This window comes from Mesoplodon densirostris, chromosome 14, assembly GCF_025265405.1.
Source record: "Mesoplodon densirostris isolate mMesDen1 chromosome 14, mMesDen1 primary haplotype, whole genome shotgun sequence".
Classification (NCBI taxonomy): Eukaryota; Metazoa; Chordata; class Mammalia; order Artiodactyla; family Ziphiidae; genus Mesoplodon; species Mesoplodon densirostris.
Window position 1 is genome coordinate 27,222,267 of NC_082674.1, and position 144,179 is coordinate 27,366,445.

General features: G+C 39.3%; 2 protein-coding genes and 1 non-coding gene across 4 annotated transcripts; 2 read left to right on the forward strand and 1 right to left on the reverse strand.

The window, feature by feature from the left end:
• The first annotated feature begins 5,033 nt into the window (after positions 1-5,033).
• On the forward strand, positions 5,034-44,475 carry RASGRP3 (RAS guanyl releasing protein 3). Its single transcript, XM_060116938.1, has 16 exons — positions 5,034-5,103; positions 6,120-6,222; positions 8,032-8,094; positions 8,626-8,757; positions 10,186-10,333; positions 11,770-11,943; positions 12,328-12,444; positions 14,426-14,701; positions 21,885-21,962; positions 25,637-25,750; positions 31,458-31,573; positions 33,175-33,322; positions 38,072-38,108; positions 40,381-40,506; positions 40,853-41,217; positions 44,323-44,475. Exons 1-16 carry the CDS (start codon positions 5,034-5,036, stop codon positions 44,473-44,475), a joined length of 2,220 nt encoding a protein of 739 aa, XP_059972921.1.
• Positions 44,476-57,417: 12,942 nt separating this feature from the next.
• Positions 57,418-72,900, reverse strand: FAM98A (family with sequence similarity 98 member A). Of its 2 annotated transcripts, none has more exons than XM_060117399.1 (8): positions 72,745-72,900; positions 69,549-69,697; positions 67,253-67,387; positions 63,573-63,757; positions 62,464-62,544; positions 61,574-61,690; positions 59,320-59,487; positions 57,418-59,224 (listed from the first exon to the last, which is right to left on the reverse strand). In XM_060117399.1, the coding sequence occupies exons 1-8, from the start codon at positions 72,795-72,797 to the stop codon at positions 58,559-58,561; spliced, it is 1,554 nt and encodes a 517-aa protein (XP_059973382.1). In that variant the 5' UTR covers positions 72,798-72,900; the 3' UTR covers positions 57,418-58,558. The 2 variants fall into 2 exon arrangements, with proteins under 2 accessions (XP_059973382.1, XP_059973383.1); XM_060117400.1 differs by lacking the exon at positions 72,745-72,900 and adding an exon at positions 69,283-69,390 and having other exon boundaries at positions 69,549-69,632.
• Positions 72,901-129,266: 56,366 nt separating this feature from the next.
• On the forward strand, positions 129,267-129,340 carry TRNAQ-UUG (transfer RNA glutamine (anticodon UUG)). The gene has a single exon. It is a non-coding gene; the product is annotated as a tRNA-Gln (tRNA).
• The last annotated feature ends 14,839 nt before the right edge of the window (positions 129,341-144,179 follow it).

The window sequence follows — 144,179 nt, forward strand, 5'->3', positions numbered from 1 at the left end:
AATATAATTTCAAAACTATTTCTTGAATAGATATAATATTTCACTTTATACATTGTGCAATTCTAGAGCCAGGAGCAAACTTTGCTGTTATTTTGGTGTGTTTCCTAGACACTGTCTGGGAATTTAGTCTACAACATCTCTGACAGTCAGTACCTTACTTTGGCTTGAGCACTTTTGGGAATGGGATTCCATTGCTGATGAGGCCACCTGCCCCACTACTAGATGCCCTAGTGTCACAGTATTTTTTCTCCTATTTCCTTCTCCCTTCTCTAAACTAACCTCTCTCTTTTTGTCACTTCTAAATGTTGATCTTCTACTTCACCTTAAGTCCTCAACTTAAAAGCCTTTAAATACTGGAAGGGAAGAAGAAGTGTGGACAAAGGGAGACACCTTCCCGAGCACCAAATGTTTTGCAGAATTGACAGTGGGTACATTTATGTTACCTCACTAACTTCTTAAACAATCTAGTAAAGTAAGTAGCGTTAATGGCATTTTACTCAAAGTAGTAAAATTCTCCTCATTTGTCTATCTAATGTTGAAATCCAATTTTTAAAAATTTCTATATGTTCTGAGTCAAGAGCCTGGGATGCTAATTAAGATCTGTTCATGTATAGTTTCATGGAATTGGCTCCTTTTCACTATTTCTAACACTGAAAGCATAGTTCTTATTGTCCTAGGCAATCTCACAATGTTTTTGAGTCTTCACCAGTCACGTTAATGGTCTTTTTGCTGCATGAAGACATCATGGCCTTTGGAAATCATACCCAACAGAACTCTATTGCCCTTTTGAAGTGAGACCTTCTCTCTTAGAAATAATTCAAGCCCTGGGGAAATTTTGGCTTATTGCATCCTTTTCAGATTTGTGAGAAAATGTTTATGCTGAGGAGCAATAATTTTCAGTGCAGCCAGAGCATACCTATCAACACAAAAGCAACTCCTAAGCCATCAAGAGACTAAACAACCTGGACTAAAATAACATTGCCATTCTTGTTGAGACAGTCAGGAGTGATTTAGGGTCAGAGCTTGATGGTCACCACAACAAATTGTTTTAGAGATTTATTAACATTCCAAAGTCAGTGTTTAGAAATTCTTAATGAGTAATCCACCCATAGAAGTATATTTGGACTAAAATAGTATTTTACACTATGTGTATAAATTTTGGTTTGGTCACAGATCATTTTTAATAGGCTGAATGTTTTAAAAACAATTTGATCTTAAAAATATCATGGCACCAAATAACTACTTCAAATATATTCTCTTTTTAACTAATTTTGTGGGTGACTTTAGACAAAAACCTCTTATAATTGAAGGGTTTTGGAAATGCTTTAAAACAATGTGGATTATTTAGTGTTTCTATTATTTAACTCTGGGGATTTCTTTCTGTTCTTTTATCAGGTTCTCCAAAGTACTTATTATTCGAGTTGGGTAAACTAGTTCAGCAGACTGAGTCCCCAATGCATTTTCCAGTGTTGATAACTGCTCTTAAAATACTTTCAGACCTGGATATCTACCTGTGTGAGACCAGTAAGTAAGTATTTCTTTAAACTATTTTAGATTATATAAGAAATTCACCAAAATAATTATGCCAGAAAAACTAAAAGAAACATGTCATGGTATTAACAAGAGTCCTTTGGATGATGAGATTATGGGTAATTTTTTTTCTTTCCTTTTTCATTACTGTTGTATTTTAAATGATGAATGTATATTGCCTTTGCAATAAAGAAGCTTTACTTTTGAAAAAGCAGTTGTAGATACAATAATATCCACACATATGAAATGAGATCTCAGGTACATATGCAGGTGACAGAATGCTAAGCAGAGACACAGACACATCTACTGATTGAAGAAACAGATTGCAACTGGAGAGGCCCACTTGGCTCTCAGGTACTGGCTTCTTTACAGATTACAAATATAACTCCAAATATGGTGACAGGTCTTTGGTGTCAGGTTATTTCTAACCTCTTGTGGAAAGTCAATATCTTCCCAAAACAAATTAGCTGAATAATTTTGGGTTTGACCTGAGAATTAGTTTAGTTACTCTAGGTTGTTTGGTTCTAAGTAATACATTTACTACTCAGTAACAAGAATTAACAAGGTAAAAAAATGCCTGTATATACAGGAAGGTAATCAAACCTGTCAATTGTCCATTGTTGACTCCCATCTGCTTACTTGTAATTATTGGGATTGACAGAATTTACGTTAAGGAAATCAGAGAAATGCTGCCCCAAAATGTCCTGGAAGAGGTACCAAGTTCTTATTATGAATAGAGTATAGGCAGATCCTATCACATCTAGAAGGCTAGCAGAAAGTCTAGAAAACTTCTGTCCCAGTGATGTTTACTAAAAGCTAGTTTAAATAAGTAAAACAAACTAAAAAACAATCCCTTAAACTGTTATAGTATCCACTCATACAAATATATACATATTCAAAGACAAACTTTTTACCATTTTTATTTTATTCTTTCTTTATCCATCCATCCACTCATTCATGAGTTTAGCAAATTCTTTTTTGGGTATCTTCTATATGAGAGGTAAAAATCTTAGCAGTTGGGCAGTACACCAGGGAACTAACACAAAAATTCCTGCATTCATGGGGCTTACGTTCTTAGTGCTAGAAAGATTAAAAAGTAAATAAACAAGTAAAATATAGAGTATGTCAGATGGGAATATGTGTTATGAGGAAAAATAAATCCAGTAAGAGAGGTAGGGCATGACAATTGGGAGGTGGGCTTGGAGGGAGAGTGTTGTTTTAAATTATGGTGGTCGGGAAAGGCCTTACCAATAAGGTGACTTGGTTAAGAGATGTAAGAGTTGGTTCTAGACAGCTTTTTTTTTTTTTAATGTGATTTGCTTTCAATTTGAGTTCTAGTGTATTTTTTTTTTAAATTTTATTTATTTATGGCTGTGTTGGGTCTTCGGTTCTGTGCGAGGGCTTTCTCTAGTTGTGGCAAGCGGGGTCCACTCTTCATCGCGGTGAGCGGGCCTCTCACCATCGCGGCCTCTCTTGTTGCGGAGCACAGGCTCCAGACGCGCAGGCTCAGTAATTGTGGCTCACGGGCTTAGTTGCTCCACGGCATGTGGGATCTTCCCAGACCAGGGCTCGAACCCGTGTCCCCTGCATTGGCAGGCAGACTCTCAACCACTGCGCCACCAGGGAAGCCCTAGACAGCTTTAATAGTCCCCTTCCAGAAGTGGGACAGCATTGACCCAGTGTTTCCGTTATTTTTATGATACATGAAATAATACTTCTTTTGATGCTCTAAGAGTAGTACCTTTAGCACAAGAGTATGTTTGCACCTGATTTATACAGCTGGTGGACAGACTCATTCAGATGTCACTCTTCAGTGGTACCACTAAACTAATACAGCCACACATATGGGCCTTAGTTTTTTTTTCTATTCATTCACGTGTTTGCCTTCTGAAGTTGACTATGAGCCCATTGAAGGCAGGGGTGAGACAATGATATGTTCGTCTTGGCAGCCTCAATGCCTTGTCTAGTGCCTAGCAATTGTCAGGTGCTCCATGACTACCAGTTGAACAAATTAACTTTGAGAGTAAAATCGACATTGACTTTAAACTGTTCAAGAGTGAATTCCCAATGGCCACGTTTACCTCCTAAACTATCCACAGTGGGTAACTGTCTTACATCATGATGACCTCTCAATTTCTCTAAGCCTTATATGGAGCTGGCATCAAGGACTTGCTCTGTAAAATAAAATGATGGTATGTTTCCAACAGGGATACTTTCGGTATAAGCATCTCTTAGAGGTTGTTCCTAATCCCACTTTCCCCATGACAGTGCTATAAAATGGGATAGCTGTCATGCCCACATTTTTCTACTATCTCTGTGACAGATAATCTGGTTTATATCCTTTCTCTGAGATGGTGTGGAGTGCCATTTTTCACACAAGATTAGGGGGCAAAATTATGACAGCCTTATGATATCCCCACTTGGGAGAGCAATAAAAGGGAAAAAGGGAAGCCCAAAACTTTATTTTATAATGGAGTCCTGATTCAAGGCCATAATAATTGTATGGTTTTCAACTAGTTGCTAAATCTGTGTGAATCCCATGACCTTGTCTGTAAACTGGAAATAATAAACTACCTTACAGTATCTTTATGAAGATCAAGTTGTATAATATATGCAAAGCATTTGGTGTAGTGCCTGGTACGTAATGTGGATGTTCAATAGATTATTGTTAATATTTTACTACTATTAATAATACTGTTACTATTAGAGAAGTTATGCAAATAAGATTTTTTTTTTAACCAGTTGTTGAACGTTTACATGATCCCTGAGGATAACGCTCATCAATATATTTGCTCTTTAAACTTATCTCCCTCTATATACTTGTAATAATATTAAACCAAGTAACGTTTATAACAATGTACTCTTGAATGTCTTTATCACTTAAGAATATGAAGTGTAACATGTTGTATCAAAAAAATTTTTCAGGGCTTCCCTGGTGGCACAGTGGTTGAGATTCCGCCTGCCGATGCAGGGGACACGGGTTCGTGCCCCGGTCCGGGAAGATCCCACATGCCGTGGAGCGGCTGGGCCCGTGAGCCATGGCCACTGAGCCTGCGCGTCCAGAGCCTGTGCTCCGCAACGGGAGAGGCCATAAAAGTGAGAGGCCCGCGTACCGCCAAAAAAAAAAAAAAATTTTTTTTCAGCTGCTAAATGGGATGGTATTTAATAGGGAACATTTCCGTGGTTTCAGAGCATCATACATGCTAAGGAACAGATTCGTAGGCATTTTGCGATCATGGTGGTTCACACAATCTCTGTCACTTTGATGCTTTTCTTGCAGAAATATAGTCAGTGGAAGTCATTATCTTTTCAGGTAGGAAAGGCATGCTTTAATGGATGGCAGAACTCTAGTCTGATATTTTTTTCTTCTTGTTTCTTTAGAGTCTTGAGACTCTAGGACAGAGACCACCACTAGGCACAAACATCACCTGCTTGCATGATTATGGAGATGGTCTACATGATGTTGAAAATGCCCCTAGTTTTTTGACAACGGCTAAATAACCATGGGGTCAAGTGGACTTGGGAAAGCGGCAACATTAGATGAACTGCTGAGCACTTGCATTGAGATGTTTGGTATGAGCCTTTTCTCCCTTCTGTACATCTTGCTACTCTTACTTCCCCCTGTTCTGATGTAGGTGTGGCTGTGGAACAGAATTCAATCTCCATACCTTGGTATTTAAGGCCTTTTTGATTGACCCCAATCTGTCTCCCCCGTATCACTGCCCTCTGCATTTCCTTCCCTTTACTGCCCACAGCTGATACCCCAGCCATACTATTCACTTAATGTTTCTGGAACATTCCCTGCATCTTTCTACCTCCATGCCTTTATCATATTACTTCACTGAAATTCTACTTCAGAGCTCATTTCAGATGTCACCCTAGATGTTCATAATATCATTCCTAATCTCCCCTGTCAGGAATGCTGATTGCTTCCTCCACTCTCCCACAGCCCTTTATGACTTTCTTATGGTACGTGGTATATGCTGCTGTGATAATTTCTTGGTCTTTTGGCTTAGACAAGAGTGAGTTGCCCAGAATGCTCCTGCATTCTGTCTTTGTGTATATGTCTTGTATCTCCTACTAGGTTGTATACTTTACAGCTATATGCCTTTTATGTTGTTCATCTACCTCAGCATTTTGGATTATTCCTTTTACAAACAGAGTCACAAAGGAGTTGTTTGTTGAACTGATTGTTATAGGAAGAGTTAAACCAGACAGAGAAGGGTTGCCAGATAAAATACAGGATGCTCAGTTAAATCTGAATTGCAGATGAGCCACATTTTTAGTATAAGTATGTCCTAAATAGTGCATGGGACATACGTATACTAAAAAATTATTTGTGGTTTACTTAATTCAAATTTAACTGTGTTGTGTATTTTTATTTGTGAAATTTGGCAACCTTACATCAGAGGAAGGGTGAGACCTACCCACTTAATTTGCAAGGAAATACCAGCAGAAGTAGGAGGAAAATGATAATTGGGTCTACAAGAAAATTTTGACACTGATGTTTCTCTACTGATATTAGAAAAAGAGAAAAGTAGTATGTACTGTCGTCTCCTCACCTCTCATTTTATTTTATTTTTTAACAGATGACAATGGAGAGCTGAATAATAGTTATTTGCCAAGAATAGTTCTACTTATGCACCGATGGTATTTATCTTCCACTGAGTTGGCAGAAAAACTTCTCTGCATATATCTTTTCAACTACTGTGTAATTTTTACAATCATAAATCAAGTTCTGTATTTAGATAGAGTGTCTAGCCACAGCCAGTAAATTAAGATGAATAAACAGTCTTCAGTCAGTTATCCAGCTGTTTTGTGAATATATATAGATGTCTAGACAAAACATCTGGATGATTGACCAAATAGTTAACTATCCATCTGGATGTTTTGGCTCTGCTTGGAAATAATCACTAGATATAAAATGAAACAGGAGCTGTAGACTGAATGTTTCTAACTTGTCTTAAATATTTCTGCTGTTAGTGTAATGAAAGAATATTTAACACTGATTCAAGAGCTAATTTATTCCTTTTAGGAATGCAGAATGGTGGACCTAGAGGATACAGTTTAGACATATGGAAATGCCAGCCAAAATAATATGATCTGGCTCAGGCATAAACACCACCTAAATTTTCACATCTTCTCTTGCTGGCAAGACACAAGAAATATTCTAGCAGGTTTATTACAATTTGTTAATTGATATTAATTTTAAATTTTCTCCTGATATAAAAGCAAAACAAAAATCCATAGTTAGAAATCCCATTCTATAATAAGGGCTTTTAACAGTCCACCACTTTTGTACACGGTACAGTCCTAAAAGGTAGTTAAGAGCCAAATGACTGAAAATGGCTACAAAACAGTCACACATTTATACAGAGGTTTTATTCCCCGAGATCTAATGTTTATTATATAACCACTAATGTTGGTTCCTACAGTCTTTGCCGGCTGCAAGCCAAGGGGTCCTGCAGATGAGTGAGAAGCCTTGCAGGACAAAGGGAGCCTCAGAGGGAGAGGGTCCATTGAGTACTATTAGGGCCAGTGTGGCTTCCATCTGCTTACTTCAAGCTTCCTCCACTTTCTACTTCTTTCTTCCAACATGCCCCCAACCTCGGGGCAGAAGGGGATGTTAGAGAAGATAAGGGGACATTCACCCTGAACAGAGGTCCCTGGAAGTGAGCAAAATACTAATACCTAGTGGTCCAAGGATTCCACAGGTCCCACTACTGAAGGGCAGTACATAGAGAAGGATGGAGGGAACTGCCTCAGTCTGGTCCACCTGCCTCAGGATGCAAACACTGTCCAAAAATGTGCCCACAAACAGCACTCTCATCATTAGCATGTCTGCTGCTATATGAAACACAAATAGAAAGGGATATTTAGGCACAGTAAAGTTTAATATCAGAAAGTACAGATTGTATGAAAGTTGAAACTGCCTATGAATTAACATTTCTTTAGATATTCCTCCCTTTTGATTCCTTGCTCACTGCATATCCATGGTGCCTGGCATATAGCAGGAGCTCAATATATGTTAGTTAAAAAGAGTATGACTAAATAGACTTGAAACTAAATCACAACACAACATGTGTATTAATATACCCAAAAATGACATTTTCAAATACTAAAGAAATTAGAGTACTTATATAAAGCATTAATCCTATATATAAAATCTTTGTGGCTAAAATGGTGCTTTTATGTACTATTGGTTGGTAGTATATTTGTAATTACAGTTGACAGTCATCACTTGGTAAGTGCTCAGGAAGGTAAAACTAATTTTATAAATGGCTTCTCTTCCAGACCAAAACAGTACATCCCAGAGCAATAATACATTGTGTCAATTATTTAGCGCTGATGTCACCAGAACACACTTTTCTCTCCATTTGAACGTTCACATAACCCTAATATTCCTAGTATGGCCTTCTTATTAGGAATTCATCTAAATTGATCAAACAGCTGCAGGTCTGTGCAAAGGAACGTGCAAGGATTTTTCTTTAACTAGTGTACGTATCGAAATGCCAGTGGAGAAAGCTGTGATGAATTTCGATTAAAGATCTGTTACTTCATGAGGTAAATATTTACGAATTTAATTGTCTTGTAGTTTCTAGTTCTGCAATTGTTGACAGTTTCCTTTTCACCATACAACAGACCAAGCCTGACAATAGAATCGACTCAAGTCCCCCTTTTATTGATTTTATTAAAACTGGCCCTTCTCTGTTCCTGGGAGTAGAATTCATCTTTCTTTTGGACTGTAGATCAAGCAGTGTCAATGTGCAGCTCTTAGAAAGAGTACATTCATTTTTTTCTACTCCCTCATCATGCACATTCCCACCTACTTGCCATGAATTGGGATAAGGGTTTCTTCTCAGCAATGGTTCTGAAGAGAGAGAAAGAAAGGCTCAGGGTGGGAGTGGTGGATTTGAGTCCTTGATTAAAGGCGGGAAGAGAGAGACTCAATGTGATGGATGAGGGATGGGAGATTGCTAATTTGGTTTGTGGTCTTGATGCATTGTTAAATGTAATCTGTAAAATGATACCATGGTTTCCATAGAAGTCTAGCTTGAAATCTTCCAGTTGTCAAAAATACTTGATGCCTTTCAGGTACTGGATTCTGAAGTTTCCCGCAGAGTTTAATTTGGACCTCGGTTTGATCCGTATGACTGAGGAATTCCGGGAAGTAGCTAGTCAACTAGGATATGAGAAACACGTCAGCCTCATCGACATATCCAGCATGTAAGAGTGGCACAAGCTTCTTTCAAACATGAGTCCACTGTTTGAGGGAGGGTGTAGTGATGACCCCACTTAACCTCCATCCATACCATTTCAGAATCAAGGTGTGCTTCTCTGAGGAAAGCTTTGGTGCAAGGAGCACAGTCCCATCGGACAGAGTTTCTCTCTCCAAGCTTCAGTTTCTGTATTTGTAAAACGGGGATTGTACTTTCTCATGGGGTATTATGATCATCCAATGAATACCTGAGATAATATGTGAAAGCATTTGGCACATAACAGATGCTCAGTACTTGGTTACTGAATCTAGTCTCCTATACCCTTGCCACTCATAGTGTGGTCTGTGGATCAGCAGCATTGGCATCACCTGGGAGCTCAACAGAAATGCAGAATCTCATGCCCCACCCTAAACCTGCTGAACTGGAAACTGAATTTTAATAAGATCCCCAGCTGATTCATATGCTCATTCAAGTTTGAGATGCTCTGAGGTCAGCCTGAGGCTGTACAAATGTTGACCATAGTGGTGCCATGAACTGGTTAGCTCAGTGATTAGGAACTTGGTGCTAATTAGGCTAGCATTTTATATTGACTAGCTAACTTTGTAGACAAAACTATTTTAGGCCTGTGAGTATGGTTATCCATATTGCAAATATGTGCTCTTGTGTCCTAGGCATTCATACTCTAGTCTCTTTTCCTAGAATACTTCTTCAAGAGTGATCAGTGGTGAGTGATCAGGAGTTATTAAGGATGTTGTTAAAAATAAGGATTATTCAGCCTGACTCCTCTACTTACTAGCTGTGTGATCTTGGGTAAAATTTTAATCTCTCTGTGCCTATATTTTCTCATCTATAAAATGGGAGTAATAGTAGTATTACCTGGTAGAGTTGTTGTGAAGATTTAATGAGTTAATACTTGTGATTATAGTGGTGCCTAGGACATCTAAGAGTTTGATAAATGTTTATACTAAAAAATACAGTTTATTCAGATTATTCATTCCTAGTAAATCAGAATCTCTGGTAGTGAGGTCTAGGTCTCTGTCTTTATAACAAGCTTTTCAAATAATCCATATGTTGCTGAAGTGTGAGAACCAGCTTTTGATGGTTTCCATCACCACCTATATATTGATAAACTCCAAAATTTATATACCTAGCCCTAACCTCTCCCTCATGATCCAAACCTTACTGGCCACAGGAAATACCAAGTAAGGGATTCTGGATGAATCAGTGCAAACCCACACTGTATGGAAAAACAACTTGAAATTTATATTCTATTGGCAATGGGTCAGTGGTTTTCTCTTCAAATATGAAGGACTGGGCGTGTATTTTGCACAAGCCCCTGGAAGCAGGTCAAGAGTTACACAGTCAGTAGGTTAATAACTTCCATTGAGTGAAATGAGCTTTCAGCACATTGACCAGACTCACTCTTCTTTTATAGTCCTTCCTATGACTGGATGAGAAGAGTCACACAGAGGAAAAAAGTATCCAAGAAGGGAAAAGCCTGTCTGCTCTTTGACCATCTGGAGCCCATTGAATTGGCTGAGCACCTCACTTTTCTGGAGCATAAATCTTTTAGAAGGATCTCAGTAAGAAACTGGACATTTATTCTTCCAAGGATAACAACCACCATGCCAACTTTACCAAGAGCTGCATTTTCATACTCTGAAGTGTTGGCAGCCTCTGTCACTGTGCTCCACTGGAAAAGTGCCCTTAACTCACAGGAACAATCCCTTTTAACCAAAGATAAATATTATCCTGTCTTTATTTTATGGCTCAGGAGCTATATTTCTGTTGCTATTTTCAATGTCTCCTTTCATAGGATTAAAGCATGATTTTCTAAATATTCAGTGGAGATTTAACCATTCAAGGTTTATTTAGCTTCGTTGACTTCTCCCAAGTGAACATGTTTAGCTGTGCCCTTCATTTTGGAAGAAGAAATATTTATTTAAGTTGGGATACGTATAAATGCCTGATTATGGATATAGGTTGAAAATAGGAATTGTAAGATTTCAGGAGAATCTCAACATCAGGTTGTTTCTTTCTCAGGGATGGATATCCTGGATTAAATTTTTCTTTCCTACTCCTCTGCATCCTTTTTCTTCCTCCTGACTGTGATCTCTTCCTAGCCACCTACTCACTATCCATTTGTTATGATATTTCCACAATGGTTCACAAACAGCCTTTGTCTTTGTCTAACCAAGCTCTGGGGAAGTCACTCCTTCTTTTCCAAGATGCCAAATAATGAATTACGTTATTGCTTGCAAATAAGAACATGAGGTTAGAAGTATGGATTTCTGAAAGACTGATTCTTTTCACTAAGTAACCCTACTTGGAGAGGACCTTTTGATTCCCCACAGGCAGGCCATGAGAGGGAATGCCCTGCTCTGTTTATATGGTAGGAGGCTCATATGTATCTGATGACATCCATGCTGACTTCCTGAATATGTGTCAGCTTTGCCAAAGAGCAGCCTTACTCAATTTCTATTTTTTCTCTTTTCTTCTTGAAAACACATTGCAAACTTATTCTGACTTGAAATTATGATATTTATATTCATTTCCTCTTCTTTAATGTATGCCATTGTATCTCGAACTTGCCTGACCATTGGAATCACCAGTAGTGGGTGAAAAATGGAGATTCTTAGGTTATTCCTCTGGAACAGTGATCCTTTAGGTCTGACATGTTCCCCAAAACCAGTATTTTAGCAAATGCCCCAGGTGGATCTTATGATCCAGCAAATTTTGGACTCACTGGAATATGACTTTGAGTCTTGTCCCTTCCTCCTCCCATCAACACTGTGGTGTGTAATAAGTGTGCGTCTGGGTGTGGAAGAGTGAAATGCAGCAAAATAACATGTTAAAGATACAGATATATTCAAACTTGTAAGATGCCGTTATAAATGTGAAATGAAAGAAATCGTTATGCTGTTGTGAAACATTATCTCACCTCTTCCATGCAACATTCTAATTTATAATTTTTTCAGACTCCATTATAATTCAGAGTCTCTGAATCTTCCTTTACTAGTTCACTGATTACCAAAGCTATGTCATCCATGGCTGCCTGGAGAATAACCCGACCTTGGAGAGATCTATTGCTTTATTTAATGGAATCTCTAAGTGGGTCCAGTTGATGGTTCTTAGCAAACCAACCCCTCAGCAAAGGGCAGAAGTCATCACAAAGTTTATCAATGTTGCCAAGGTATGTATGTCTGTTAATTAGATTGGGATTCTCAAAGGATTCTAGATATTCATTCACACTATTGAGAAAAGTCATTGAAAAAATTTGGGGTTCACAATATAAAAGCCAATTAAACTACCCATAAATGTCTAATGAGCAAATATACTTCTCTCATGCAAGAAGATTGCTTTTAATTGGCCATATTTGGAAGCATTTAATGTAGCTATTTTTCTGTGTAATGATTGATATATTTTTCTAGTGGATTTCATTTGTACTTCATTTTGAATTGATACTATTTTCCCTACATCCTTGTTGTTAAAGTGTATGGCTTCATCTGTACCTCAAAAAGGTCAGAATAATTCAAAAATTGTTACAAAGTATTGAAGTTAACCTTTTTTATTGCAGAAGCTCCTTCAGCTCAAAAATTTTAACACCCTGATGGCAGTGGTAGGAGGCCTTAGTCATAGCTCCATTTCCCGGCTCAAAGAGACCCATTCTCATCTTTCTTCAGAAGTTACAAAGGTACAGTGGATCAGATCATAAACCAAGTAAAAAGTTCATTTGTAAGTTGTTTGGGGGTAGGATGATCCTAACAAATGTCACTCAGAAGGGGAAAGTTTTCTTCTTAGACAATAGGAGGTTACAGCCATACCACCTGGAAAAACAAGATTATAGGTGGCAGCAGTGTCCTAATAGGAATGCTTTGAACACCATTAACATATTGCAGTTGTAAATATTCAAAAAATATGTGTTTGGTGCTTACTATGTGATAGGCATTGTGAAATACATGGGGGTTACAAGGCAAATATGACAGAAATCATTCCTACCGTCCCGTCCTCAAATGAAGTCATTGAACACCTGCTCTCTTCATAGTACTGTGTTCAACACGGTGGAAGACACAAAGGAAGGGGGGACAGAAAGAAATCTTTTGTATAGAAAGCCCTCATATTTATAGCTCAGTTTTCAGGGATAAAAAAAAATTTTTAAGCAATGATTGTTTCCCAAACTGAACTTTTTCTGCCATATTTATTTCCAGACCACAATAATATTTTTCCTTATTGAGCAAAAAAGAACATTTCATCCTTATGAAAAGATTTCCTTGTAAGCGTGTACTTTGCTATATCAGTAAGGACACTTTCAGCTGTAAGTTAAAAAAAGAAAAATCTTGGAATTGCTTAAACAATAAGGAAATGGATCGTCTCACATACCTGAAAGTCCAGAGGCAGGGCCAAGTCCAGGCATGGTCTGATCAGAGTTCTGGCTCAGTTGCTCTGTATTCCTCTGAGTATGAGGTTTTTGTTTTAGTTTTTGTTTTTCATCGGATTGGTTTCCCTCCTGATTGGGCTGTCTGCAGCAACAGGAAAATTATGCTTTCTTGTTTATGAAAGTTAGAGATAGGGAAAATCTCTCTTCAGCTCTGCACCCATGGAATAAAAGACCTTCTTTTTTAGACAGATTGGACCATCTCAAATCACATGCCCACCTCTGGGCCAATAACAGTATCCAGAGGAATACAATGTAGTGATTGGCTTAACTCTGTGTTCCTGAACCAATCACAAACCAGAGGGATGGAATTATGAAGATGGTAGATCAGAACCCATCCTTGGATCTGGGCATGGAAACAGCATCATCCGAGACACATGAGAAAGAGTAGACTGATCGAAAGTAGACACATGGGTCTATTGGGAAGGTATGGCTGCCGTTAGGCAACCAACAATAGCTTGTGCATATAAACAGGAGAATATAAACCACAGAAGCACTGCTGAGTGACCTCAAACACTGCACCCTTTCCAAGTATAATGGGGCTCATTATGTGTTTCATTTTCCTTTAGATTAGTATTGAATTTCCAGTAAAGAACAAAACATATTTTAAACGTTGTAAAGAATAAGAATTCAGTGGAGGCTCATATAAGCTTGGAACCACCAGTATGTCTTCAAAAATTATTTATTTGAACTCCTCTTTCTTACAGAAAAGAAAACTGAGGTCCCCAAAAGTGAAGTGACTTGCTTAAGGTCACCCTCCTAGTTAGTGGCAGAGTCCAAAACCACAGCTATCTCACACATCAGTATGACTATTCCTACCTCATACTGGCCCCTTCAAGTTATATCTTGAATGCAACTTTCTTGGAACAACTAGGAAATTTTAATATACTACATACTTCAATACAATACATGCTTGTATTTGTGGATTGTAATATTTCCATGAATTACAAAATACTTATATATACATGATGCTATTTAACATCTCAACACCCCTAGTAGGTAGGCAGAGGTGTGGGCTATTTCTCTTTTGCCACAGAATGGAACAGGCTGTCCAACTCATAGCCAAGCCTAGTACATTTTTCTAACTTTCTTTTCCCTGGTTAATATTTCCCTGCATCAATGTTGGTGCAACTGATACTTCTTTCAGTAGGCGAGGAATTTCCTAGCCACACACTGTTGGGCCTGAGGGTGGGCAGAAGGGAAGGCTGTTTGAAAATACTACTTTTCCATCTGTTCCCAGAACTGGAATGAAATGATGGAGCTGGTCTCCTCCAACGGCAATTACTGTAATTACCGCAAGGCCTTTGCCGACTGTGATGGCTTCAAAATCCCAATCCTTGGCGTCCACTTGAAAGACTTGATAGCAGTCCATGTCATTTTCCCAGACTGGATGGAGGAGAACAAAGTGAACATTGTGAAAATGCACCAGCTCTCCGTTACCTTGAGTGAACTGGTCTCCCTACAGAATGCCTCTCACCACTTGGAACCCAACCTGGATTTGATCAACTTGCTCACGGTGAGTCCAACGGACTGGAGTTTGTGCTAATAACTTTCCTGCACCTCACTTCCCAGGGTATGCAGGAAGATCCATGCCAGCACTTCACAATGAGGGTGGGGGAGGGGTTGATTTCAGGGTCAGTAGCTGGGAAGAAATCTCAAAGGATGAAGGGAGGGAAACTCACACCTGTAATCCAAGCGACTTGAGACACCAATCTCTGAGCAAAGAAAGTTCCCTTTGCTTTGAGGGTTCCAGTCTCCGCCTCCACGGCTCTGGTTTCTGCAGTTCTTAGAGAGGCCCTCCAGCCCTGTCCTCTGCCTCATCACACTCATCTAATTCATCACCTCCTTCTATATGCCCTCAACTCATCAGCTTCTCTTGATCCTCACTGCACTGCTGTAGTTGAAGCCTGGAGTAATGCGGGGACCTCCTCTGAGATCTCCCTCCCCATAACCCCCACCAGCCTCCCCAAACCACCAGATGCAGGTCCCAGTCTGCCACTGGAGCCCTTCACGACTTGTTTTCTGACTATCAGTTTCTCCTCGTTTGTTATCACCCGACCCCGCATCACACCTGCCTTTGAGGAATGTGGGACTTATACTTTCCACCACAAATTGCTGCCTTCTACTTTCTGGCTTTGCATTTTCTTGGAAAATTCCTTCCTTACCCACCCCCCAATCCCGCCATGACTAGCTTAAATTCAAAAGCCTCTGTCTTTCTGGAGCATTCTCTGTTTCCTTCCAAAGCAGTAAGGCATCTGTCACATGTGTTGCGCTTGTACTTTGTACTTTCTTATCTATAGGAGGTATCACTTGACATCAGATTTTTTTTTCTGTTTACCTGCCTTATACATCGCACCTCCCCAGCACCTCTCATAGTATTGCATAACATCTTAACGGAAAAACCTGAAAGAACTTTTTGGCCCACCCGATACCTGGCATATTTAGGAGCTCAGCAGATGAACTGGGTGCTGTATTTAGGAGTGGGTTGGAAGAAATTCACCTACTGCTCATACGTTTTGGCCTTGACAGCACACACCATTAGCTGGTCTCTAGGTCCTAGCACTTTTAGACGCACAGGTGTATAGTAGAGAACATTTCCCATTGGCTGCTTCTTTGTCAGGGGGAAAGAGGCATAAGCAAATTCTCTCACCCTTGCTTAAACAAGTGGAGGAGCTACTTCCTTGTTTGGGTTTATGACACTGTAGCATCTGAAACTTGGCTGCAACAGCGAATTGACTACTTTCCTCCAGTGGCCATGGGGAATGAAAACAAGAACCCCTCTGGAGCTCCGAAGGGCTAAATCCTCTAGGACTGCTGCATTGGGATAAGAGTGCAGTTCCTAGACCTTCTCAAAAACTGTTCCTAGAACACAGAATTGTTTACCAAAGAAGAGAACCCCTAGGTGTAGGCGATAATGGCAGCTGCATTCTTAGTATAAAGCAGAAGTAGCCAACACACAGAAGCACAAATCTCTTGGGGTTGAGTTTGTGTAACAAATAGTAAACACACAGACATTCTCTATTAGGGTGGGGGAACCTCACAATAATCCAGACAGCTGCCTTTATTAACCATTTGCCATGTAAATCTGTTTCCACGAATAAGTGACCAGAGTTGCAGCCCTAATCAGACTATAACCCCACAGCCACAGGTGATGTCTGCAGACCAGTCTCGGGGCGTAGCCTAGGCTCCAAGTGTCTGTGCTCAGGCTGCCTCCACGAGCTGGGGGAGAACTTCATGAGCAGCTGCCTATGCTGGGCAATTCCTCATCCGGATAAAAGATAATGATGGGGTAGGGAAAAGAAATTTGAATTGTAAATTAAGCAGGCAACATCTGGACAGATATTTGAGAAATACTAAAGGATTTTGAATGAAATTTTGGGGCTGCAGATGGAAAATCTGAACTCCAGAAGTAAAAGCTAAGAAATAATTCCTTTTTTGCTAGAAACGAAAGAAAAAAGAAAAAGACTCAATCTCCTAGTCTCTCTGTGTATCTCTCTCTCTCTCTCTCTCTCTCAGGAATTGAAAGAAAATTTAGAAGCCACCAAGCACCATATTTAGTCACAGCAGTGTTGTATAGTATAATGTAATATAGTGGCAAGAATCTCAGATGGGAGACATAGCTTTTGGCCCTGCCTCTGCAGTTACTTAGCTTTGTCTCCTTGCTAACTAGTCTTGACTTTGGATTTTTCCTAAAGGGTTTTGTGCTCATTTGTAAGATCTCATCCAGCTTTAAACTTCTGTGGTGCTAGATGTAAGGAATGGTGGAGCCTTGGGACTAAGGAACCAAGTGTCAGCCTTATTCTGTGGTTGCAGCCCAGTGGCTCATCAGGATAGCACAGTTCCGCAGATGAGCACGATTGTCAAGCCAGTTTCTATTTAAAGCCAAAAGCCTTCCTCTCTACCCACAACCAAGGAGAAAGTTCAGTGCATTCATTCTTCCTGGCCCTAGGCAGATTAATCTCCTCAAAATGAGGATGGAGGAGACTCCCAGGAGGTGTTCACTGGAGCCTAGTGAGCATTTCATGAACCACATACCTGTTGAGATTAGAACCATACGTTGACTGCAGCTGCCCAAATGCATGTGAGGTCATTCTTATTAAGCACAGCATTGAAGGGGTGATTCTTTTTGCTCCAAGACTCTAGGTCAAGTTTCTGCCTGAAGTGACTGCTTCTAAACATAGTCCCAGGTGAGGAAGCTGATATATGATTGAGAGCCCTGGAAGAAAGAAAATGAGAACTCTTAAGTTAATGAACAATTACTAAATGCCTGCTCTGTTCAGTAGGCTGTATAGCAATGCTTGAACTTTCTGTAATAATTGATTACAGTTTTCACAGCACTTTTCACATACATTGCCTCAGTAGATTCGCACACACACCCTGTGATGTAGCCTGGGCAGGTCAGAGGGTGTAACATCACCCCTGTCTCTTCCTATTTTAGAAATGAAGAAGCTGTGATTCATAACGGACAAAAGTCTTGCAAATAGCCAACTTCTGAATCCCAGTTTGCGGCTCTCTCTCTCTCTCTCTGATGGACATTTACTCTGTAATGTGGGAATATTGCTGACATTTACTTTATTTTGCATCTGTGAAAATTAAATAATCTCTCTCCCTCTTCATGGGTGTGTAAAAAAGAGTTAATTACAAACTAAAATCTATGCGAGCAGGGACTATGTTTGCCATTTTTATCATTGTAATCTTAGCCCCCTGAACAGTACTGGGCACATGAAGGAAAGAGGACTACACCACCAAACTGCTGGGATTTGGATTGTTCCCCTTTTTAGGGAAGATCTGGAGAAGACATTTTCCACTGTGATCCCAATTCATATAACCAGGAGCTTTTAAACTGATGCTTCTTGTTTCATGGTATTCGAAATAGTCTGAATTTTTCATAGTATTTTTAGATCTATCAGTTACATTTACCATTCTGAGTATATGCAAATTACTGGAAAGCCCCTGTATTTTTTACAATCGAAGAAGAAGAAGAAGAAGAAGAAGAAAGAAGAAAGAAGAAGAGCAGGAGGAGGAGGAAGAGGAAGAATTGCAAAAATGGTGAATGGAGATAGTTTGATGACCAAGTGTGTGTTATTTTACAATTCTCCAGTCAAGACAATGTCGGTCCTAAGGTGCAGACTAAATCCACAGCCATCTTTGCTAATAGGCTTGGATGTAAAAGCAACAACCTGAAACAGTGACTCAGAACATTTTTTAGAAACAAACAAGCTTAAAATATGTTAGACACAAATAAATATTTTTGAAACCCCATTGACAAGCTGCCTATATTATTTAAAAGGTGCGTAAGAAGTAGAACAGATCACTTTGTGCAGGGCCATAAGGCCCAGAGGAGATCCGAGAAAGCAAGTAGAATCGCGGCTTGGAAAGCAGAGAGATGGCTAGAGTTAACCCAGAAGGCAGCTCTGCACTCATGGATGAGCAAGTGGCATTTGGCTGCTGCACTGATTGGGAGCCAAACCCTGCAGTTCCCATCTGTGTGGCCCTCTAAACAAATCCCACTGGACACCATTAGCTCATTTAATCCTCACAACAATCCTGGGAGGGAACTATTATTGATGATTCCCATTTTACAGATCAAGAGACAGACTCAAGAAGGTTAATGACTTGCCTAGGTTCATACGACCACTAATAAATGGAGAGCAAACATTGGGAGAAAACAAAAACATTTCCATCATAGAGTCAGATATCTGTCCATCTGACATATGAAAATACTCAGGGATGTTCTGTGTCTTTTGAAAGAGCATCTCCCCTATTTCGTGTGTGGCTTATTTGGGTTTCTGGTTGGATGTTCTTGCACTGCTGGCATCTCCTTTCCAGCAGATGCCAGTGCTGTCATCAGAGGAAGAGTCAGGAGGACAGGAACATACTCATCAAAGCTTCCTGACAACAAGGAAGTCGAAAGGAAGAAGTCAGTCAGTTTTCTGTCTATGTCGCATTCACAATGCAAGGTAGCAAACTAGGACTGGGAATATAGAGGTGGAATTACAAATGTACTGTCTCCTTTCGTGAAGCTTAGAGACCAGTAGAGTCTTCTGTTGTGGAATTTACAAAACAGTGGGCAACTGCCCATGGCAGATGTGTTTTATTTGGCCCACATGGAATCATAAAAAAAAATGTGTTATTAGTTGCCAGTGCTTAAAAATGAGGATATTTTATATAAAACTCTAGATTTCTGACTTCTCTTGACAAATTAGATGTGGCAATTGTCATCAAACTGACAACAATTTGACTTAGATAAGTAATGACTATCTTCCATTCATCAGTGATCACACCTTCCCCTATTGCTTCCCTAACCCAGAGATCCAGTGTCAAATTCCACTTATCAGCACAAATTTTTCTTATTGTTGAGCTAAGAGGAGAGATCCCCAAGTTAATCATATCTGCAAAACTCTTTTACCAAATACATTGTTATACCAATGTCTCTATCACAATATCCCTTTCATGCATCTCCCTTCACTCTTTTATATGGTGGGCTGGTTCCTCAAAGCATTTGTTTGAGACATGGGGACAGTTCCTCTCCTGCAAAAAGGCAGGGCCCCTGGAGGTAGAAGTGACTGCTGTTCAGTGGAAGGTGGATACAGTGTGCATTCTTTGTGAGCATGATTTTCATGATCTGAAATGATACTGGGGCAATTTTATAGTAAAGTCAATTTTATTATGCTTAAAAAAACCTTTAGATGACAAAGTCTAGATAATGCAATACATGACCAGATATATGAAATCCTTAATCTAACTGCTGTATTTAGTAGCTAGAATAGTGACTACTATAGTGACTACAATGGTCCCCACCATACATTAGGTGACCAATAAATATTTGTTGAATGAATGATGCAAAAATAATGCCAGTTTCTTTTTTTAAAAAATGAGATAGGACAGCAAGATAAATCCTTGAAAGACATCCTGTGCCTCTGAGTTTTCTCTTGCTCCTAAGCACCAGGCACTGAGCTGGAGATAAGGGATCCTTGATGTTACAGGCTAGGACCAGGGACAGGTGTATAAAATAAGACTTGGAAATGGAATAAAGCCTTTCACATTAAGCCTTTATCTTTAGACAAAATATGTCAAAGGAAAATTTTCATGCTTAAATGGTCAGAGAAAGGACAGGGCACCTGGTTCTCTTCCCTGTTGATAAAATGGTATGATTCATCGGGTTCTTAACATTGAAGGGCACGTGTGGGAATTATCCAGGCTTATTTTAAGTCTTATGACTTCTGTTTTAGGTAAATGGGACCATGCATTTTAAGGTTTTGCAGATTTTATCCACGCAGTTCAATCTTCGTATACATTCTTATCCTTGCCTACCCTGATCTTTCTCTCTGTCTTTATTTCTCCAAGTCCTCCCAGTTAGGTCCCAGTTCACAAGTTCCTCTGTGAATCCATCCTGATCATTTCTGTCCTCAGTGGCCCCCACACATAATAATAAAAGTAGTTGTGGGCTTCCCTGGTGGCACAGTGGTTGGGAGTCCGCCTGCCGATGCAGGGGACACGGGTTCGTGCCCCGGTCTGGGAAGATCCCACATGTCACGGAGCGGCTGGGCCCGTGAGCCATGGCCGCTGAGCCTGCACGTCCGGAGCCTGTGCTCCACAATGGGAGAGGCCACAATAGTGAGAGGTCCGCGTACCGCAAAAAAAAAAAAAAAAGTAGTTGTAACAGCTATAATAATAACAATAACATCAACAACACCAGATTACATTTCCTGAGATTTCACTGTGTACTAGGCCCTGGGTGAAGTACTTTACATGCATTATTTCATTTGATCCTGATAAAAATCCAATTAGATAGGGACTTTTGTGATCATTTCCATTTTACAGAAGTGGAAACTGAGTGTCAGAGAGGAAATAACTGGCTCAAGGCCACAGAGCTAACCAGTGGCAGGCTCAGAATTTGAACTCAAACGCACCGGTCTCCAAAACCTCTCCCTCATGCTTTACAGGCTGCCTCCCTGAAAAGTTCCTATAGCCCTTAAAGCGGGGCAACTTCCTTCACATTTAGCATGTGTTGCCTTTTGTTGATGTGAATATATCTTTTTGTGTTCAGGTCCTATTTAGTCAAATAAAGTGCCTGGCCCTTGAGGGCAGGAATGATTTTATACCATTTTATATCACCAGAACTTAGCACAATGCCCTGAAATAATAGAAACCTATTAATTGCTCCTTTATTTCTGCAGTTCTTTAGTCAAACCTCCAAGACACCATTTATTCCATTTCCAAGTCTTATTTTATACACCTGTCCCTGGTCCTAGCCTGTAACATCAAGGATCCCTTATCTCCAGGTCATTGCTTGGTGCTTAGGAGCTACTCAATAATTATCGAGAAAAATTGAGTCAATGGTTCTTGTTGATGCTGATGACCACACTAGGTTTAACTTTTTTCTTTTTAAAATTTCATTTTCCAGGACTTCCCTGGCAGTCCGGTAGTTAAGACTCCGTGCTTCCAGTGCAGGGGGCGTGGGTTTGATCCTTGGTTGGGGAACTAAGATCCCACATCCTGCATGGCCAAAAAATAAAATATTAAAACTTCTTTAAAAAATTTCATTTTCCACCTCTGCATGCTATCTTTTTAATGTTCTACATTCACTCAAGTTATTTGACATTGAGCTTAAGCATTCAGTTTGGAAAAATTTCAGTAATATAAATAAGTAAATAAATGATTCAACATCTTTATTTATCCCTTCTAATTTGTTGTAGCTTTCTCTGGACCTCTATCACACAGAAGATGATATTTACAAACTATCACTGGTGCTGGAGCCTAGAAATTCTAAATCGGTGAGTATTGTTTTCTCTCTCAGGTTCAGTGACAAGCACCATTATTTTTTATTTACAATAATTGGCCATTACAGTAGTGCTTTGTGATCTAAAGATTGAAGAATTTAAAAAATCTATATTTTTCCCATTTTACCAATGGAACAGCTTAGCCCTGACAGATAATTATTTCTTCACATTAGAAGCTAACAAAGAAGAACATCATTTCCAGTTACTCTGCTTTATTGTTGATCTTCCATGTTCCCTCTGAGAACCTGCCCCACCCCCAAAAAAGTAGGAACAATAATTTGAATGACCATTCTAGGCTTTTTTAAAAAAAACTGATTCTACAAAAAATTAGATTTAATAAATTTTAAATACCCTAATCATAATTCACAAATTTCTCTACTAATGATTCATCCAGCTCAGAATTTCAGTATCACATTGGATAGAGTCTCACTTAATTGATAGCTGACTCTTAGTAAAGAAACATTATATAATGAGTTGAAGAAACTGCATAACTGAATGTACACTGCTCATTACTCTTAGCAAGTGGACTGCAGCTCAGATATACTTTGCACTAGTAAAAAAAATATCTGGGTGAATATGAAATTTACAATGAGGATGAGGTTTGTATGTTGAAAAAAAATTTCTGTCTGCTTCTTATATCCTGAGATCTGTTTCCTTATGAAGGTCTCATTCGTTACCTCCATACCAGTTGAGTTCTGTGGCACGTTGCCAGCAACCCTAGGGCCTAAGTCTGTCCATCTATTAATACCTACTACCATTCTGAACCATTGAACTGAAAGAGGCAGAATGACTGTGAATGCTGTTCACAGTAAAGGCCAGGTGGGAGACTATGAACTTGAGTCTGAGTCAGTTGACCTGGTAGCATCTGTTCTTAATGTCTGTGGTGGTTCCATCACCATGCTCCCCTCCCTGCCAGCCCCAAGAAGCCCATCTCCTGGGGACACTGCAGAAGGCAGCCATGTGGGAAGATACAGCACAGGCAAAGGGAGGGGTTAAGACCAGACTCTTCAAAGTTAGCGTGATGAAGAGAGAGCTAGAAAGAAAAGTAATGTTACTGAAAAAAAGGAATTCGTAAGCTCCTCCCTCATTCCATAGCTTTGGTGTGATGAAGCTGTCCTGTACGTGCACACACAGCATTGCCACCTCCTGACACCTTCCTTTACCTATAACTAGGCACCTTAATTGCCACCTGTTGGTTGTTGGATGCCTGGCAGGTCATAATATATATGTTATCTCATTAACTCTGTTAAGGAAACAGAGTCTGGTGAGCATAGGTATCTTACACAGACCACAGAGCCAGTCAGTAGGAGAATTTGGACTGGTCTCAGGACTGTCTGCCTTCACCACCTGTGCTTTTTCTACAGCGTGATGCTGCCCATTATTTTCCCACCACCCCTTGTTCAGAAACAGGGTAAGAATGACCATTTTAGCACACATGCCTGATTTGTGCCTTTTAGATTTACTTTGGGGTTTTTTTTTTTTGGTTTTTTTTGGTTTATTTTCAGGATCAAGTTTTACCAATTTTAGGAGACATTTCCATCCAACATAAAAAAGTCTTTTTATCTCTTGTAAAAGCAGAAGCTTTCAAAGCCCCTTCCAAGTGCTAAAATCCCATGAATCTATGAAAACACATTTCCTAATCCCTTTCTGTCTCTTCTCTAAGTGGAATGTCACCTTATTTTGTATTTAGTGTTCGACGCATACTGGTAACTAAGAACAATTTCCCGTCAGGATTATACTTCCTGAGAGCCTGTAGCTTTAACGTGCTTACAGTTAGCACTGGCCAACCTCACCTAGTTAGTCCCAGAGCTTCTCAACCTTATTCGGTTCATGGCACCCTTAGTACCTCATAATTTTTTGTGTTTTAATTCATGTCTCAGTTTTTTCATGCTACCTCTAGGTCAAAGGAAATACCTAGCAGTTCCACTTATAGAATAGTTAGGTCCAAGCAACTAAATATGTATAAACATTGATGTTCTAATGGCTTATTACCTGCCTGAAAAAATAATACACACAGATTGAAAAAAATAACATTTTTATTTCATTCTTTTTTTAAAAAAATTTATTTTTATTTATTTATTTATTTTTGCGGTACACAGGCCTCTCACTGCTGTGGCCTCTCCCGTTGCGGAGCACAGGCTCCGGACGTGCAGGCTCAGCGGCCATGGCTCACGGGCCCAGCCGCTCCGCGGCATATAGGGATCTTCCTGGACCGGGGCACGAACCCATGTCCCCTGCATCGGCAGGCAGACTCTCAACCACTGCGCCACCAGGGAAGCCCCTATTTCACTCTAAAATAACCACAATTACTAATGGATATGTGTGCCTGTTGGGCACGGTACAATTTCTTAAATCTTGGAATCAGATTGGATACTGTCACCCTTATTGCTTGTTCCACATTGATTTTTTGCTTCACAAGGACATGATATCATTGATAGAAATATGGCACGAGCTGATGGGTGAATTGTGAACTACTTCAAGCTGGTAGTTCATGTGCTATTGACAAATATTGAGTATTGCTGTGTTTCCCTTGGAGGTTTGAAATATCTTTTGGTAACCCTCTGAGTTCGTCGCAGTGCTCCAGAGGAGGAGTGTGCCTTGCTGTATATTTTGGGAACCAAGGTTTTAATCCTTTATTATATCAACAAGATGAAAGGCTTTACCGAAAGAGCTGAGATGTGTGAGCACGTGTGTGTGTGCGTGTGTGTGTGTGAGAGAGAGAGAAACTGTGTGTGGGAGTGACCATATTCAGATGTCAGATAATTTTTTGTCCTGTTTGTAGCTCACAGCAGCACCCACCTCACAACATTGGTAGAGGCTTAAATCCATATGGTTACGCCTCAACTCCTCTTGCAAAAATGGTTATCCCCAACTCAGTATCAAATTTAAAAACAACCTGCTAATACAGGTTTGTATGCATGCACCAGCAAAAATATTTCATCGTATGAGATCCCTAGGGAGAGGATACGAAGTGCACAGCACTCTTGGCTCCCGATAGGATTGTGTTTCACACTTGTGTTGTGTAAACGAGTTATACATTATTGCTACCATCTTCTCCACATTATTAAGTGAAAATGTCTTGCAAGAACGTGGAAGAACCTGTGGAGGAAACAAGTTCACCAAAGCGGGGCTCGAGAGAGCTAATGATTAGCCAAACCGTCAAGAACTGATTAAGCATATTGAGAGAGAAGCTGGTAAGATGACATAAACTTGGCTGTGCACTGCTGCCCACTTACTGCACACACCTAATTTATCACTAGCACTGACTATTAAAGAATTAGATAACTGGTGTTTTATGCACTTTGTATTATACGAGCAAAAAACTGTATGGATTGTTATAGAGATGTTTAAGGGTGTTTTAGTAGTATCTGGGGAACTTGGATAGGAGTTTTGGATGAGCTGGGAGAGCAATAGTTTTTTCCACCTAAAATAATACAATCTAGGCTGCTGTTAAACAAAATATGTATTTAGTTACAGATTAGATTCTACTGACAAAATATTCCATTAACAAAATTTTCATTGATGTTTTCAAACTATTTAAGTACTACATAAACAGAAGTTTTTACTGATATTAATATGCAAAACTCATATGGCTTTCTCAGTGTCCCTGGTCCAAATTGCTCAAGGCCCCAGATAAAGTTGAAAAATATGTGTGTTTCTGTCAGCAGCCTACCTCCCCTACGACGCCCACCAAGCCCGTGGTGCCCCTGGAGTGGGCCTCAGGCGTGATGCCAAAGCCAGATCCTACAGTCATCAACAAGCACATAAGGAAATTAGTTGAGGTAAGTGGTTGAGGGACAGTTAAAAGTGAGCAGTTAAAAGGAGGCCCCTTTCTCTTTCCAGAATATTCTCTGGTTGCCCAGGAATCATATGGAGTCCATGAAAACAGCCCTCTGGCAAGTAAGAGCAATTCAGCAGACACTTAGCTCTACCTGGCACTGGCTTCTAGGGAAGAACCTCCCAGGAAGGCCCCCTTTCCCCTTCCTGTCTGTCAGTTCTCACTTACCCAAATACTCTCAGCTACTTAGAACCCCTCACTTCCCTAGGCATTTGACACTTCTGTCATTGTCCCTGCAACCCAAGGGACTGTATGAGGATTAGAATCTACTCATTAAAACCCACATGGGGGGCTTCCCTGGTGGTGCACTGGTTAAGAATCCACCTGCCAATTCAGGGGATACGGGTTTGAGCCCTGGTCGAGGAAGATCCCACATGCCGCTGAGCAACTAAGCCCATGTGCCACAACTACTGAGCCTGCGCTCTAGAGCCCACAAGCCACAACTACTGAGCCTGCGTGCCACAACTACTGAAGCCCACATGCCATAACTACTGAGGCCCATGCACCTAGAGTCCATGCTCCACAACAAGAGAAGCCACCCAATGAGAAGCCCGTGCACCGCAACAAAGAGTAGCCCCCGCTCACTGCAACTAGAGAAAGCCCTCAGGCAGCAACGAAGAACCAATGGAGCCAAGAATAAGTAAATAAATAAATAAGTTTATAAAAAAAGAAAACCCACATGGGTCATCATAAAATGCTGGATAAATTGGTTACCTGAGGGTAAAAAAAAATACTGTAAGTTGAGTAGTTTCTCCAGCTGTATATATTTGGGGGTCTGTGACACCGCACCACAACAGCATTTAGGTCAGAAACATCACTTAATGAAGGGCAAGATTGTGTCAGAGTTTTCCGTATTAAAAACAACAAAAAAAGAGTAGATGCACCAATGTGGGAAAGATGGAAATATCTCAGCCACTAGAAATTGTGATTGTTGATTAAACATCTCCCTTCATAGACTGGTACATCCTCAGATGCAATAGGAACAAGTCTTTGGGATATTATGTGCTCTTTGCTGGGAAAGGATGTTTACAGAAAAAGAATGTTCTATATCTTGGATCATCCATGGAACTATGAGGTGCTGAAAGAAAAGTTGCATGGGGCATGGGAGTCAGGAAGGGGAGATTAGAAAGGGTGAGGAAGAGGATGAGAAAGCCATAAGGTCCAGTGGAGACCATGTGATGATATGGTAGTGACAGACCAAACTTGGAGCCAGGGAAGGTGGGCAAAGGATCTGGGTGCATGGAGTTGCAGCTCAGGAAGGTCTAGAATCAGGAAGTGAAAGAAGTATTTTTTCTCCTTCTCTCTCCTCTGCTTTTCTCTGAATGTTCACTCCGTTCTCTGCAGACAGACTTTCCTTGCTCCACACGAGGAGCCTCTTTCTCCCCCACCCCTTTGTACCTTACCTCTTTTCTCCAATTCCAGTTTCATGGGGGAAGGTTGGCCCAGTTTGGTTAGATTGAGTACTGTTGATTTAATTGAATAAATGGCTGGGTTTCATTTGAATTTCCATAATGAATTTTATGCCACCAAAAATCTTGTACTCTTAGTATAAATATGGGTATTAAAGTATAAATTGTAAGCACTCCATAATAGTTCATTTTTAAGCAATTTCGATTATGGATAAGCATTGATAGTGCGACTTGCAAAAAAATTCATTTATCTATGGGTAAACTTGCAATGGGTGCTAAACAATCATATTTTTAATTAAGTAATTTGTTCATTTATACTTTGCCTACTTCCCAAAATACTCCTGAAGCAGTTGTGCCCTAAGGCAATACAGATAATATATAATAGAACAGGGGAATTGCCAACAAACACATGAAAGAATGCTCAACATCATTAATCATTAGAGAAATGCAAATCAAAACTACAATGAGGTATCACCTCACACCAGTCAGAATGGCCATCATCAAAATATCTACAAACAATAAATGCTGGAGAGGGTGTGGAGAAAAGGGAACACTCTTGCACTGTTGATGGGAATGTAAATTGATACAGTCACTATGGAGAACAGTATGGAGGTTCCTTAAAAAACTAAAAATAGAACTACCATATGACCCAGCAATCCCACTACTGGACATATATCCTGAGAAAACCATAATTCAAAAAGAGTCATGTACCACAATGTTCATTGCAGCTCTATTTACAAAAGCCAGGACATGGAAGCAACCTAAATGTCCATCGATAGATGAATGGATAAAGAAGATGTGACACATATATACAATGGAATATTACTCAGCCATAAAAAGAAACAAAATTGAATTATTTGTAGGGAGGTGAATGGACCTAGAGTCTGTCATATGGAGTGAAGTAAATCAGAAAGAGAAAAACAAATACCATATGCTAACACATATATATGGAATCTAAAAAAAAAATGGTTCTGAAGAACCTAGGGGCAGGACAGGAATAAAGACGCAGACATAGAGGATGGACTTGAGGACACGGGGAGGGGGAAGGGTAAGGTGGGACAAAGTGAGAGAGTGGCATGGACTTATATATTCTACCAAGTGTAAAATAGATAGCTAGTGGGAAGCAACCACATAGCACAGGGAGATCAGCTTGGTGCTTTGCGTCCACCTAGAAGGGTGGGATAGGGAGGGTGGGAGGGAGAAGGAAGAGGGAGGAGATTTGGGGATATATGTGTATGTATAGCTGATTCACTTTGTTATAAAGCAGAAACTAACACACCGTTGTAAAGCAATTATACTCCAATAAAGATGTTAAAAAAAAGAAAAAGAAATCACAGGGGAAAGAGAGATTGCTTCATTATAACTGGACTCTAAGTCAAATGTTTGCATACATGTTTTGCAGGGAGAACTTACAAACTTTTTGAAAATCCAATTTAGCAGAGGGCAATGGAAAAATCTTTTTTATTTTTCTCTGATTATGAAGAAAGCCAGGGCAGTCCACTGGTTAGGACTTAGCACTTTCACTGACATGGCCCCAGGTTCAATCCCTGGTTGGGGAATTAAGATCCCGCAAGCCACGTGGTATGGCAAAAAAATTAAAAATTAAAAAATTAAAAGGTGAATATTAAAACATTTCATAAAACAGAAAATAGAAAGTTTTACTTTCAGGACTTGATGTTTCTTCTGTCTAGGGTTAATCACTGATAATTTGTAGATCATCTTGTATGATTTTATTTTCTCCCCCCATACACACACACACACACACACACATATATACATGTATATCTTTGAGAAAGCTTGTTCAGTTATTTCCTTAGAACAATTCCTAGAAGTGGAATTGCTGTGTCAGAGTAAGCACTGATTGTCCTCCAGAAAGATTGTGGCTATTTGCTTTACCAACTTGATAAGAGAGTGCCTATTTTCTCATAACCCTAGGAAATTATCAATTGTTTTAATGTTTTCCAATTTGAGAGGTTAAAAAAAAAGTTTCATTAGTATTTCCATAATTACTAGCAGAATTGAATGTCTTTCCATGAATGTATTGTCCATTTGTATTTTTACTTTGGTGATCGTCTGTTTTCCTTTTGTGTCTTTCCTCTCGTAAGTGTTGCTAATGATTTTCTCTGTCATTTACATTTAAATTTGTTAATTGAGCTTTTTTGATTCAGATATTTTGCATTTTATTTTAATGAAATACTTTTTTTATGACCTCTGACTTGGATGTCATCCTAAGAAAGGTCTTTCCTACTCAAAGATAATAAAACATGAAAAATATTTTTATCTATTTACCTTTGGTTTTTTATAACTTTATTTTTACATTAAAATATTTAAGGCATCTGGAATTTAGTTTGGGGGCAATTTATTTTATAAGATTATCAGCCATTTAACTCAACAGCAATTATTAGATAACCCATAATTTCCCTGTGGATTTGAATAGATATTTTTTGATATTCTGAATTCTTACATTCATATGGATCTGTTTCTGGACTGTACTCTCTGCAGTAAGTTACGATACCATGTTGTTTTGACTAATGTAGCTTTGATTTCTGATAGGGCACATTGCCCCTCATTACCCGTCATTGTTTTAGATGAAATATAACTGACCTTCTAGGTGTTCTAGGTGTACAACATAGTGATTCAATATTTCTACACATTACAAAATGATCACCACAATAAGTCTAGTTACCATCTGTCACCATACAATGATATTAAAATATTACTGACTATATTACCCATGCTGTACTTTCCATCCCATGACTCGTTTATTTTATAACTGGAAGTTTGCACCTCTTAATTTCCCTCATCTATTCATTCATCCTCCCACTCCTCTCACCTCTGGCAACCACATGTTTGTTCTCTGTATCTATGAATCTGTTTCTGGTTTTTTTTTTGTTTGTTCATTTGTTTTTTAGATCCCACATACAAGTGAAATCCTATGATATTTGTCTTTCTCCGCCTGACTTATTTCACTTAGCGTAATACCCTAAGGTCTATCTATGTTGTCAAAAAATGGCAAGATTTCATTCTTTTTTATGGCTGAGTCATATTCCATTTTATTTATATACCACATCTTCTTTATCTATTCATCTATTGATGAACACTTAGGTTGCTTCCATATCTTGGCTATTGTAAATAACGTTAGAATGAACACAGGGATGTATATATCTTTCAAATTAGTGTTTTTGTTTTCTTTGGAAAAAATACCCAGAAGTGGAATTGCTGGATTGTATGATAGCTCTGTTTTAAATTTTTTGAGGAACTTCTATACTGTATTTCATAGTAGCAGCACCAATTTTTAATCCCAACAACAGTACATGAGGGTTCCCTTTTCTCCACACCCTCACCAACTCTTGTTATTTGTTGTTTTTTTGGTCATAGCCATTCTGACAGGTGTGAGGTGGTATCTCTGTGTGGTTTGGATTTGCATTTCCCTGAGATGAGTGATGAGTGATGTTGAACATCTTTTCATGTGTCTGTTGGCCATCTGTAAGTCTTCTTTGGAAAAGTGTTTATTCAGGTCCTCTACCTATTTTTTAATTGGGTTGTTTGTTTTTTTGATATTGAGTTGTATGAGTTCTTTGTACATTTTGAATATTATCCCCTTATCAGAGATATCATTTGCAAGTATCTTCTCCTATTCAGTAGGTGGCCTTTTCATTTTGTTGATAGTTTCCTTCCCTGTGCAAAAGCTTTTTAGTTTGATATAGTCCCAGTTTTTTGTTTTTGCTTTTGTTTCCCTTGCCTGAGATCATTACTCCTCATCTTAAACAAACAATTTTAGGCTATTCTCAATATGTTCACTTCTATAGGAACTTTAGAATCAATTTATTCATTTCAAACAAATTCCCACCGGGATTTTGACTGCAATTGCATTAAACGTATACTTTGATTTTTGAGATAATTTAACATTTTAAAGTTTCATTTTCTATTGTCATGGTACTGGCATTTGTGAATTCACCAAGCCTTACTCCTACTCAACCCTGAGGTCTCAGTTTAGACCTTGCTTTCTCCAGGAAACATTTTAAAATCTCCCTTCCCCCTCTCCCCCAGCACTCTGTCTTTATCCTCAGCGTTGCACTTATCTCATTATACCATAAAGGCGTCTCAATTTTGTTATCTCCCACTAGATTCCAAGCTCCTTGATAGAAAGAATAATATGCTAGTTATCATTGCTTTCCCAATAACAATTCAGAGGCTGATTTGTAAATAGTCATTCAATAAATATTTGCCTTTCCTTTGCAGTCTGTGTTTAGAAATTATGACCATGACCAGGACGGGTACATCTCCCAAGAGGACTTTGAAAGTATAGCTGCCAACTTTCCCTTCTTGGATTCCTTCTGTGTGCTGGACAAAGATCAGTAAGTTTAATTTTGTTTTATTGTAATGCAACTGTCCTGAAGCAGAAAATTACTATGAAAGGAGAGCAGGGAAACCTTTAATTTACGTCTTGACAGAGTTGATCCTAGTGTATTGATGAAAGGTGTCTAAGGTGTCTTTTCACTGATTTTTTTCTTGGTGTACACAAACATGACTGGCTGGATGGAATCACAGGGCAGACCACATCATCGGTGTTAATTAAGTACAAGTGCTCACTTGCAAATTAGCCCAGCTCTCCATTTCCGATATTACTGCTGCAACTTAGCTAGCTCATCAACCCCAAAACCTCCATCAAAAAAGAATAGAGACTAAATATAGTTAGATCTAGAATGGTGGAGTCCTCAGCATCATTGAACCCGGGGGTAATCTTAAAAGTCATCAAGTAAGTAAGATCATTTTTTAGATTACTTACGATTTTCAGGAGAGCAGGTGATGGCTGCAGATAGCCAAGAAGTGTTTATGCTTTGTTTTTTCCTTTGCTAGTTCAGAGGTTGTCTTGAGAAACAAAGGAAAAAATATATTTTTCTTTAGCTTCAAATGATTCATAAGAGATAAAATAACTCCAGAGGCTAAAACCTGGATCATTAAAAATATATAATGATTTTTTAAAAAATTTGCCAAGAAACCCTGGCATTAATAATTTTATCACTTCATTTTTAATTATGTGAGATCAGCTCCTAGTTTAAAAATCATCTGTAATGAAATGCTCGATTTTATATTGGTTAAATGTCCAAATTATATCACATTAAAATTCTCTAATATTTTTGTTGGTGTGAGAATTAAATGAAAATTAAAGCCTTGGTACTTTATCATAAACGTCTTAAAACCTTAATCCATCTTCATTGTATAACAGAGAATACTTTTAAAATAAACTTAAGTTATTAGAAACATACACTTCCTTTATAAAATAAAACTTAAGTTACCCACTAACTACCCACTTCTTCCCTCAGTTTGTTTCTGTCAGTGACATGTTCAAAGAACATGAACTTAAAATCACTTCCCAGTCTTCATTTTGTTTCTCTGCCAGTTCTTGCTTGGAACAGAGACTGTCCCAGCAGATATACTTTTTTTCCTAAAAAAACTTTTTTCCCCTAAAAATGGAGGTTTAAAGTATTCATAGCTTACATAATTTCTTTTGTTAGACAGGCTTAGATATGTTGATTTTGAGAGGAGAGTGGACCATCCAGGAGAAGATTCTAACAAGTTGTCAAAGATATGGCGCCAAGATTCAGGAGAACGGTTAGGGCAAGAGATGTAGATTGTTAGGTCTTCAGCCCAGTCGTGTAAGCTGGAGTTCCAGGAGTGTGAGCACATTCTGATGGGAAAGTTTAGAGGAAGTTTTAAAACTTTCTGATGGGAAAGTTTAGAGGAAAGTTTTAAAGTGTGTGTGTGCTAAGAAAGCCTTTGACACTGAAAGCTGTCCTTTGAGGTCCTCTCTTTTCAGATGTGACAGGAAAGTGAACATTCCCCCCCACCCCCCGGCTTTTGGCCAGAAAGATTTGGGAGGTGAGTGTTTTAAGTGTGGCAACTACTTAGCAACATGGTATTCAAAGATCCCTCTCTTCTTTGATTCTCTTCACAGGGATGGTCTAATTAGTAAGGATGAAATGATGGCTTACTTCCTGAGAGCTAAGTCCCAACTACACTGTAAAATGGGACCAGGATTTGTCCATAATTTTCAGGAGATGACCTATCTCAAGCCAACCTTCTGTGAACACTGTGCAGGATTTGTAAGTCTGTTTTCCATTGCTTTCTCTTGTATGTAATGATTTGTGCAGTATTCTGAGAATGTGGGAAAATGATACATGAACAGAGTCCATTGTCTGCCTTAGATCCAAAGTAAAACATGATGGCTCCCTGAAATTAAACATTCAATTAAAAACGAAAGCAAGATCTGCAGATTTAGCTATGTTCTTTCTAGGAATGCAGGGCTGGAGAAGACAGGGAAGGTTGGTGAGTCGTATTAACTCAGGAGAGCAGTTTGTCTGTTAATACCTGCCAGAGAAAAGTTCTGCCCAGTGAGCCCTGGCATTCATCACTGAGTGCAATTAAGTGGTATATTTATTGTAGCCAGTTCCTCTCAGTTCTTGTTTCATATGGTGTCAGTCACTAGAAATCTATCATGATATGGCTCCATAATTCATAACTCAGAAAGGAAAAAAAATCTTTTCGAAGAGAAGATGGTTATAATAATAAATAACACGTACTCGGCATTTGACAGTAATAAAATATTTCCTGAGGCATTAGTGTAATTAATCCTCATAACTAGCCCATGAGGTGGGCATTTTACTCTCCCCATTTGCATATGAAGGTAGAGAGGTCCAGAGAGGATAACTCAAGTTTCCCAGGATTTCACAGCCAGTAATGACTAGAGCCGGGACCCAAACTCAAGTGTTCTGGATTTACCTACACCACTGCAACAAATGAAGGTTGTACACCTCACTTCCCCATATCTGATGATTCTTTAGCAACTAAGGTCAGGTTTGGCCCTGGTGTTAAACAAAGACCCTCGAGCTCTGAACATCTTCTAGTTGATATCCAAGTAATGTAAGATGGAAAATGTAGTACTCTACACAAGGGTAGCCCAGCAGCCAGGTGAGTGGCATTTGTCCAGATGCCAGCTCAGTTTTGTTAGCTTCATTCAGCAGTCATGTCCCCCTGTGGACCCATATGGAATTCGTGGCTGATATCATATACGCTCCCATTAAATTACATTTTTCGCTTTCAGTCTTGAATAACTGGCTTTGGGGAGCCAAAGGGCAGGAGTTTGAATTCAAGCACACCCCCTGCTGAGAACAGGTAGATTAGAGGCAGTGGTTACCTCAAAGATGGCCCCCCGTGATCATAGAAGCTGCTGTGATCAAGGGGCAAGGCAGCCTAACCAGCTCTCTTAGCCCACCCCAGGGAAGGAGAGGTTCTCCTACCAGCTACACCACTGGGATTGCATCACCTGACCATTTTATCATCAAACAAATACTTTTCCTTTTTCATGTATCTCTCTTCTGATGGGAATTTTTGCCTGTATCTAGACCTGAAAAATGCTCAAGTGGTACGGAGCCATGTGTAACTCTCTCCTGCAGAGTGGGGCCCAGGGAATCTGTTTGGCCCTGGCCCGGCACAGCCAAAAGTCAGGCTGAGACATCTGACCCATGGTGTGGTGTGAGAGTTGGTAGGTCCTTATCAAATCTCAAGGTCTTGTCTCTGCTCTCCAGTCCTTCTGGATGTCTCTCCCTTCCATGGAGGCTCTGGTTCTATAGAAGCAGCAAGGTAGGCTTTCTTGGGAGCTTCTACACACTTCCCTCCCCAACTAATCAGAGCAGATTTGCTGGTGCTAGGTTTTTGATGCAGCTGTGATCAGGTCGAAAGCTCTGGACTTAGAGTCCGGAACTCTGACTTTGAATCTCAATTCTGCCCCTTATTAATCTATGTCCTTGACCAAATTATTGATCATCTTTGAGTCTCTGTTTTCCTATCTGTAAGAGGCGGTTAAGACTTACCTGCCATGTTGCTGTGGTGATTAAATGATATCAGACATGTTGCATACCACAGAGCTCAGAGTAAATCTTTCTCTTTTTTTAGTGTTCCTTTATGCTTTTGGAGTTTTATCGAAATTAACTCATTCAGAGTTTTAATAGCCCTTTTTATTTTTCAAAATATACTTAATTTCCTTGCTATAATTCGAGTTGATCTTTACTCACACACCTTTTTTAAAAAGCTCTTTGGTTTTCAAAGGGATTTATAAATATCATGCTCTAGCTGGGTCACTGAAAGGAAGTGTGAGGGAATAGAAGGAACTATTTTTTAGTGCTTGGACCACCTGCTTTTGAAATAAATTCCATTTTAAGGGTAAGGAAGACAAATAGACACTGCTTGAACTACATTGATTTTAGAATTAGGATTCCAGAGCTGAAAGAATGTTGCTAATTCCCTTATTTTGAGCTCTGGAGAAGTTAAGTGACTTCCCTAAGGTCACATGGATCACTAGCAGCAGAGCCATGACTCATATTCAGTTCTCCTCACTCCCAGTGCAGTGCTCCTCCCACCACAATCACTGCAAGTCTTACAGCAGCCTGAGGTCTCTAAATCAAAGACTGTGGGAAGTACCTTCTCCTGTCCTTGGCTGGCACGCTGACCCAGAGCCTCTTCGTGACTCGTGTTGTCTCCTGCTCCTTAAGTAAGCATCAGCAAGCAACGCCCTGACTTGCCCGCCTCATGGGACTCATGCTTGATTTTATCTTCTTCAGCAGTTTCTGCAGCTATGCTAATAACGTGCCATAGCCAGAGATTCGGATGCTTCTGAAACCTTATCCTTTCCTGTCCTAGATCAGCGGCTTTTGTTCTGATCACACACAAAACTCCCAGGAGCAATGGCTTCCTCTCTTTCCCGGAAGTGACACACTCTTCACATTTTTCTTTTCCTACTTACTAGCTATGAGATCTTGCCAAATGACTTCACCTCTCCGTAGCTTAGTCTCCTCATCTGTAAAAATAAGAAAATTATTATTACGTATCTCATAAGGATATTGTGAGCATTAAATGAATTGCTACATGGGACTTCCCTGGTGGTGAAGTGGTTAAGAATCTGCCTGCTGATGCAGGGGACACGGGTTCGAACTCTGGTCCGGGAAGATCCCACATGCCGCGGAGCAATTAAGCCCGTGCACCACAACTACTGACCCTGCGCTCTGGAGCATGCGAGCCACAACTACTGAGCCCACGTGCCACAACTACTGAAGCCTGCACTCTAGAGCCCGTGCTCTGCAACAAGAGAAGCCACCACAATAAGAAGCCCCCGCACCGCAACGAAGAGTAGTCCCCACTCGCCACAACTAGAGAAAGCCTGCGCGCAGCAACGAGGACCCAACGCAGCCAAAAATAAATAAATAAATAAATAAATAAATAAATTTAAAAACTGAATTGCTACACATAGCTTAAAACTGTGCCTTTCACATAGCAAGAGTTCATTAAATGTTAGCTATCATTGTTATTTTTGTTATTACTATTACCAAGGGCTCTGTGAGGAAATGATTTCTCATCACTACAAAGTTTCCCAGATGTGGGACCTTGCAACTAGTTTAACTTCCTGCATCATCACACTCATCTTTTATAAAAGGGAAGCAAACTGGATTATCGTAAAGATCCTTATAGCTCTGACAGATGTGATTGGCCTACCCACCCATTCCCTTTTCTGTACTGACACCTCCCCATCCCTTTTCCAGTCATCCTAGGCACCTGAGGCCTCGCTTCCAGTTAGTTGTCTTAATAATCCTTCCTGTCTCCAAGGCAAAGTGTTGCACTGTCCCAAGAGACATTTGCATCTTAATAATGTTTTCTGAAGGACCAAATAACTTTTAAGGCTCAAAGGAATCACTCTCCACTGATGGAATTTCCTTGTCAGAAAGAGAGTAAGGAGCAACTTTCCCAAAGCCTTGAATCCCTTCACATCAGCAGCTACTCTCCTAGGGCCACGATGCCCACACTCAGGGCATTGTTCCCCTATAACACATTGTGAACAACACTCCCATCAATGCCAGTAGCCCACCAGCCCTGTTTCTTTCAAAATTATTTTATTAGGTAGATATCAGCCACTTAGCCTAACGACTCAAAGTGTAGAAATGGAGCTTCTCCAACTTGAGCTAAGCCCGTTTAATTCATCAGCACTGTATGTTCCTGATGCCCCTGGTTCCCTTGTGCAAGTGCTGCAGGAGGCCTGGGAAAGAATGTGGGAAGTCCCCTTCTTCACGGAGATTACAGTGTGGCAGAGGTTTGTGAAGACACCACCACCAGGATGATGCCCCTGAACCGCCTGGGCAAACACTCCCTTGTTGAACTGTAGGCCCTCACATCTCCCCTGAGACTCTCGTCACTTCCTACATCCTACTCCTTACTTGGTTGGCAGAATCGGAGCCTTTTCTGCATCTCCCACAGCCCCAGCACAGGCCAAACACGCAGCAAATGCAGAGAATAAATACACAAACAAATGCAAAATCTTCTCCTCTTCTGTATTCTTTCAAGGTAGAAATGCTTCTCAGAAAAGAATCAAGCAAAATCCAAACGCTTTATTGGGATGCATTGCTTGGGTCGCTTAATTTACTGTGGGGGGCGCCAAGAGCAGCTAGTGTGATTTTAAAAAGAGCAGAGGGAGCCAGGGACTATCAAAGACAGAGTGACAGAGTCTCCCTGTGAGTTTTGCTGAGAGCGCATTATGCCAAAGTCCAATAAATGCACCAACGTCAGTTTCCCATCCCAGCTCCCATTTGGTTCCCAGAAAGAAAAGGGAAGCAAAACTCCTGTTATTGCCCCAGCTGGGGTGGGCTGGGAGAGGGTCCTTCTATCTGACAGGAAGGGTGTCAGGAGCAGCTACATCCTGTTTGTGCTCTACCAGGCATCACGCTTCCCAGGACTTCCTTCTCTGTGGCCTTGTTTTCTTTCCAGATTTCTCTCCAGATTCCCTGACATTCCTTTGTCTTTTGTTACAGCTCTGGGGCATAATCAAGCAAGGATACAAATGCAAAGGTAAATGTTACTTTGTTAAATTTTTTATTTTATTTTATTTTTTAAATTAATTTGTATTGGAGTATAGTTGCTTTGCAATGTTGTGTTAGTTTCTGCTGTACAGCAATGTGAATCAGTTATACGTATACATATATCCCCTCTTTTTTAGATTCCCTTCCCATTTAGGTCACCACAGAGCATTGAGTAGAGTTCCCTGTGCTATACAGTAGGTTCTCATTAGTTATCTATTTTATACATAGTAGTGTATATATGTCGATCCCAATCTCCCATTGTTAAAATTTTTAAATGTGACTTTTGGGGCAGGAATCATATTTGTCTGAGGGAAACTTTAAAGCTCTTGGCATCACAGAGAAATTGGGGCTTTGGGGCTACTGGTAACTGAAGAGTTAATGGTCCGGTAAAGGACTCCCTGAAGTTTTGGAGATCCCAGGCTGGAATTTTATCTCTGGTTACAAAGAGCAAGGAAACCACACTTATTCTCCCCCACACATCTAACCCCCATCTCTAAGATGTCTTGCCCATCATCAGCACACATTTAAGGTGGGAATTCTGAGGAGGGCAAGCCTAATGGAAATACTGTATATAAGAACTTTGTCCTTCAAGGGAAAAAAAACCCATGCTCATTTCTGTAATACATATGCATTTCCTTCTACTCTCACATAGCTATTCCTTTCTTTACTAAATCACAGATGATGATGAGAAAAGAGGAGATACATTTGCCCCTTTCAATGAATTTGTTCATATACTTCCCCCATTTAATTGAAATTTATAGCAATTGAATAAATATATATTTGATAAATGCAATAGGAATGTTTGGCTACTTGTAGATATATGATTACTACACATTATTGGTGTTCAGAAAACTGCTGGATATTTTATGCAGACTATTTATACTGGTTCTTTTAAGAATCTGATAATGCTCTTGAAAAATATAATAAAGCCACAAAATGAAATATCTTAATCACAGAATGCCTTCAGATTAATAATGTTCCCTTGTGATGCCTTTTTTCTCTAGCTGTCTTTCAGTATTTGGCCCTCATTTTACATGAACAGGGAACTTCCTTGAACCTCTATGGGAGCCACCTTTTAGTGCTCAAAAAACAAACAAACAAAAAAACCCTTCCCTTTTGTTCTCTGAATCAGTTGACTTAGTCTAACTTGAATTTTTACTTTCAAGCAGCAGAGATACTGGTTTCTGCCCCTTATCCCCTAGACACACACAGACACAAACAAACACACACACACACACAATTTTGTGAAGATGAAAATCAATTAAACCCTAGGATCTCTGTTCAGGTGGTATTTTCTCTTAAAGACATATAGAGTGAAAAGTCTAATTAAAATAGACCAGACATGTCATTGCAATTTGATCTTTCCCTGATGTTATTAAAAAACCATTTGAAACAAGACCATTTAGGGGGAAATGGGTATTGGAAATAATGAGAAAATTCCTCTTTGATGGTGAGAGAAATATACCTTATAAAATGATCATATCTGTTCAGTGATTCTAAGAGAAATGTAGGACCCTCGTCGTATTAAGTAATCGTGTTGCTATCTTCCAAAGTGGCCAAAATTTTGTACCCCAAGTAGCAATTAATATCTACTTTCTTAACTAAAACATCTAATGGGAAGGCCACAGGATCTGCAGCATGCCGTTTCCAAGCCATAGTCAAATCTGAGACATGTTTATTGAGCATATGCTCACCTTGTCTTCTGTTTCTATGCCAAGAAAGGAAGCAAAAGATATAATTGCTTGCTCTGGAAAAGGTTTTGGGAAATGAAGAAGAATACAAAATGCAGACAAATACTGAATGGAGGGACACCTTGCTGTAAATATTTAGAGGCAACTGTAGGTCCTGGGAGAGACTAGATGCTGAGGCTTCTCACCCTCATTCTGGCTCAGGGAGCCTCTTTGTGGGGAATCCACCTTGGTCTGGAGAAGAACCCCAGTCCCATGTAATTTGCATTTAGTTTTGGGCACAGGCAACTCCCCATTCAGGCTGCCCCTGCTTGTTGCTCCCCAGTACTTCAGTGAACTGTGTAGAAGAAGCAGCTGAACAAATATAAGAGAGAACTTTAGGAACCCCAGGAAGGGAAGAGAGTCCCACTGGCCCTTTTACTAGCCCTAGACACACCCTGTGGACCTGAGATTAAACACAGAAACAAGGGTGGGGGAGGGGAGGCGTGAGAGCCCAAACGCCAACCTGGAAGCCTGGTCAGCACCTGACATGTGGTTCACACTAATCACCTGTGATACTTTTGGTTGTTTCAGACTGTGGAGCCAACTGTCATAAACAGTGCAAAGACCTCCTGGTTCTGGCCTGCCGGAGATTTGCCCGGGCGCCCTCCTTGGGCAGCGGTCATGGGTCACTGCCTGGAAGTCCCTCGTTGCCTCCAGGTAATGTCCTCGACTTTCTTTCCTACTGCGATTTCTCTCTGCTCACCTTCCATGCCTGCACTTTGGTTGGGTTCTGGATCTAAAGCTAGTCAGAGCCATTATAAACATAAAGGTCTTCAGGGTGAGCAGCAGTGGCTAAAGACCCTTGAAACCTACACGTTCCTTTTGGCTTTTGGGTCTCGATAACATGCAGTTCACCTGAGGTCAATTTCATTTCGCCTCTGGTCTGTTCCTCTAGGACCTTGCCCGCAGGACTCCTGTTGTTTGCACCCACTTTGACGGTTTGCTGTGAACCAGTCAGATGTACGATTAATCACAATAATCACAGTAATCTTTCCCCTTCCAGTGCAGGATGAGGTGTTTGAGTTCCCTGGTGTCACAGCTGGACACCGAGACCTGGACGGCAGAGCCATCACACTGGTCACAGGCTCCTCTCGCAAGATCTCCGTGCGGCTGCAGCGGGCCACCACCAGCCAGGCCACCCAGACCGAGCCTGTGTGGTCAGAGGCTGGCTGGGGGGACTCAGGGTCCCACACCTTCCCCAAAATGAAGTCCAAGTTCCATGACAAAGCAGCAAAGGACAAAGGCTTTGCCAAGTGGGAAAATGAGAAGCCCAGGGTGCAGGCTGGTGTGGATGTTGTTGACCGAGGCACTGCGTTCGAACCAGACCAGGATGAAGCTGACATGGTTGAGACCAGACAGGACGGTGAGGTCAGTGCTGGTCAAACCACAAATAAAATCAGAAGAGGGAGGCTGAAAGCGGCTGAGATGAGTGTTATAGTGAGTCCACAAGGCAGCCTGATAGTTTTGAAAGCAGAATGGTTGGGAATCAAGACATATCACTTTTAGTCTTGTCTTTGGCTAGTTATGTGACTCTGGACAAATGGTCTCTTCTCCTTGGACATCAGTTTTATGATGTATAAAACTGAACTGAATGGGTTCTAAAACTCAGTGAAGGTTTCCGTGTCTGTATACTGACGTGATGTCCAGGGACCCTTGACTGTTGCTTGTATCCAATATAACAGTACACTATACCCATCAGCTTAGTTTTCCAAGCTAGAATCAGGGTCCAAACTCAGAGGAGGCAGTGGAAGCAAAAGACATGTAGATAAAGAAGGAGAGCTGGAAACTCTTGCCCCTACTTTAAAAAAAAAAGGGGGGGGCTTTTGACAGCATCATGGAGGAGAGGGTGGTGAATATCAGAGACATGGGGACCTCAGGGTTCTATATGTCAGGCTTTGCCTCCACACAAAAAGTATGTTCAGATCATCCAAAGCAAATTTGGAAACATATGGAATTTGTTAGAACAGCTGAAAATATAAATTGATTCAAGATGGACTTAGATAAATTTATTAGTCAACAGTCCATAGTGTATTAAGAAAAAGGATTTGGGGAAATTGGTGTCACATTCCTAAGCTAAAAGTAATGTCATGGAGGGAAGCCATTGCCTCCCTACTGAATCATTTTCATAAACAGAATATTAGGTTAGGTAGAGATCCTACTGGATCAAGCCAGTGCTCTTTTTTCTTTTGACTGGTCCTCCACATTCCACCTGTCCTCAGGAGATCTAAGTGCACAATCTCCATAGTTTCCTATGATGAGAAAATCGCCAATGACCTTTAACCAAAATTCCTCTAGTTCCTTCCTCATCGAAGACAATTAGTAAGGATGCCGCACATGATCTTCAGTAGTATGAAGTTTATTGTAAGTTCCTGCTGAACCATTGTTTCCTTTCTTTTAACACCAACTTTTAAAACAGCTTTGTTGAGATATAATTTATGTACTATAAAATTTACCCATTTAAAGTGTATAATTCAATGGTTTTTAGTAAATCCAGAACATTTACATCATGTGCTGGGTGGACTACATGATCTTTTATTTCCCTCTATAAATCTTGAGTATACAAGGTACTGATCATTTGAGATGTTCCCTTGAAATTATCTGATAAATTGCTTTCTAGGAGTAGTCTTACTTTTTAAAATGAGATCCAGCCATACAACAGGTTCTGATTCGTATTGCAGGAAGGCTGACTTCAGGCTGAGGACATGAAGGCAACTGTGTTGGCATTTGGAAGGAGCAAGATGAGATGCTCTGAAGAACACTCCAAAACTCAGGAAGTTATCTGAAAAGATATCTGGACATTTACTGCCTTGTGACACTGTGGGATCTCCCTGATTGAACTATGGGACAGAGGACTTACCCTATGAACTATTTATTTCCTCCTTCCCTGCTCCTAGTGAGGTGCCACAAAGACTGTGTTATGTAGTTGGTAGTTTTCTCTCCTACCTTTCTCTAGAGTCATTTATATACGGGTGAAATGAAAGCTTTTGTGCATGTACTTGATATTCATTCTCTAAACTCGGACTTTGCTTTTTCTGTGAGAATGTTATTTCAGTATTTTTATAAACTTTTGAGGGGGGTGTTTAACGAGGAGTCGATTTAGGGGTCTTTTTGTGTGCTTTTTGGACGGGACCAGGACTTATTTTTTTGAGGGACAAGGAAGCTCTTCCAGACTTGGAAGGCAGTGGTTCTTCTAATGATGATCTGCTGCAAGGAGAAGCTGTTTACATTGTTCTTACCATATCAGTTGCTATTATAATGTGTAACAAGTCACACTTCTATAATCATATAAGTCTTGCCAATTCTGCATCACTAGGTAGCTATGACACAGCCATGAAAACTATCCTAATATTTATCATTGCCATGGGGGAAAATTAACTAAATACATGTCCCATCTCACTAGGTTTAGCCATCTTTCATAAGACTGCTATTAAGAAGTATGAATAACAATTGGGCTTCCCTGGTGGCGCAGTGGTTGAGAGCCTGCCTGCCGATGGGGGGGACGCGGGTTCGTGCCCCGGTCCGGGAGGATCCCGCGTGCCGCAGAGCGGCTGGGCCCGTGGGCCGTGGCCACTGAGCCTGTGCGTCCGGAGCCTGTGCTCCGCAGCGGGAGAGGCCACAGCAATGGGATGCCCACGTACCGCAAAAAAAAAAAAAAAAAGAAGTATGAATAACAATTAAAAAAATCAATTCAAGTTTTTGGGAATAAAATTCAGGAGAAAAACAAACCATCCCTCAAACCCCTTACTGAAATGCAATTTTTAAAATTCAACCAGCAATTTTTTTTTTTTTTTTTTTTCTTTTTGCGGTATGTGGGCCTCTCACTGTTGTGGCCTCTCCCGTTGCGGAGCACAGGCTCCGGATGCGCAGGCTCAGCGGCCATGGCTCACGGGCCCAGCCGCTCCGCGGCATATGGGATCCTCCCAGACCGGGGCACGAACCCGTATCCCCTGCATCGGCAGGCGGACTCTCAACCACTTGCGCCACCAGGGAGGCCCCAACCAGCAATTTTTAAAACCTCAAAATAGTTTTAAGAATTTTGTTTGTTATAAAAGAAAACTTTTTGGTTGTGAAAGAGAGCTCTCATGCTCTTCCTAAGAAATTGCCATCATATTAAGAAGAGTCATAGAAAGCAAATCATCACAAACCACCTTTGATTAACATTTCATTTAAACTTTTAAAGTATCAATATTTTGAATATCTTCCTTTGACCCAACATTACTAGATGTGAGTCTGTTTCTTACATGATGAGAGAAGAAAGAACTTGGTTGAAGATGTTCAAAAATAGAGATGGGTTTGAGCCTATGGGTGAGGAGAATGACCTGCTACCAAGGGCCCAGTCAGAAACTGGACCCACAGAGGTGCACTGGTCTGCATTTGGGAGTTTAAGTGTATATAATCCACGTAAGACTGAATTTGTTTCTTTTGGGGCAGTTGCTTCAATAAAAAAATGCCTTTCTTCTCATTTTCCATTAGGTAAATGAAGACAGTTCTGTTCAGCAAACACTTGTTGAGTACCTGCTCTGGGCAGGTCCTGCGTTAGATGCACAAAGAGGAACAACTCTTCGTCTCTGCCCTTGGGAGCTGAGAGCCCATGGGCATTTAAGGCAAGATGACTCCTTAAAATAGAGTTTCAAATTCGCTAGAACTGACTTAATCATGCCAAACAGATTCAGAGATCAATTTGCAGAGATATTGCAAATTAAATGAAGTTATTAGGTGAGGGAGTTGTGATTAAGCTCGAAAATATAAGAACTCACCATTTGCGAGCACCTCAGAAAGCAAATAGCCATCCCCAGTGTTGGTTCCATGTATATATACTCTCTATTCCTATTCATAAATGCAATGAAATACATGTTAACAAAATTAAAAAGAGAAAATGGCAATTTAAGTACAAGAAACCCTTCTTGTGTGTGTGCTTTCTGTTGTTTTTGTTAATGAATGTTAAGACTATTCTTTTTCTTCTCAAAGCAGTTATTTCACTTGCCACTTAGTTTGGGTTATTTTTGATTTTTCACATATAAGAAGAGTTTTATAGGATCAGCCTTCCTGTTACAAAGATACTAAATGAACCGCGAGTAAAATCAAACCAAAAAAATAATAAAACTAACATATTATGTGTATATATGTACATAAACTATTTTTGTATATGTGTGTATATATGTGTTTATATGTATACACAGGCATGCAGACCCACACACATACACACACACACACTACTATTATTACTTTGCTGAAGAGGAATTCGAGTCCATAATAAAGCTGCTTTATAATTTTGATTATATCATTTACTCATAACCAATGGTGACTCTGATGTTTCCAATATGTCAATTTCCCATAATCAATAAAATAAGTAAATTAGGCAAACCCATGGTGGAGCAAAAAGAACTATGATGGTTGGTTCCTCCAGACCTTCCTTTTGTAGGTTTGATGATCACTATCAAAGCAAAAACAAAACCAAACTCTTAACAGTGAATATTGGGAGTTCCCTGGTGCTCTTGTGGTTAGGATTCTGGGCTTTCACTGCTGTGGCCCGGGTTCAATCCATGGTCGGGGAACTGAGATCCCGCAAGCTGAATGGCACAGCCAAAAAAAAAAAGTTAATATTATTAGATACCAAGAGAGGAAATGTTAGATACTGTAACTGAGTCTTCACTGAAGGATGTGCAAATTGTATTGATGCTTTTTGAGATCTGCCTAAATCAGAGAGTGATCCTAACTGGTATTTGAACACTTTATGTTGAGTGGCTGTTCCCTGAAGCAATAATGTCCCCAGATTTCCATGGTAAAACAGCCTCTCCAAAAGACATAGAGGTTTGCTGTTTAACAATGAAGGCAGGGGCTTCCCTGGTGGCACAGTGGTTGAGAGTCCACCTGCCGATGCAGGGGACACGGGTTCGTGCCCCGGTCCGGGAAGATCCCACATGCTGCGGAGCGGCTGGGCCCGTGAGCCATGGCCGCTGAGCCTGCGTGTCCGGAGCCTGTGCTCCACAACGGGAGAAAAAGACAACCCTCAGAATGGGAGAAAATATTTGCAAATGAATCAACAGACAGAGGATTAATCTCCAAAATTTACAAACAGCTCATGCAGCTCAATATCAAAATAACAAACAACCCAATCCAAAAATGGGCAGAAGACCTAAATAGACATTTCTCCAAAGAAGATATACAGATTGCCAGCAAACACATGAAAGAATGCTCAACACCATTAATCATTAGAGAAATGCAAATCAAAACTACAATGAGATATCATCTCACACCAGTCAGAATGGCCATCATCAAACTATCTACAAACAGTAAATGCTGGAGAGGGTGTGGAGAAGAGGGAACCCTCTTGCACCGTTGGTGGGAATGTAAATTGATACAGCCACTATGGAGGTTCCTTAAAAAACTAAAAATAGAACTACTATATGACCCAGCAATCCCACTACTGGGCATATACCCTGAGAAAACCATAATTCAAAAGGAGTCCTGTACCACAATGTTCACTGCAGCTCTATTTACAATAGCCAGGACATGGAAGCAACCTAAGTGTCCATCGACAGATGAATGGATAAAGAAGATGTGGCACATATATACAATGGAATATTACTGAGCCATAAAAGGAAATGAAATTGAGTTATCTGTAGTGAGGTGGATGGACCTAGAGTCTGTTATACAGAGTGAAGTAAGTCAGAAGGAGAAAAACAAATACCGTATGCTAACACATATATATGGAATCTAAAAAAAAGAAAAGAAAAAAAATGATCATGAAGAACCTAGGGGCAAGATGGGAATAAAGACACAGACCTAGTAGAGAATAGACTTGAGGACACGTGAGGGGGAAGGGTAAGCTGGGACAAAGTGAGAGAGTGGCATGGACATATATACACTACCAAACATAAAATAGATAGCTAGTGGGAAGCAGCTACATAGCACAGGGAGATCAGCTGGGTGCTTTGTGACCACCTAGAAGGGTGGAATAGGGAGGGTGGATGGAGGGAGACACAAGAGGCAAGAGATATGGGGACATATGTATATGTATAACTGATTCACTTTGTTATAAAGCAGAAACTAACACACCATTGTAAAGCAATTATACTCCAATAAAGATGTTAAAAAAAAAGAAAAAATCATGCTTTCTCACTTTTATTGAAAATAAGTATATTGAAAAAAATTGATATATATACGTATTAACTCTGTCTTCTGAAAACAGACTACATCTCCAGTTCTATCTTCTTCAATGAAACTATCACAAAAATTGACCATATGTTAGGTCACAAGGAAAACATCAGTAAATTTCCAAAATTTGGAAATAATAGAGATAAAACTTTATAATACTATAAAATTAGAACTTAATGGCAAAACCAGAAAAATAAAATCTCTAAAATCCAGAAATTAAAATAAAACAAAACCCACCTCTTCCAAATCTTTCAAACAACTCTTGAATCAAAGAGGAAATTGAAATTGAAGAATTTATAAGAAATGATCATGAAAACACTATACATACTTCCTACAGGTTCCACATAAGCACTACTCAGAGGAAAAGTTAAAGTCTTAAATATATGAATACATTAATAGACAAGAAAGGATAAAAATAAACCACTACTTTGCTCAAATCTAGACCCAAAAAAGGAAGAAATGAAAACCTAGTTAAAATGGCTAATTTCTAGGAAAATACAATCTGCAAAAACTGACTTAAGAATAAAAATTGGAGTTGTTGAAAAGCTGCTTTTCAAGGTTATCATCAGACTCAAATAGTTCTACTAGAAAATTTTATCAAACTTTTAAAGTATAGATTAATTCAGTGTAACTTACATTGTTCTAGAACACAACAAAGAGTTCTAAAAACTTTAAAATAAACATAATATTGACACCAAAACCCAATAAGAATTGCCCCAAATAAGAAAACTGGAATAATCTCATTTACGAATATCAAGGGAAACCTGAAATATTTTAAGCACAGTGCAAAATATGAAGGTTCATACCAGAAATTTAAGAGTGGTTCAGTATTCACTTATCTATGAATATGTGATTATGTTAATAAAATATAAAGAGGAAAATTATATGACCATCTTAATAAATGCTAAATAAACATTTGACAAAATTCGACACACATTTTGATTTTAAAACTTTTGAAAATAAAAATAGATTAAAGATATAGATGAAAACTTCTAAATGTGATTAAAATTTATCTATCTCAACCACAAACCAGCAAGATACTTTGAAAACACTGTAAGCATTGTTACTAAAGACTCATCTGAGATAAGAAGGCCTATCATCATTATTATCTAACATTCATTGCCTTTGAGAGGTGTTAGGTAATACAGAAGATAAAAAAGAAAACAGGACTATAAATATTTTAAAGTAGGCAAAATAATTACTTTGAAGTGACCATATTGAGAAACTCAAGAGAATCAACTGAAAACTTACTACAAACAAAAAGAAAAACCAATAAGGTAGTTGGGCATTAAATTAATAGACAGAAATAACTGTCATAAATACAGACAGTAATCAGAAGATAAAATAAAAGACCTCATACACAAGTGACAAAAATAGTTAAGATATCAAGGAATAAACTTAATAAGAAACAAGCAAGCTAAATGTTAAAATGCTCCCGAGAAACACAAAAGAAGATTGAAATGAATGGAAAGGTACCAAGTTCTTGGAGAGGAAGAAAACATTGTGAAGATCTTAGTTTTCTTCCAAGTGAACCTTTGAATTTCTTACTGCACACCCCAAAAAACACAAAGAGAATTTTTTTTGCGTTAGCAAGTTGATTTAAAGTTCATAGGAAGAAAAACAAACATGAATAGCTAGGAAATATCTGAAAAAGAGCAATGAGTGAATACTAATTAGCCCTGTCAGATATTAAAACATAAAGTAAAACAGTTTATTACAAGGGTATGAATCAATAGAAATAGAATAACAAGTCCAGAAATATCAATAGAAGAAGTAATATGGTAATTAAGTATGCGATAAAGTGGCCATCTCATATCATTTCAGAAAAAAATATTACTCAAAATAATTTGAGACAACTGGGTGACAACCTTAACATAAACTTGGAGTTATTGCTCAAAACTTATACCACAGTAATTTCCAAATGAATGAAAGATTTAAATGGAAAAAATTATACCATATTATGAACTATGGAATAACTATTTAAAATTATTATCTTGGATTGGGAATGCCTTTCTAAATAGGACACAGTACCCAGAAGCCTTAAAAGAGAAGACTGATAAAATAGCTGTGTAAAAAAATAAATAAATAAAAAGTCTGAGTGGCTCATCCCACCAAAATCTAGGTCCAAAGATAAAACAAAGAATGTTTTAGAATGTATGAAGTCATATCACTAACAGAACTAGTTAATATATAAAGAGCTACAAATGCATAAGACAAATTCAACATCCTTGTTTCAAATAAAACGGGCAAAGGAATTGAACAGATAATTCACACCAAAAGAAATCCAAAGGACTCATGAAACCACGTTACCCTCTTCACTAAAATGAAATGTAACTTAAAACTACTCTGTGATAACAGCTTTCACTCATCAGATTCAAAAATTTCAAATACTTTCTTCACATGAATGTGGGGAAATAGACATTCTATTCACACATCACTGCTGGCAATGTTAATTTGTGGAATCTTGACTGAAGACCATTTTGGCAATATTCATCAAAACTAGAATTGTATTTTGTTTTTGACTTAGTAATTCCATGTCTGGGAATTTATCCTAAAGATAATAGTGATAAGAATACCAATAAGAGTAGTAGCAGCAACTAACACTTACAGCATTTACTGTATGTCAGGCGCTTTTCCAAGTAGTCTACATAGGCTGATTCACTGAATCTTCGCAATAACCTGAGTTCTTACTGATAAGAAACCTGAGGCACAGAGAAGTTGAGTAATAGGCTCAAGGACACACAGCTGCTGGGGTTTGAAGCCTGGTGGAGCCAGGCTTCAAACCCCAGCAGTATATCTCCAGAATCCAGGCACTTGCTTGTGACCTCTCAAGATATGCTTGGACACAAGAGAAATACAAAATGAACTAGGCTTTTCAAAACAGTATTGTTTGGGATAGGAAACAACTGGAAATAATCCATTAATAAAGCCTTGGTTAAATAAATGATTACATCCACATAATGTAATACCATTCAGATGTTAAAAAAAAAGAAACTCTATGAATTGATATGGAAAGGTCTCCAAAATAAATATTAAATAAAAATCAAGGTGAAAAACAGTATGTATTGCACGGCATCATTCGTGTACAAATGGGGAAAAGAATGAATATAATATATTTAATCTCTTTATATGTTTAAAATATCTCTGAAAGAGGACACATGAACACACACACACATCCCCCTAACAAATTAGATGTCTGTAACAGTAGAACTGTGTGGCTGAGGGGCAAAAGTGAGGAGATTTCTTTGAATAACTCTTTTCTACATTTTGAATTTTGATCCATGTATTACCTATTCAAAAATTAAATAATAATAATAAAAGAATGGTATGGACCCTCCTCAGGGTCTGTGTCACAGAGGAACAAATTGTGGCAAGGGTGAACAAGGGTGACAAATGCCCCCTTGCAGCAACTTCCTAAGAATGACTACAGAAGAATGAATAGCAACACATTTAATAAACACTTAAAGAAATATAAAAATCATAGAATTGGTTATTAGCAGAACGGAGATAAGAACAAATTTTTTCAGCTCCTAATATAGTCCTCTTTCCAGTACATCACCCATCACTCTTATTTTTCCCATAGCTAAAATGACTTCAAAGATGGTGTTCTATATATATACTCCAAAGATAGTAGAGATTATATTTTCAAAAAGGGGCTGGTCTGGTGTATAACACACAGGGAGAGATCTCTCTGGTCCAGGATGATGCCCTAGTAATGAAGTATTCCTCAAAGCACACATGAAGACATTTATCAGTTAGTGGTCTTTAAGCCTTTCTGCTCAACTGCACATTTTTAAGTTTATATACAAAATGTTTTATCATAAATTTAAATGTTTGTTTTTGGTAAAATGAAATGAGTTTTGACTGTGATCAGAATGCATACCTCATGACATGATTTGGTAAAATCGGTTCTAACTATCTTATTTAAGACATAAAGACCCCTGAATCTGAAAGAAGTCATTTAACATTTTATCCATGAGTTTTAATCCAATGTGTCTTAATAGATTGGTTTTTGTAAGATAGTCTATTTATATATTTAAAAGAATTCATATAATTAACCAATACTCTTTTGGGTGTTCTGAACACACAGTGTCCCTAGACAGGCCAGTTTGATCCTTAAGGGAAAATAAGTAAAAAGGGATTTAAATGACTAGAATGCTTTGAATAGATTTTAAAGGAGGCCTCCTTGACCCAGTATTTTGAATGATCTCTGTGATTGGTATCCAGAAGGTTTTATACTCTGGGGCAATTCATAAGAGGAAGATGTGGGATGTATTTTGGGATTTTTTACTTTTATTTTTGCAAAGTGGGAAGGCTTATTTTCTCAGCTAGTTTTGAGAAAGAGTACTTGTGGAAGATGAGGATAGAAAATGTATTCCTTTGCTAAAAGCAGTCCATTCAAGCAGCGTATCCCTTGCAATGACTGTGTATTCTTGCTTATACCATTTTGGAAAAACATTATGCCAAACCACAGACATCAACCTACCTTCTTATTTTAGCTTGATTTTGATGAAAACAAACTAAAAAAGATGCTCATCTAGAGGGAACATTCAAAAGAGATATAAGAAGAGTTCTGTAACATGAGCCGACGAGCGATGAGTCTCCTAATCTTCAACTCACTCCCTTGGTTGTCCTTGATGATGCTGTTACAAGGCTGCTCTGTTCTACAGACACTAAATACATCGGAAAAGATTCTCATATTAGACCAAAAACAAAAACAAAACAAAAAACCCTAAAAAGCAAAAGAATGCATAGAGGACTGTCCATCATAGATTCTGTATGTGCGGGCAGTTGGGATATTTTAGGCTGTTTTGAAGTTGTAGAAAAGAGAACTGAATGCTATGCACTTCTTTACAACATTTGTTCCAAACTTGAACCAGGAAGGGAAAAGAGATATTCTCCCTTAGGTTCTGTTTAAGTTGTTCCTGAGTATTAATTACCTCTGTATTGATAATTGCTAAATTCTGAGTGAACATTATGTATCATACAATGTGGTAGGCACTTTATACAGATCATCACACTTAATCTGAACAGCTATTCTATGAAGGTGGGAATTGCTATCCAGATTTTCCCGATTGGAAGATTATTTATGGTTTAGCTGGTTAAATAACTTGCTCAAGGGCACAGAGCTAGTGCACCAGAGTTCTGAATCCAGATCACCTGCCTCCATGTGCTCTAAATGAATTGTTAGGCAAGTATTTCTTGCAATCACCCACTGCTTTTGAATTTTAATACAGGTACACATTTCCTTGCCCTAGTTTGTTACAGAGCAAGTGCCTCTAGGGGAGGCTTTCCATTACTTTTGTTTTTCCGTAGTGAGCACTTCAATAACTGGGTAAGAAGTTAATTGATGGCAGCCCTACAAGATTCTAAACCGTTATAGGTCATCATCATTGTTAATAAGATTATAAAATAGCCCTCGCTCATCCTTTTAGGTTAGGGTTTACTTTCTACTTGTTTCATTCAATTTTTTTCATTAATTCCTTTTTAAAAAAAGATTTATCTATTTATTTTTATGGCTGCATTGGGTCTTAGTTGCGGCACATGGAATCTTTGTTGAGGCACGCAGGATCTTTCATTGTGGCGTGCAGGCTCTTTGTTGTGGCACATGGGCTTCTCTAGTTGTGACGTGCGAATTTTCTCTTCTCTAGTCGTGGCGCACAGGCTCCAGGGTGCATGGGCTCTGTAGTTGTGGTGCAGGCTCTCTAGTTGAGGTGTGCCAGCTCAGTAGTAGTTGTGATTTGCAGGTTTAGTTGCCCTGTGGCATGTGGGATCTTAGTTTCCTGACCAGGGATTGAACTCACATCCTCTGCATTGTAAGGCGGATTCTTTACCACTGGAACACCAGGGACGTCCCTTCATTAATTTCTGATAATTGAGAATTAGTTAGAATGAAACAAGTTTCTCTGTACTTTCACATTAGTGTAGTTGACCTGTGATTGGTCTTCTATACCACACAACTGGTCTCTATTGAGAGAGAAAGGATTCTGAAGCAGGTAAGCCTTAGGAGACATTAGAGATGGTGTGGGCTAAGGCCCAAGTAAGTGCTGGAAGCTACGTACAACTATGAGTAAACCTATCTGCTCTGAGGATCTGATGGCACTTTCAGACTTTTCCCTAAGAAAACCTGATAAATCCTAACCATCTTGTAAATGCCTCATAAAAAACAGCATTAAGTTACAGTGAAACCTAGATAGTTTTACTCTGAATTCCTAAAGAATTCTGCAGTTGACACTTTTGGGTTTTTAAGGATATTCAATCACTATGTTTTCTTGAAAACTTCTTTGGCTTTTTGTAACCTTTCAGAATACATTTCACCCAGCCAAGTTTTATATTGTTATTTTACCGTGTCCTTCCCATCTCAGTGAAACTTCCAGAGCTAGTCTCAACTTACTTTCTCGCCTCTCATTCTTTCCTCAAACTCCAGAAAACTGGCTTCAGCATTTATTCTGAATGTGCTCATCAAAAGGCCAGGAGATGTGGATATTTTAAAGCCCAGGTTCGTTGAATCCCTGTAGCGTCTGGAATTGTTGGTTACTGAGCTCTGGAGCCAGAGAGCCTGTGTTTGATTCCAGCTCCCCTGCTTACCAGCTACGTGGATGTGGGCCATCTACTCAACCATCCTGGGCTTCACTCTCCTTATGTGTGGAATGGGGTAACAGTAGTACCACATTGCTCTTGATGAAGAACACGCCAACTGCTCTGGTTTCCTTTTACTTCTGTGACCCTTCTCCAACACCCCTTGAATGATATTCTCCAAGATTCCTTCCTTGGTCCAATGCTCTTTTTCCCCTGTTGAGTGATCTAATACAGAATCATTATTCTATTGAATGTTCCAATGCAAAAGTCACTGGATGCTGATCATTCCCAAATCTCCATCTCCAGGCATCTTCTTGAGTTTCAGATTGAAACCATCACCACCTCTCCCACTCTGCATATACCTTTCCCACTTATTATATTCTGATTACAATTAATGGTATTGTCATCCAGTCACACACCCACACAAAACTAGAGTCGTACTAAATTTCTCATTCTCACTCTAACCAATAAAGCACTATAATTTTATCTCCTAAATATTTCCTGAATTTGTCCTTTCTCCATCCCTGTTATTATACTGTATTAGTTTAAGCTTTAAGCTTGTTTCCAATCTTTGCCCCCCCACCCCTTAAATCTACTCTCTACTTTTTAACCAGTGATTTATATAGAACCCCAAACTGACCACACTACAAGCCTCAGCATACTAAGGAACATAAATTAAGTCCAAGTTACTCAGGAAAGTATGTAGTGCCCTCTATTACCTGGCTCCTGCAACCTTTCCAACTTTTCCTGCCAATTTCCACCTCATATGAACAATTCTGAACACCAAGCTAGGCTAGCGCCCTGGTATAATGTTCAGTTTTTATTATGCTATGCTACAATGACCTGTTTCTGACTCTACAACTGGTCATTTTCCAAGGCAGGGACTTTCTCACTTATCTTTGTGCTTCAAATGCCCAACACAGTGCCTGGAGTAGAGAAGGCACTCAAGTGTTTACTGAACTGCAGACTTTTCTTCTTCTTAAGGAAAGTATAACAACATAATTTAACAAGTACTGGTCATTTTCATAGATTTTCCCCAAAACTTTTCCCTCAAATTCCTAGGGAACATGTTAAATTTTTTTTTGTTTTTTCTATTTCCACCCGAGGCTTCTTCATTTACATTTACTGGGCAGGGAATGATTTAGTAAGGAAGTTCTCACGCCAACAGTTATGTTTATGCAACGTCTTTAGCAACATAATTTTGCAGGTGACTCAAAGCACCCAAGGTGAATGAATGAGTTCAAACACTGACATGCATACCTGTTTCAATCAGCGATTTGAACCCTAGGAATACATTAACATATACAAATGTGGAAATGTAGCACTGAACAACACATAGCATTTCTTGTGACTATAATCATGTTAGTGATGATTGAGAAAAACAAGAAAAGCAGGGGAAAAAAGTTTTACATAACATTAGATACCCTGTGACGAATTTATTTTTTAATTTAGGTAAACGTAATAGTCCTTTCTGTTAAAAAAAACAATTGAATCAAATATTATCCAAATTACCTAAGGGGGAGATGATCAAATAATATGCACACATTTAAATATAGTACTACACAATCTGCAGTTGGTTGAATGCACAATGCAGAACTGTGGATACTGAGGGCCAACTATGGGACTTGAGCATCCTTGGATTTTGGTAACCACACGGGTCCTGGAACCAACCCTCCATGGATACCAATGGATGACTGTAGGTGAACTTCCAACTGCACAGAGGGTCAGAAATCCTAACCCCCACATTGTTCAAAGGTCAATTGTATATAGAAATGATTTTAAATGCCTTCCCTCAGCACGAATTTATTTAACTCTATTCCAGTTGGACATGATGAGAAGGAAGAAAATTCTACCTCTACCCCTCTTGAAGTTCTTGTGGCTGGACTAATAATAAAATTGACATAAGACAGATTAACAGGAGAAAAAGAAATTAAGATTTTAATTTGTGCACACTGAGGTCTCACAGAAATGGAACCTAGCCAAAGTAGGCAGCTTTTATACTTTTTAGACAAAAGAAAAAAAAAATTGCGAGGAATTAACAGGATAAAGCAACTTAGGATTTGGGCACTAAATTAGTGAAAATTCTAAATAGAGTTTGGGCTTGGGGTAGTAAATTAAAGAAGTTACAAGGTTTGTTTATACAGGCTTCTCAACCCGAATTCCCTATCTCCAGCAATAAGGGTGTCCTTCTATCTCCAGGTGCAGGGAGTGTACCTTTCACATGAGAGACTTATTTCTTGCTTTCAATGAGAAAGAAAGGAGGGTCAGAGTGTCCCTCTTGCATTGGCCATTTCTTAAGTAACTTTAATTCAAAAATAGTCAGTATGCCATTGTGGTGTATTTTCGGGGTGGCCTGTCTGGAGGCCCAAAAGATACTAGCTCAGCTTGGATCCAGAACAAGAAATGAAAATGATACTGGCATACCTCTGATAATTTTCATAGAGACCGTTGACATCCTGTTCTAGTTCCTGAGAGAGGAGGAAACAAAGCACTAACAAAAGGTACTGTCTGTCTCAGTCTGTTTAAGAAATAATATTTTAAGAGTCCATATGTCAAAAATTCCCTCCTGAAAATTTTGTTTCTTGTTTCTCCAAGAAATTCCCACATTCCCTATGCCAGTAAGTCATTATTTTCCACAAGTAAAGTTATGAATGTGTATAAAATCAACACTCTATATAAACCTAAGAACTTTATTTTAGTATAACAAAACTAACCGGTGACTTGAAATATCCTCTTTCTAGAGAACTTAATATATGTCCAAGAAAAGAAACTAAAAGACAATTCTTTTATGGGTTTATAATGTGAAAAAAAAAGTTCTCATTTGAAGCAGAAAATAAAGTGCATTGGGAAAAATGTACATTTGTTTTCTTATACATTCTCACGTATGAAAAGTAATCACATGAAAATCACATATGAAAAGTAATTCACTAACCATAAAAATAAATCAAAATTATATGTCAAAAGAATGAAACATATTCATTAAGTATATTGTGGAGTCTGAGGCTAGAAAACAGATTAAAGCAAATGCTAAGATATGTGTTAAAACATTCTAAGATATCATTTTAAGATATGAAACCTTGACAATTTCATTTCTATCAGAAAACTCCTATACAAACTAAACATATTTAACACCATAAAGCAAAGAGACGAACACTTAACAACTTTCAAGACAGAACTTAAAATCTTTAATGATAAGTAAAAGTATGTTAAATTGTCTTCAAGTTTGAACATTTTAGAATGGTAAATGCCAATCAAAAAATCTAATAAACAGGTAAAATTAACAAAATGATCAAGGCTTTTTAAAATGGTTTCAGCAATCAAAAGAATGTGCTTATCTCAACAGCAAACAGAATTATTTTTAATGGTAAGCCATGAGTTGATTCTTTACTCTAAAAAGCCCAATTTAGTAGGAAAAGGAAATACTATTTTTTTTTACAAACATATATTTATATTTTCAATTCACTTCATTCAAAATGTCGCTCATTCTTAAGAAGAATGGAGAAACAAATAAGCAAAAAAGCCCCCTAAAAGATCAGGGCCATTAATGGATCTTTGCCTAACACACTGTACAGCAACAGCTACACCTAGGGGCCAGGGATAAGTAGTGAAGTTTTCCAGCTATAAAGTTATAATAAAAGGTAAATTTGGAAGTAGCTATTTTTCAACTTACTTAAGGTTCTAGAGTAAGGGTTATCTTTCACTACAAATTATGTTTCAAGGAAACACTTGAGAATCTTTGGGGAACAAAGGCCTTAGTTCAGAAGCTTGAAGCAAGCGTCCTGTATAATTCAGTTTTAAAAAGTGGCTAAAATAAAACTCAAACCAAAGAGAGAACATACAAATACTTTATTGCTCACCTTTCACACAAAGCACACCTCCAGCCATTTTCTTTCACAGCTTGACAATATTTACGTGTACAAAAACCCAGCAAGAAGCGTCATGTAGATTTCAGTAAAGGTGAGTGTCAAACATCAACGCAGCCAGGCTTTTGTTTTCTGCAGCAATAATAAAGGGCCTCCTGCTCTAAGCAAAAATCTGTCCTCTTACTTGGTAGTGCATTTTTTCCATTACAAAAGAAGTCTCCTGCCCAAAGCAAACTAACTTGTATTTGCTGAGCCAGTGGTATTAACTCGTGCATAAAACAAATTTCAGTTTGCTGTTTCTTCTAGCAGATTTCAAGTAAAAATAAGGTTGAAGGAGGAACTTGTTTTGAATGGATGCAGGTCAGTTTGAATTGCTATACTTAACTAAATGCCTACGTGTACTATAGGTTCACAACTTAGTTTGCTTTTATAATCTTTACGGATTTTGGCCGTGTTCAAGATTCTCAGAGTTGAGCATATGGTACAGTATTCCATCGAAAGGATAAGGCTACTGAATGTGCTATCTGCAGAAGAGCTCATTTAATAGGAACTGACCTCGAAGTTCTATCATGAAGCAAATGTTGCATAACTTCTCAGAATAAAAAGCCAATCAGGGCAGAACTGTGCTTGGAAAATAGGCATTAGAATACTTTAAGGAAAATACATATAAATGGATTGTTAATATGAGGAAGGTTTCCTAGTTGTAAATCTAAAAAAATCTAGGAGAATCCTCACTTTTCAAAACTGCATATTGAAAACATGAAAACTACTTACTCAAGTAATTTTGTTCAGAAAAATATGCATGTTCTGACTGTGGAATTAGTCTACTGGTCAATTACAGGCAATTTTAATTACCTTTTAAGAAATTCTTCATACAAAGGAGAGATACTGTATGTGTTTCTCAAATAAACAGCATTATGTAAGTCCATTAAAAATAAAACAAAACCCAAAACGAACAGTATTGTATGAAGACCTACAAATGCTTATGCCAAGCAGGAATCTGCCTGTCACCTGTGGTCTCACATTAACTCAAAATCAATGCTGGATTCAGGATTCTGAAACTAAGTTTCTATTACTTGAGCTCTAGCAAAATGTAAGGTTCTGTAGCCTCAACTAGTATAATGTCTGCCCTGTCCAAATCCAGAATGATTATACTGATAACCTCCATGCTGGAAGTGCTGTTCAAACTGTCCCCCCTGGTGATAATTCTGGCTCCCTCTTCCTCCCCAACCTCCTCCCTGGCCTGCGCGTCCACCACCTCGGCCTCCGCGACCACCTCTCCCTCCACGACCACTGCCTCGATCACCATGATGCCCTCCATCTTGGTATCTACTGTCCTGCTGATATCCACCACCCTGGTATCCACTTCCTGTATATGTAGATGTTTGGAAGCTACCATAACCACCACCCTGGTAGCCACCACTGTGGCCTCCGTGATAGCCACCCGGCTGGAAACCGGACTCTCGGTAACTACCATCTTGGTAGCCACCGCCCCCTCCACTCCCTCCGTCTGTCCAGCCTCCTTGATGCTTATTTCCTCTTCCTCCCCCTCGGCCACCGTGGTCATAGCCACCACGTCCGCCCCTCCCCCCTCCTTGTTCGTGACCTCCTCGCCCTCCATATGAGGCATGTTCATAACCACCTCTCCCTGCTCCGCGGCCTCCTGCTGGCTGCTGGGTGCCATCCTGCCTTTTCTGCCATGGTGGCATCTCCGGGGGTGGAGGTTCAATTTCATTGGGCCTACCTCCTCTGTCAGGAACCCTGCCCATCAACACCTGTGGGATAAGAAAGACATTTAAAATTTTGAATTACTTTATTTTATAAACAGAAATAAATGTATTTGAAAGAAAATTAAAGGTACTCTAATCACCTTATTGATGGCACAGGCAGTCTTTTCTCTTATAGAGCCACTGCTTGTCCTTAAAATCTTTGACAAGTCTTGTCTTGCGGCCAAAAGGTGGGCAACAGAAATAGTACTTTTAGGAGATAAGACTGAGCGTTTTGGCTGGTAAACCTTCGCTAATTTTTCTGTCTGACTCTGTGAAAGAAAGTGTTCAAAGACAAATGTCAATTTTCAAGATGACATAGGAACATTGATATTAAATAAGATTTCCAAAATGTCTGATGATAATATTTATTAGGCTCCAGATGACAGAAGTTACATACTCACCATTGCTCCTATCTAGTGAAGAGCTAACTTAAGAGTACATCTGAGATAAAGCCCTTTTACCCCCATATCCCCAAGGAATGATAGGGGGAGGGGGATATGGGGGTAGAAGGGCTTCCCTTTTAAAAGGACTGTGGGACAAAAAGGTTCCCCATGCCATTGGTCTCAGATCAAACGCCTTCATTTTATCTATTTAAATATAAGAATGGAAACCCATTTCAACAATTTTGCTTTTTTAATTTTCTCATCTGCTTACTATGAGATAAAAAAAGTTACCTGTGACTAATTTGAACTAATTATGTTAACATGATACATATTTCTTGCAAAAGTGATCCCCATGTAATACTTTCCTCTATTATAAATAATAATTAAGAAAAAGAGTCTACTTTAACCATTTAGTAGAAGTACATTTAATGCATGTGTAACATAAGACCACAAAGGATGAATGAACAAAGGATATAAAGAGCAAGTTAGGGCTTTCCTGGTGGCACAGTGGTTAAGAATCCGCCTGCTCATGCAAGGTACACGGGCTCGAGCCCTGGTCTGGGAAGATCCCACATGCCACGGAGCAACTAAGCCCGTGCGCCACAACTCCTGAGCCTGCGCTCTAGAGCCCGCGAGCCACAACTCCTGAGCCTGCGTGCCTACAGCCCATGCTCTGCAACAAGAGAAGCCACTGCAATGAGAAGCCCATGCACTGCAATGAAGAGTAGCCCCCGCTCGCCGCAACTAGAGAAAAGCCCGCGCGCAGCAACAAAGACCCAACACAGCCAAAAACAAATAAATAAATTTATTAAAAAACAAACAAACAAACAAAACCCCAGAACTGTAGTGTTAGTGCCTTGGGTCAATGCACACCCATCAATCATTACATGCTTTTCTAGCTGAGAGTTGCAGGTTTTTGTTTTTGAAGTATATGTATTATGCTGAGAGTAAAATGATTGTTTTTATCAAAGACAACTTAAGAAAGGACTGGTATTTCCTCAACAGTCCCAGAAGAGAACAGTTTATTCCTCATGCTACTACTGACTCACTGTGAGATCTTAGGCAAAACCTTCCATGTACCTGGCTCTCCATTTTTTTAGTTGCAAAATAAGGGGAGTTAAGACTGATCTCTAAAAACCCTTTCCAAGACTAAGATACTGTTAACTCAATAAATATCTACCCCATCAATTTAGCAGCTAAATAGGACTACGCTATGGTTTAAAGATTTTAGGTGAAACTAATGTATTAGGAAGATAATTGGAGAACTTAACTAAAGAAAAACATTTTCTCAGTCAATTAAAATTCAGAGAAAAATCTACTTTTAAAAATGAATGCACTATTAAGGGAACATCGAATACTAACATATTTGGACCAACCTCCACATAAATTCAAGAATTAGTTCCATTTCAGGGTTCTAAGAAGGTCAAATTAATCAATTGTGCCAATTAATTACCACTTACTGATAAAATAGTAGATATTTAATAAATACCTGTTGAATGACCAAGATCTTTACCTGGATTATCTTATTGAAGCTGAAATAAAAGTCTTACCAGATTCTCCAATTCTCTATAAATGGATCATAATATTTGGTCCTCCAAAACCAGTATTTCTAATTTAATTAATTTATTTAATTAGCAAGTTAAATCGCTAGCTTAAAGTAAACAAATAATTGTAAAATTTATTATTTTTAGTAATTTTCAGATACTCTCTCCTTTTCTCTCATAAATGGGAACTCCCAGTAGGGTTTATAACATATAGCTTCGTTGGAAAATACTAAAAAATTGAAAAATAAATGTTTTTATTATTGCTGAATGGCTGAAAGAATTGCTACTCAGTAACTCACTAAAGTAAAACTCCTATGTGTGTCTCCTATGTATTTCTCTTATAGTCTCCGCTGTATCTAAACTGGGCTACGAATGTTTAAGGATCATGTCTATAAACACTCTGCTCTTTTAAGTGATATAATGTGTACCTTAGCTCTGTCAGACCAGCCAAAAGACTGGACAGTGACATCCAAACGTTTTATTAGCAGCTTTCTCCGAACTTCATATTCATTGGCTACGGCTTGGTTAATTGCTTCTATCTTTTCCTGAAACAAAATTAAAAAGACCAGTTAGAATTTAAATCTGCTTGATCCCCTATTCCAAAAGGGCAGAAACTGTATCTGTTTTATTAACAACTGAATCCCCAGCACTCAGCACAAAATGAATTAGGTTATTTAATGAACAGAATAAGAAGTTATAATAAACTAATGAAATGATAGGCATAACAATGCTGTCTCAAAACATAATAAAGAATATGGGGCCTCCCTGGTGGCGCAGTGGTTAAGAGTCCGCCTGCCGATGCAGGGGATATGGGTTCGTGCCCCGGTCTGGGAGGATCCCATATGCCGCGGAGCGGCTGGGCCCGTGAGCCATGGCCGCTGGGCCTGCGCATCCGGAGCCTGTGCTCCGCAACGGGAGAGGCCACAACAGTGAGAGGCCCACATACCGCAAAAAGAAAAAAAAAAAAAGAATATGTAAAGTACAAAATTCTCATTTAGTTTTCCTATAATTCACTGTGTGAAGCTCAGCCCAGTGAAGTTTTTGGCTTGAAGGCAACCCATTTGGCAATTAGAAACATGCATCATACTGAACTTCAATTTAATCAGCTGTGTGAAATATTTACAAATTATGAAAGAAGTGCTTATCTTACATAAATAAAATTATTTTGGATAAATCTTAAGATTAACAAAAATGATTCTAAGGATGTCCACCTAGGAAACTACATATTAGAAAATACAACTTCAAAAACACAAACATAAATATCCTGAGATAGGCAGATGGCTCCTTACAAAGTTTACTCAGGATGATTACTACTCACCCAGTGGGCCGGTCCCATTGGCTTCTTCAATAAAGGCTTTCCCACATGATTAGGTGGAACTTTTGCTAATGTTTCCTTTAACTGACACAAAAACATAAATGAATGAATAAACAAATCTAAAAGTAAAACACATCCTCCTCATCTTCCCAATTCCCATCATATCTTGCCATCAAAAGAAGATTCCTGACAGAGGCAAAGGTGGAGGATGTTTTGAAATGTACAAGACCCACACGATAAAGACACTCACTTGACCCACTCCTCACGTGTCTATGGAAGCATGAGTCCTTCACTGTACCTAGAACAGTGCCTGACAACAGTGGGCATTCAATGTGTATTTGCTGAATGAATGAATGAACACACAGAAAAATAAGGACTATGGATACACTGCTGCTCCCCTGTAGAGTTCAGTCAAATTTGTGCATCATGGCGTCCATCTACCCCACAATGCAAATGTACCAATTCTTAGAGTCCAGCAGATATGCATACAGAGAATAACTCTGCTATAACAAATACCATTCTCTTCTGTTCATTAATTTTTAATTAAAATTGCTTGTTCCTAATCAATTATATAAAAACTCTTAACTGTTGATAACATGTGGTATAAAACCATTCTGACTTATTTTCACATACTAGATTATATTAGCAGTCAACATATCTAGTTTGCCAGTTGAAACACGTAAGACTCGAAGTGACTGGATTAAAATTCCAAAACATTTACATCCTTTTCTGTCCAGTCAATAGGGAGAATGGTGGTAACATTTAATGATAAGGACCTTAAAATTAATTGCATCAAAGTTCAATGATAAAATAACTTTTAAACGGATGCAAGTCCTAGTTCTTTTTACATTATTTCTAGCTTATTTCAGTTTATAAATCAAAGTGCAAAGTTTCCTTTTTGAAAAAGAAACATGCTAACATGTTAAAAAAAAAACAGTAAAATACCAATTTCTCTTGAAGGTATCTAGGACTTAAAACCCAAAACTTATTTAGTAACAATCACTTAATAATATGCACATTAGGTTCCCATTAAGAGAAATTAACTTGTTTCATTTCAAACAACTGTAGGACTATGCCTTTAATACACTACAATCTGGTACTAAAGGTCTTACTTTTTTTTCAATCCCGCTGAAGAATTGGAACATAGTTATATTGGCTGGAGGTTTGGACATTCCTAGAGCAATACATATGCCTTTCAACTCTTGAAAGACCTCACTACCGCCTCCTTCTTGAGCTTTTTTTGGAAGAGTATTCACACAGAGCATTCTGGCAGCTTCTAGTTCTGAGATGAGGTATGCTGAAGTAAACAAAATAAGATTTCAAAATGAGATACAGCTACAATTAATAGTCATAAGTCTGGAGTCACAACTCTATAGACCTAATGATATGTAACTTGTAAAGCTGCAAGAATGGATAAAAACAAGAAAGGAAAACCATTTTTACCTGCAAATGACGTAACATATAAACTGGTTCTGTAATTCAGTATTTAACCAATATATGTTTAAAGCCTGATTTAAAAGCAAGCAATTCTTCTTTGAAATCAAAGGATCAAGGTAGATCACATCTTAAAATGTGTATTCTTGCATTTCACTATTAAGGAACCTCCAGAACAGGGGCTGGCATCTGTTAACAAATTTGCAAAAGGTGGCAGGCGGCCAATTTTTAGCAACAGTTAAAAAGTTACTATTATTATTATTATTATTTTTAACTTCTCACAACTGATACACACCAGTGATGCAACTATCCTGCCCTCTTACCTTCCAAAACTCAGGTAGTCTGTTTAAGACCAGAGTGAAAGAACATTTTTAAGTAGTCAAAGCTTCACTTACAAGAGAAGGGGGAAAGGACTAAATTTCCAAACATTCCTTTTTCATGGTCTCCAGTAGCCTAAGGTCACCCTCCAGTTGTTCACAGAAAACCCTCTTCCATCTATATTCTTCTCAATATTCCCTTTCCTCCTATGTTCCTCATTCTCACCCCCTCCCCTGGGGAAAAAAAAAAAAAACCCAAAACTTTCTAATCATTTCTGGACAGAGTCCTTTCCTATCAATATCATCTCCTTGTGTGTTGATTTCAGGCAGGTATTATGAGGGCAGCAATCTGCTTCAAGTAATTCAGTTGAAGGTATAAATATTCAATCTTATTACTTTAACCTTCCCAAGGACATTTAACTTGTTATAAAAGATGTTTAATAATCATTTGGATCTCAGGATTTCAGGTTATGTGACAAAGTGAGAATCTTCTGACAATGTTAGGAAGATAGTTTTGGAAAAAGACATTTTCTGGGCTCTTAAGCCCTATTATAAGTATAAAAGAACGATCAGCTTGAATATCTCATTTCCTACACCCAAGGTGTAATGTGAGAAGTACACGGATCATAATTTTGGCAGATCATTTCTGAAAAGCTGCCAAATCCTATTCTAGAATAAACACAGCTAAGTTTCTGGAAAGGTATTCTAAATGGGTTTGATAAAATCTTAACATGTTCCATATAGCAAACTGTATGAGTTAAAAGATCGAAACAGTAAAACCCCAAGGTCATGAAAATAATCAACTGTTTTTGCAAATAAGGTTTTATTGGAACACTGCCACACTCTGATTCACTTACATATCATCTATGGCCGCTTACATGCTACAACAGCAGGGTTAAGTAGCTGTGACAGAGACCTTATGGCCCACGAAGCTGAAAATATTTACTATCTGGCCATTTAAGAAAAAGTTTGCCAACCCTTGTTCTAGAAAATCATATATTATATGATTTAATAAATTGGTCTCTAAATTTGGGACAACATAGCTCAGGCATTCACAAAATTAGTTTACCAACACAATTACCATTGAAAAACATTAACTGTAACTGATCTGTTCAAAGTACCAGGAAAGGCAATGTAGGTATTATGCATAACAAACAAAAAAGATCTCTACAGACAATCTAGTTAGGAATAAAGAATATATGCATCAAAGATATCTGACTAATTATACCTAAGGGAAATATCCTAACAACCACAAAGGCCAATGAACAGCCACAACAGTTCTTAACCTGATACATGAGAGTTTTCCAGACACTACAGACTATTAGAGAATAGACTATTCTATTTTACTAACAATTCTAATGAGGTTGGTTTATTTTCCGCCTCAGAATGCAATGTATTAAAAGATTCAAATCAGTAAGGTAAGGGTGCTGGAAGAAGCAAGTAAAATTATAGCATCGAGATGTGACAACTGATGCTTGGAAAGATGAGAAATATTTATACAGCGCGAAAAGAGAATGAGTATATGTACATATATGCATACTAGCATGAGAGAGAATACAAACTAGGGAATATTTTCAAAAGGGGAAAGAGCAGAAGCAAAGAAAGAGGAGGAAGGGAGCAGTGTGTATGTATGTACAAAGAATTCGAAGAGCAGAGTAACCTTTTGTTGATTTAGTCATGTAGTTGAGGAGCAAATAGTTGTATATTCTTGAAAAGCTTTTGAGGGGTGATAGCACATTAAAATATAATTATGACCCTGAGTCCAAAATAATAATGTTCAGGACACTCGCTTAAGAAACAGGAAAGAGTTAAAGGCATTTTTATAAATATTTATATTCCAAGTGGTTTTTATAAGTATCAGTACCAAAAAGACCAAACTGAGCTCTTTGGAAGAATTACCTATTCAGGGTCATTACTGAGCTTTCCACACAGCTGTTGTCTTCCTATGTAAGATAACATATTCTAAGTGCCAAATATCAGGTATTGGAAAGGAAAAGCAGTGTTACAAAGGAAGATTCAGTGAGTATACTGTGGCTGAGCCAGTTATTGAAATTATACAATTTGAAGGACAATGAATGCATGCATAAGAACTATATGCAGCAATATCAATATCTAAAGCAATATCTAACGTTACGTGTCTATTCCCTGCCCCCATACCCACCCAGTAACAATCATTTGACAAAGGGGAAATTAAGAAAGTGATTTTGGAATACCTTAGTTCCTAAGTATAATGGCTGTGAATACACTTTTTTTTTTTTTGACTGAACCTTCAAAATTGGAGTTGCATCATTTTTCAGAAGCCAAAGTTCAGTTGTATCAGTTAACCAAAGTTTACTCTAAGTGTGTCTCAGAATGCTACAAAAATTCTGAGTCTAACATTACTGGTGGTGTTTATTGGAGAGTTTATATAAGGCAATAAAATTTGTGAGTCTACTTATTGTTTCTCAGGGTGAAGAGAGAAATAGTAGTTAGTATATTTAAAAAACATGGAAGGAGAGAATTTTTCATAAAAATTTACTTCCCAGAATGATCAGTAAGTACAGGAACAATCCAAATAGTATTCCAGAAATGTTTACATTGTAATTTGACATCTTTACAAACAAAACCAAAATCCCCAATTACCCAGCCACAAAGAAATATCAACAAAATACTTTAAATAATTACATTTACCATTTACTGCACCTAGAATGGCTACTGTCCTCAATAAATTAATTTAAAAAACCTTCATTATTCCCACAATATCTTCCTAGTTTATTTTAAAATGTGTTTCTAGTATAGAACACTGAGGTGTGGTGATCACACACTTGCATAACCCTCCAGCACTACCTTTGGTCATGTTAGGTGAAGCACAGCAGGCTGAGCACCACACCAAATTTAAACCATAAACGAGTAGCAATTACAAAACGACACTGCTACCAGCGCATGGACCCATCATTAGCTTCTTAGTTAGAAATTTAACAAAGTTTTCTTTACACCCATTTATTAGCCATGGAAAACATAAATAAAAAATAATGACTACATTCTAGTAGCCATGAACTTACTGAGCAAAAGGAGGCAGTTCTTCTGAATGAGAAGGCGCTTGGTCACATCCCCAGATGTCAGTGAAAGATATGGACAGTTCATCTCCCCTAGTAGCCCACTCACCTCAAGCTGGAATTCTTCAGCTTCACTTGGGCCTTTTAAGAATTAAAATAACCTTATTTAATAAAAATTATTGTTTTCCCCATTGGCATAGTAATTATATATAAATTGAAAAATTTAATAGCATTTTCCTAATACAAGTTCCTGTCTCTTCTAACTCATCCTTTCTCACACCACTGCCAATTTGCTTTCTTAAACAGTTTTCATTAGGTTATTGCCTTGTTTGAGAACCTTTGATGGCTTCCTAATTTCTACCTCATCCAATCTAATTTTTTCTGTTTGCCTTTAAAGATTCCTCATAGCCTCTCTGCTTGCCCTTCCCAGTATATTGTTAGTAGTTCCTACTACATGTATATAGTAGTTACCTACAACCTCCACAAACATTCCCTCTATTTGTACCAGGCCGGTCTCCTCACTGTCCCAGGAATGGTCAGTCTCATTTCTACTTGTGTGTCTTCACTTAAGTGACTCCTGGTGATTGATATGCCCTCTACTCTCTCCTCCTCTATCAAACCTCACCTATCCATCAAAGCCCAGTGGTCTTGCTCCTTGATGAAACCGTCCCCAGGGCCTGCTACACTCACTGATTTCCTTCCCCTGTGAACCACAAAGTGAAGTATTTAACTACTGTTGTAATCTCCAGTTGTTTCAGTTGTGCCTAAAATTCCCAGTTAGACTATATTTGAAGATGGTGAACATGATTCGTGTTTCTGTTTTCTCATAACGTGTCAAGTATAGCGTTTACTGGGTGAACCAAGGAAAAGCAATGCTTGTTCTTCTTTACTATTTTGATAGTTCTCTAACCAGTATTACAAAGGGGTAAAATTTAACTAACAAACTTTGAGAGTCACTTGATTTGAGTCCATTTTCTCACCTATAAAATGGGAAGAATGTATTATCAATGTTTTGCAAACTGTGTTCCGTGAACTTCAGTTCCAAAGAACTCCGTTAGAGGCAGCCGGGGAGGAGACAGCTGTGCTCAAAGTAGTCCCTCTCAACGTCAACTAAAACAGCCATACTTTTTACCTGTTTTATATTGACTTCTATAAGATGTTTTCATTTGAACAACAGGGCTCCTGGTTATAAACAGTTAACACCGTACAGGTGTTTTCAAGGGCACCTACAGTCTCTGAAATGTTAGGTCAAGAGGCAGCGTGAAGAACACTGGCTCCCAAACTTGACTGCTGGGGACTGAAGCACTTACTGGTTGTGTGACCTCAGGCAATGTACTTAACCTTTGTGCTTCCTTGTTTTAATGTATAAAAGAGTAATAAAAGCTGCCTGGTAGGGCTGCCCTGAGGTTTAAATGAGTTAACACTAGTAAAGTGCTTAGAATATGGCTAGTGCTCAGTAAGTGTAAGCTGCTGCTACTACTGTTACACTATACTCTCCTTAATAATTAGAATTGGATGCCACTGATGTATACACATTAAATATACTAAATATGCAAGAGTGAGCTCTTCGAAATGGGATTCTGTGGGGGGAAAAAAATGGGATTATGTGTATAGTTCTCCATAAGGGTGGATTAGCAGGTAGGCATTTTTCTTTATCTCCTGTTATGGGTTTACCTATGATAGGAGGGAACCAGGTTGTGGAGTATCAGATTCCAAGCTTTTGCCTCTTTCGCAGCATCAAAACTAGTGCTAAAGCAGTTAACAAAATTGGCAAATGTAAAACAGCTCTCAGCACCATAAATCTGATGGTGCTGGATCTAGTTTTGATGCATCTAGTGATACATTCCTATGACACGGAAAGCTTCTTAATAAAGTATTCTTTCTCCCTATGTATAACAGAATTAGAATGCATTTACTTTACATGCTATAGGTACTGGAATTTGGTAGTCCTCAGAGAAAAAAGCCCCAATTTCTAGTTCTAGCCACCAATTTAAGATCTCACAACTTTTTACAAAGAATGAAAAGTTCATATATACTTGTCTCCATTTTTCTGTGTCTCAGTAATAGGGTCTTTTCAACTTCCACAAATTTTTAACAGTTGTATGACTACATTCCAGTTTTTCAACTTCAGAATCACCTTATCTCTAAAAACAATGGAGGAGAAAAAAGCATTTGGTTTCTTCACAAAATTTTTTTAAAATTTACAAAGAACTTGAAATTTCAGCTGTAATACTGATAATGTTCACTTGACAATACAAACTTTATTTTTACATTTTGCACCTAAAACTGAATGTTTACTTACTGTTAGTTGCTTGCACATTTTCGTCTAGTTTACAGAGCACTCTTAATTCAGACACCAACCAAGCACAGAGTTTGGTAAACTCAGGGGAACTGGCTCCAGCAGAGACTGCCTGAGACAGAGCGCCATCTTCTAACAATGGACCCTTGTAACTGGTGAGTAAGAAATTATACTTCAGAAGAATATAAAATCACATCTAATACATTACATCTTCTAACAATGGATCCTTGTAACTGGTAAGAAATTATACTTCAGAAGAATATAAAATCACATCTAATACATTACAATGTATTTACATTTTTATTTGTATAATTAAGCAATGGTTTAACAAAGATAAATTACAATGACCAGTCTCTAAACTTGCAAATATAAATTAACTAAACCATTAGAAAAAACAAGCTAATCCCCTCAAAATATGTGAATATTGAATAGAATCACATGTACTAAATTATGTCAACCTCTGTACATTTACTGAGAGCTCTTATTGTACAAAGGTTTACTTTCTTACTTTAATTGAATTAGTATTAAAACTAGATTATAAGAGATAACTAGTTATACTATAGTTTACTATTTCAGAAATAAAACTTAGGTTATATTTTCTAGAAATTTTTCCACAAATTAATTAGATTTGGTTTTTAATGATTTTCTTTAAAAGCAAAAGCTTTCCAATTATTCATTTATTTCCTCCTTCTATATTTAATGATAGTTAAGATTAGTTAAGACTTACTAGTACCAGAGAAATGTGAAGATTAATTTAATAATTGCTGGGAGTTGATGTTTGGGTGAACTGGTGCAACTGAATCCCAATTCTTTGTAAGTGATTCAAATGCAATTTTTAAAAATTATTAAATGTTCAAACATTCATAAAAGACAATAGTAACAATGAACCTCAATTTAGAAAGTAGATAGAATTAAAGATTTTATCATTCTCAAGGTAATTTTAAAATACATATTCTTCAGAAGGTTATTTTATCTTCTTTTAAATGTAAAATTGATAAAAGCACTTATTAAATATGATACATTATATGCTCAAGATAATTCGATATTTAGAGATATAGAGATGTTAGAGAAATGATAACAGTCAATCCTTCTAAAATATAATTATGTTTATATATTTAATGGGACAGAAGAAATCTCACACAAAAAATGAGATTATATATAGCCTGGCATCTAGATTCAAAACCACATATTATTAGACAGTGTAATAAAAAAACTAGGCCTAGAAATTTCTCCTTGTGTTACACATTTAAACTCTATTAATATATTCTACAAGTAATTACTGAATTCCTACTGTGTACCAGGTTAAAAATAAATGGTCATTTATTTCTAATATTTCACAGTAAATCCTTGAGAAGTACACGTCATTCAATTAAGGCTAAATTTTAATGACTGAAAACCACCAAACTAGGCAGTTATGGGTTAAAATGTATAGTCAAGTTTTCAGACTATCCATGGTTTACATTACAACCTATCTCCATGATTTATTTAACTAGAGCTATTATAGTAACAATGACTTTTATAGGACCCCAAAGAAGAAAAACATAGTTAACAGGATAAAAGAACAATAATGGGAAGAAATGGCATCCATCACCAACTGTTAAGGGACCTCTATCCGTGCAGAATGACTACATTTAAATGCAGTTTACCTCCATCCTCTCTCTCTACTCCTCCTTCAAGATTAATCTTAAGTGTCACTTCTTCTAGGAAGCTTAGGACTTGTTTCCTTTCCCAGTTTTCCTTCCCCATTTCCTCTCCTTTTCCTGGCCCTCCTCAGTTCTCCTCACAGCATATTTTCACAGTGTGAACTTCTCTTCTACCTCACTCTGTACCCTTAAGCGCTCAGATCAACACTGTCAACAGAACAAGTGTTCATCAAAAATGTTTACTGAATGGTTTCATGTGTGAAATTTAGCAGTTTAGTCTGAGAGGTCCACCAAAAAGACGCCTTTTTGCTGAATGTGACTTTTACTTAGGCTCTCATCAAAGAAATAAGCCGCCTAAAGTCCAGAATAGTCATGACAATTCAGACCAAGTTCCAAAGAAAAGAACAATAATAATTCATGTTGACAAAAAAAGATGACAAGCACTACCATTTCCTTTCATAAAAATCTGTTCCAGGACAAGTTACTTAAATGGGCAGATTTGGGGAACCCAAGGTATCCTTTCCTGAAGAAGAAAGATTTCCCCCAAAGGTTTCCATGGCGTGGAAAAACCTCGGGGAAGGTTTTGATAAGGGACTTGTTACTTTGTAAATATGGTTACCTAAACCTGTTTTTCTTTTTTCTTTCTTTCTTTTCTTTCTTTCCTTCTTTCTTTCTTTCTTTTTTTTTTTTTTTTTGATACCGTACCTGTAGGCAAATATTTAATCATACAGTTTCTTTCTGGAACCACATTTAGCCCAAGAAATTCTAAGTTCTCAAGTTTTAACAGAGTACACTGATCTGGGTGACCCAGTGAGATAAGAATCCCTATTTCCAGCTTCTAGATACAGATAAATTATGGTTAACTGTCACGAGGAGAAGCAAAATGCACAACAAATATGCAGGGACTTGGTGGGTGAAGATGCCCCTAAGGGTAAGGGCTAACGGTGGTTCAGTGAAGGAGTGTCAGAGTCAAGGGAAACTGCCAGTGGTTCCCAGGAAGGTGGTGACAGGTTAAGTGCACAAGTGAGCTAGCGGGCGGAACGTATGCAGCGCACGGACTTGTGGCTGAGGGCAGCCTGGGCACACGCATACATGACTGGGCAAAGCAGATTTTTTTGAGGGTATGGGGGTGGGGTAGGAGTAGGGGCTCAAAACAGGAGCAGGAAGTTTGGAGAACAAGTAGGGAAACAGAGAATCAACTTTGGCAACCTCCAGAGTGAGGGAGGAGAGCAGGAGAATGAGGCGCAAGGAGAGGAGCTCGGGGAGCGTGGTGGCGAGAACCAAAACCCAGACAATGACACGCATGACTGACAAACGCTGCGGGTAACTCGGCTGCAGGAAGCACAGGGGAGGCCTCGGGTGTCGCAGCTGGAGGGCCCCGACCCGGCAGGGCAGGCAGTGGACGTGGCATTGGGGTCCCGGAGCTACAGGGAGGCGACAGTCAGGAGCCACGGGGTGCGGCGTGAAGAGGCAGGTGTCTCTGACTGGGGCTGAGGAGGAGTTCCCGGGGCGCCGGTAGCGTGGGGTTTGGGAGACCCGTGCCCAGGCAGTCTTACCCGAGATCTTCCAACGACTCCAAGATGTCAGTCTCCATGAGGTCACACTCCATGCTACTGTGGTATTCAAATTTCCGAGTCGTCAGGCTCCCCTCTTCGCCGGTAACGCGTAAACTCGCGCATGCGCTGCCTCCCCGGAACTTCCAAATCAACAGCTGGCGCCTCAGCCGCTGCACTGCGCATGTCTGGAGCGTGCGCAAGAAACTTGGTTCCGCCTGCTGTCCCGCCCCGGCCGGCTAAAGGGTGGCCCGGAATCACCGTTTGCACATGCGTATTACAGAATAGTGAAGCTAGCGGCCCCAAGAAGGGCAGGAGGACTGGCTGCGTGGCAGCTGGGCGTGGGGACTAGGCGAGTCGGGGAGCGCTCTAACTTCTCCTAATTGGGTGTACGCATGTGCGAATCTTGGGGCGAGGCGGGCGGGGTAGGATCGTCGTGGGTGGGGAGGGTCGTAAGACTTGGGTGGGTGCTGGCTGTGAAACTGAGTCTCGGGATGTGAAGCTGAGTCTCCGGAGCTCAGCCACCCGAGTGGGTGTCTGCAGCCTGCTGGCATGTTCTACCTTTAGCTGTGGGTTATGGAGAAAGGGGAAATTCGTGCGCTCCGGTCTAATTTTTTAGCACAGGGGTAGACGGGCCAAATGCGGAAAATGGCCGATAACATGCCATTGTATTTCCTTGTGGCTGTAGTAGCTGTATTTCAGGGTTAGGGAGGAGTCAACTTTCCCTTGACACGAATGTACTCATGAAGTTGTTTCATTCCTTCCCTTTACATTCTTTACTTTGCACCTTAAGCCCTTCCCAGACACTAAGCATCTTATTTTAAAGGGGGAACGGAGGTAAGAGGAGGTTTTCACTCCGTATCACTCTCAAATAGAATAGATTTAAATTCACGCAGTGTAAAGAGTAAATTTTTGTTGTACCATTGTTGATTTGGCATTACTTGGCAGGGTGTGACACTTGGTTCACGATGGGTTGTGGTTTCTTTGCAGTTACTGGCAGGGTATGTGCTTAGAAATTATTGAAAAATGAGAAAAATTGTTTTCAAAGTGATGGCATATTTAGAAAATTATATTTAACTATAAATTGGTATACACTGCACTATGTAGGCATTTTTTAAAGAGTTTTCACATTGATACCAGTAGATCTGATTTTGTAGTTCTCATTTTCGTGTCTAATGGATAAATGCTCCCTATCCTTAATAGTACCTTTTAAAATTCCTTATTTTGCGCCATCTGGAGTGGGGGGAAGGAATTAACATTTATTATGTACCTAGTGTGTGCTTGACATAGTATTACTTCCTTGATCAACATTATTTTATGCAAGCACCATAAGGCTGTGTAAGTATTACTCCCATTTTGCAGATGAGGACACTAAGGGCTCAGTGGCTTAATGGTCTGCAAAAATGGTAAGGCCAATAAGGACCTGGCTCTTGAGACTGAGGTATATCTAAATCCGTATTTCTTCTTCTTCTTTTTTTTTTTTTTTTTTTTTTGCGGTACGCGGGCCTCTCACTGTTGTGGCCTCTGCGGTTGAGGAGCACAGGCTCCGGACGCGCAGGCTCAGCGGCTACTGCTCACGGGCCCAGCCGCTCCGCGGCATGTGGGAACTTCCCGGACTGGGGCACGAACGCGTGTCCCTGCATCGGCAGGCGGACTCTCAACCACTGCGCCACCAGGGAAGCCCACCGTATTTCTTCTTATCTGACTAGTCAATTAAGGATTTATAAGCAAGATATGAAAAGATAGGAATATCTAGCTAGTTGAATAAACAACTTATTCAACTTATGTATGCTTGTATATCTTGTGTATAATTACCTTACAATAAAAATGGAATAATTATTCTCATGGGTTGTTGAAGGTGCTAAACGAAAAGTAATTCTTAGTGCAAAATCAATTTGGGGGGGGGAGTTTTCATTCTTGACTCACTTTTCATTATAAGTTATAACACATAGTATTTGTGAGTGAACAATGATAATATAATAAATATATTATTCTTCTCTACCTAATGCAAATTGTTAGAGTAAATGGAGTGTAGCCAACACAGTTTTTTTTTTTATTATTTAAAATAATTCTATAAAGGACTACTGCAATGAAATCAATGCTTTTAAAAGTAAATATTGCCATCATTTCTATAGGATCTACTAGGAATCATTTGCATTTTGTTTTGAATTTTTTTTCTTTTGTATTGTAACCTGGATATCTAAAGACCTTATTCAAGCTGAATTATATGAAAAAAACTCTGATCTGGGAGTTAGGAACCCTGGTTTTTGCCTCAGTTCAATATAAGAAAGAGTTTTCTAACACTTAGAGTTGTCTAAAGTCCATCAGATTATCTCTGAGAGATGAGTTTAATGTTTAGAAGGTGTTCAACTAGAAATAATGAATAATCTTAGTTTACAGTCCAGCCTTTCCAAATATTCTTGTAAAGAGTAAAGAGAAAACATTTTATACTTATGAAAAAAATGTAATGGAGAAAATTGAAATGAAAATTGACTTTAGTTTTCAGAGGAACATCTTTTTATGTCATAACCTTAAAGAGGATTATAGGCAAAGTTTTGAATAATGTAGTAGTTAAATTTTTATGCAGCTGAGATTCTTAAGAAATTTACTTCTAAAATTCATAGAAGGGTAATTTTTATAATGGCAAGTAAGTCGGTACAAACTTGAATATAAGATTTGTCATTTGGGCTTCCCTGGTGGTGCAGTGGTTAAGACTCCATGCTCCCAATGCAGGGGGCCGAGGTTTGATCCCTGGTCAGGGAACTAGATCCCACATGCCTGCTGCAACTAAGAGTTTGCATGCCACAACTAAGGAGCCTGCAACTAAGACCCAGTGCAACCAAAATAAATAATAAAATAAATAAATAAATATTAAAAAATATATATAGCACTTTCCAGTTTTAATGAATTTGCCCTTAGAATGACTCTCCAACAAGAAGAAAGTAAGAAAGACCCTAGATTTGCTCATGTTGCTCATGAAATTAAAGTTTGTGTATGCTACTAAAGTCCTTTTCAGCTTGCATAGTGAAAACAGTACTTTTTCCTCACTATATATTAGCATGTAGAATTAATCTTGTAGGGTCTCAAATACTCTTATAGGCATGCCTTGGAGAGGTTGCAGGTTTGGTTCCAGACCATGGCAATAAAGTGGATATTACAATAAAGAGAGTCACATGAATCTTTTGGTTTCCCAGTGCATATAAAATGTATGTTTACACTATACTGTGGTCTATTAAGTGTGCAATAGCATTATACCTTAATTTCAAATTACTTTATTGCTAAAAAATTCTAACCATCATCTGAGCATTCAGCAAGTCATAATCTTTTTGTTGGTGGAGGGTCTTGCCTTGATGTTGATGGCTGCTGACTAATCAGAGTGGTGGTTGCTGAAGGTTGGGGACCTGTGGCAATTTGTTAAAATAAGACAACAAAAAAGTTTGCCACATCAATTAAATCTTCCTTTCACAGATGATTTCTCTGTAGCATGTAATGCTGTTTGATAGCATTTTACCCACGGCAGAACTTCTTTCAAACCTGGAGTCTATTGTTTCAAACCTTGCCATTGCTTTATCAACTAAGTTTATGTAATATTCTAAATCATTTGTTGTCATTTCAGCTATCTTCACAGTCTTTACTAGGAGTATATTTCTCAAGAAAACACTTTACTCATCCGTAAGAAGCAACTCCTCGGGCTTCCCTGGTGGCGCAGTGGTTGAGAGTCCGCCTGCCGATGCAGGGGACACGGGTTCGTGCCCCGATCCCGGAAGATCCCACATGCCGCGGAGCGGCTGGGCCCGCGAGCCATGGCCGCGGAGCCTGTGTGTCCGGAGCCTGTGCTCCGCAACGGGAGAGGCCACAGCAGTGAGAGGCCCGCGTACAGAAAAAAAAAAAAAAAAGAAGCAACTCCTCATCTGTTAAAGTTTTATCATGAGATTGTAGCAATTCAGTCACATCTTTGGGCATCACTTCAAATTCTAGTTCTCTTGCTATTTCCACCACATCTGCAATTACTTCCTCCACTGAAGTCTCGAACCCCTCGAAAGTCATCCATGAGGGTTGGAATCAACTTCTTCCAAACTCCTACTCATGTTGATATTTTGACCTCTTGCCATGAACCACAAATGTTCTTCATGGCATCTAGAAGGGTGAATCCTTTTCAGGATGTTTTCACTGTACTTTGCTCAGATCCACCAGAGGACTTGCTACTTAAGGCAGCTACAGCCTTACAAAAATGTATTTATTCAATAATAAGACTTGAAAGTTGAAATTACTCCTTGATCTATGGGCTGCAGAATGGATGTTGTGTTTGCAGGTATGAAAACAACATTCATCTTATTGTACATTTCCATCAGAGTTCTTGGGTGACCAAGTTCATTATCAATGAGCAGTAATATTTGGAAAGAAGTCTTTTTTTTTTTTTTCTGAGCAGTAAGTCTCAACAGTGGGCTTAAAATACTTAGTAAACCATGTTGTAAAGAAATGTACTGATATCCAGTCTTTATAATTCCATTGATAGAGCACAGGCAAAGTAGATTTAGCAAAATATTTAAGGGCCCTAGGATTTTTAGAATGGTAAAAGAGCATTGGCTTCATTTTAAGTCACCAGCTGCCTTAATCACTAACAAGAGAGTCAGCCTGTCCTTTGAAGCTTTAAAGCCAGGCATTGACTTCTCCCTAGCTATAAAAGTCTTCTGGCATCTTCTTCCAGTAGAAGGCTGTTTCCTCTACATTGAAAATCTGTTGTTTATGGTAGCTACCTTCATGAATTATCTTACCTAGATCTCTGGATAACTTGCTGCAGCTTCTACATCATCACTTGCTGCTTCACCTTGCACTTTAACATCATGGAGATGGCTTTTTTCCTTAAAACTCATGAACCAACCTCTGCTTGCTTCAAACTTTTCTTATGTCCCTTCCTCACAGAATTGAAGAGAGTTAGGGCCTTGCTCTGCATTAGGCTTTAATTTAAGGAAGTGTCCTGGCTGGTGTGATCTAACCAGATCACTAAGACTTTCTCCATATCAGCGATGAGGCTGTCTTACTTTCTTATCATTCGTGTGTTCACTGAAGTAGCACTTTTAATTTCCTTCAAGAACTTTCCCTATGCATTCACAACTTGGCTAACTGTTTGACACACGCGGCCTAACTTATGGCCTCTCTCAGCTTTAGACATGCCTTCCTCACTAAATTTAATCATTTCTAGCTTTTGATTTAAAGTGAGAGGTGTGTGACTCTTCCTTTCATTTGAACACTTAGAGGCCACTGAAGGATTATTAACTGGCCTAATTTAAATATAGTTGTGTCTCAGGGAATAGGGAGGCCTGAGGAGGGAGAGAGACAGGGAAGAGCTGGTCAGTGGGGCAGTCAGAACATACACAACATTTATTAAGTTAGCCATCTCATATGAGCACAGTTTGTGGTAACTCAAAACAATTACAATCAAAGATCACTGATCACAGATCACCTTAACAAATATAATAATAATGAAAAATTTGAAATATTGCAGCAATTACCAAAATGTGACACAGAGACACAACGTAAGCAAATGCTGTTGGAAAAATGGTGCTGGTAGACTTGCTTGAGGCAGGGTTGCCACAAACCTTCAATTTATAAAAACGTGAAGCGCAATAAAGTGAAGCACAATAGAATGAGGTATGCCTGTTCACTAATAAAGAATGCTTTTTTTCAAATCACGCCTCTGGCTGTGATAGTATACTTTCTAAGCCCTGGCAATTTTTGAAAAATATCACAAAGTTTGAGAATAATATATTGCCTATATTTAAATTGAGGAAGATATAGATATCTATATATACATAGATATAAATCATATAGATGTGGATATAGATATATACAGACATAAACAGGTCTTTCCAGAATAAAAGCTCCAAACTTGATTTTTGTTCTTTCCCAAAATGTCTTCAGCCTAGCTGCCATGTTCTGCCAACCCATGAATTAGGCACATAGTGAATTACACAGACACTGGTCTAATTTGGATGCAGTAAGAGTTTATTAAACTCTAGCCCAGAAGTGATAAACTAGCATCCATATCAGGCCAGGAGTTGTGTGGGGTTTTGGCCTAAATAATAACTTGAAGAATTTTGAGTCATTATTTAAAAGTTTGGAGATATTATCTAAAAATCTGAATTTCTGGGTTTTCTTGAAAACATACATCAGATGACTTGGCAGCACCAGGTCCTTCATGCCCAACAAGGCAGCTGTTGGCTTGGGTAGAGAAGGCTGCCCCTTTTAGATGGGACATGAGTCTACTCATTCCTTGTGGTTTCTGGACCCTATCGCTCGCACAATACATCATATGCATGTACACCCAGCAATTTACTTTCCCCCCCGAGGGTTTGAGAAGTTCAGTTTTATTCTTTTACTCCTTAATCATGTTGACCACTTCTCTTACCCTATCTCTCACAGGGCTCTCCTTCCTCCTCCTCTGCCCATTCTAGTATAGGGGAAGAAAATTTTTTCCTCTACCCTCTTGGGTTCATGAATGGGGCCTACAAGTTAAACTGACAAAGACAGATTAACAGGAGAAAAGGCACACAAATTTTTATTGATGTTATTATTATATATACATATTTTTAAAATTTATTCCTTTATTTCTTTATTTTTGGCTGCATTGTCTTCGTTGCTGCACACGGGCTTTCTCTAGTTGCGGCGAGCGGTGGCTACTCTTGGTTGTGGTGCGCAGGCTTCTCATTGCGGTGGCTTCTCTTGTTACAGAGCATGGGCTCTAGGCGCATGGGCTCAGTAATTGTGGCTCACAGACTTAGTTGCTCCGCGGCATGTGGGATCTTCCCGGACCAGGGCTCGAACCCGTGTGCCCTGCATTGGCAGGTGGATTCTTAACCACTGTGCCACCAGGGAAGTCCCTGTTGTTACTATTATTAATGCTCATGGTGCTTCAGAGAGATAAAGTGAAAACCCCAAAGAGATGGTTAGACTTCAGAGTTTATATACCACTTTAGTGAAGAGCAATACATAGTGAAGAAGTGACTAAACAAAGGGAAGGGAGGTTGAGTTTCTAGGGGGAATAAATTGTGGGAAGGTACAAGTATGGGGAAAGTAATGGAAGATCAGCATTATTTTAGTAAGGTTTATTTGTGTAGATTCATTCCACAACTTTCTTTCTTCTTCATGGCCATAAAACTCCCCCAGAGTGGAGATTTATGACACTCCTAGTTTCTTAGAAGTTTCTGCTTTTAGTCATTTAATGGAAGCTCTGCAAAGACTTCTTTCTGCATCTGTGGATTCTCAATTGACTTCAGCTCAAAATAATCTATATGCCTGTCAACTGAAAAAAATGCACAACCTAAAAGTTGAGACCTATGTTTTATTCAGCGGACTTGCTGAGGACTTAAGCCCCGGAGACATAGCTCTGAGGGACTGCTCTAAAGAAGAAAGGGAGGAGCCAGGGTATATAGGAGTTTTTGCAATAGAAATCAGGTAGTCAGCACATCAAAAGATTACTGTTAATTAAAGAAAAAACATACATCTCAAGTTAATGAATTTAGTGCTTTTCTATGTATGAGAAGATGCAAGAGTCTGGGCTTGATGAAATTACTCCTTTGATATGCACCTCAACTATCTAGAGCCAGTATCCTGTTCTTTTCTATCCTGAATCCCCTCAGGGTGTACCACTGGGGGCAGCTGCAGGGGCTGATGGTCACTACATCCTTTGTTTGCTGATATGGCAGGTGGCATTCTTTGTCTACATGCCAAACTCATTATTTTGGGGTGGCACATTCTGATCTCCTTCACTGGTCATATGGAACGTCTGCTCTTCACTTAACACATCTTGCCATGCTACATCTCTATACTGTGTATAAGTTGTTTCCTCTGCCTGAAATCCCCTTTCCCTCATTCTCTGTTTGACAGATTCTTCCTGCCAATCTTTAAGACTCAGTTTGGGGGAAGCCTCTGACTGCTTTAGGCACTCATTCTTTACCTTCCAAAGCTTCCTTAGCACTTTGTCCCAGGTAACATTCCTGCACCAGGCAAGTGCACAGATGCTCTTTGGTCTCTCTGTTGCTTTGTTTACTTTCTACCCTGTCCTCAAGGCTGAGCTCAGCTTCACTGTGCCACAGAGGTGTTCCTTGACTGTACCAGTTAAAATTAATTTTCCTCTTCTGGATTTCTAAGGTAGTGTGCCTAGCTTGACTATCATAACCATCTGGAGGACTTAAATGGGCCCTGGGCCTCATCCTGAGCCCTGCCTCTGATAAGTCTTATGTCAGTATTTCTGGGGTTGGGTTTAGGAATCCATTTTTCTTGAGACCACATCAGATGGTTTCATAATTAGTCCTTGATAATTTAACATTTCTTAATGTTATATTTTTATGTTGCTTATTTAATATGTTCTGATCTTTTCTATCCAGTTGCTATACAACCATGCACATCCTACATCTTTCTTAGTATACTGATGCACACACAATAGGCATGAAAAATGTAGATTAGTTGATTGACAAGAAAATTTTCCCTTTCTCATGACCAGATTTCGCTTTCTTCTGAAAGAATAAAGTGATTCTTTGCAGGGAATAAATAAGTATACAACAATGAATTATGCTCTGAGCTCTTGGATCATCCTGGAACTCAGTCAATGCCTATTTAAAACTAGGCTATTCTGGTAGGACGATTTGTTCTCTACTGACTTAGATTGTTATTAGCAACTTTGTCTTTCATCCTAGTGTAGTGATCCATTATCATGTGGGGGTTTAGAATCCTCAAGGAGACTTTTCAAGCTCTCCCCTCCCTGCATAAGAGTTCCCATGAGAATAGCAGCATTGTGATGAGAAATACCAGTGATTGGGAGTGTGCTGTGAACAAAACGGGGGAAAGCAGGATAAAGGCTATAAATCACTGTCCTAGGGAGAGCTTGTCAATATGGCATTATGATTAGATTAGTGAACTTGAGGCTGATTTTGAATGTCCTCAGCAAATCTTAGTTTCCAGTTCTTAATAACAGTTATATACTTAACCTTTATTATCACAATAGGATCATTGTTTATAAACACAGTAGAGATAAGAAGAAACAATATTTTAAGCAGAAACATTTATATTCAAATCCCTGTGTTGGATTACTTTATGTTTTGGAGAATTTAGGTAAAGTCACATAAAGTTGACTCTGAAGAGAAACTTGGGGCATTCTAGACCAGCCCTTCTAGACCAGCACTTCTCAACCACCTGCAAGAGAGAATTAAGCCCTAATGCTTAAGGCATCCATTGTGTGTGATAATTTGCTTCTCTCCTATGTGTCTACAATGCCAGCTATCTATGTAATCATACTGGGAGAAAAGAGAAAAGAGTCACATTTTCTCTAGGGCTCAAGTCTCTCCTTTGCTTGAGAAAGGCTAGATTATCTAGATCCCACTGGTTTTCAAATTTGTGTGTTTATCAGAATTGACTGGAGGCTTTTTAAAACACAGATTGTCAGGCCCCACCCCTAAAGGTTCTGATTCAGTAGGTCTGGGATGAGGCTCAAGAATTTGCATTTCTAATGAATCTCCAGGTAATAGCTGACGCTACTGGTGCAGAGACCATAATTTGAGAAACACAGATCTAGAACAACTCTTAAATTGTTTAAAAAGACTGATGCTAGTCAGTAGGAAACCCACACATACACAGCTGAAACAGTTTAGTGAAACAAGACATAAACTTTGCTAGCACCCTTTTGTTTTTTTCTTTCCTTTTTTTTTAAAAAAGGAAACTCTATTCCCTTTATTTAAAAATGCTGGTTGGGAGCCAGTAAATTGATCTTTCAGGTCACTAATAAACAGTCTGAAAAGCAGTGGATGAGAAGTCTGTCTTTTCCAGCTTTAGCATTTCACTCTATGGCTTAACCACCCTCATTTTACAGCTAAGTACAAGAGGCTCCAAGCACAAGAGCCTGAGATGGCTACTCAACTAAGGATTCAGACACATCTGGTGAGCCTAAGGGGAAGGTGTTTGGGACTCAATGAGCAAATACCTGAAGCTGAGTCTTGCCTTCAGCATCCTTTAGCAGTGAAAAACCAACATCCAGGCATTCAGCCAGATTGGGTAAAGAACTCACCCTAAGCAGAGGGCATGGCTCTGTAGAAACGTAGTCAGAGACACTGACCAGCATTCGTCCAGGAAGAATGGTTCTGAGCATGTTATAGGGCAATAACACCTATGTGGACTTTTGACTTGGCTCAAAGGAAAACTGGGCCTAATTCATAGAGTAGGAAAGGAGAGATAAAGAAGAACTACAAGGAGGTTTTTTTTTTAAACCGTTATAGGGGTATGACAGACATTTAGACTACACGGAAGCTTTGTTAAATGACCTGAAGACATGACGGGGTTGGGGGAGAGGAAAGGTATTTTTTCTTTTCTTTGCTCACTTTATTAATCAGAACTTGGACATAGGAAAATTATGGATGACAATATCAGTAGTATGGGAACAACATCTCCACCAGAAGTGATGCCAGGAGCTATGTTAAGAGAGGAACGGATTGCTACCTGGATTTCACTAATGAGGACTCTCTTTAGACTGAGGATTTTTCTTAGGGAGATTCAGAACCTGTGATTGTTCCCTAGGCTAATGTGCCCTGGGCAGTATATTTATTTAGGAAAGAGAGTTCTCAGCTGTGTGAACTGACCTGCTCCAGGCCAGGAGTAACGATGAATTAATACCTGAACCCATACCCTCTGATTCTCAACTTAGTGCACTTGCATTTTTACTGTTATTATTATTTATTTGTTTGTTTACCTTTTGAGCAGAATGGACTCTGGAAGCACAGCTTGTCCCCCATAAGTCCCTGCCTAGGACTCTGACTATCCCTCCGTGTTCTCGAATCCAGACCCAACACGGAAAGCCCGGATCCTGTGTGGGAGCTGTATGCGCATGAGTATGCGCATGCGCAGTTCCGTCAGCGCGCGCCGCCTTGGGCCTCCGGGACTTTTAAGCCTCTGGGAAGAGAGGCCCTCTGAGGCTGTCTGAGCCCCTCTGGCGTGGTTTTTGGAGCAGCGCGTTACCTGCAGGGCACTCCTGATGCGGAGCGGCGAAGGTCGTTGGAGTCCGACCTTTCTTAGCCCCGTGCCGGGAGGACACACAGGGCCCCTGTGGAAGTCACGTTCCTTAGCGTCTCTTCTCAGCGGAGGGCGGAGTCCAGGCGTTCCTGTGAGATGTAACTTCAGGAAAACAGGTAACTCTGTTTCGAAGCGGGGTGGACCTTGGCATCGCGGCGTGTCCTTCAGAAGTCCCTGCTCGTGGCCCAGTGTATTCCTACAAGGCCTGGACCCGGGAACCATCCCAGGGCAGCCTGAACGCTGAGTCCTGCAGCCCCTGACGCGCAGCTCGCTCTGGGGCACCTGCCCTCAGGCACCGGGCTCTTCTGGCCTGTTGGGCAGGGCCTGCCTTCCCCCAGCAGGCCGTCCTCCTGGGGCTGCGGGTCCCCTCAGGCCGCCGTTGGTGAGGAGGTTTGAAAGAGGGTTACCCTCAGGCCCTATGTGGGCCTGCTGATCTTATTGGACTAGGGGCCTGTGTGACACTCCTTTGGTTTTTAATCTAGGGTGTTTTCCGTAGTAAAAATACTTCTCTGATTGTGAAGTAGAATTTACTGTAAGACACTCTGTTAATATAATAATAGATTTTTGGGAAAGCAGAACAGTACCTGACAGAATGCAGATATCTCTGGTGATAGCTCTATTCCAGGAATAGGCCCGCTATGTAAATTCTTTTAGGCAGTTAGAGGGGAGGGAGGTCAAAATTTCTTCCTGAGTCTTTTGGGCCTTGATTGTTTTCAGCTGGAAATAATCCACATACTAAAGAGACATTTTGGGGTGGCAAATTTTGTTCCCCTACACCCCCTTTATAGTCGTTTGTTTGAATAAAGTCTACCTTACCATCATGACAAGTGTCATGAATAATTTTTTTTCTTTAACAGTACTAGGGTGTGGATGAGCTTTGGAGGCTGGGAGGATGATAATCCATGTTATTCAGTGGTTAACCAGTTGATAAAACTATTCCTTGCTATAACTTTGGAGACTTATATCTAATAAAGTTTAGTTCTAGGGAATAAGATTGGAAAACAGAGTATTAGAAGCTTATTTAGGTTTCTGTTGGCTGCATTTGCAAGGTATTATTTGAAAGAGATGAACTCAGGAAAGAATTGCTATGTTTTCAGTCAGCAATGAAAAGGATCAGAGAAAGTTCTCAAATTCAGGGGCTTACTCTTGGAAGAGACAGTTGCTTCTCAATCTCAACTAGAAAAAGCCAGTACTAAAAAGGCTTCTGAGCATTCAAAGCCAATTAAAATTCAGTCTTGTGTCAAGCATTAAACTCTCCATGTTAAAGCAATGGAACAAACTCAGATGTTTCAGAGTAAGCATCTGCCTAAATTGTCTTGCCCAGTAAATCCCTCCAATGACTCAAGGAAAAGAGATTAAATGTGAGGCACTCCCCCTGAAGCCTTATAAACAAGGTGCATGTGGTTAATTTACGTGAGAGTGTCTTGAGGGCAAGAAAGCAAAGGAATGTAGCCATTCTGAGAACTCTGCCTGGAAAAATAAAAATAAAATTTGGGATGTAGAACTGACAGGAATCAGAAAACAAGAGACCTGTTGAAAGGAGTTAGTTTGGCAAAGGAACCACACACCTGGTCAAAGAAGCTGTGACTGATTTAGACTTAACTACAGTCCTGGGTCCTGAACCTTCCATGGACAGGAAGCAGCCTGAGAAAGCTCCTGAATACTCAGGGAGGGGCTTTGACCCAGTCCTACTTCAGGTGTGGCTAAGGAGGATGATGAATAGGAAGAGCCTCCCAGAGGGTGGACCTGAAGGTCATGGAGGCAGTTTCAGGGGCTTCTTCTGTGCCTTTCCCACCATAGTGACTCTTATTCTGCAAGTCAGAGAGACATGTGACTCTTTCAGCTGCTGATACACATCCATCACTATTCTACACTCAGAGGCCAGGGAAATGAGTAGAGGGAAAACTGGAGGTGGATTTGAGCTATGACTCCATATGCTTCCATCATAAACGGCAGTGGGCATGACAGCATTTTGGTTCCCTTCATACTGGTGTATCTTATAGATCTGGGTATTCCCTTTACTCTATGTATAGTTATTCTGGAATACTATACACTGGAATACTATACAGAAGCAAGAATGGGCAAACCATAACTACACACAGTATCAATGAGTCTCAAACATTGAAAAACAGAAGCAAGATACAGAGTACTAATGTGTGTCTATTTATAGAAAGATCAAAAACAGGCAAAACTAATCTATCATCTTTGATGTCAAGGTAGTAGTAACCTTTGGGGGGTTAGAGACTGAGAAGGGAAAAAACATGGGCTTCTCAGGAGTTTGTAAAGATTATCCATCTGTACATCATAACTTATGTATTTTATGTTTGCTATGGTATAAATGTTACTTAAGTCTTTGTGGGTAGATCTACAGCTATGTATTAATTTCTTTAGGATATATACTTAAGAGTAGTATTACAGGGTCATATAGTAGTTGTTTAATGTTATTAACTACCAAGTTTTCCAAAGAGGTTGTAGCATTTTACATTCTTACGAGGAATAAGTGAGAATTCCAGTGGCTTTACTTCCTTGTTATTGTCAATCCTTGCTATTGTTTGTCTTTTTCACTTTAGCCATTCTGGTAGCTGGTCTTGGTTTATCTCATTGTGGTTTAATTTTTATTTCCTTGTTGGCTAATGGTATCATGCACCTGTCTACCTACCATTGTGGATATTTAAAACAGGGTCTGGCACAATGTAAGCATTAAAAAAATATTTAATGAATAAAGGAATCAGATATCAGGAGGTTCAATATTATGCCTTTTATTAAATATGTTTCTGTGTCCTAAGCCACAGTTCATAGCACAATGCAACATATGGCTTTTCTTCGTTATGGCATGTGAAGTTCCTAAAAGCAGGGTAGTTTTTTTTTAAAAAAAAATTAATTAATTAATTAAATTTTGGCTGTGTCAGGTGTTTGTTGCTGCGTGTGGGTTTTCTCTAGTTCCAGTGAGCGGGGGCTGCTCTTTGTTGCAGTACCTGGGCTTCTCATTGCGGTGGCTTCTCTTGTTGTGGAGCATGGGCTCTAGGCGCACGGGCTTCAGTAGTTGTGGCTCTCAGGCTCTAGAGTGCAGGCTCAGTAGTTGTGGCGCACAGGCTTAGTTGCTCCATGGCATGTGGGATCTTCCCAGACCAGGGCTCGAACCCATGTTCCCTGCATTGGCAGGCGGATTCTTTTTTTTTTTTTTTATTGGAGTATAATTGTTTCACAATGGTGTGTTAGTTTCTGCTTTATAAAAAAGTGAATCAGTTATACATATACATAATGTTCCCATATCCCTTCCCTCTTGCATCTCCCTCCCTTCAACCCTCCCTATCCCACCCTTCCAGGCAGTCACAAAGCACCAATCCTATTTTTCTTCATCCTGAATTCCCCTCAGGGTGTACCATCATGGCGGCTGCAGTGGCTAATGGCTTGGTGGTGGGCAACATTTGTTGTTTACTGGAATGGCCAGAAACAGTCTTTCTCCACACCACACTTTGCCTTTTAGTCAGACCTGCTCTACTGACTACCAGCTCAGACTCCTCATCCCCCCATAGTGATTCCACTTTGGGGCTCTTGATGTCTTTTCCCACCAGTGGACTACACGCTAAGCCACTCTGATCTACCTGGGTCATGTGGGGCTTAAGTATCTTCCAAGGGTCTTGGGGTCCTTGAATAAAATTGTCACCTTCTCCTGAGTGCTACATACAAAGGGGTCTTGGGTGGGAGGGCCTTTATCAAGCCTCACAGGTTTCTCCCAGGACTTGGCTGCATGCCTGCCTTTTACTTGCATCACAAAAAGAGCTACCATTCAAATGATAGCCCACTTAACAAGACAGTCTGCTCGTAGATAAGTTATTCCTCAACTTTGGATCTGGAGGCAGCTGCCATAATTTAAATGTTTTCCTCATCTGAGGCACCAAACACCTTGGCCATGTGCTACCAATAATAGGGGATTTGAGGGCCTGCAAAAGGAGGCATGAACTTTTGAATTTGTGTGTGTTCATGTCGAGTAGAATTTTCCCCAAATTCACACCAAAACAAATTGGTCCTCTGTCCTCTACCGTCTCATGTTTAGTTCTGGAGGCTTGCAAATTAAACTGACAAAAGACATGAGCAAGAGAAAAAAAACCATGCATACTCATGGGAGTGCTCAGAATGAGTAACTCAAAGGGGTAGTTAGAATTTGGGGCTTATAGACCATGTTAATATAGGAAGGGGAAAAAAGCATTGGGAAAACAAATGACTTCTTAGAAGGCAGGCAGGAGAAAGGGAATTTATGGAAGACAAATGACTGTCTTCCATTTGAAAGATAAATGGGCTCTTAGGACAATAGATGGGAGATACAACAGTTTTGTGACAAGATCTTGTTGGGTGTAGTACCTACTCTTGAGTCCTAGTCTCAAGATTGGAGTTGCCCCCAGGGAAGGGGTTGATGACAACCGAGTTCTTTTGGAAGTCTCTGCTTTTAGGCAGATGAGGGATTTCAGGAACTCACATGCCTTCAACTCAAAATAATTTTTATGCCACAGTGGCGTATTTTGGTGTGGCATGTCCTGATCCCTTTCAAAAAGGATCAGATCATTTGGGCATTATAAAATATAACTAACTTAAAAAATATAGAGAGGATAATTTCCTGTTCCTTTGAAGAAAAATATAATTCACTTTAAGAAAGTTCATTTAAAACCCCCTAGAAAGTCAACCATAATTAATTTTAATCCTAAATATATGTTCATCATGTCGACTGAAAAAAATGCACAACTGAAAAGTTGAGAATTATGTTTTATTCAGCGGACTTGCTGAGGACTGTAGCCCAGGAGGCAGCCTCTCATAGCTCCGAGGGACTGTTCTGAAGAGGTGAGGGAGGAGCCAGGTTACATGAGTTTTTTTTTTTTTTTGCGGTACGCGGGCCTCTCACTGCTGTGGCCTCTCCCGTCGCGGAGCACAGGCTCCGGACGCGCAGGCTCAGCGGCCATGGCTCACGGGCCCAGCCGCTCCACGGCACGTGGGATCTTCCCGGACCAGGGCACGAACCCGTGTCCCCTGCATCGGCAGGCGGACTCTCAACCACTGCGCCACCAGGGAAGCCCAGGATATATGAGTTTTTGCAACAAACACCAGGTAGTGGGAACATCAAAAGGTTACTGTTAATTAAACAAAAAACATCTCAAGTTAATGAATTTAGTGCTTTTCTACGTATGGGAAGGTGCAAGAGTCTGAGCTCATTGAAATTATTCCTTTGATGTGCACCTTAACTATTGAGGGCCAGTATTTCTCCATCCTGAATCCCCTCCTGGTGCACTGTTGGGGACAGCTGCAGTGGCTGATGGCTTGTTGGCCACATCTTTTGTTTACTGATATGGCAGATAACATTTTTAGTCCACAGTCACAATGGGTCTTGGACAAAGGAGCTTTGCGACCTTAGAATTTCCTTTACTGTGAAACCTCAAGCCAGTAGCAGGAATAAATTCTTATGTCAGTGGACCTTGACTGATATCTCTCACTGGTCAATTCCATGGTGCCTCACAGTATAGGAGAGAAGAGGGGGCTGGTGGTCCACGTGGCACTTTGGAAGTGAAAATGCAGTTGCCTCACAGGATAAAAGCTTGGTTTCTTGCTTTTAATTTTTGTACTCCTTGATTTTTAGTTTTTAGTCATTAACATCTAATAATATTTTTTCCTGCTTGATAATTTTTATCTACTTGATGTCTTACCAGGTTGGTTTATTCTAGTCTCTACCAAGAACTGGATGTATAATATTTTTTTTAACCTAAAAGGTAAAATTTAGAGAAAGTATCGTTTTCAAGTTAATTGTGTGCCTGTGGATCCAGAGAAAACAAAAGATTAGTTGACTGAACCCTAATGAAGTGGAAAATATGTGTGTTTTGTATTAATAACTATGAGCCCAGAGCCTGTGTGGACACTTGGTTTTTATTATTTGCTGCAGCAGGTACTCAACAGTGGCTTTGGAATAGTTTCTTTGTTCTGTGGCCAATGAAGTTTTCCTGCCAGTGGCAGATGGCAATTTATTTTTAAATTGACCTGGACAGGGATACCTTTTTTTTTCTTGGTTCTGGTGATGATTTTGGGAAGACAGACCTCTATGGAATGTTAATTCTGGCAGGTTGGATTTTTCATGTAATCCTAATTGGAAAAATTGGGAATAATGACTGAAAGTAGACCAATAAATACTTCCCACAGGGGAAGGATCTACTCAGAGTTGTTGTTAATGATGTCAAGGTCTCCAGCATCTTCTATAGCTGATGATGGTTATAAATTCAGACTTCTCTCTCCGTGCCTTATCCTGATAGATATGCTTTGAAGCCCCTACTCCCGTTGCTTCCACAAGGCCCTAAACATTCTTGCATAACTGGTATTTCATATTTATGTTTCCTTGATGACTCTCCTGAGCCAGTAACAGCATCTGCTCCCACAGTTTGCAGGGCATTAAAACAAGAGCTCCTCTCAGCACTCTGTGATCTATGACGGACGCTTCTTATCGACTGCATTTTAATAAGGTTCTCTCTCTGCTTCTAGGTAGCAATGTTTTCTACATTGTGGCATTGACAGATAGAGGCTCTCCCCAGCTCTGTTCAAAAATTCATAGGACAGTTAGTTTACAGCTTGAAATAATACATTACATTTTCTTTAGTCAGATTTGTTTTTATCAAAAGAGGAAGATTTGCTGTTTGCCTAGGAAGGACTGAATTGGTTCTGTTCTTTGTTAAAACACTGAATGACACTTTGGCAGTCCCTGTGTGTGTGTGTTTTATTCATTTTCAGATAAGAAGAAATTTACTGTGTAACTTATGCTACATAAAAACTTTTATATAAAACAATTCTGTTGATCCAAGCTGTGCTTTGAAATGATCATTCATTTTATGGGAATTTTATTTCTGGAAATGACATTCATAACCTCATATTAAATGACTTCTTATAAAGTTATTTCACAGCACTGAAGAAATAAGTCAGAGAAAGAAATGATTTAAGTATGTACATTTTCCCAAATGTATCCAAGAGCCATTGTTTGAGTATTGCTGTGGAATCTTATATAACAAAGGAATCTTAAACTATTCATCTTAGAAATTATCTTAGGGTAGTGTTATAGACTGAATGTGTCCACCTCAAATTCATGTGTTGAAATTCTAACCCCCAATATGATGGTATTATTAGATGGAGCCTTTGGGAGATAATTAGGTCATGAGGGTAGGGCCCTCATGAATGGGATTAGTGCCCTCATGAAAGGGACTCCAGAGTGCTCTCTTGCCCTCTTTCTTCCATGTGAGGACATAATAAAAGGCTAGCAGTCTGCAACCTGGAAGAGTTATCTTACCAGAACCCGATCAAGCTGGCACCCTAATCTCATGCTTCCAGTCTCCAGACTATGAGGAATAAACTTCTGTTGTCTATAAGCCACCCAGTTTATGGTATTTTGCCATAGCAGCCTGAATTGACTAGAAGTAGCTTTTCCCTATGTTTTTCACAGAACAGTAGTTTAGAGACCTGTCAGTAGGTTCAAAGAGAAAACATGGTGAGGAAAGCACATGGTCCAGGAGATTTATGAAGAAGGTTAAAAAAAAAAATAGAAAGCTTTCTTTATTGTAAGATTTCACACCCCCTTTAAAATGTTACTGGATTGGTGTCTCCAAGAGACAGTTCAGTTATATTGTGCTTCCCAAAGTTACTTGACCACAAATTATTTTTTTCCAATATATCCTTTTGTGAGGTTCATGATTAATCAAACACACATGGGTCTAGTGTGGCTTTAGTGCCTCAGTGGAAGAATATGGACCCAGAAGAGGAAACTGATCTACCCAAGATGTACCCAGATGGTGAAGTGCTGACTCAAGGCTGGAGCCAAACTCTCTAGTCTCTGTTCTTTCCATGACTCCCCATTGTCTCCACCTGGTTATGCTCTCTTACATGAAGACCACAATTAGAGTAGTTCCTGTATAATTTTTTTCATGACACGCTTTTTGCAATATATATATAAAAAAAAATCACTTTAGGCCAGAAGGGAGTGCCAGGATATTTTTAAAATGATGAAAGGGAAAAACCTGCAACCAAGAATACTTTACCCAGCAAGGCTCTCATTCAGATTCGATGGAGAAATCAAAAGCTTTACAGACAAGTGAAAGCTAAGAGAATTCAGCACCACCATACCAGCTTTACAACAAATGCTAAAGGAACTTCTCTTGGCAAGAAACACAAGAGAAGAGAACAAAAGAGGAAGGGAAGAATAAAAAAATCACTTCATTTTTTTAGAGCAGTTTTAAGTTCACAGCAGAATTGAACAGAAGGTACAGTACAGAGGTTTCCTATACATCCCCTGCCCCCACACATGCATAACCTCTTTCACTATCAACATCCCCCACCAGAGTGGTACATTTGTTACAATAGGTGAAACTACCTTAACACCTCATTATTACCCAAGTCCATTGTTTACATTAGGGTTCACTCTTGGTGTCGTACGTGCTATGGGTTTGGATAAATGTATAATGACATATATCTAAAATTATAGTATCGTATAGAGCAGTTTCACTGCCCTAAAAATATTCTGTGCTCCTTCTGTTCATCCTTTTCTCCCCGCTAACCCCTGGCAACCAATGATCTTTTTACTGTCTCCACAGCTTTGTCATTTCCAGAATGTCATTTGGTTGGAATCATACAGTAAGTAGCTGTAGGAGAGGAAAAACTGAACTTTTTTCCCTCTACCCTTCTAGGTTCTCCAGCTGGGGCTTGTAAATTAAACTGACAAAAGATAAATTAGGAAGAGAAAAACAAGTTTATTAACATATGCATTGTGCATACACATGGGAGCCCTCAGAAATGAGAAACTCTAAGGTGTGGTTAGAACTTGGGCTTATATATCATCTTAAACAGAAGAGCAGTAAATTTTTAGAGAAGTGACAAGACAAAGTAAAAGGACTTTGTGCTTCTAGGGTGGCAAATTGTGGGAAGGCAAATTTGTGGGGAAATTAATGGAAGATAAAGACTAGTTTTAGCAAGGTTTGTTATGTAGATTCCTCTGGTGCTGTCTACAGTTTTTTTTGGTGATTAACTTCTGTCCTTCCTGGTAGAGAGGGGAGGAAATTTTGGATTTTGCCCTTTCTTATAGGTGTATGGTCCTTATATAATTTTAAATTTTTATTTTAAATTTTCTAACAGGGGTTTAACATTTAAATAAAGCTAAAAGACTTAAAAAAAAAATCAACCTATTGGACTCACCCCTTCCTAATCCCCAGTCCAGTTTCCCAGAGGTAAACACTTTTAACTCTTGCCTGTTTCTTTTGGCATCTACCTCCATAGTTTCAAACAATACTGCAGTGTCTTAATATATTAATTCTGTACGTTATCTATTCATTGCTTATTATGAGAGATGAAGATTTAACACTTTGAAGTGATGTTTTTCCTCAGCCTAACTTCGTTGCTCTCTTTCACAATTTGTTTTTATTTGCTTCGTTTTTATGTACATGCAAATATATAAAAATATTTATATAGATATATTTTCACACATCTGCATATCATATATACACACAAACATGCATAGGAAAAAGTGGAGAGAGAGAGTGAGAAGGAGGGAGGTGTTACTGAACTGTATTTTTGTCCTTTTGCCTGCTTTTCAGCAAAGCAAATTTACTGACACCAGGTTGTGCAGCGTTTATTGCAGGGCCCACCAAGGGAAACAGGCAGCTCATGCTGAAAAGACATGAATTCCCTGGTGGCTCTCAGGCAGGGGTTTTTAAAGGCAAAATTTGGTGTGAGGGCTGCAGGATGCAGGACTTTCTTCTGATTGGTTGGTGGTGAGGTAGCAGGATGGTCTTTAGGGATCTTAATCATCAATCTTCTGGTTCCAACCAATCTGGGGTCTTGTGCTTGTGCTCAGCATGTCCTCAACATCTTCAGCCTGGGTGGGGTCTTAGTGCCTGAAGAACAACTCAAAGATTTGTCATATTGTTATGTATATCCCTTGAGGAGGAATTAGAATGCTGAACTATTGTTTCTTGACTGTTTTTCCTTTGTTTCTGCATTCTCTCACTTCCCTAATTAATAACTGCTTGGGTCTGCTCTTTGGAACTCAGGGAAAGCCTAGGAGACTAAAGCCACTTTCTACAAACAAGAAATGGGGGACATGGAAGGGCTTTTTGTACCTGGTGGGCTTTGTAGGGTCCTGCTTGGTTTCAGAGGGAGGAGTAAGGAGAGATCTTTTCAACCACTCAGGCAGATATATGTAACTTCTCTTAATACAATTTTGCATATGGACAAGCTCATCAGATAATTCACCAGATTCTCTTTTTCTCTGGAGACATTCCTTGAGCCCACACATTTCCTGTCTCTAGGCCTGGTGCACAGCCATCCTCTAAGAATATTCTCTGTCACCCTTTTAGATCCCTGTTTCATGGATACTAAGTCTGTTTCTCGTTTTACTTATTTTGGTGAAGAACATTCTTCAGCCTGTCTAACAAATATCTTAAATTTACTCTTGTACTTGATTAATATTTTGGCTAAGTATAAAAATCTAGGTTGAAGACGATTTTCCTCAAAATTTTAAAAACGTTGCTTCCAGATTCCATCATTGTTTTTGAGAAGTCTAACTTAGTCATTCTAATTTCCAAACCTTTATAACTGACCTTTTATATATATTTTTTTTCCTGAAAGCTTTTATAATTTTTGCTTTAACCTTGATGCTCTGGAATTTCACAATGGCATACCTTGATTTTGGCTCTTGGTAGCCTTTTTTTTTTTTTTAATTGTGGTAAAATACACATAACAAAATTTATCATCTTTACCATCTTTAAGTGTGGTGTTCAGTATCATTAAGTTCAATCACATTGTTGTGCAATCATCACTTCCTTCCATCCACAGAACTCTTTTCACCTTGCAAACTGGAACTCTGTGCCCATTAAGCAGTACTTTGCCATCCCTCACTCCCCTCATCTCCTGACAACTACCATTCTGTTTTCTGTGTCCATGAATTTGACAGTTCTAGGCACCTCATTGTATTAGTCAAGGTTCTCTAGGGAAACATAACCAATAGGGTGTGTGTATGTGTGTGTGTGTGTGTGTGTGTGTATAGAGAGAGTAAGATTGAGAGAGATTATTTTAAATAATTCACTCACATGATTGTGGGGGCTGGCAAAGCCAGCTGGTGGGAGGTTTGGGGAAGAATTGATGTTGCAGTTTGATTCTGAAGGCAGTCTGGAAGCAGAATTCCTTTTTCCTCGGAGGAAGTCAGTCCTTATCCTCTTAAGGCCTTCATTGGATTGAATGAGGCCTACTCACATTGTGGTTCATTTAATCTCGTCTAAAAAATACCTTCACAGCAACATCCAGACTCTTTGACCAAATATCTGGGTACTATGGCCTAGGCAAGTTGACATATAAAATTAACTATTAATATCGTATAAGTAGAATCATACAATATTTATCTTTTTGTGTTTGGCTTATTTTACTTAGCATAATATCATCAAGGTTCTTCCATGTTGTAGCGTGTGCCAAAATTTCCTTCCTTTCTAAGGCTCAGTAATATTCCTTTGTATGTATATACCACATTTTGTTCATCCATTCCTCTGTTGATGGACACTTGGGTTGCTTCTGTCTTTTGGCTATTGTGAATAATGCTGATATGAACTTGGATGTATTAATATCTTTTCAAGTCCGTGCTTTTAATTCTTTTGGGATATATACCCGGAAGTGGAATTGCTGAATCATATGGCTGTCATTTGTTTTTAATTTTGAAATCCTGTTAGCTGGATGTTAGAATGCTTACATTGATTCTCTAGTTTTCTTATCTTTTTTCTCCTCCCATTTGGTTTTCCTTTTAATTCTACTTTTGGGAAGTTTTCCTTTACTGTGGTTTAAAACTACTCTTCTCCCCTTCTAGTTTCCTTTTCCTTCTTCTTCCTTCCTTCCCTCCCTCTCTTCCTTCCTCCCTTTCTTTCTTGCCCTTCATCTAAATATCTTATGTTGAACATGTACTGCTTTGGAGTTGAATCATGAAGCAATTTTATTTTTGTCTACTACTTTTTTTTTATTATTCTGTGGGGCTAGTTTTTTCTTTGCCCTTGAATGAAATTTAAGGCCTCCTATAACTTTTCTCATTATTTTCAGATAACCAATGATGCTTTCCAGTCCCAAGTCATAGTAAAATGTTTAATCTTGATTTAAAGTTAAATCTTTTCTTTCTTCAGCTTAGGCTGCTGTAGATGGGAAATTTGAAGTCAGGAAAGGGAGGCTATAGTCACTTCTTTCCTCCTTTAAACCTGGCACTTTTATTCCTTCTCCCCGCATCGTTGTAATCACATTTTCTGATCTCCATCCCCATCCAGGGTAGGAATCCTGTGAAAGGATAGATGGAGAAGGAATTAGAGACCTGTTTATGGTGACATTAGGGTCAAGCTGTGTGGTTTCTTATAGGTAATACTTTCCTATATGCTTTTATGAGAAAACATAATCATTATTATTCTTAAAATTAAGTAGTCTATATTTTTGCAACCTCATTAACAGATATAAAATGTTAGTATTTAATACAACATAATACGTCACTTCAGTGATGTTGAATCATCTTCTGGGACCCCTTCCACAGAACCTCCACAATGCTACCTGTCTCCAAGAGGGTTGACCTCATCCACATCCTCCACTACTGCTTGTGCCCACTTCTGTTTCACTCCTAACAGACTGTACTGTGGTCATCTGTTTCCCTCCAACAATTAGCTCCTTGAGAGGCCTGATTATCTCTCCAGGGCCTGGATTGTAGCGTTATTAAGGAAATTTCTGTCAAATTGAAAGAATTCAAAGGGTCAAAGATTGAGGAAAAGAATCCCCCAAAGTGAGTGCTGATTCCAAAAGAGAGGCTTTTTGGGAAGCAACATTTCCTACCCTGGATTATGATCCCAGGTCCCATCCTTTCCTCCTGCTTCACTGAGTAGGGGAGGGGCCGACAGTTTTTTCTTCTGTAAGCTCTGGGCTGCCTCCAGATAGGCAACATCGCCAAGAACGTTTTCCTCCTAATAAGGAAGTTCTGATTACAATGATCATGCTCAGATACCTAAAGCATTGCTGGACTCTGACCTGCAGAAACACAGGGAATTACCGTATTGTGAAAAAAATCAGTCTGAAAAAAAAGATAATGAGATAGGTTTGTTTGTAAATATTTGGTTCACCTTTCTGAGAGACAAATCTTTAAGCCATAAAAGTGTACAGTATGTTTTATGGGTTTTATCTTCCTTTATAGGTCTATAAAATCAGAGCTTTATTGGTGTGAGCCCTCTGTGTGAAATAAATGATAGAGAAGCAGATGATCATTTTATTTCATGGTTGAGACAAGATGTGTCGGGCTTTATTGCGCCTAATTCCCCAATGAAAGGAGAGTTTTAAAGTGCATAGTTGTTAATTCTGTTTGGCAGATATGAACTGTAAATGGGTTTTAATCTGCTTTCTCTCCTTATTAAATTAGAAGTTTTCAGTGATTATAGGTTTTTACTTCTCTTGTGGGGAACTTGAAAATAATTTTTTATATCTATCTTTCCTATTTTTCTGATACAGTTGCAATGTCACCTGGAGTGACCTGGGATACAGTATTAATTAGTTTCAGCATATCACGACTATTGGTATAAATGGCTTTTTTGGCTTGAATACAAAGATTAGCCGTCCTCAACATTGTCAAAACAGTGATTCCTGATAACTCCAACCAGAGAAGAGCTCTTCCACCTTGGTCCTATTCTCTTTCACTTTTTGTCTGCACTTAAATAAAGTAAATAAATAAAGTTCCTTTACTTGAGAGGCCTATGTAATAACATAACTAATTCCTGCCCTCTTTATCCTTTCTGTTCCTGCAGATGGGACTACCTGTGACTAATATAGGACAGAAAATTGATTTTACTTTTCATACCAAGTATGACAAATAGTTTTTGGCTTTGTAGAGCATTGAGCCTGGAAGATGGTGAGGCCACACCTAGACTGAATATGAAACAGTGCTACAGTTGGTTAGAGATGCCTTCCCAGATTCAGGAGTGGGATCCTAGTCACAGCTCATATTACTAGATTACAAAAGAGTGGGGTGGGGGAGGGAGTTGGATTTTGTTGAATTTTCAGGCAGGTTAACATTTCATAGGAGCACCATGAGGCCAAAGTTACCCATTAGGAATGGGCTTCAGTTTTACTGACAGGTAGCCTTATTTCTCCCTTCTGAATTTCTCTAAGCCATCTGCACTTTCCAAGTCAAAAGCACTCAGTCAAAGTAGAACATATAGCCATGCTAGGAAACCTTACATCAGAAATGCTTTAGAGGAAAAGGAGCATACGTACAATGGGATATCTTATGGCAAGAACCTTCACTTCATCCCAAACCACATCATGAAGTGTGCAGTCCAGTGAACACAGCCTACTGAAAGGTCTGGCCCAAGCTTGCATGCCTTTGCTTTTTTAAAGAAGGATGGGGTGGTGGTTGGCATGAGAGAGAGAGAAAGAGAGGGAAGGAGGGAGGGAGGCAAGGAGGGAGGGATGGAGGGAGGGAGATATGCTTTGGAAAAATAGGAGTATTGGTTTAAAGCTACTATCTACATTTGTGAATTTTTTCTTTTTTCATTTTTTATTTTGATTTCTTAGAGAAGCTTTGGTCATTTACTGAACAGAGAAATCCAAGGCGAGTATGACCTGTTTCTTCTAGTTTCATAAACTTTTTCTCATAGATGGACAAACTTAGTTTGCTTGCTGGCTCGTGACCCCATCTTTCATTATTTTATACTTCAGTGAATACCTCATATTTTTTCCTTCTCTTCCTTGTCCTTATGCTTTTGCTCATTCTGCCTCCTTTTCCTAGAATGCCCTCTCTCCCTGCCTGCTCTTCAAACTACTCCTTCCTGGGTCCACCCAATCTACCACATCTCTGCTAGCATGTTAAAATTTAGCTCAGGGATTGCCTTATCTGGATCGCTTCCTTGTTTCCCACTGTGGCATATGTTGTTTGCTTCCACACATCCTCCCTTCTTTCCACCAAATGACACTCTGATTTTTTAGCATCAGGGGTGGCTGGGTCTCTTGCTGGATCCAGGGGTTGAATTTTGACTGCATTATGACAGTAGTACTAATTCTGTTCCGCTTACAAGTGACTGTTTTGGGAATGATCAAGTGATGCAATTCTAATTACCAACACGTGAGGGGAAGGTCTGCTGGGAGCTTCTGGGAAAGTATATTTCACTCTTCAAAAAGGATCCAAAAGGGATATTCTCCCTTCTAGTCTGTGAATGTTGCTGGTGAGGAAGTGATATGTGGAGCTGTGGCAAACACTTTATGATCATAAGGGGTCAGGCCTGAGGGCAAAGGCCAATAGAATAGAGGAACAGAAAGATGAAAACAATTGGAATGCTAAAGATGCCACTGAGTGGCTGACTTAACCACCTGGAAAGGAACTGTCTTTCCAGACCCCTTGATGTGTAAGATAATAAATCCCTTTGTTGTTGAATCCAGCTTCAATTGGGTTTTCTCTCATTTGCAGCTGAAATCATCCATACTGATACCCACTACACCCCTCATCTATGCTGCTTTTAGGACGTTGTGCAGTTTTCCGTCATCCACTTAGTAGCATGTATTAGTTTGTTAGTTACCACATTTTGTTTATCCATTCATCAATTGATGGACATTTGAGTTGTTTCCACTTTTTGGCTTTTTTTTTTTTTTTTGCCACACCGTTCGGCTTGCAGGATCTCAGTTCCCTGACCAGGGATTGAACCCGGCCATGGCAATGAAAGCCCAGAATCCTAACCACTAGGCCACCAGGGAACTCCCTTGGCTATTATGAAAAATGCTGTTAAAGCACATTTGTGAACAAATTTTTGTGTGGACATGTGTTTTCATTTCTCTTGGATATATTATATCTATATATATTATAGGAGATTGTAGAATTATAGCAATTGTAGAATTGCTGGGTCATATGTAATTTTATGTTTAACATTTTGAGGAACTGCCAATCTGTTTTCCAAAGTGGGGGATTTTAGAATCTCTCTAGCAGTGTAGGAGGATTCTAATTTCTCCACATCCTTACCAACACTTGTTATTATCTGTTTTTGGTTTTTTAAAAAATTTTAGCTATGTTAGTGGGTGTGAAGTGGTATCTCATATGGTTTTGAGTTGCATTTCCCTGATGGCTAATGATATTGAGTATTCTATCATGCTGTTTTAATTACCTGTTTCTGTGCCAGTCATCAGTGCTTACTGTGTGCCAGGTACCTAAGTACAGGTACATGAATGGACCTGAATCAAACTTAATTGTAAGTTGGGGATATAATACTCATACAGTTATTATTAGGACCAAACAGTGGTTCACAGCTTGGTCATTAGAGTAAATCAACTTAGATTCTAATCCAGATTCTGTCTCTTACTAGCTGTAACTTCATATATTATTTAATGTTTCTTAGCTTTAGTTTCTTCATATGCAAAAGGAGGAAACGGTTATCTATCTCTCTGTACTGTTGGAAGGATTAAATGAGAAACTATAAGAACTTTTTTTTTTGCAAGAATGTTTTTGAGCACAGTGCCTGACACATAATCACATAATCACTGAAAGAGAGGCAGCTCTTCCTTAATAAATAGATGTCAGTTCTTGTAGTAGACTGTGCAGTGCCACACCAAGACCCCCTTACTGCACCCACCCATCCTCTTGCTCTATGAAGTTTGGCTGCTTAGAACTCATTGCTGCCCCTTTTCTCTGGACAATTGCCCTGGCAGAGTATTGCCCAGGGACTTAGCCCTACATAGCCCACCCACCCCCAAAGCACACAGCCAATGATTGATCCTTCACACAAAAGGTTCTTGGGTGTGATTTCTACTCCAGAGCTCTCTCCCCATGCATCAAGTGAAAGTCAGTCTTTGCCTGAGACCACATACTTGCTTGCTCTTTTTTTTCCAGCTTCACTCTTAGCCCTGCATGCTCTCTCTGAGTGCATTCCTTCGACAAATCATGTATACCCCAAACCTGATCTTCCATTCTGCCCCTTGGGAGCCTGTCCAAGACAGCGCCTTTGCCCATTACCCTAGTGCCCCTTATCCAGCACCCCTCCCTTCACCATCACCCCCTTTTCCCTTACCAGCCCCCCATGATGCTCTCACCCACATTCCACTGCCAAGAGAAGGGGAGAAGTAAGTTATGAAAGTGTGAAAAAGATAGAAATAATAAAAGAAAAAGAAGTAGGAACTATGGAGAAGGAAACAAGGTTTGAAGAGTTGAGGAATGCAGGAGAGAGGAGGAATGTTGCCATACACAGAGGGAAGATGAGTAAAATAAATTCAACAACAATATCAAAATCTGTGGCCCTGGTATGGCAGGATAAAATTCTTATTTACAACCCTCTCACAAACTCCTTTCTAAGAAGGATGGCTCCTAAAAATGGATTTTTGTTTTAAGAGATTAACTGGTGCATGTGAAGATGAGAAGCAGACAGGAAATAAATTACTCTGCATAAAATAGGAAAGCTGGGACTTCCCTGGTGGCACAGTGGTTAAGAATCTGCCTGCCAATGCAGGGGACACAGGTTCGAGCCCTGGTCCGGGAAGATCCCACATGCTGCAGAGCAGCTAAGCCTGTGCGCCACAACTACTGAGCCTGTGCTCTAGAGCCCGCGAGCCACAGCTACTGAGCCCACGTGCAGCAACTACTGAAGCCCACGCACCTAGAGCCCATGCTCTGCAGCAAGAGAAGCCACCACAATGAGAAGCTCGCGTACCACAATGAAGAGTAGCCCCTGCCCGTCGCAACTAGAGAAAGCCTGCACACAGCCACGAAGACCCAATGCAGCCAAAAAAAAGAAAAAAAAAAAAATCGGAAAGCTGGGCTGGCAGGGAGGCTGGAGGATGGGGGAAAGAGTGTAGAGGGGAAAAACGATGTGGTTGGTGACTGATGGGATTAAAACAGAGGTCGGGCTTCCCTGGTGGCGCAGTGGTTGAGAGTCCGCCTGCCGATGCAGGGGACATGGGTTCGTGCCCCGGTCCGGGAAGATCCCACATGCCGCGGAGCAGCTAGGCCCGTGAGCCATGGCCGCTGAGCCTGCGCGTCCGGAGCCTGTGCTCCGCAACAGGAGAGGCCACAACAGTGAGAGGCCTGCGTACCACAAAAACAAAAAACAAAAAACAGAGGTCATTGAAGGTGATTTTTATTTTAATGGTTTTTTCTTAAACCATAGGTGTTCAGTGTAAAACAACCTTCCAGTCTTCTCCAAGAAATAATTAATAAACATCTGTTTCTCAATGTGCTAGGTAGAGGTTGATCTGTTTTTGGAACAGTGAGTCCTGATGCAGGAAGAGGGACTGCCCCCAGGGAGCCAGTCTCAGGGGTCACTGTGGTACACCTGTCCTGCTTCTAAAGGAAAATTTGGAGAAAGAGAAGAGACTAACTGGGAGATTGTGCATATGTATTTCTTCCTTTAATGGACATGATTCACTAAAATAGCACCAGGAGAGAGGAGGATGAAGACAAAGAGGCAAGGGGCAATACAGTAAAAATCCCCCAAGCAAATGCTTGCATGTTTCATTGGGTTGCTCTAGGAAACCTGAAAATTTCCGTGAATGAAGATTCTGGTGTTGTTCCATGACTTGTATCTATTTCTGGGAACTTTACTGATTTCAGTGGCTTCTAAGTAATTAAAAATTTTTGTTTTCACCCTGATTTCTTAAATCCTATTATATACTAGCATGAGGCATCCGTCTACAAAGTTTTGGATGAGTCCTGCAGCTCCAGGAAGAAAAGAGAGTGGCATGAGGACTAAGTCTGTCTCTCTTAGCTCTCCTGCAGCCCATTTAGTGTCTTTTGCTTCTAGTTTGTAGGTGAGAACAGGGTCCCGTCAGCTAGCCCTAGCTCAAGGGGATATGAGAAGGTAAGTATTTTTTTTTTTTTTTTCTTTTTGCGGTACGTGGGCCTCTCACTGTTGTGGCCTCTCCCGTTGCGGAGCACAGGCTCCGGATGCGCAGGCCCAGCAGCCATGGCTCACGGGCCCAGCCGCTCCGCGGCATATGGGATCCTCCCAGACCGGGGCACGAACCCGTATCCCCTGCATCGGCAGGCGGACTCTCAACCACTGCGCCACCAGGGAGGCCCAAGAAGGTAAGTATTTTTAACTGTCCAGCCTCTTTGGTAGAGGATACAGTAAAGAAGCAAGATGCTAATGGCCTTTGGGTAGCAAGTTTATTCCATCTGCCAGAAAATGGTACAGAAGTCATCAGGAAAGTGAATAAATGTGTGATAACTGACTTAACCTAGCAAAGAACCTGCAGCCTAGGTGCCCTCAGGGAGGATCACCCCTGTCAAAGAATATGGAGAATTCCCACACACAGAGGGTTGAAATCTCAGAATTTAGAGAACTTATGCACTATAAAGGTGGGGACGTGGGGAAAAGCTGAAGATGGGCGGCATTGCTGGAAATACATATAGTAAGCAAACTGCCGAGATGGCTCCAAACACCCCCTACACACACAGGGAAGAGTTAGTTTCTGGAGACATTCTTTGAGACAGCATGGCGACCACGTGAAGCCTGCATTCTGAAACATGGGACCCTCATCCACCTCCTCCCTCCATGACCCCAGAATACTGAAACCAGGGGGATATACCCCAGAAAGAAAATGGAAGGATTCTTCTCTGAGGAAATTAAGAGCCCTGGAGAAAAGACTTTTAGACACTGACATTTGGCTTTTAATCTCTCTGTGTTCTCTACCTCTGGGCAAAAGCTCTGAGTCACTGCTCCAAAGCTGGGAGTAAAGATAGTTGTCCAATTCATTCACAGTGAAGCCCCCACTTTATGAGCTGTGCTCTGGGTGAGTCAGTAGCCTTGGCTTTTTGGTTTGCTTCTCCTGAATGGAACTGCAGCCCTATGAGTGGGTGAGGAGTGTTGGAACCTCAGTATTCCTGGCCTACTGTGCTTGGGGTGGACCCTTCACCTTGCTTGTTGGAGGAAGGGCACCCTCAGCTCTCAGGTGCACTCACCTAGAATTGAGCCTCGGCTACAGGGAGCGAGCAATGCTGGCAGCATCCCCCTTCTGTGGAGATACCATGGCCTCTGACAGAACTGGGGGCACAGGAACCCCTGTGGGCCTGGCACACCTACCCAGAGTAGAACTGTCCTCATGCTGTTTGGGGATGAAGGAGGGAGTGGGTCATGGCTTGAGCGCCACAGACTCTCACTGTTCTTATCAAGATTTAGTAGATTTTTGAATAAGTGTTTCTTCATTTGCTATATGTCCTTAGGGCAATTTCAAGAGATTTTCAAATGGTTGTATTTTTATACTTTTCACCACTTAGGTTTGTTTTGCTGGGGAGTAGGTCTACCAAGCTCCTCACGTCCCAGTTCTGGAAATTGTCCTCCATTTTGGTGGTTCGTAGACATGCTGGAGGGACTTGTTTAGAGCATCCACAGCTCTACACATGTGGAAGAGGCATGACAGAGGCAGTTTATTTTTTTTAACTTTTTATTTTATATTGGAGTATAGCTGTTAATGTGTTAGTTTCCGGTGTACAGCAAAGTGATTCAGTTATACATATACGTGAATCTATTCTTTTTCAAATTCTTTTCTCATTTAGGTTGTTATATAATATTGAGCAGAGTTCCCTGTGCTATACAGTAGGTCCTTGTTGGTTATCCATTTTAAATATAGCAGTGTGTACATGTCAATCCCAAACTCCCTAACTATCCCTTCCCTCCCACCCTTCCCCCCTGGTAACCATAAGTTTGTCCTCTAAGTCTGAGAGTCTGTTTCTGTTTTGTAAATACGTTCATTTGTATCATTTCTTTTTAGATTCCGCAAATAAGTGATATCATAGGATATTTCTTTTTCTCTGTCGAGGCAGTTTTTTTTATGGTGGAGACATAGAACTCTGAACCTGAGTTCCTTTGCCTCTTTCCAGACTTAGAAGTCATTGGGCAGATGGTATGGATGTTACAGTTCAGCCAGATACTATAAATGAATGTATGGGGACAAGATTTATTAATAACGAGTGTTCTCAGTCTTCTCCCACTCTTTTACTAGCTAAAGGTGATTGTCTTTCCTCACACAGATTCTTCCCTCCCTTTAGAGAGGAGATTTCTGTGTTTGTCAGCCTGATTCCAGGCTTTTAAAATTATCTAGAATTGGGAAAACTGGTAAAGAAGGATAAGACCAGAAAGATTAGAGGAAAAGGAAAAAAAAGAAGAGGTTAAGAAGAGCTGGATGAGAGTAGGAGAATGAAAGTGTGTGTGTGCCGGGCATACCTAGGTAGTTGGGTGGAGAGAGAGTTTGTTGGGGTGGGGAGATGAAAGAATTGGCAAGAAGAGGAAAAGAAAAGAGACTGACAAAGTTTTGCTTTCAGTTATGGAAGGATTTTCTTTCATGGTCCTTGACAGATGCAAGGAAGGTTTGTAATACTATTCTAATTTTGTTTGGCTGGTGATCCATAGTCCTCTATATGCAGAGACTGGTCTATGTATAGCCCTTGTTCTTATTATATTTTAATAAGTAAACACTAAATATACCTTTCCCCTGCTTCCTCATTAGATTTCTGCCAGTGGTACTGATTATAAAGAATGCTGATCTTTATATCAGACTCAGGAGAAATGGAAAGAATCATGTTCTGTCTTAAGAAAACCATCTGATTGTTCTGCAGTTCTAAAAAAGATATAGAACTTAAAACATATGTATTTTTATTTCATTTACGTATTCAATTCCATAGTTATATGATGTGTGTTTCATTAATAGCTCTTAAAACCGAGGTTCTAAGATGCCATCCCAGCTAAAAGAATTCCAACCAAAGGGGTATGAAATGACATTCTGCCCATATTGCTCAAGAGAATAAATGCCATTTAAGGAGGAAATCAAGAGTTTTTTCTGGATTATTTCACTGGCTGATATGGGGGTTGGTGGGGAAGGGGTAACAACCATGAAGGACTCCTCCTATTTTACAACTTAGATAACTGAGGATGGTGTTGTTTCAGTAAGATATGAGTGTGGGAGAAACACAGTTTAGGGAGGTAGAAGAGATGGTGTTTGGAGTTGTTGGGCTCCCTGTGCTTGTGAATATATAGATTTGGGCTTAGGGGATGCTTGAGTGGAAAATATTGATTTTGAAGTCAGTAACATAATGATTGCAGTAATATACAAAGGAATAAATACGATGATCGAGGGAGAAGTGAATTTGTGGTACAGGAATCATCTTGGCAGAAGACAGAAGGAACAGAATGCTAGAGTGTGGAGAGAGGAAGAGCATCAAGCATCAGGGACTGAAAAAGCATTAAACAGAGCAGAGTATTTCAGGAACTCTGGGAGGAGAGTAGTTTGAATGATCTACTCTGTTCTGCCTCTTTTTTCATTTCTCTGGACTCAAACCATTGCTTAGTTCTACTATACTTAACAGACACCAGCTGGTTGATAGCTCTTCTGATTGTGGCCCACCTGGTGTCTTTGCTCACAAGTGATGGTTTAGAAATCTTGCCAAGGTTCATGTTCAGAGTATCATGAGCTTACCCTCCCGATGTGCAAATGGTTCACTCTGAAGCTTGAGAGAAATGCTCAATGAAATGGTTACTTTCTGATAACTCCCCCCTTTGCCTGACCCTCACCACAAAATAATCTCTCTGTAGCCCCATTAAATCCCTCAGTCACTTCAACCATTAGTTCCACTGATTCTCCACACTTATGGTTTCCTCTTAAAATTATGTTCAATTTGTCTTATCTTCAGTGAGAGGTTCTTAACTCTGCCTGCACCTGGGGAGACTTTAAAATACTGATACTCAGGTCATATCTAAGACCAATTTAATCAGAATCTCTCAGAATAGTGCCTGGATACTGGTATTACTTAAAGGTCCCTCAGAGATTCTAAGGCATAGTTACGATTGAGAACCAGTTTCTTAAACCTTTGCGTGGACGAAGTTCTAAGTTATACATCCAGATAGTGACCCTATCCTTGACTAGATAAAACTGGCTATTGACCATCTTGCTCTTCAGGAATGAAAATATAGCATCACATATTCTGAATTTGAGGAAGTACCCTTTCCATATATCAATAAAACGGGGGAAAAAAAAAAAGAACAGAGGAAACACCCTCTGAATGCAGTTGTTATATTGATCTCAAGTTGGTACACTGCTTAGAAGAAGCTGAGCTCACGGAACAAGATGTTCTTGCCTGAATAAATCTTTGGCTTCCTGAATTCCTGCTGTCTTGTGGACATCCTTGTACTATTTCACCTCTGTTCTAGGGTGATGCTATTCAAGCTTTAAAAATCATTTTTTCCACCAAACAATCTTTTTAAATGAAATTTTGTGCAGAAGCTGAATGTAAAGTGTACTTGCTCTAGTTGAGGCAAGGATGTGGGAAGTTTTCACTCGGCTATTGGCTCCTCCTGAGCTGCCCTGAGGCACTTTTGCTAACCCTAGGGTTACCAGAAACACAGATTGAAAATCACTATTTTAAGGTGATAACAGCAATATAGAGGACCAAAGAGCAAAAGATAACATTAGACAGAATGACCTGGCCTGTAGCAAAACAAGGCCACTTTCACTGAGTAGTTATGAAAGGATCCCAATCTAAAATGGAATTGGAGGATGTGAGATGCGTAATCTCATGCATGCACCCTCAGAAGAATGGAATTTAAGAACTGAGAGACTGATTTCCCATAAATACCTGACTTCCAGAAGACCCAAGACTTATCTTCTGACCAATCAACATCTGCTAAGAATCTCTTCCCATCCACAAACCAATGAATTTACTCCTTGGACTCCAGACTTTTCCCTCTTTACACTCCATGCTCATAAATACCGCCCACCCCAAATCCTTAGTGGACTTGACTGTAGCTTGCTACAGCATGCGTTTCCCGAATTGCATTTCCTCTGCTATCCCTGAATAAACTCAGTTTCTGGTAATTAGACTTTGCCTCAGTTTACCTCTTTATTTAGGTTGACATAGTCAAGGCTATAGCACCCAATATGCTCAGTGGGAATGCTAGGTGTAGGAGAGGCATCAAAGAAAGGAAACAAATGCAAGAAAAGTAGAGGAGGATAGCAGGGTAGTGTGAAGATTGAAAAATCACATCGTGAGAGATACAATTGAAAGAACTGGAAATGTTTAGTTTGAAGAGAAAAAATGTGGTAGCTCTTCAGATATTTTTAGGACTGTCATGCGTAAGCAGGAAAGAAGCAACTCTGTGGCTGCAGAAAGTAGAACATGCACCATTGGGTGGTAAGAAGCTTCAAGGGAAAATTAAATTTGGTTCAATTCAAGAAGTAAGTTTCTCACAGACAGACTCACAGACATAGGAAACAAATTTATGGTTACCAAAGGTGAGAGAGAGGGAGGGAGGGACAAATTAGGTATATGGGATTAACAGATACAAACTACTGTACATAAAATAGATAAGCAACAGGGATTTACTGTATAGCACAGGGAGTTGTATTCAATATCTTGTAATAACCTATAATGGAATATAATCTGAGAAAAAAGAACCTGAATCATTTTGTTGTACACCTGAGACTAACAATATTGTAAATAAAATACAAAAAAAGTTTCTAATATTATAATGGGCCCTGCTTCAGAAGTTAGCAACTTCCCAGTGCCTGGAGATGTTGAACCATTTGACTAGATGACAAAGTCATTTGTTTACTCCTTCCAACCCTCTTTCCGTCTCTCACACACTCGAAGGTTTACATTAAGTAAAATTATAATTTTCATCAAATAAAATTAAAATGTGAGTACCTGGAACTTCCCTGGTGGTGCAGTGGTTAAGAATCCCCTTGCCAATGCAGGGGACATGGGTTCGAGCCCTGGTCCGGGAAGATCCCACAGAGCAGCTAAGCCTGTGCACCACAACTACTGAGCCTGCACTCTAGAGCCTGCGGGCCACAACTACTGAAGTCCACGCGCCTAGATCCTGTGCTCTGCAACAAGAGAAGCCACTGCAATGAGAAGCCCGTGCACTGCAATGAAGAGTAGCCCTTGCTCCCCACAACTAGAGAAAGCCCGCGTGCAGCAACGAAGACCCAATGCAGTCAAAAAAAAAAAAAAATTGAGTACCTATGTATGCCACACTGTGACAGGAAGGGGGCAGGCACAACCTTTAAAAGAATGACAGCCATTGAGGACATGACAAAAACTAGTTAGAACCAACTAGTTCCAAGATGGCAGACGATTGACTTCCACTAGACCTTGAGCCTCAGTATACACTCACTGTAATACATCAGCAGGCTAAATGACACACCCCCAGGCACCAAGACAGTTCTGAGGCCATTCCATAAAAGGCCAGAAAGTAGGTGGTGGTCCATTCCTGGAAATCTCTGCCTCCTTCCCCAAAATAGTTGGAATAAGCCTCCTACTCATTAGCCTGTGAAATTACCCACCCCTATAAAAAAATGACACCCCCATACCCTAGCACCTCTCTCGCCTTCCGAGATGGCCCACACTCTCTCTTTGGAGTGTGTTTCTCCCATAGCCTCTCACCTTCCGAGATGGCCCGCACTCTGTCTATGGAGTGTGTATCTCCCTGAATAAACCTTTCACTTTACTATGGCTCGCTCTTCAATTCTTTCCTGCTCGAAGCTAAGAACTGACGCTCGGTGGCGTCCCAGGGACTCGTCTGGGACCTGGAATGTGACCGTCCTCTCCGGCCCCACTTTCTTTCCTGCAACAACACAAGTGGTTCCTAACTGCAGTGTTGACAGAGAGATACATCACAATTAGCTGTGAAGTGTCTCACCAGAAATCAGTTTCTATTAATGTAGTACTAAAGCTTGTAAATGATTTGCTTTAAAATGAATGACACATTAGAATGGATTCAGTGTAGTACCTATACCACGGTCATTTTCTGCATTCTGTGGTAAATATTTGAATTAAAGAAAGAGATGTGGGTTGTTTGCTAAAGTGTCTAAAGTTAATTATAACCTTTGTCATAACAAATAATTATAACTTAAAGTAAGTGACCAATACTGACTAGCTATCCCAGGTCTGATAAATAGAATTTTTATTATTAATGTCTGCTTAGATTCTTTTGTTGAGGTTGTAAGAAGTCTACTAAATATACATACAACAGTATCTTTTTAAAAAGAAACTTAGGGCTTCCCTGGTGGTGCAGTGGTTGAGAGTCCGCCTGCCGATGCAGGGGACATGGGTTCGTGCCCCGGTCCGGGAAGATCCCACATGCCGCGGAGCGGCTAGGCCCGTGAGCCATGGCCGCTGAGCCTGCGCTTCTGGAGCCTGTGCTCCGCAACGGGAGAGGCCACAACAGTGAGAGGCCCGTGTACCACAAAATAAATAAATAAATAAAAAGAAACTTAAACTTTCCCTGAATCAGAGCATCGAATTTGTTAGTTTCCTGTGTTGTGGAAGAGAATCCACTAGATGGTACTGTTACATAAATGATCATACTTGGAACAATACATTGAAATTTTCTTCATTAAACAACTGCTCACTGAAATATTTTGTTTTTCAACTCAAACTATGCCAACTTGATTAATAGTGTAGCTTGGTCTAGAGTGAGGAAGTAAATTGTCACTATTAGGATTTATGGTAAGTTCCTTGCAAAATAAATAAGTAAGGTAATCAATTAGTAGTCTTCTAGCAGTTTGTATGCATGGAAAATTTTGCATCGCAACATGCTATATTTTGTATTTGAAAATGACCTCCTTTCAGAAACACATTTTGGTGCTTATGAGAAGGAAATTGCATTTGGTATGCATTTAAAATTTCCTGATTTATAGATGGCAATTTATTGACTATTTGGTGTTCACAAAGTTTTGCCAGGAAATCAACTACTAATCTGGGAAAGTCTAAACATTACACACTATGCAATTAGAAGCAGATTTGATTTAATGGAGCAGCTACATGGAAGCCTCCTTGTACTATTTCCATGGAGTTCATGCTCTGGAATCTACCTTGGAGTTGGGCCATTTAAAAGCAAGCCATTTTGATACCTAAGTATCCTTGGAAGTAATCCAAGATGAACCTGCTTCATATAGAGTTCACTTTATAGTATCGTTATAACAGAATGAATCTCCAGATCACCAAAGTATGAATTACATATGGAGAGTTCAAAGGCTTGAATGGAAAAGATAATTCTATATTTGTATTAAAATCAGCAATTAAATATATCATCAGTAAAGTCACTACAATTATCTAAATACTGGGAAATGTACTTATAGTGAGTTATAATACAGTGAGTAAGATAATATTACATTTTTCCTTTAAGCTAAGTCCCTCTAATTTAGGGGTTCTTAACTTGGTCCTTGGACCCTTGAGTGTGCATGGATAGAAAATAGGGGTCTAGGAACTTTGAATGGAAAAACCACAGTTAACTAAAATTCAGCATTTTCTCTAATTGCAAATGTAGACAACAAATTATGGAAGTATAATCAGAACCCGTGCTTTCGACATCAACAGAAGTAACAGTTATCTCCATATCACATTACAGTTGTAGCATCTTGAAATATTTTTCTGATTCATCACTACTTTAAAGTTATGGTGATTATTAGACTGTTGGATCTTAAGATGTTAATAAATGAGTTTAGAAATATTTTAATTACCATATTTTAGTATAATTATTGTCCTTTATAATCCTATATATTTTACTTTATGCATTTAGAAATATTATTCTGACAAGCAGTTCATAAGTTTTACACCAGACCACCAAAGGGGTCTCTAATACAAAAATGTTCAGAAACCTTGCTCTAAATTGTGCTTTGAGATAGGACATTCTGTAAAAGCTGCACATCGTTTCTTTTCCTTAAAAAAAAAAATAGCATCCTTTGGACTGTACCATTTAAGGGTACTGAATAACCTAGAGGGTGGGTGACCTTGAATAGTATCAGAATCAATGATTATCCTTCCATTTAGCTATAGGAATTTAGAAGGTAGCTATTTCAAGTAAGAGAATACTCAGGATTTCAAAATTTGTCAGAAAGTAAAACTTTTAAAATGCAGAGCAGTAGATTCTCTACTTTCTGTGGCAAATGGAATTGAGAATTGAAATAAATAGTGAGGAACCTGGTTTCTTAGTACTCACTTCCCCTGACACAATTCAGGGGTTGAGAGACTAGACTGATGATTAAGTTCTCATTTAACACACAGGTCCTGGTAACCTCAATAAATTAAGGAACATTTAAGAAACAGGAAGAGGGGCTTCCCTGGTGGCACAGTGGTTGAGAATCTGCCTGCTAATGCAGGGGACACGGGTTCGAGCCCTGGTCTGGGAAGATCCCACATGCCGCGGAGCAACTAAGCCCGTGAGCCACAACTACTGAGCCTGCGCATCTGGAGCCTGTGCTCTGCAACAACAGAGACTGCGATAGTGAGAGGCCTGCGCACCACGATGATGAGTGGCCCCCACTTGCCACAACTAGAGACAGCCCTCGCACAGAAATGAAGACCCAACACAACACAAAATAAATAAACAAATAAATAAATAAATAAAATTAAAAAAAAAAAAAAAGAAAAGAAACAGGAAGAAAATTTCTACCAGGAAACGAATTAAAAGTTTGTGTGGTAAAAAATACAATACAATATCCTAAAACTATAAAATTGAGAAGAAAATCAAACTATAATGAATAACAATAGTAATTTCAAATTATTTGAATTTGGTAGACTCATCAGTAAATGTTATATCTGTAGACACACTTCTTACAGACATAGTAACTACCAGTTGTGACTAATACCTTAAATGTGTCTCCTTACACATTGCCCACTTTTAATTCCCATTTAACTATGAACCTTGGCAAAGGTTTATGTGACTAATATGTCCAGTGTATTCTCCCAATTCTTGCTAAAAATGTCAGTTTAGATTAAACAGTATATTTAAAGAGAATTTTAAGAACTCAGAGGAATTGAGGGAAGAAGTGAGAGATTTATTATTTGTCTACTTGGTAGAAAACACTACAGCACTTTTCCTCAGTCTTGTAAAGGCTTTTACATTTTATTTGTTAGATGTGAATGATAGTCTCTGTGTTTAAAGAATGACTGATGGTGCTAAGTGCTCCTCATTCTGCACCATTTACCAGTGGGAAAGTTAGAGCTTCTGGGTGTGGGGTCAGTGCCCTTCATCTGGAAGGATTTTTTGCTGGAGGAATCCAGGCATGAATGCGTAAATACATGAATGCAGGCTCATGCCTGTTATTTTGTTTTAGGAGGCCTCCCGTTCATCTGCATGTGGAAAATCAGCAGGTCTGCTGCTAGGGCCCTGACCTCTCTCCTGCTCAGCTAATGGCTCACTCACTGGGAAGAACTGTTTCTGCTCCCTCAGGCTTTTCCTTCATCTCTCTTAGAAGCTTGTCTCCTCCGTGCCTCAGTGGCACCACTGTTCCTCTGACATTGCACCTCAGAATCAGTGTTAACTTTTTATTTATGCCACTCTGTGCACTCAGTCCTTAGATCTTGATCAGATAGGGGTTTTCCACTTCTTAACCTATATTGCCATGTTAATTCTCCAGTCCCTGGTCATCTCTGACCTCACATGATATATAAAATGTGACTCTAGACCAATGGAACTGATTTTCCTTTGTGGCTTCTAGAATTCAATCTTATCACATTAGCTTAGAGTCATACCCTGCATCATTTCCCCTTCGTTAATCTCTTTTCATTCAGTACTAAATGGATTGCCAGCCATCTTGATTGTCACTGAGATTATGTGACAATTATGATTATTTTAATCCCTTAAATTCTTCAGTGGTTCTCTGTTTTTCTCTTCTTTATTAATGTGCTAGCTGCAGTCAACATTTGTCAATATTATTTTCTTCATATCCAAAGATACACTTTCCTGTTCTTTCTGTACCCCTCAGAAGTCTTTCATCTGTAAGCCATTGTTTAAGCTTTCTCCAATATCTTATTTCCATAATAGTCTAGAAACATGACCTCATATTCCAGATTTTAATCTGTACCTTTTATAAAATCTTTCTCAATTATTTAGAAGAAAATGCAGGCTAAAAAGCCTCAACCAGATAGGGTATTTCTCCTCAGTGCTAACACTTCTGTTACATACAAATGAGGGTTCATAATTGCAGCCATTTCAAGAAAGGATTAAGTCACCTATAAGTGTTTGAGTGGTGGCCTCTTCATGTGCAACTGGCCCTACCCCATGAAATATTTTATCAAAAACTACAAAGGTGGTTTCTGAAGCTAAAGTTAAATCTTGTGAAGTTGAGCAACAGAACACATCCACTGGGTTGGCTAGCAAGGAATCATTCTTTTCATACACTCTTAATCTTTAATAGCTTCTCTACATCCAGTTAGACAAATAATTCAACAGTGAAAGGATGTGGAATTTTGGAAAAATTTTGAAAACATTTTGGTTAAAGTGTATTTTCAGGGCTGATGTCTTAGCTCAGACTGCTCTAACAAAATGTTATAGACCAGGCAGCTTAAACAAAAGACATTTATTTCTCAGTTCTGGAAGTTGGGAAGTTCAAGATCAGGGTGCCCGCAAATTTGGTTCCCAGGGAGAGCTGCTCCCCGTCTTACAGAAAATCACTGCCTTGTTGTGTGTTCACATGGCCTTTCTCTCAGTCTTCCTATTATTATAAGGACATTAATCTCATCGTGAGGGTGGGACCTAATTTAAACCTAATCACCCCAAAGGCCTCATCTCCAAACACTACCACAGAGGATGTTAGGGCTTCAACATATGAATTTTGTGGGGACACAAGCAAAATTTACTATGGGCACATAATCAGCAGGACCCAGTGCAAGATGAAAATGTGAAGGAGCCCTTGTTTAAAAGCAAGAAAAGGGAATTCCCTGGTGGTCCAGTGGTTAGGACTCCACGCTTTCACTGCCAAGGGTGGGGGTTTGATCCCTGGTCTGGGAATTATGGACCCTGCAAGCCGTGAGGCGTGGTCCCCCCCCCCCAAAAAAGAAAAATACCCAAGAAAAAAGTGCCATTGGAGGTACTAAAATATAAAACTTTCCCCTTCTGCAGTGTCTCTTGACCTGTCATAGTGTCTTTTTCTTGCTACGTAATGTCACAGTCCCTTGAGCATGGGGATACTTGTTGGTTGAGTGCAGATCCTCACAGGTGCCTGGGACCGCACTACTGGCTGCCAGGCTCCCCTTCTTGTCAGTACTAGACCTCCAGGGGAGATCAATCTCCCTTTCCCATGGGATTGCTACCTTAACCAGCAGTGGACAGGTGATCCCTGAGTAATCACTCAGGGTGTATGTGTCACACTGGAATGTGCTAGGTACCTGGATAAGGGGTGAATGAGAAGGTTGCCCTCCTTGTCTCCTGCTAAGCTTGCTGTGGTGCTGCCAGCCTGGAAAGGGGATGGCCACCACCATGCCCTTCCCTGAGAAAAGGGTGTGTGCCCTCTTGTACGCATCACCCTGAAGTCCCCCCATGCCTACACCCTGGCCCACTGGGAGGTTGAGTGGGGCCCAGAACACCATGGAGTCAGGAGATGGGCAGCTGAAAACCCATCCCAGGGAGGCAGGGGGCAGCAGGACTGCCCCTAAGCCAGGCCTCCAGACCCCCAGGCACATGCTGCATTGTCCCATTGGACTTCACTTACACAATACAAATTCAAAGGTAAAATTATTAAGAACTTTAAGATAAAGACTGCAGTGCCTTGAACTCCAAACAGGGGGCCCTTCTGGATGTGTGCCTCTGTGCTACTGTACTGGTCACACGCCCATAGAGGCGGCCTTTCGTGCAATCCTTGAGACATGGCTGTTATGTAGTATAGTGTTTAAGATCAAGCTAGTAAATCTTCTAAGAATTGGAAGGATAGCATAACACTGTATCATTCCTCGTGAAAGGCTATGCCCCATTAATTGTCTCTGAACCCCATAGTATCCACTAAATTAGCATATGTGAAAAGGTTATTCATTGAACATTGATACATCAAGACAGTGAACCAACAACAGGATATAATCCAAAATTACATATGTTATCAAGGAGCATTCATCTAGCGGTATAATTTATACTTTAGACAGACATTTCCATTTTGCACACATGTGTTCCCATATTGGAGGCTCTCTTTACAAAGGTACCACTTAGATTATTTTTCCTCTGATAAATTGATCAGTATTTAGGAAGGAGGAGCATTCACAGATAGAATCCACAAGGAGGAGTTCTGAACTCATTTAAGCATCAGGATTTGCAGTTTCTATCTCAGAGTGTATTCACGAGTAAGATTGTCTTGAAGTAATGTAATTAGTTCCAAGGCAGAGTTTTATCAGCTGAGTCTTTGGGGAATGGTAATGTGTAAACTCTTATTAAAATGTTGTGGTGGGAGAGGGCACAATTCTGCATAAGTCAAATTAGACAGGTGCAAACAAAACCAAAGGCTTCCTGCCCTTGGGATTATTTGTTCTTTGGTTGAAGATACATATCATGTTGTGGATTCTCATCCGTGTTAAGAGATAGCAAGGAAAGAGTATGGACTTCTTTTAGTTTACAGTTAGCTCTGACAAATAGAGATATAAACCATGCAGCTCTCAGAATATGGTATTTTTCCCAGGGCATCTCTGGGGGGTGGGGTGGGCAGGGAAAGTTACTGAGTTATGTTTCTGTATATTGAGTTCTCATATCAGGAAAGCATGAATTAAAGTGTATTGTGGGATGTCTTGTACAAATATAAATAAATGGATACATAAACAGTATACTGTAAACAGATGAGACAAAGCAATAGAAATGAAGGCTTATAAAGTGTATTGGATTGTAGACTTTGTTTTCCTGTCTCTATTTTTAATCTATATAAAGCCTCCTAGTCTCTTGAGCCAGCTGGAGAAATTAAGAGTAAGTGTCATATTGAGTCAGGAGTATGTTGGGACAATGGCTGGTGAAACTTGAAGGGAGGAATCATTCCTTTGATCTTTCTTCTTGGTGCTCCAGCCTGGCTTTGGGATAGGGATATATGTTGATACTTAGTAAAACTTGGCAGGCTCTACCTGGTGTGGCTAAATACTCATGACTTGGTTGGTTCTACACAGCTGGAGAGTTTGGATGATTTTTTTTTACTCTTGTTGTAAGGTTAGTAGAAGTGAATTGGGAAGGAGTGGTATAGTTTGACTGGTACTTCCCCCAAAGAAAGGAAAGTTGGATTAGACTCATAGCGTGAAAAACTAAAGAGGTCTTTCTTGGCAAAATAAAACCACCTACCCTTCTATCACCATTTCTTTACCTTGCTTTTATTTTTCACCATCTAGCTTTGTGTTGTGTATTTATTTGCTTTTAATGTGTTCCCCCCACTAAAATATAAGTGTCATTCTGAGGACACGACTTTGATTTGGTTTAGATTTATCCTTAGAGTGTAGAACTGTGCATGGCACAAAGTAAGTAGGTGCTCAATAATTATTTGTGAAATTAATGAATCAATGAGTGTAATGTCACATGATTTATCTTTTTAAATCATATTTTATCATCTTTTGATTGAGATCAAAATCACGATGTTGTAATGCTGCTCCTCCTTTGATATTGGGAAATAGGGAAATTCTCAACGTTAACTAGGCTGATAATTAAGGTTTCCTCTACTGAGGGAGCCTCCTATATCTCCCTACTTGAAGTGGGGGCCTGCAGATCAGCAGCACGTGGGGCCCCCAACCCAGTGTTATTGAATCAGAATCTGCATTTTCACAAAATGCCCAGGTGGTTTGTATGAATAGTAAAATTTGAATGGGTGACTCCACAGAATGGGCCTTTAACCAGGCATATAATTAGATGAGAAAGTTTGGTTTCTATTTACTCCCGAGCAAAGCAAAAGAAGAAAGGAGGCTGCAAATGGGATGAAATGGAATGTTTTACAGTGCCTTTTACTCTTTCTGCCTTTATATCATCCTAAATACTTCTATATAAAGTCCTTTCAACTATAAATCTTTGTTGGTGCTTTTCATTTCTTTTCCATCTTAATTTTTTTTCCAGGTTTCTTATGTTGTTATAGTTTCATCTACTATGTCATAAGCAAATAGAATGCTTTGTATTTCACATATGAATGCACTTCTTTCAAATAATGGCCTGTTCTAAAAAATCTTATCTCTCTGTGTATAAATATTTTCTTCCTCAGCTTTCTTAGATGTCAAGAAAAACGTCCATATTATAAGTGAGATTCTATCCTTCAAGCAACATTTTATAAAGGATCCTTTTTCATCTTTGGACCATTGCTTACAGCAGTGCCCTCCTTGGGCCTGGGGTCTCTTCTTTAGTGGCTTTTCAAGTATTAACTGACAGTGCTTGAGTGAGAGTTATGTTCAGAAACTAGGTGCTGTGTATTTTAATAAACATTACCTGAACTGTATCCTCAGGAATGGTTAACTTCTTTTTTTTTTTTTCTGCGGTACGCGGGCCTCTCACTGTTGTGGCCTCTCCCGTTGCGGAGCACAGGCTCCGGATGCGCAGGCTCAGCGGCCATGGCTCACGGGCCCAGCAGCTCCGCGGCACGTGGGATCTTCCCGGACCGGGGCACGAACCCGTGTCCCCTGCATCGGCAGGTGGACTCTCAACCACTGTGCCACAAGGGAAGCCCAGGAATGGTTAACTTCTAATGGATATAATTGAGAGTCAGACAGAAGGTCACTCTTAGAGATTAGGGACAGGAAAATGCCAATAGTGGTTTAATTTTTTTTTTTTTTTAGTTACAAATGTCCTGGGTCAGCATTTTAAGATTTTTGTGTTAAGTGTTAATACATAGAATAAACTATCTTCCTTCCCCCATTGCTACCATCTTATCTCCACATTGAAATTAGTTTCCTTGATGAAGGAAAGTTTACTTTATAATTTCCTCTGTGGGGTATCTAACACAGTATTGTGCACTTCATAGTGTTCAATACAAATTCATGATTTGAAATTTGAAAAAAGAAAGAATTAGCTGCAAATAGAATTGTGAATAAGCAAAAGATCTAATAAGACAAATAAGCCATGCATTTAGTAGACAGAAGCACAAATCGAAAGGGTGGTTTATGGTGTTTTCTATGGACATTTTAAAGTTGCATGAATCACTATAATTAGCAATCATTAGAAATGTTTTACATTGTATAGCCAAAATATCTTTATTTTTAATATGTATTTAGAGTTAACTATAGGACTGGTTATCTGTTTTCTTTTGGAAGCTATATTCGTGCATTCATCTAGGTAAAAATTGATAATGCCAAGATAGCATCATTTTGCTTCATTCATATTCCCTAGTGATGATCATATCATCTTTCTTCAGCTGAATAACAAAAACCAGTTTCTTTGTTCCGTCTTGAAAGGTGATATGAAATGAACTCAGCCTGCCTTTGTTTGTCTATATCCTGTGCCGAATTAGTCTTAGTGAATAATATAAAGTCAGGACAGGCTCCCTTTTCTAGCTTTTGGTGGTGCTGACATACACAGAAACACAGTGCTTTATATTTTGCAGGTTTAAGAGAATACTATGTAGAGTACAGCCTCACAAAAATAAGGTTATAATAGTATGCAGTAAATTAAACAATGCTGACATGGATGTGATAAGATATAGGTAGGCAACATCAAACTGTTAGGCTTACTGTTGTAGTTTATTTTTGAACTGATGCAAAATGTAAAGTACCCAATTTTCATGTCATTGGATTCTATTCTATTCTAACTCGCCCCCCACCCAACCCTGTTTCATCAGGTCCTTAGTTATGTTCCAGTTTAACCCTGCCTGTGCTTACTATTTATGTTAGGTATATTATGTATAATTATAGATACAAAGTTTGACCCAATTACACTTTGGGGCTGATAAGAGAAAATCCGTGATGTAAATGAAACTCTTTGGGGCAAGTTTTCATTAAAAACAAGTCCCAAAGCTATAGCAGAGGAAAAGCTATTTGAATTTAGTTTTTCCTTTTCCTCTTCCTCTCTGTATTTACTTTTTCACTGCTGAGAAATAAGAAAGATCAAAAACAAGTGTGTTTGAATTGCTTTTTCCCCACCTGGTATGGTAAAATCAAAAACCAAAATATCAAGGATCACAAAGGGATGAAAGGGCTTGGTACCTCCTAAGCCAAAGAGAATAGGAGGGGGCCTGGTGATGTAACTTAGGGTCAGGAAGGAAAGAGATGGTCTTTTAGTATAATATGATCTAGGAGATCACTTCCACATTAGTGGAGTAAGAACCTTTGAAAATCCGCTCCTCTATAAAAAACAATGAGAACATTGACAAAAATTATCAAAATCAACATTTTCAGAACTCTGGAAATTAATCAAAGGCTTGCAATAATCTGAGGACCATTTATTCAAGAAAAATGTTTAAATGTTGGTAAGAACAGTGAGTTTTGTGGTGTTTTGATTTTGCCGTATCCTATCCCCCTCTAACTGGCCTTGAAATCATGGTAGCCAAGAGAATCAACAGCCTAGTAGTTACTGGGAGGAACAGAACAGGTTTGAAGATTCTTAAAAAACCCCATTCCCAGATAATTGTCATCATATGGCTTGTCTGTCAGTTCCCTGGAAACCTCCTTGGCAGGGCTTGTCTTTATATGACCTAACTGGTTCAATGCTAACAGCCTTTTCCTCTGAAGCATTTGTTGAATATAATCAACGGCAATTATTTAGAATTGCAGCTGCCTGATGTGGTGATAATATTTGGGCCACACAGGAACCTGGTCAAAAGCTTAAAAGGAAAAGCTGGGTAATGAGATGTTCATAGGGGTCTTTAAAAAGATCTGACATATTCCTGGGAATCTAGAAGGCCACACACATGCAGAGCTGTGTGCGTGTCTAGGAATAACCTGAGAAGGCTCTTATGTCCCACTTCTGGTTGACCTGAAGTTCTGCTCAAGCAGGAAGTGAAGACTAAGGTAGTAAACTACCTGCCAGGCATTGAAGGCATAACCCACACAGAACCCCTTAGCAAATGCTAGGAGACTTATTGGTTCTAGACATTTAAGAAAATCTGTATCCAATTGTTAGCTGGTCCAAAGCTAACTGAGCAGAGACATCAGTGTCCACACCTGACAAACAATACAGATTTTTATAGAATTAGTCCAGGAAACCTGTTAAATAAACAGCAACAGCAAAAAACCTTGGGGAGAAGATCGGAGTTTCAGAGTTGCCATATTATTTAAAATATTTAGTTTTTGCCATAATATATTATTTCAAGGCATGCAAAGAAAAGGAAAGTATGGCCCAGGAACAGAGGGGTAACAAATCAATAGTAATTGACTCTGAGGAAGCTCAGATATTATTAGAACACCATAAATTACTAGATAGACTTTAAATCAGTTGTTATAAATATGTTCAAAGCGCTAAAGGAAACTTTGTCTACAGAATTAAAGAAAAGTCTGGGAGTAATGTCTTGTCAAATAGAGAATATCAATGAAGAGGTAGAAATTATAAAAAAGGAATAGAATATCTGGAGTTGAAAAGTACAGTAATTGAAATTAAAAAAAAAAAATCACTTGAGCTCAACAGCAGATTTGACCTGGCAGAAGAAAGAATCAGAAAACTTGGAAATAGGTCAACTGAGATTTTATGGTCTGACAAACAGAAAGAAAAAAAAATAAGAATAAATAGAGCTTCAGAGATATGGGGAGACCATGAAATATCCATATATCAACAAATGCGTAATGGGAGTACCAGAAGGAGAGGAGAAGGAAAAAGGGGCTGAAAGAATGTTTAAGGAAATAATGTCCAAAAACTTACCAAATTGATAAAAATTATTAATCTCCACATCCAAAAAGTTTAACAGGGTCCAAGTGGAGTAAATCCAAGGAGATCCACATCTAGACACATCCTAATCAAACTCTTGCAAGACAAACACAAAGAGAGACTACTGAAAGTAGTGAGAGAAGCAGCTCATCACACACAAGAGGTGTTCAATATGAGTAACAGCTTATTTCTTAGAAGAAACCAGGGATGCCAGGAGGCAGTGGTATGACATATTCAATGTGGTGAAATAAATACTGAGAGAACTTGTTGCTAGCAAGCCTGTCATACCAGAAATACTAAGGGGATCCTTTAGGTCAGCAGTCCCCCACCTTTTTGGCAGCAGGGACTGGTTTCGTGGAAGACAATTTTTCCATGGACTAAAGGTGGGTGGCTGGTTTTGGGATGATTCAAGCACATTACATTCATTGTGCTCTTTATTTCTATTATTATTACATTGTAATATAAAATGAAATAATTATGTAACTCACCATCCTGCAGAATCAGTGGGAGCCCTGAGCTTGTTTTCACTTGACATTCACTGATAGGGTTTTGATATGACTCTGCAAGCTATTGATTTATTATGGTCTCTGTGCAGTCAGTGATGAGCTACTAATGATGATCTGTATTTGCAGCCACTCCCCAGCGCTAGCATCACTGCCTCAGCTCCACCTCAGATCATCAGGCATTAGATTCTCATAAGGAGTGTGCAACCTAGATCCCTCACATGTGCAGTTCACAGTAAGGTTCTCACTCCTATGAGAATCTAATGTCGCCGCTGATCCGACAGGAGGTGGAGCTCAGGCAGTAATGCAAGTGATGGGGAGTGGCTGTAAATACAGATGAAGCTTCACTCGCTTGCCCACTGCTTACCTCCTGCTCTGCGGCCCAGGGGTTGGGGACCTCTGCTTTAGGTTAAATAAAAGGACCCTGGAAACTAACTTGAATCCACATGAAGAAATAAAGGGCACTGGTGAGGGAAATGATAAAGATTAGAGATTTAGAAATAAAAGGGGCAGAGACTAGAAATGTAATAGAGAAATCAATGAAACGGAATTTTTTTTATAAAGATCAAGAAAATTGACAACCTTTAGCTAGACTGACCAAGAAAAAAAAGCAGACTCAAATTACTAAAGCCAGATATGAAAGAGAAGTCACTACTGACCTTAAGGAAATGCAATGATTATAAGGGAATACATAAATGACTATATCCTAACAAATTAGATAGCTTAGATGAAATGGACAAATTCTTAAAAAGACACAAATTACTGAACTGACTCAAGAAGAGAAAGAAAATTGGAAAATACTTATAACAAGTAAAGTGATTAGACATTTAGTTTAAAAACTTTCCACAAAGAAAAGTTCAGGCCCATGTGGCTTCACTGGTGGATTCTGCCAGATGCTTAAAAGGAATGAATACCACTCCCTTACAAATTAAAATATAGAAGAGCGAACACTTTCTATGGTAGGCTAAAAAATAGCCACCCCCCCCCACCACAAGATATTCATGTCCTAATCCCTGGAACCTATAAATGTTACCTTTTAGGTAAAGTCTTTACAGATATGATTAAGTTAGGAATCCTGACACCAAGGTAGAGATTATTCTAGATTACATCAGCCCAATGCAGTCATAAATGTCTTCATTAAAGAGAGGAAGAGGGAGGGAGATTTTAAACACAAGAGAAGAAGTCAATGTGACGATAGAGGCAGAGATTAGAATGGTGCAGCCACAAGTCAAAGAATACTGGTAACTACTTGAAGCTGAAAGAGGTGGGGAATGGATTTTCCTTTAGAGTTCCCAGAGTGAGCATCTGCCAACATCTTGATTTTAACTCAGCAAAACTGCTTTTGGACTTTTGACCTCTGAAAGTTTAGGAGAATAAGTTTTTGTTGTTTTAAGCCACCTGTGTTGTGATAATTTTTAACAGCAGCTATAGGAAACCAGTATACTTCCCAACTCATTTTGTGAAGCTGGTATTATCCTGGTGCTAAAACTGGACGGAGACACAGAAAAAAGAAAACAAAGACTGATATCCCATGTGGATATAGATACATAAATCCTCAGCAAAATACTAGCAAATTGAATCCAGTAATATAAAAAAAAAATCATACAACATGACCAAGAGGGATTATCTCAGGAATGCAAGTTTGGTTTAATATCTGAAATCAATGAATTATAATATATTAATAGAATAAAGAACAAAACCCACTAATCAACTCTCTAGATGGAGAAAAACATTTTGACAAAAATCCAGTACACTTTAATGATAAAAACTCTCAGAAAAATAGGATTAAAGGGGAATTTCCTTAAACAGATAAAGGATAACCATGAAGAAACCACAGCTAACATCATATGTAATGGCAAAATGCTGGACACGTTCCTCTTAAGGTCATAAGCAAGACAAGAATGTCTGCTCTTGCCATTTCCTTTTTTTAATAGATTTTTAAATTATTTATTTATTTATTATTTATTTATTTTGGCTGTGCCAGGTCTTAGTTGCAGCATGCGGGATCTTTAGTTGCAGGCATGTGGACTTATTAGTTGCGGTATGTGGACTCTTAGTTGCAGCATGCATGCAGGATCTATTTCCCCAACCAGGGATCGAACCCGTGCCCCCTGCATTGGGAGCATGAAGTCTTACCCACTGGACCACCAGGGAAGTCCCTGCTCTTGCCATTTCAATTTGACATTGGATTGGAAGTTCTAGGCAGGGTAATTAGGCAAGAAAAAGAAATAAAAGACATCTAGCCTTTTGGCCAGAACTGCCATCTTCCAGTAATTTGCCAACATGACCAACACAGAAGGAAAGAGGAGAGGCACCCACTCGCTATATGTTCTCTAGGTCTTTTAGAAAATATGGAGTTATTCCTTTGGCCACATACATGCTAGTCTATAAGAAAGGTGACATTGTTAGACATCAAGGGAATGGACACTGTTTAAAAAGGAATGCCCCACAAATGTTATCATGGCAAAACTGGAAGAATCTATAACGTGTCCCCAGCATGCTGTTGGCATTGTTGTAAACAAACAAGTTAAGGGCAAGATTCTTGCCAAGAGAATTACTGTACATATTGAGCATATTAAGCACTCTAGGAGCTGAGATGGCTTCCTGGAACATGTGAAGGAGAATGATCAGAAAAAGAAGGAAACCAAAGAGAAAGGTACTCGGGTTCAACTGAAGCACCAGCTTGCTCCACCTAGAGAAACACACACTGCGTGGCTTGTGGAGTCTTAGTTTGACGGCAGTGAAAGCACCAAGTCCTAACCACTGGACTGACAGAGAATTTCCTGGAGAAGCTCACTTTGTAAGAGCCAATAGAAAGGCCCTGAGCTGCTGAAACCCAATGAATTCATGGCATGACAGGTCTAAAAAAAATAAAAGATCTCTGGACTGTAAAAATGTTTTTCTTAACTGAGTTAAAGTGTGGTGTCCACACCCCCAAAGAAATATTTAAAGCATACTTTGTATCCTAAAAATGAATGAATGAATGAGCGAATGAATAAACAAATAAATGATATCCAGATTGGAAAGGAAGAAGTAAAACTACATCACACCATATACTAAATTTAACTCCAAATGGATCAAAGGCCTAAATGTAAGAGCTAAAACTATAAAATTCTTAGAAGAAATCATATGAGTAAATCTTTGTGTCTTTGGATTAAGTAATGGTTTCTTAAGTATGACACCAAAAGTACAAGTGACAAAAGAAAAAGATAGACAAGTTGAACTTCACCAACATGAAAAGCTTTTGTGCTTCAAAGGGCACCATCAAGAAATTAAAAAGATAACCCACAGAATGGGGGGAAATATTTGCAAATCCTATTTTGATATAGGGACTAATATCCATAATATAAAATTATCTCCTATAACTTAAAATGACATGACAAATAACTCCCCAAAAAATTAGTAAAGGATTTGAACAGATATTTTTCCAAAGAATATATACAAATATCCAATAAGAACATGAGAAGGTGCTCAATGTCTTTAATCATTAGGGAAATGCAAATTGAAACTACAGTGAAATACCACTTCTCACTCACTAGGATGCCTATACTAATAATTTAAAAAGGAAAATAATAAGTGTTGGCAAAGATGTGAAGAAATTGAAACCCTCATACATTGTTAGTGGGATTGTAAAATGGTACAGCTGTTGTGGAAAACTGTTTGGCAATTCCTCAAAATGTTAAACTTAGAGTTAACTTATGATGCAGCAATCTACTCCTAGGTATATACCTAAGAGAATTGAAGACATACTGTCTACATAAAAACCAGTACACTACTAATGTTCACAGCAGCATTATTCATAATAGCTGAAAAAGTGGAAACAACTCAAATATCCATAAATTGATGAGTGGATAAACAAAATGTGGTATATCTATACAATGGAATATTATTTCACAATAATAAAGAATAAAGTGTTGATACATGCTACATCATGGAAGAACCTTGAAAACATTATGCTAAGTGAAAGAAGCCAATCACAAACGGGTGCACATTATATGATTCCATTTACATGAAATGTTCAGAATAGGCAAATGCATTGAGATCAAAAGTAGATAGGTAGTTGCCAGGGGGTGGGATAGGGTGGGATGAGGAGAGTCTGCTAACGGGTGCAAAAAAATTTTTTATGGTGATGAAAATGTTCTGAAATTAGACAGTAGTGATGGTTGCACAACTCTGTGAATATACTACCAACTTCTGAATTATGTACTTTAAAAGGGTGATCAGGGCTTCCCTGGTGGCGCAGTGGTTGAGAGTCCGTCTGCCGATGCAGGGGACACGGGTTCATGCCCCAGTCCGGGAAGATCCCACATGCCGCGGAGCTGCTGGGCCCGTGAGCCATGGCCACTGAGCCTGCGCATCCGGAGCCTGTGCTCCGCAACGGGAGAGGCCACAGCAGTGAGAGGCCCGCGTACCGCAAAAAAAAAAAAAAAAAGAAAAAAAAAGGGTGATCATATTACATACATTATGTATGTAATATCTAAATATTATACTAGGAGGATGATAGCTAACTTTGATACAGACCTATGAGGGATATGGGCAAGAGATTAATTCTTATAGTATTAGATAGCATAGAAACAAGCTATCAAAACCCCCAAATTATTCAGAGGTGATCAAAGAATACTAAAGAGAAGAGGAAAAAAAGCAAGATGCCACTTCAAGATTTCTTGTTCCCTCACCCAGGACTCAGCTTTCCCTTCTACCCAGTATCACAAACTTGTGCAAATGGGCCTGTGTAATACAATATGTATAAGGTAAATATTCAACCTGTTGCTACTCACATACCCTAACCCTATACTTTCCATATTATTCTTTACCATTCTTTTTTCTTTTAACATCTTTATTGGAGTATAATTGCTTTACAATGGTGTGTTAGTTTCTGCTTTATAACAAAGTGAATCAGCTATACATATACATATATCCCCATATCTCCTCCCTCTTGCATCTCCCTCCCACCCTCCCTATCCCACCCCTCTAGGTGGTCACAAAGCACCGAGCTGATCTCCCTGTGCTATGCGGCTGCTTCCCACTAGCTATCTATTTTACATTTGGTAGTATATATAAGTCCATGCCACTCTCTCTCTTCGTCCCAGCTTACCCTTCCCCCTCTCCGTGTCCTCAAGTTCATTCTTATGTCTGCGTCTTTATTCCTGTCCTGCCCCTAGGTTCTTCAGAACCATTCTTTTTTGTTGTTTTTAGATTCCATATATATATATATGCTAGCATACGGTCTTTACCATTCTTTACACACATGTAGTCAATCTCAAGACTCATGAAAGAAACTTCTCCCTTTTTATTCTGAATCCTTGTGCACTAGCAAATATTTTAGAAGTTTAAACAATATGTCAACATATTTTATACTTATTTTAACTGAGAAACATAACTAGATTTAAAAAAACAGGACAGTTTCCTTTTCTAAATTCTCATTTATATCAATCAGGGTTTAGTGAGAAAAACAGAAGTTACCCTAGATGTCTTCAAGATTTTCAAGGAGAAAATAATTTTTTTCAGGGAATTAAGTACTTACAAAATTGTAGGAAAGGCCGGTATAACAATCACTTTGCTGTATACCTGAAACTAACACAACATTGTAAATCAACTATAATCCAATAAAAATTGGATTAAAAAATTGTAGGAAAGGCCAGAAGAAGAGAAAGAGGAAGTGGGGGGGGTCTTCGAGAAATGAGAAAATTGTAGGCAGCTGCTGCCTACATTCCAGCTGAAGCCTGATGGTAGACCATAAAGCCCAAGAAGCAAGCTGTTGTTGATGCCACGGCTGCAGAAGTCTGAAATGCTGTGTGAGGAAGAGTAGATTCTGCCTCCCTACTGCCTTCCAAATCTTACGCAAGTGCTTGTTTTTGATGGAATCTCAGTTGGAATCCTACTAGCAAGAGATTCTGAGAAATGTAGTTCCCAAGCTTCTAGCCCCTGCAGTACCAAGAGAATATGTACAAAAGAGTGCTGGAATGTTACTGATCGATAGCCAGTATGACATGACTTCAGAAGCCAAAGCACTGGTCAAAATGAACTTTGGGCGAATGATGCTTTAGGTTTAGCAGTTGACTCTTTGTTCTTTGAAATACTAGAGAATTTACTACTGCATTTCTGCCTTATATTATATTTCTTATGTCTCTGGCTACCTGAATTAAACCCAGAACATATTTGTCTTAATGTCTCCTTTCTGCTCTAACAAGTTGCCACAAACCTAGTGGCTTCAAACAACACAAGTTTGTTCTCTTACTGTTTCAGAGGCATAAAGTCTGAAATCAGTGAAAAGTCAAAGTGTCAGCAGGGTTGGTTTCCTTAGTAGGCTATGGGGGAATGAGTTTCCTTGCCTTTTTTTAGCTTCTGAAGGCTGCCTGCATTCCTTTACTTGATTCCTTCCTCGAATAACTCTGCTCTCTTGTTTCCATCATCACATTTCCTTCTCTTCTGTCATCAAGTGTCTCTCTGCCCCCCTCCTATAAGGACAGTTGTGATTATGTTTAGGTCCCACCTAGAAAAGTCAGGATAATCTCTCCATCACAAGAATCTTAATCACATCTGTAAAGTTTCTTCTGCCATAGAAAGAAACATTCACAGGCTCCAGGGATTAGGACCTAGATGTCTTTGGGGGCCATTGTTCAGCCTACTACAACATTTACAAAATATGTGCTTTTCTTTTTAAAGACACATCCTTATTCCTATTTTGTGCCAATACTTTCCTGTCCAACATGTAAGCTACCAGGCTTATCCCATCACTATAACTTTGGATCTGTGATTTTACAGAAAGGGTACTCTGGCATATATTGCTCTTTCTTTGATGATTCTTGTTTATATGGTGCTGAGTACTTCAACTTTACAGGCACAAAAGGCTCTGGGGCAGCGGATGCATTAAAAAGAACCCTTAATTCTTTCAAATGTCATATCCTAATTTTGCGCCAAAAGAAGTATTACCTGTTTTCTGCTAAACGCTTTACTTTGTTCTATTTCTGGTTGATTCTTGGCTCACATATCCTGTTTAGTGGTGTCATGACTTTATTTGCTGAGGCATGGTCTACAGCTGTACTATAGTTGGAGCCTGATTAAAGGACTGGGACCAGTTCTGGGCTTTTTGTTCCTCAGGACCTAAAATGTGTTCCCTTGTTCCACATTCTTGGATCTTGCTTAACAACTTGGCCCCAATTTTCCCAAGGAAGGATTCCTAGTGCATTTCTCTCCTTCCAGTTTTAGTTCTTATGGTTCTTCTATTGGGGATGAGGGTTCCTTTCTGAGGCCTCAGTCATAAAGACAGGAGAGTAGTAGATGGATCTCTGTGAACCTTTCTATCAACTGACCAATGATTTCACCCAGATTACATGAGAAGACTCTTTATTAGAGCAGGATTCTATTTCCAAAAAAGAAAGATGGCATAGAATAAGAATATGAAATATGGGAATTCCCTGGTAGTCCAGTGGTTAGGACTCTGCACTTTGATTGCTGAGGGCCCGGGTTCAATCCCTGGTAGGGAAACGAAGATCCCACAAGCTGAGTGGTGTGGCCAAAAAAAAAAAAAAAGTCTATGCAATAATTGGAGGTGAACAGTGGCAAATGCCAAATAATATCTCAGTTTTGGGGAACTGTACTTGTCTCTTTCATTTGAACATGGAGAGAATAGATGTTCTAGAAATACAAAGTAAATTATGCATGGTCTGTATATAGATGAAAAAAGGCCCTGAAAAACAAACTAGAATTAATAACCAATTCTATGCACTTAATTCTTGTTTTCTTACTATATTACCATTTGAAATGGGCTAATGTAACCTACTAATCTTAGGTAGAATTGCTGATTTTCTAGGATAGTGAAGTAATTAGATAGTTGTTTTTATCATAGTTTTTATTTTTGCCCCTACCTGAAATAGAGTAAACAAAGGTCTCATTTATGTCAACAAAACACTTTATGAAGCTGAGTAAATGGCAATGTCAATAAAACACTTGAAGATTTGCTTCCAATTCATTGTAAATAATTGAGGTGACAAAAATCTCTTATCAACAGTTCCTTCCTGAACTAAAGCTTTGGATTAAGTAAGATGTACTAGCACACAATTTTCTTGCATCCCTATCTCACCAGTTTTATCCTGTAGTAGCAAAGTGACATCCAGACAACACAAAGATTGGCAGCAGTTGGAAAAGGAAAGGCCTCTAGTGTTTGGTTATACAGTTGGATACTCGCCAGCATGTAACATCAGACTACTTTTTGCAAAATCGCCAGTCTATCAGGCAAGTTATCTAAAGCTACAGACACAGAGGGGTCACTGAGGTGTGAGCCTTCCCTGTTAAAGCAGTTTTTTAAGGGCCAACAAGGAAAGGCTTCAGTGTGGAGAATTTCCTTTGTTCTATGAAATAATCAGATATGCAGGAATGATCCTTTATTTACACTGGGAGTTTCTAACAGTAGATTCTGATTTTGCTATTAGGGCTCCTATTTCTCATTTATCCTAAGATAATTTGAAATTCAAAAAGAAAGGAGAAGAACTGTGAAAAAGCAGAATGTCTTGAATATGCTACTGATGTAAAGATTAACCTTTAGTACAGGGCATCTGCTATGGCACGGCTCTATGCAGAAAGTCTGTTTACAAAAGAAGGCATTAATCAAGACATATGAATCCATTTATAATGTCTTTGCACTGTTGCTGACTTCAGAGTGAGCTAGTGAGTGAGACAGCTGAAGCCTGACAGCTAATTTAAACCCGAGGTCTTCACTGTCCAGTGATTTATCAGAGAGTCAAGCAGCCAGTATCCTTTATGACTTGTACCTTCTCCGTTTTCAGAGGTAGTAAATGAAAAAGACTGAAAAAGGAGGTGCCATCTATTGCAGCTGTGTAAACTCACATAAACACCGTGCCCTGGGCTTTCATTATAACACTTTCTTCTTAGCTAATTACTGTCAGCATTAAATTACAGAGTCAGGAAGCCCCACTCAATACCAATTCATTCATTTCAGGACAGAGTTTGGCAGAAAACCTGTAGTGAAAGGCCAAACTTTTATCCACTAAGCCTTTTTTTTGTGATTAAACAAAAGTCTTGACAAGTAGTATAATTTGCATCAAGCAGGGCTACACCAAGGGCCGATTAATAGTTTTTTAAAAAAAATTAAAAATTAGCTCTAGCCTCTAGTCCACTTGACAGGATTTATCATTTTGCATATCAAAAGGCACAACTGTGGTCAATTATTTTTTTCCCAGTTCAAGCATTGTACCTTTCATCCAGTGAGTAACATGACTTTAAAAAAAATAACCGTAACCTTTTACACCCATCAGATCTAAGTTGTTGTCTTTTAATACTGTACTGGAGAGGTGAGATTTTTGGTGGCATTGGTTTTTATAATATGTTGATTGAAGAGATTTACTATGCTAACCCTTTTATTTTTTATTTATTTCCTTTTTGAATTTTATTTATTTTTTATACAGCAGGTTCTTATTAGTTATCTATTTTATCCATATTAGTGTAAATATTTCAATCCCAATCTCCGAATTCATCCCACCACCATCACCCCCGACTCCGCTTCCCCCCTTAGTGTCCATAAGTTTGTTCTCTACATCTGTGTCTCTATTTCTGCCTTGCAAACCGGTTCATCTGTACCATTTTTCTAGATTCCACATATATGCATTAATATATGATATTTGTTTTTCTCTTCCTGACTTACTTAACTCTGTATGACAGTCTCTGGGTCCATCCACATCTCTACAAATGATCCAATTTCGTTCCTTTTTATGGCTGAGTAATATTCCTTTGTATATATGTACCACAACTTCTTTATCCATTTGGCTGTCGATGGGCATTTAGGTTGCTTCCATGAACTGGCTACTGTAAATACTGCTGCAATGAACATTGGGGTGCATGTGTGTTTTTGAATTATGGTTTTCTCTGGTTATATGTCCAGTAGTGGGATTGCTGGGTCACATGATAATTCTATTTTTATTTATTTATTTATTATTATTTTTTGGTGGTACGCGGGCCTCTCACTGTTGTGGCCTCTCCCGTTGCGGAGCAGAGGCTCCGGACGCGCAGGCTCAGCGGCCATGGCTCACGGGCCCAGCCGCTCCGCGGCATGTGGGATCTTCCCGGACCGAGGCACGAACCCGTGTCCCCTGCATCGGCAGGCGGACTCTCAACCACTGTGCCACCAGGGAAGCCCTAGTTTTAGTTTTTTAAGGAACCTCTATACTGTTCTCCATAGTGGCTGTATCAATTTACATTCCCACCAACAGTGCAAGAGGGTTCCCTTTTCTCCACATCCTCTCCAGGATTTGTTGTTTATAGATTATCTGATGATGCCCATTCTAACTGCTGTGAGGTGGTACCTCATTGTAGTTTTGATTTGCATATCTCTAATAATTTAGCAGCTTTTCATGTGCCTCTTGGCCATCTGTATGTTTTCTTTGGAGAAATGTCTATTTAGATTTTCTGCCCATTTTTTAATTGGGTTGTTTGTTATTTTAATATTGAGCTGCATGAGCTATTTATATATTTTGGAGACTAATCCTTTGCCTGTTGGTTTGTTTGCAAATATTTTCTCCCATTCTGAGGGTTGACTTTTTGTCTTGTTTATGGTTTCCTTTGCTGTGCAAAAGCTTTTAAGTTTCGGTAGGTCCCATTTGTTTATTTTTGTTTTTATTTCCATTACTCTAGGAGGTGGGTCAAAAAGGATCTTGCTGTGATTTATGTCAAAGAGTATTCGTCCTATGTTTTCCTCTAAGAGTTTTATAGTGTCCGGTCTTACATTTAGGCCTTTAATCAATTTTGAGTTTATTTTTGTGTATGGTATTAGGGAATGTTCTAATTTGATTCTTTTACATGTAGCTGTCCAGTTTTCCCAGCACCACTTATTGAAGAGGCTGTCTTTTCTCCATTGTACATTCTTGCCTCCTTTATCAAAGATAAGGGGACCATATGTGTGTGGGTTTATCTCTGGGCTTTCTATCCTGTTCCATTGATCTATATTTCTGTCTGTGTGGCAGTACCATACTGTCTTGATTACTGTAGCTTTGTAGTATAGTCTGAAGTCAGGGAGTCTGATTCCTACAGCTCCGTTTTTTTCCCTCAAGATTGCTTTGGCTATTTGGGGTCTTTTATATGTCCATACAAATTTTAAGATTTTTTTCTAGTTCTTTAAAAAATGCCATTGGTAATTTGATAGGGATTGCATTGAATCTGTAGATTGCTTCGGGTAGTATAGTCATTTTCACAATATTGATTCTTCCAACCCAAGAACATGGTATATCTCTCCATCTGTTTGTGTCATCTTTGATTTCTTTCATCCATGTCATAGTTTTCTGAGTACAGGTCTTTTACCTCCTTAGGTAGATTTATTCCTAGGTATTTTATTCTTTTTGTTGCAGTGGTGAATGGGATTGTTTCCTTAATTTCTCTTTCTGATCTTTCCTTGTTGGTGTATAGGAATGCAAGAGATTTATGTGCATTTAGTTTGCATCCTACAACTTTACCAATTTCATTGATGAGCTCTAGTAGTTTTCTGGTGGCATCTTTAGGATTATTTATGTAGAGTATCATGTCATCTGCAAACAGTGACAGTTTTACTTCTTCTTTTTTGATTTGTGTTCCTTTAATTTCTTTTTCTTCTCTGATTGCTGTGGCTGGACTTCCAAAACTATGTTGAATAATAGTAGCAAGAGTGGACATTCTTGTCTTGCTCCTGATCTTAGAGGAAATGCTTTCAGTTTTTCACCATTGAGAATGATGTTTGCTGTGGGTTTGTTGTATATGGCCTTTATTATGGTGAGGTAGGTTCCCTCTATGTCCACTTTCTGGAGAGTTTTTATCATAATGGGTGTTGAATTTTGTCAAAAGCTTTTTCTGCATCTGTTGAGATGATCATATGGTTTTTCTCCTTCAGTTTGTTAATGTGGTGTATTACACTGATTGATTCACGTATAGTGAAGACTCCTTGCATCCCTGGGATAAATTCCACTTCATCATGGTGTATGATCCTTTTAATGTGTTGTTGGATTCTGTTTGCTAGTATTTTGTTGAGGATTTTTGCATCTGTATTCAACGGTGATATTGGTCTGTAATTTTCATTTTTGGAGTATCTTTGTCTGGTTTTGGTATCAGGTTGATCATGGCCTCGTTTAATGAGTTTGGGAATGTTCCTTCCTCTTCAATTTTTTGGAAGTGTTTGAGAAAGATGGGTGTTAGCTCTTCCCTGAATGTTTGCTAGACTTCACCTGTGAAGCCATCTGGCCCTGGACTTTTGTTTGTTGGGAGATTTTTTATCACAGTTTCAGTTTTTTTACTTGTGATTGGTCTGTTCATATTTTCTGTTTCTTCCTGGTTCAGTCTTGGAAAGTTTCACCTTTCTAAGAATCTCTCCATTTCTTCCAGGTTGTCCACTTTTTTGGCATAGAGTTACTTGTAGTAGTCTTTAATGGTGCTTTGTATTTCTGTGGTGTCCATTGTAACTTCTCCTTTTTCATTTCAAATTTTATTGATTTAAGTCCTCTCCCTCGTTTTCTTGATGAGTCTGGCTAAAGGTTTATCAGTTTTGTTTATCTTCTCAAAGAACCAGCTTTTAGTTTTATTGATCTTTGCTATTGTTTTCTTTGTTTCTATTTCATTTATTTCAGCTCTGATCTTTATGATTTCTTTCCTCCTACTAACTTTTCGTTTTGTTTGTTCTTTCTCTAGTTACTTTAGTTGTAAGGTTAGATCGTTTATTTGAGATTTTTCTTGTTTTTTGAGGTAGGCTTGTATAGCTATAAACTTCCGTCTTAGAAATGCTTTTGCTGCATCCCATAGGTTTTGGATCGTCATATTTTCATTGTCATTTGTCTCTAGGTATTTTTTGATTTCCTCTTTGATTTCTTCAGTGATCTCTTGGTTATTTAATATCGTATAGTTTAGCCTCCCTATGTTTGTGTTTTTTACATTTTTTTCCTTGTAACGGATTTCTAATTTCATTGTGTTGTGGTCAGAAATGATGCTTGATATAATTTCAACTTTCTTAATTTACCGAGGCTTGATTTGTGAATCAAGATGTGATCTCTCTTGGAGAATGTTCCGTGTGCACTTGAGAAGAAAGTGTAATCTGCTGTTTTTGGATGGAATGTCCTATAAATATCGATTAAATCTATCTGGTCTGTTGTGTCATTTAAAGCTTGTTTTTCCTTATTAATTTTCTGTCTGGATGATCTGTCCACTGGTGTAAGTGAGGTGTTAAAGTCCCCCACTATTATTGTGTTACTGCTGATTTCCTCTTTTATAGCTGTTAGCATTTGCCTTATGTATTGGGCTGCTCCTGTGTTGGGTGTCTATGTATTTAAAATTGTTATATCTTCTTCTTGGATTGATCCCTTGATCATTATGTAGTGTCATTCCTTGTCTCTTGTAATAGTCTTTATTTTAAAGTCTATTTTGTCTGTTATGAGAACTGCTACTCCAGCTTTCTTTAGATTTCCATTTGCATGGAATATCTTTTTCCATCCCCTCACTTTCATTCTGTATGTGTCCTTGAGTCTGAAGTGGGTCTCTTGTAGACAGCATATATATGGATCTTGCTTTTGTATCTATTCAGCGAGCCTCTGTCTTTTGGTTGGAGCATTTAATCCATTCACATTTAAGGTAATTATCGATATGTGTGTTCCTGTTACCATTTTCTTAATTGCTTTGGCTTTGTTTTTGTAGGTCCTTTTCTTCTCTTGTGTTTCCTACTTAGAGAAGTTCCTTTAGCATTTGTTGTAGAGCTGGTTTGGTGGTGCTGAATTCTCTTAGCTTTTGCTTGCATGTAAAGCTTTTGATTTCTCCGTTGAATCTGAATGAGATCCTTGCTGGGTAGAGTAATATTGGTTGTAGGTTCTTCCCTTTCATCACTTTAAATATATCATGCCACTTGCTTCTGGCTTGTAGAGTTTCTGCTGAGAAATCAGCTGTTAAGCTTATGGGGATTCCCTTGTATATTATTTGTTGTTTTTCCCTTGTTGCTTTTAATAACTTTTTCTTTGTCTTTAATTTTTGTCAATTTGATTACTATGTGTCTCAGTGTGTTTCTCCTTGGGTTTATCCTGCCTGGGACTCTCTGTGCTTCCTGGACTTGGGTGGGTATTTCCTTTACCATGTTAGGGAAGTTTTCAACTATAATCTCTTCAAATATTTTCTTGGGTCCTTTCTCTCTTTCTTCTCCTTCTGGGACCCCTATAATGCGAATGTTGTTGCGTTTAATATTGTCCCAGAGGTCTCTTAGGCTATCTTCATTTCTTTTCATTCTTTTTTCTTTATTCTGTTCCGCAGCAGTGAATTCCACCGTCTGTCTTCCAGGTCACTTATCTGTTCTTCTGCCTCAGTTATTATGCTATTGATTCTTTCTAGAGTATTTTTCATTTCAGTTATTGTTCATCTGTGTTTGTTTGTTCTTTAATTCTTCTAGGTGTTTGTTGTTTAATTCTTCTAAGTGTTTGTTAAACATTTCTTGCATCTTCTTGCTCTTTGCCTCCATTTTTTTTCTGAGGTCCTCGATCATCTTCACTATCATTTTTCTGAATTCTTTTTCTGGAAGGTTGCCTATCTCCACTTCATGTAGTTGTTTTTCTGGGGTTTTAACTTGTTCCTTCATCTGGTACATAGTCCTCTGCCTTTTCATTTTGTTTATCTTTCTGTGAATGTGGTTTTCGTTCCACAGGCTGCAGAGTTGTAGTTCTTATTGCTTCTGCTGTCTGCTCTCTGGTCTATCCTAACCCTTTAAAATTCCATTATTGTACAATTCATCATGCAGGTGGTCAGATCAAAATGTGTTTTTAGGAAATGCAGAAGGGTTTTAATCTGCTTATGATTTTCTGGGATATAAAAGTCTATAAAGCTACTAACCTTCCTGGGGGTTAGATTTGTTTGTTTGTTTGTTTGTTTGTTTTACTCTCAGCTGTCATTCTTCAGACTGCTTATTTAGGAAAAAGAAATCAAATGTACTAAAGCCCAGTGTATATGGTTGACAGTTTGGTATAGTTTCTTAAATAAACTGATTTCCTGATTGTACAGAAATAAGATTGAATGAGAAATTCAAAATCAGCATATCTTAAACTCGGGTAGGGTGATATTATTAATCCATAAGAATCTGTTTCTTCTCATCTTCTCTGCTTGGGTTTTAGGACATAGGAAATGCTTTTGGTGGAAACGTTCGTTGTTGCTTTCAGTGAATAGTTCTTGTGGCCTTAATGGGGTCAGAGCTTACACTAGGCACCTTCTCACTTATGACCTATTTATTTAATTCTCACAAGGATGGTGTGAGTTAGGGATAATCTCCATTTTATAGATGAGGAAAGTCAGGCTACAAGAAATTAAATATCTTGCTCAAGATCATATGCTGCTAAGAAGCAGGGCTTGAATTCAAGCACAAGTGTCCTATCTTGAAGACCCCTTTTTTTCCTGCTACACCATTGCCTCTTCTGCACATTGGAATTATCAATAGGGGAAGATTATATTTCTGTTGAGCTTATCATTACCATTAGCAATGGTCAGTGTTTAAATGCAGTGCCCCCAGCAAAGTTTCTGGAAGAATAGCCTTCTCTTTGTCAATTGCCAAACCAAGAAAACTCTAGTTTTCTTCAGTTCATAGACTGTTTCGGCAGTGTTTACACTTGTGAACATACAAAACAAAAAAAAGAAGCACTTGAGGAAACTGTAACTGAAGTGAGTGGGTATGGAAATGTCATGGTTTGTCGTGTCCTTAAGATTTTAGATGCCTGAGACTTGCAGGGATTGGGGCCTGGTAGTTACATTTGTAATACAAATAGCATCATAGGTAAGTGTCTGCAGTGCTTTAGTCCTGCCCCTTCTGTCTCAGGGCTCAGTGAAAGGTAACCTTTTGACTAAGATGGATTCTATTACTGCAAAATAGTTTCTAACAAGGCATTTATCTATGTTACAGATATGTTTTGTGACTATTCCATTTTTCTAAAACTAAATCAGAAAGAGATAGCCTTTGTGAGTGTCTACAGAATGCCTGGAACTGTGTTGGATGCTCAGGGAGGGATCAGCACTGAACAGGACATAGTTTCTAGATGTAGTTCTATAGCAAATGGTAGTGCAGTTGGACAGCAAAAATAAGCAGATATTACAGTGATAGGTGCAATAATAAAAAAGTACGCAACATAGAGCTATTAAGTGCGTTTTAGGAAATCTGGGTATAGGAGCTGAGGAAGGCTTTCAAAGAAAGTGCCTTTAAAGCATAAAAAATGATTTGCTAGGCAGAGGAAATTGCAGGTTCAAAGACAGGCAAGAGGATGTGAAACAACATAGCCAAAATGCCATGGGTCCAGGGTAAGAGAAGGTGGGTAGAAAGGTTTTACAAGATAGCAGAAGATGCTCGTGGCAGGTCATGAAGAGACTTGTGGATCATGGAGTTCAGACATTTGAAGGCCACTGAGAGCCCACTGAAGGGCTTCAGCAGGAGATCACCATGATCAAATTTGTGGTTGGGAAACATCAGTCAGCAGTGTGGGGACAGATTTCAGAGCAGCAATATCAGAAGCATGGAAACCAGTTAGCACCTCATGCCGCACAAATAGATTAAGGAAGCACTGGCATTCTTAAATAATTGCTAAATTTGGTGGTGTTACTGCTGTAATGTTTTACTATTTTTAAGTCCCTTAAATGATCAACTTAGATCTTTAGGTGGCTTCCCCAGGGAAACAGCAGCTGAGACGGAGATCTGCATATAGAAGGTACATTGGGAAGTACCCTTAGTATTAATACCTGTAGGGGAGGAAAGGATGCAGCACTGGGCAGAGGGAGGAGTTGAGCACTGACGCAGTCACGCAGAACCAGTTCATGGGGTGCTCAGGAGCTGGTTGGCCCTTAAAGGCAAGGGAGCTAGATCTTTATATCTCTGAGGCCAGTCATTGGATATAGACTGTCCCCAGGAACGGGGGAGACTCTTGTAGGGTGGGCAATTCCTGGAGTGGGACTCAGCTAAGAACCGTCAGTTGCAGCAGTCTGGCAGCTGGGGGAATGAGTGCTCAGATGAAGCAAGGCATCCACTATCACTAAAGATGTAAAAATTCTCCTGAGAACATTCTTGTAGAGTAATCATGCTCAGAGAATAGCTCTCTTAGGCCTTTGCACTTGCTCTTCCTCTGCCTGCAGTATTCTCTCCCCAGCCTTTTTGTGGTGCTGGATTTTCTTGTCGCTTGGTTTTTACTTCTAATACCTCCACCAAAAAGGCTCTTCTGTTCACCCTCTGTAATCTGCTCCAAGCCCCAACAGTCACTGTCCAGGACGTCATCCTGTTTTCTTTTTCTTTATAGCAGAACAAGATGAATACAAATCTCATTATCTGTCTCCACACTCCTAGATTGTGAACTCCAGGGATCTGCATCCCCTGCACCCAGAACAGTAGATGCTCAATCAATCTTTGCCAAATGAATAAATAAAAATTAAATTTAAGAGAATGGATATCAGGAGAGGTGGAATTTTCCAAATGAGGGATCCTGAGGAATTCTTTTTTTTTTTTGCGGTATGTGGGCCTCTCACTGTTGTGGCCTCTCCCGTTGCGGAGCACAGGCTCCGGATGCGCAGGCCCAGCGGCCATGGCTCACGGGCCCAGCCGCTCCGCGGCATATGGGATCCTCCCAGACCGGGGCACGAACCCGTATCCCCTGCATTGGCAGGCGGACTCTTAACCACTGCGCCACCAGGGAGGCCCCTGAGGAATTCTTATCTTTTGCTTTTGACACTGTTGGGACTCAAGTCCAGGAAGAGGGTTTGTGTCTTATCACTCTTCTACAGTTTTCAGTCACCCACAGAGAACTACTGGAGAATATCTCTTGATCATGTTAAGATGGATAGGCCTCTGGCAAGAGCTTAGCTCTTAGATCTCACATTGGGTATCATTTGTTTGTTTGTTTTTTTTTGCCTGTGGGATGTTTGAGGGCTTTTACTATTCTAAAACAAAACTATCTTAGAGGAACATATATTAAAGAGATTTTTGGAATTTTAGCATAAAAATCACGTGTGGAATTTGTGCAGAATTGACAAGCCACTACTCCTCTATAATCACCTAACCCATTTTCTTTCAAATAGAAGCAAACTGAAAAATGTAGTAATTTTCAAGTGTAGAGGCAAAAAGACACTTAGTACAGCTTGAAGATTCAAATTATTCTGGAAACAACACTACTGTACTTGGCTTTAATTTGAACTTCAGCTCTTAGAAACAGATTTAACATCTAGCTTCATGACAACTGCTGACTTCAGAAGGGCCTATGCAGGGCAAGGCATAGAGGAAAGAGACTTCTTTTCACTTTCTTTTGATTTCTTCTGCCTGCTTCATCCATGTCACTGTACCTTATATGGTGATCCTGTCCAGGAAGCACTTACTGTGTTTGTTTGAGAAGAATGGAAGGAATCTTTGGAAGTCATTTATTCAAGTCCTTGTTACTAGCCAGGAATAAATGGACATCAATAACATAAATTCACTTAGCTATATTTAAATATTTAGATTCTTTACTAAAATGTTTGGTCTTCTGATTCAATTAAGAGTTCAGAGAAGAGACAGGAAAGTGTTTGGGTAGTTATCAAAGGTGCTGAGGATATTTAGGGCAGATCTGCAGTATCTTCAAGCAGCAGAAAAGAGAGTAAAGAACCACAGAGTAAAAGTGGGGCCAATGTGTATGCAGATTTGGCTTTATTAAAGGAATTCCCAGTCAGTGATTAGAGAAGCTCAGGGTAGAAATGGAATGCCTCAGAATGTGTTGAATGCTCAGTCCTCTAAGTGTTCAAAGAAACCATGGATAGCTTTTGCAAAAGAGATTCCTGAAGGAATTCAAGAAACAGAAGCAAGATGATCTTGCAGCCTTAAAGTTCTGTAAGCACAAAGAGGGTGACTTTTTATGATTTTGTGTCACTAGGTGGTTCTTTGTTGCCATAGACACTCTACACGTTTTTATCATAATTGCTATTCTCTTTGAAACCAAGCTTTCCTTTTGACCTCCGCATCTTCCCAGTCACTTAAATCTGAGTCTAAATAAATACAGATCAATCTCTCTCTTTCCCGTACATATCCCTCCCTCATCCTCAGCCTGTTGGTTTTTTAAGTTAAAATAGTCTTTTATTCAGTCTTTATTTTTATTAAAGTTATACATGCACATGTAGCACCAGAATCGGCCCTAAACTGGCCCTATTCTGTTTCTAACAAGATACTGAGTTGCTTTTCAGAGAAAACAGAACAAAACTGCAAGTCAGGCAGCTGAAGCATGGGCAGGGGAGAAAATTTTGACTTCAAACAACACCCAGAACCAAAATTTCTACCCCCCACTCTCCCCCAACAAGGAACCAAAGGACCAGGACACGATCAGAACCTGAACACTGAAACCCTTTCAGAATTGAAGGTTCTGTTGTCCAGGAAGATCTGGGGCTGACATCCTCTTTACCATACCTTAGCATACATGGTCAAGTTCCAAAGACCTCCAGTAGAAACCTGCCCTGTCAGCATTTCCACATACCAACCCTCCTTTCTGAACTCATACAAGTTTGATGCAACCTCAGATTGAGGGAACAGATTTGAGCCATACCTCCTGTCTCTTTGTCTCTCCACCTTGCAATAAAGTTTTTCTTTCCTCAAAAGCCAATGCTATAGTATTGGCTTATATGCATGTTGGGCAGCAGGCCCTTTGCTCAGTAATACACAGTTCAAGAGTTAAATGATTTTTTTTGGCTGCGCCATGAGGCTTGCGGGATCTTAGTTCCTGACCAGGGATTGAACCCTGGGCCCCCTGCCGTGGAAGTGTGGAGTCCTAACCACTGGACCACCAGGGAATTCCCTAAGAGGCAGATGATTTTAGACTTGTGAAAACAGCAAGAAAACCTACTCTTCATTTCCTCTGTCTATTTAAACTCTTCTGGCTGTTTCATCTGGTGGGTATATATCATTATACTTCTACATAGCAGGTTCATATTTCTAGCTCTTAATTTTTCAGATTTAGGAATGATATGTTGACTTCCCATGATAAGGATTTAGTTCCTTCACTACTTTCACCATCTCTTCTCTCATCTCCTCCCTCATTGTATTATAACTTTAGGTTAAAAGCATTATTCAGTCTTATGTTATTATGACTATTTGAGTTGAAGCATACAGTACGCACTTTCCATCCCAACTTTTTATTTTCCCACAGTTAATAATTATGTTTTTTGTTTGTGTGTATTCTTTATTTTCTTTGTACATACTCATCATTAATTCAACCCAAAGCTCTTCTATATTTTTCTCAGTCTCTTCTCAATTCTTTCTTTAGGTGTATTAGTTAATTTATCAATTTCATTTTCTTGAAGAAATGCTCTCCTAGAATCTTTGCTTGTTTTGACGTGCTACAGTCTGGACTGGTTACCTCTACAGCTGGTGCACAGATGACTTTCTGAGATTTCCTGTTCTCTAGTGAGCCTTATCCTGCATGGAAAGAGCCCCCTTTTTGCTGTATCCCATGTTTTCCTCCTTCTTGGTTGACTCCCTAATTTTGATGGAGTCATTATCTTCCAGAGAAAGGGTGCTTGGAGGTGAAGTTTTTTGAGACTTATTTTAAGACTTTGAGAAGAAAATGTTTTTCTTCTACTCTCATACTTGATTGATAATTTTTGGCTGGGGGAATTCTAAAACAAATTTTTTTTCCCCAGAATACTTAATAGTAGGGTTTTCAAGGTTAATGTTAAGAAATTAAAAGCCATTCTGATTCCTGAGACTTTGTACGTGTTTTTCTCCCTCCCACTCCTTGGAAGCTTGTAAGATTTTCTTTTTTCTCTCAGTGTTCTGAAATTTCACAATGATGTCTATCTTTATTTGTTGTGCTGGCCTCTTGGATTGGCCTTTAAAATCTCAAAAATGATGACCTTTAGTCTTGGCTGTTTTCTTGAATTATTTCTTTAACAATTTCTTCCCCTCTGTTTTCTCTTTTTTCTTGTTGAAAACTCTACTGTTTGGGTGGTGGATCTCCTGGACTATCTCTAATGTTCCTGTCTTCCCACTCATGGTTCTTGTCTGCTTGTCTTTTTGCTCTCCTCTCTGGGAGATTTCCCCATCTTCATTTTCTGTACTATCTGCTGAGTTTTTCATCTCTACTGTCACATTTTTAATGAGTTTTTCTTTGACTCTCCTTTTTTCTTTTTTGTTTTAATAGCATTCTGTTTTTATTTCACGGATATATCTCTTTTTATTTCTCTAAGTTTATTAACATTAGTTTTCTTCCCCTTGATCCTTGAAGAGTTCATTTCTTCCAAGTTGTTTTTCTTAATTAATTAGCTAATTAATTAATTTTTGTTTTCTGTCTTTCATGATAGGTACTTTCCTCATGTATCTAATAATCCTCATATATAAGAATAGGAAATTAGACCTGATTAGAAAATCTCAGTGCATGGTTGGTGATTGTCATCTATGGGATGCACCACAGGATGTTCTGGCTGGACATTTTCATTGAACAACTTCTCATGTCAGTATCTGTAGCTTCATTTGGGCTGGTCAGATTCACCAGAAAAGAATCTTTTCATCTCCTGTTTGGAGGATATTTGTTTGTTGTTATAATTCTGGAAGCCAAAATGGGAAAGAGAGTTTGATATCTTAGTGTTGGATATGTAAACATTAATTTTATACCTGCATTTTCAGTATCATACTCCTATTCTTATTTGTGTCAGAAGTCCTCCATTGTGAAGATCCTCTATTTTACCCCTTTCAGAGAATAAACCTCCTTTTGAAGGGAAGAAGGGCTTTTGGTGATCTGTGTTTCAAATAGACCGCCAACCAGTCCTTTTACTTTCAACTCCATTTCTAGAAGTACCTGGTGCTGCCAATTCCTGAGCCTTTGGGGGCTTCTGTATTATAAATAAGCTTGCTTCAATCTACCATTTTACCCAGAAATCTCATTCCTGTTATTACTACCTCAGAAATCTCTCTTTTATCTATACTCTATTCAAGGTCACAGTCAGTAGTATCTCTATTATGTTTTAAATGTATGATAGCAGTAGGTTTTAAAAATAACTTTGTTGGGCTTCCCTGGTGGCGCAGTGGTTGAGAGTCTGCCTGCTGATGCAGGGGACACGGGTTTGTGCCCCGGTCCGGGAAGATCCCACATGCCGCGGAGCGGCTGGGCCCGTGAGCCATGGCCGCTGAGCCTGCGTGTCCGGAGCCTGTGCTCCACAACGGGAGAGGCCACAACAGTGGGAGGCCCGCGTACCGCAACAAAAAACAAAAAAACAAAAAAACAAAACTTTGTTTTCTGTGGTAATATTAGCATAGGCTTTTTATGTCTTACCTTCTTAATCAATGAGCAGCCTAAATTTCACTTTTACATGTCACCTCCTGCTCGTAAAATGGCAGTGTCTCACT

What these genes read in the sequence shown, in the direction of transcription:
- RASGRP3 (XM_060116938.1), top strand. Translation starts at nt 5,034, where the DNA reads ATGGGGTCAAGTGGACTTGGGAAAGCGGCAACATTAGATGAACTGCTG. An exon ending in AGTTTATCAATGTTGCCAAG is followed by an intron (nt 11,944 to 12,327) that starts GTATGTATGTCT and finishes TTTTTATTGCAG; the next exon opens with AAGCTCCTTCAGCTCAAAAA. An exon ending in AGACCAGACAGGACGGTGAG is followed by an intron (nt 41,218 to 44,322) that starts GTCAGTGCTGGT and finishes ATTTTCCATTAG; the next exon opens with GTAAATGAAGACAGTTCTGT.
- FAM98A (XM_060117399.1), bottom strand. Translation starts at nt 72,797, where the DNA reads ATGGAGTGTGACCTCATGGAGACTGACATCTTGGAGTCGTTGGAAGAT. An exon ending in GAACTGCCTCCTTTTGCTCA is followed by an intron (nt 63,758 to 67,252) that starts GTAAGTTCATGG and finishes TGTTTACTTCAG; the next exon opens with CATACCTCATCTCAGAACTA. An exon ending in TCAGCGGGATTGAAAAAAAA is followed by an intron (nt 62,545 to 63,572) that starts GTAAGACCTTTA and finishes TTTTTGTGTCAG; the next exon opens with TTAAAGGAAACATTAGCAAA.